At 52.4% G+C, this 140331-nt stretch overlaps 2 protein-coding genes and 1 long non-coding RNA gene across 8 annotated transcripts; 2 read left to right on the forward strand and 1 right to left on the reverse strand.

The window, feature by feature from the left end:
• The first annotated feature begins 15456 nt into the window (after positions 1 to 15456).
• On the forward strand, positions 15457 to 84443 carry DLGAP3 (DLG associated protein 3). 6 transcript variants are annotated; one of them, XM_070078782.2, is made up of 13 exons: positions 15457 to 15638; positions 19141 to 19249; positions 37757 to 37836; positions 39178 to 40335; positions 44184 to 44389; positions 44678 to 44750; positions 62030 to 62243; positions 62467 to 62780; positions 63122 to 63207; positions 81294 to 81778; positions 82529 to 82620; positions 82879 to 83022; positions 83561 to 84443. In XM_070078782.2, the coding sequence occupies exons 4-13, from the start codon at positions 39229 to 39231 to the stop codon at positions 83777 to 83779; spliced, it is 2940 nt and encodes a 979-aa protein (XP_069934883.1). In that variant the 5' UTR covers positions 15457 to 15638; positions 19141 to 19249; positions 37757 to 37836; positions 39178 to 39228; the 3' UTR covers positions 83780 to 84443. The 6 variants fall into 6 exon arrangements, with proteins under 6 accessions (XP_069934883.1, XP_089157171.1, XP_069934884.1 ...); XM_089301045.1 differs by having other exon boundaries at positions 19146 to 19249; XM_089301044.1 differs by lacking the exon at positions 15457 to 15638 and adding an exon at positions 17445 to 17590.
• A 5369-nt stretch (positions 84444 to 89812) lies between these two features.
• SMIM12 (small integral membrane protein 12) lies at positions 89813 to 95452 on the forward strand. Its single transcript, XM_008273713.5, has 2 exons — positions 89813 to 89921; positions 94532 to 95452. The coding sequence occupies exon 2, from the start codon at positions 94537 to 94539 to the stop codon at positions 94813 to 94815; it is 279 nt and encodes a 92-aa protein (XP_008271935.1). The 5' UTR covers positions 89813 to 89921; positions 94532 to 94536; the 3' UTR covers positions 94816 to 95452.
• A 16345-nt stretch (positions 95453 to 111797) lies between these two features.
• LOC149125757 (uncharacterized) lies at positions 111798 to 113866 on the reverse strand. Its single transcript, XR_016236767.1, has 3 exons — positions 113640 to 113866; positions 112782 to 113049; positions 111798 to 112139 (listed from the first exon to the last, which is right to left on the reverse strand). It is a non-coding gene; the product is annotated as an uncharacterized LOC149125757 (long non-coding RNA).
• Between the last annotated feature and the right edge of the window lie 26465 nt (positions 113867 to 140331).

Genomic DNA, 140331 nt, shown 5'->3' on the forward strand with positions numbered 1-140331 from the left:
ATAATTTATTTACATATTTTCTTCAATGAACAATTTTTGGCCACTATGAGTTAAGTTGTTATGCACGTTCTTGTGCATATTTTTGGTAGGATTATGCACAGGTTTGTGGAGGAATTTATATCCAGGAGTAGAATTCCTGGGTCGTAAGTAGGCCAAGATTTAGCTTCAGTGGACACTGACAAACAGTTTTCCAAGATGGTTTTGTCATTACAGTCTTACCAGCAATGAGTTCTAATTGCTCCACGTGTTACCCACACTTGGTATTGTTGATCTTTTTTTTTTTTTAAATATTATTCAAGAGACAGACATACACACACACACACAGAGGGGAAAGGAGCGAGAATGCACTCCCATTTGTTTGTTCACCCACCAAATGCCTATGATGTCCAGGACTGGGCTGGGTCAAAGCCAAGGACTAGGAACTCAATCCAGGTCCCCAACATGGATATCAGGGATCCAACCACTGTGCCATTACCTGTTGCTTCCCAGGGTTTGCATTGGCAGGAAGTTGAACTGAGAGCCAGAACTTGGAATCAAACTCAGGCACTCTGAAATGGGACTCAGACATTTTTTTAAAATTTATTGTTTAAGGAATACAAATTTCGTAAGTACAACTTTAGGAATATAGTTATTCTTCCTACCATACCTGTCCTCCCACCCACACTCAGACATCTTAACTAGCGTCTTAGCCACCAGGCCAAACACCTGCCCCTTGCCGATCTTTTTTAATGGTAGCATTCTGTTGGGTGGATGACGGTATCCTACTGACGTCATGAGTAATAACGTTAAACATTTTGTCATCTGCTTGTCGGTCAGTTAGTCATCCTTTTTGGAGAATGTTCATTTCAATTTTTTTGTTTATTAAAATTATTTTTTATTTAGAAAATTTACCAGACATAAACATTGTGCATATTTATGGGGTACTGTATGATCTTTTGTTGCATGTATAGATTGTGTAAAATCCGATCAGAAGAAACATATTTATCACATATTTATCATTTCTTTATAGTGGAGGCATCCCAAATCCTATCTTGTATAGTACATTATCTATAGTCACCCCAATAGAACCCCAGAACTTCTCACTCCTACCTGTCTATAACCAAGTACTTGTCAGTCAACCTTTCCTTGTTCCTCCCTTCCTCCTTCCCTCCCCAATCTCTGGTGACCACCATTTTATTTTTAACTTCTATGAGATTACTTATTTTTTAGACTTTACATATGAGTGACATCATGTGATGTTTGTCTTTCTGTACTTGTTTACTTCGCTTAGTAAAAATCTTAGCTTCTTTGTTTCTTATTGATTTATAGGGGTTCTTTGCATATTCTAGGTACAAGTTCTTTATTGGATACATGTATTGAAAATAATTTTGTGTCGTCTGTGGTTTCTCATTCTCTCTCACTTTTTTTTTTTTTTTTGACAGGCAGAGTGGACAGTGAGAGAGAGAGAGAGAGAGAGAGAGAGAGAAAGGTCTTCCTTTGCAGTTGGTTCACCCTCCAATGCTGCTGCGGCCTGCGTGCTGCACTGATCCGGCAGGAGGCAGGTGCTTCTTCTGGTCTCCCATGGGGTGCAGGGCCCAAGTACTTGGGCCATCCTCCACTGCGCTCCTGGGCCACAGCAGAGAGCTGGCCTGGAAGAGGGGCAACTGGGACAGAATCCGGTGCCCCGACCAGGACTAGAACCCGGTGTGCCGGCGCCGCAGGCAGAGGATTAGCCTAGTGAGCCGCAGTGCCAGCCTCTCATTCTCTTTTGATGACCCTGAGTCTTTAATTTTAACAAATCAAGTCTGTCGATGTCTTCTCAGCTGGGTAGCACCTTCTGCATCATGCTTGAGGAAAATCTGTCCACTTCAAAGATGTGCTCCTGCGCGTTTTTTGGAAGCCTTCATATCTTACAGTTCATATTTTGTTCTATGATGCATTTTGGACTGCTTTTTGTGGCCACAGCTCTCTCCCATTCTGCTTCTACTTTTCAAGGTCAATGTTTAGTTTTTCTACAACTCATAGTTGTTAAAATCAAAAGCCGAAGGGACCAAATCAAGTGTTTTCATGTTTTCCCTGTATAAACTGCATATGAAATATGTAATAAAATGACTGAAGAGGGAAGTTTTCTTTTTGCAGAAGTATTTATGCCAATAAATGAGAAGGTAATTGTACTGTGAGTCTTCAAAAATAATCAAATATGCATATTATGGAAAACTATGTGTGCATTTCAAATTTTTTATAATAAAAACATACTAATTTGTTATAACATGTTGTTACAGGATCTAGTTGGAGCCACTAGGAAGGATAAGACATCCATTTGAAAACAACCCCTACTGGGGGCTGGTGCTGTGGCACAGTGGGCTAAGACTCAACCTGCCACACCGGGATCTCATTTGATTGCAGGTTCAAGTCTGCTCCTCTTCTGATCCAGCTCTCTGCTATGGACTAGGAAAGCAGCGGAAGATTGACCCAAGTCCTCGGGCCTCTGCACCTATGTGGGAGACCTGGAAGAAGCTTCTGGTTTCTGGATCTGCTCAGCTCCGGCTGTAGCAGCCATTTGGGGAGTGAACCAACGGAAGGAAGACCTTTCCCTCTGTCTCTCTCTCTCTCACTGTCTACATCTCTACCTGTCAAACAAATAAAAAAAATACACACACACACACAACACACACCTGGAAGAAATCAGCAGTTTACAAATAGATAAGTTGTCTTAAGAAGAGATGAGATTACGTTGAAGATGAAGCCAGTAGTGGCAGACCATTCACATCAACTAGGGAGGAAAAAATTAGTCATGTTCATGTTCTAACTAAAGGGGACCAGTGCTCAACAGCAGAAACAGTAGCCAACTCCATGGACATCTCAACTGGCTCAATTCTGATCTAACAGTTGAAGTGGAGCAGCCATTCTGCTTGACGGGTGCCCAAACCGTTATGCTCAGCTCAACAGACAAGAGCAGTTTTCAGTGGAAATCTGCAACAATTGGGAGCAAGGTTCTGAAGAATTTTTCTGAAGAATTTTAACAGGAGATGAGTCCTGGCATCACCAGGACTACCCTGAAGACAAAACATGATCAAAGCAATGGCTACTAAGACGTGGGTGTTGTCCAGTCAAAGCCTGAGCAGACCAGTCAAGTGCAAAGGTCATGCCAACAGTTTCTGGGATCCTCAAGGCATTTTGCTGGCTGACTTTCTGGAGGGTCAATGAATATGCGTTTGTTATGAGAGTGCTTCAGAAAGTCAGCCAAAGCTTCGCAGAACAACTGTAGACATCTACCTCCCAATCGTTCTCACTCCTTTTGGTTGCCTAATCTTAAAAATCTTTAAAAGAGGGGCCGGCCACTGCCTGTAATGCTGGCATCCCATATGGGTGCTGATTCCAGTCCTGGCTGCTCCACTTCTGATCCAGCTCCCTGCTAATGTACCTGGGAAAGCAGTGGACGATGGCCCAAGTCTTTGGGCCCCTTCCTCTATGTAGGAGACCTACATGCAGCTCCTGGCTCCCGGCTTTGGCCTGGCCTAGCCCTGGCTATTGTGGCCATTTGGGGAGTGAATCAGCAGATGGGAGATTTATCTCTCTCTCTCCTTCTCTCTCTGTAAATCTGCCATTTAAATAAATAAATTAATCTTTAAAAGACACTCATTTTTCTTCACTTAACAAAAAGACTGCACTGACTTGGTTAAATTACCAGAGTCCTCAGTTCTTTAGAGATGAAATAAATGCCTGATATGATCACCTACAAAGCTGTCTATTTTTAAATTTTCTTTATTTATTTGAGAGGTAGAGTTACAAACAGTGAGAGGGAGAGAAAGAGAGAAGGAGAGACAGAGAGAGGTCTTCCATCTGCTGGTTCACTCCCCAAATGGCCATAGCAGCCGGAGCTGTGCCAGTCCAAAGCCAGGAGTCAGGAGCTTCTTCTCAGTCTCCCATGTGGGTGAAGGGGCCCAAAGATGTGGGCCATCTCTCACTGCAAAGATATATTGATCTGATGGAGCTTATGTTGAGAAATTAAGTTTATATTTTTAATTTTTAACTTTTAATTCCATTTTCCACAAACTTTTTGATGTCCTCCCCTTGTATAATAACTTCTCTGACATTTTTCAATCTGTAATACATAAAAGGGATTTCAAATGAAGAGCAACAGCCAGATGTGCTAATTCTACTGGTGGTAATATTACACTACCTATAAAGAGTTCTTTTTTTTTTTTTTTTTTTTTTTTTTTTGACAGGCAGAGTGAACAGTGAGAGAGAGAGAGAGACAGGGAGAAAGGTCTTCCTTTGCCGTTGGTTCACCCTCCAATGGCTGCTGTGGCTGGCGCACCACGCTGATCTGAAGCCAGGAGCCAGGTGCTTCTCCAGGTCTCCCATGGGGTGCAGGGCCCAAGGACTTGGGTCATCCTCCACTGCACTCCCGGGCCACAGCAGAGAGCTGGCCTGGAAGAGGGGCAACCGGGACAGAATCCGGCGCCCTGACTGGGACTAGAACCTGGTGTGCCGGTGCTGCAGGTGGAGGATTAGCCTAGTGAGCTGCGGTGCTGGCCAAGAATTCTTGACTCAAAATTGAACCTGCCTCTGATCAAATCCCTAGGTTTAATTTCCAATTTACAGGAACTATGGAAGATAGGGTTAGAGTTAGGGTATCTAAACTGTGGGAAAAATTCAGGATAAATAATCTAGTTTCTTAGGGGAATAAATCCCTCCTCCCCCAAAAAGGAAAGAAAGAACAGAAAGACTAAGAAAACTTAACTGACATCAATTGATTACAATCTATGAGAAGAATTGGAACTTAATTGGATATTTGATTAGATATTTGATGACATTAAAGAATGTTACATTTTTAGATGTACTAATATAATTAATTTAGATGTGGTAATATAATTGTAATTATGTTTAACAAAAAAGTTCTTACAGAGATACATACTAAAACATTTATTAATAAATTATGTCCATGACTTGTTTCAAAATAATACAAAGAGGAGCATAGAAAATATAGATTAAACAACATTGGCCTTGTGTTTATAAGTATTATTCTCAGTTTTTTTGGTATATGCTTTAAATTTTTTATGATAAAAAGGATTTTTAAAATTTCTTTTGCTTAAGATTTATTTATTATTTGAGAAGCAGAATTACGGAGAGAGAGAGGGAGAGACAGAGAGAAGTGTCTTCCATCTGCTGGTCTATTCCCCAAATGGCCACAATAGCCAGAGCTGGGCCCATCTGAAGCCAGGAGCCAGGAGCTGCTTCTGGGTCTCCCATGTGAGCGCAGGGGCCTAAGCACTTGGGCCATCTGCCACTGCTTTCCCAGGCTATTAGCAGGGAGTTGGATCAGAAGTGGAGCAACCAGTACTCGAACCAGCGCCCATATGGGATGCTGGCACTGCAGGCGGAGGCTTAACCTACTATACCACAATGCCAGCCCCTATGATAAGATATTTTAAAAATGTATGTTAGTCATTCTTTTTGCTGTACTTTTCTATATTAATTTTAGAATCAATTGATCAGATCACATGGTATTTTGACTGAAATTGCAATGAGGGGCTGGAACTGTGGTGTAGTAGTCTTGGCTGCTCCTCTTCTGATTCAGCTCCCTGCTAGTGGCCTGGGAAAGCAGTGGAAGATGACCCAAGTGCTTGGGCCCTGAACCCATGTGAGACCTGGAAGAAGCTCTTGGCTCCTGGGTTCAGGCTGTTCCAGTCCCGGCTGTTGTGGCCATTTGGGGAGTGAACCAGCAGATGGAAGACCTCTCTCTCTGTCTCTCCCTCTCTCCATCTGTAATTCTACCTCTTAAATAAATAAATAAATAAATCTTTAAAAAAAATAAATTGCATTGAATTAGAGTCACACATGGTAAGAGCTGGCATCATTTAAAAATGTAATTTTAGTCTGTGAATATGAAATATCCATTTATGTCTTTTTAATGACTTTCAGTTTTATAGTTTTATTCATTTTATTAGATCTATTAATGATGTACTTTTAAACATTACACGCATTGTTATTATGCTAGTGCATAAATATGCAAATGACTTTGTATGTTGATCTTTTATCCGGACATCTTGCTATATACAAGTACTCCTAACAGTTTGTTTAGATTCTTTGCTATTTCCTAAGTAAGCAATTGTGTCATCATCATAAAAATAATGATTTTTTACATTAAAAATAATTTTATTTTGGTGCAGAAAATATTTGAAATTCATGCATAGCTTTTTTCACGAACTCTGAAATATCCTCATATTTATAAGGAAAATTTGATAGAGCTACAAAAGATAATAGACAAATGCACATTTCTGTGGGAGATCTACACATTTTCTTTTCTTTTTGTAAGATTTATTTATTTATTTGAAAGTTACAGAGAGAGAGAGAGAGAGATCTTCCATCTGCTGGTTCAGTTCCTGGTTGGCTGCAATGGCCAGCACTGGGCCAGGCCAAGCAAGGAGCCAAGGGCTTCATCCAGGTCTCCCATGTGGGTGGCAGGGGCCCAAGCACTTGGGCCATCTTCTGCTGCTCTTCCCAGGCCATTCGCAGGGAACTGGATTGGAAGTGGAACAACCAGGACTTGAACTGGCATCCATGTGTGATGCTGGTGTTGGGGTGGTGGCTTTACTCAATATGCCACACAACGCCAGCCTCTACCCATTCTCTTAAATTGTTGACAAAGTAGCTAGAAATCCAGTAAATATATTGAAGATAACAATAAACAAAATGATCAACAGAGGCATGACATCTGCAAACTTTTGCTTCCTACAATTAGATATTACCAAACCTGCAGACTTGTCCTAGTTGTGCAGTTGCTATACAAAGACAGTAGTGTAGACCAACAGCGAACATTCATTATAGCACATTCATTGCGGCTTAGCTGGGTGGTTTTTGCTCAAGATTTCTCATGCATTTGGAGAGATGTTGTCAGGGACTGCAGCAGTCTGATGGCTTGACTAGAGCTGGAGGATTTGCTTCCAAATAATTACATAATTAATGAGTTGGTGCTAGTGGTTGGGAGGAAGCCTTGGGTTCTCCCTGTGTAGGTCTGCTTGAATGTCTTCATGACAAATGTAGGAGGGACAGCCCATGGCTACAACCTTGGGGCAAGGATAATGGGCACCCATTTGGATATCACTATAAGCACGTACAAAGCAATCTCAAACACTGGTTATGTCCGAGTCACAGAGCAACTTTCAACAAACTTCAAAGAGCAAGTGTTCTACGGCGACATTCTTTGATCACAATTAAATTAAGTAAGAAGTTCGGATCAAAAACATAAACTAGTATTGGTATTTGGAAATGAAAACTACTTTTCCAAATAACTCATAGGTCAAAGAAGAAATTATAATGAGAATTTAAAAATGCTTAGAATTGATATTAGAAATGATCATGAATACCTATGAGATGCAATGAAAAAAAGTTCTTCAAGGATAGTTTGTAGCCTTACGTATTTATAGTATAAAAGAAGAAAAGTTGAAAATTAAGAAGATAACTTTCCAACTTGACCACTAACTTAAAGAAGGAACATACCTAAAGAGAGCAGGAGGAAGTGGATAACAAAAATAAGAGCAGAAATCAACAAATTAGAAAAGAGAAAATAGAGAGGAACAACAAAGCCAAGAAGCTAAGCATTTGATTCTTTAAAATGATGAAAATGTGGACAAACAAAAGAGAGAAAATACAGATACATATTACGCAGGGGGAAGCAGTAACAGGTGACACAGAGTTGAATGACAGCAAGACAATGTTATCAACCTTACAACAATACATGTGAAAACACAGATATATATTTTAAAAATCTAACTTCTTTGAAGTGACTCGAAAAGAAATAGAAATCCTGAAATAGTCCTTTAAATAGTTGTGTTAAAGAAAGAAGCAATAGCTAAAACAACTTTTCCATAAATAAAACTCCAGTTTTAGATGGTTTTACAGCTATATTCTACTGAAGTTACAAATATCAGATCATTCAAATCTTTTTTTTTTTTTTTTGACAGGCAGAGGCAGAGTGGACAGTGAGAGAGAGAGACAGAGAGAAAGTTCTTCCTTTGCCGTTGGTTCACCCTCCAATGGCCGCCGTGGCCAGCGCGCTGCGGCCGGTGCACCGCGCTGATCTGATGGCAGCAGCCAGGTGCTTTTCCTGGTCTCCCATGGGGTGCAGGGCCCAAGCACTTGGGCCATCCTCCACTGCACTTGCTGGCCACAGCAGAGAGCTGGCCTGGAAGAGGAGCAACCGGGACAGAATCTGGTGCCCCGACTGGGACTAGAACCTGGTGTGCTGGCGCCGCAAGGCGGAGGATTAGCCTAGTGAGCCGCGGTGCAGGCCTGATCATTCAAATCTTTTGCAAACTTTTTCAGAGAAAAAAAAAAAAACAGAAATGATAGGCCCATTCTAGGAGGCTAGACTAATCTAGAAACCAAATACTTGATAATAAAGACAGGAAGCTGTCAGGCTCATTTCATTTATTTGTATAGATGTGAAAACCTCCAACAAAATGTTAGCAGGTTGAACCTAATGTTACATGTAAAATAAATCATAATAATTCATGAATAAGTTGGGATTATCCCAGGAAAGTAAAATACAATATGGGAAAAATCTCTGAATGTAATTGATCACATTATATGATTATGTGAAAAGATACAGAGACAGCCTTTGATAAAACTGAACATACATTCACCAAACATTCTTAGAGGAATAAAATAACATTTTCTTTACCTGATAAGAGAAATTTCCAAAAATCTTACAATAAATATCCTAAAGAAGAAATATCAGAAGTATTGAAGTAACAAACATGGTAGATGGAAGATCTATGTCTATCTCTGTCTTTCTAATAAATTTTTAAAAATGTTGTGAACATGAAAAATACACCCATCATCACCAATTCTATCCAACATTGTAGTCTAAGATCCAGTCAGCACAGAGACCAGAAATATAAGCCAAAGGCAACAAGATTATTTCATTTCTGTATACTAAATATAGTTATTTTATACTATTTCTCATAATTTGAATAGTTGAATGCTTTGCAGGTGCGTTTCTGCTATTCCTTGTTGTTTTCTGGTTGGTTCTCCTAGGGTTCTCCCGAGAAACAGAATGGATTGTGCATATTCAGACATACGGGAGGGGATCTATTATGGGAACTGGCTCACACAAATGCTGAGATGTCCCTCAATACACTGTCTGAAAGCTGGAAAACCAGGAGAGTCTGGGATGTCATCCTGTCCACACCCAGAGGCCTGAGCAATCAAGAGGAGCTAATGACATAACTCGAAATGCAAGGCTGGCAGCCTGGGAACTGGGAGCTCCATGTCTGACAGCAAGAATGAATGTTCCTGGTCAAGAAGCAAGAAAAGGGGCTGGCCTACAGCACCGGCATCCCATAAGGCACCGGTTCTAGTCATGGCTGCTCCACTTCTGATCTAGCTCCCTGCAAATGCGCTGGGGAAAGCAGTGGAGGACGGCCCAAGTGCTTGACCCCCTGCACTTCCAGAGACCCGGAAAACACTCTTGGCTTCTGGCTTTGGATCTGGTGATTGGCCTAGCTCCAGTTGTTTTGGCCATTTGGGGAGTGAACCAGTGCATGGAAGATCTCTCTGTGTGTCTGTCTCTTTATAACTCTACCTTTCAAATAAATAAATAAATCTTTTTTTTTTTTTTTTTGACAGGCAGAGTGGACAGTGAGAGAGAGAGAGACAAAGGTCTTCCTTTGCTGTTGGTTCACCCTCCAATGGCCGCCACAGCCGGCGCGCTGCAGCCGGCGCACCTCGCTGATCCAAAGGCAGGAGCCAGGTGCTTCTCCTGGTCTCCCATGGGGTGCAGGGCCCAAGCACTTGGGCCATCCTCCACTGCACTCCCGGGCCGTAGCAGAGAGCTGGACTGGAAGAGGAGCAACTGGGACAGAATCCGGTGCCCTGACCGGGACTAGAACCTGGTGTGCTGGCGCCGCAGGCAGAGGATTAACCCATTGAGCCACGGCGCCGGCCTAAATAAATCTTTAAAAAGAAGAAGAAGAATGAACAAATTCACTCTCAGTCTGCCTGTTCTTTCTGGGTGCCCAATGGATTAGATGGTGCCTGCCCACACTGATGAGGGTGGATCTTTTTTACCCAGTCTACTGACACAAACACTAATCTCCAGAAACACCTTCACAGACATGCCCAAAATAACACCTGACCAGACACCTGGGTATCCCTCAACCCAGAAAATGTGCTACAAAAAATTGCCCATCACACCGGTTCTTGTTCATGGTACCACATTTCCTTGAGTGTTTAGTGGTATTTGACTGTAAGTTATTCTTTTTCTTTGTAACTTTTATCTATGGGAATTACTTGAGGTCTGAGATGCGGGGGAGTTCCTCTAACAAAGACTTACATTTGTTTCTGCCAGGCACCCTGGGCCACTGCCATTTTGGGACCATTTTATGCTAAATTCTTGGTTTGTATTTTTCAGATCAGGTAGGTAGAGAGATTTTGACTGTGCATGAGGTGAGATTTAACTTACAGTTGTGGATTCTTGGAAGGTGATACTTCTATACCCATGCTGGTGCCAGTTTTTTTTTTTTTTTAGATTTATTTGTCAGAGTTACACAGAGAAAGGAGAAGCAGAGAGAGGGAGAGAGGTCTTCCATCTGCTGGCTCACTCCCCAACTGACTGCAACAGCTGGAGCTGGGCTGATCCAAAGCCAGGAGCCAGGAGCCCCCTCCAGGTCTCCCATGAGGGCTCAGGGACCCAAGGACCTGGGCCATCCTCCACTGCTTTCCCAGGCCACAGCAGAGAGCTGGATCGGAAGTGGAGATGCCGGGGTGTGAAATGGCGCCCATATGGGATGTCGGCACTGCAGGTGGCAGCTTCACCTGCCACGCCATAGCGCTGGCCCTGGTGCCAGGTTTTAAAACAGGCAATCTGGCTTAGGCATTGTGGCTCAGCAGTTTAAGCTACCACTTGGGTCACCTGTCTCTGATCCAACTTCCTACTAATGCATCTTGGGAGGCAGTAGAAGATGGCTCAGATGCTTGGGCCCCTGCCACCCACATGGGAAACCCAGGTGGAATTCTGGGTTTCTGACTGGCCTGGCTCAGCCCTGGCTATTTCATGTATTTGGGCAGTGAACAGTGGATGAAGGATCTCTCTGTTGTGAGTTTGGCCCCTAAGAAGTCTTGCTCCTTGTTTTTGTCTCCACATGAGAAGGAATTTTTTTTTTTTTGACAGAGTTAGACAGTGAGAGAGAGAGAGAGAGAGACAGAGAGAAAGTCTTCCTTCAGTTGGTTCATCCCCTAAATGGCCACTATGGCCAGAGCTACGCTGATCTGAAGCCAGGAGTCAGGAGCTTCTTCCTGGTCTCCCACGTGGGTGCAGGGCCCAAGCACTTGGGCCATCTTCCACTGCCTTCCCGGGCCACAGCAGAGAGCTGGACTGGAAAAGGGCAACCGGGACAGAATCCGGCGCCCATATGGGATGCCGGCGCCGCAGGTGGAGGATTAACCAAGTGAGCCACGCGCCGGCCCCTATAAGAAAGAATACAAGGAAGAGACACAGATAAAGGTGAGCAGGAAAGCAAGATTTATTTAAAGCAAAAGCACACACTCAAGGGATAAGTGCAGGTAAGCTGGAGAGGGAGAATGAGCTGCCATTGATAAGACTTGGGGCTGTCCTTTTACATGGCCTGGACTTGGAGGCAGTGGTGTCTGGGGTGGGGATTAACTGAATATTCAAATATGGTGGAGTTTGGAGCAGGGCTTGATTACTGCCCGTTTCTGTGCCATTTTCGGAAATCTTGGAGGTGTCTTGGTGTCAGGTGCATGATGGGAGTGGAAGCTGGCCATGATTATTCCATCTTAATGACATGATAATAAACTAAAGGTCACGGCGGGGAGCAGCCTGCAGCCATGTTGGGCGTTTTTCAGCTGGTGCTGTTTCTAAGCAGTGAAACCTGGCAGCAGTGGTCTGCACAGAAGGGGGTGGGGTTTTGGTGGTGCCTGCAGGGCCGCAGCGCAGTGAAGCTGCAGCACAGGTGCTGGCCATCCTCAGCTCCCTGTATCTCATCTGTCTGTCTCTCTCACCGATTCAAATAAAATGACGAGAGAGAGAGAGAGAGAGAGAGAGAGAGAGAGAGAGAGAGAGAGACCTCCCACTGGAGTGCCTGGGTTTGATACCTGGCTCCTGCTCCTGAATTCAGCTTCCTGTTCATGCAGAGCACGGGAGGCGGTGGTGATGGCTCAGGTAGTGAGGCTCCTGCCATCCACGTGGGAGACCTGGATTGAGTTCCGGCCTCTGCACTTCAGCCCCAGCCCAGCCCCAGCTGTTGCAGGCATTTGGGGGAGTGAAAGCAGGTGGGAGCTGTGTCTCCCTCTGCCTTTCTCTGTGTGCCCCTCTGCTTCTCACATAAATAAATAAATAAAAACCAAATTAAAAATTCTCTTCCCATTTCCTCCGTGTAGGTAGGGAGCGGCAGATTATAGAAGCTAAAGTTACATTTCATTTGTCAACAAATGCCCTTGTACCAGTTATTTATTATCACAATATTAAGGCATAACACATCATCCCAAAATTTATTTGCTTAAATAAACATTTATCACTGCTCGGGAATCTTCAGATTGGCTCGATGGGTCTTCTCAGTCTCCTGGGCTCGCTCACGTGTCTGCAGCCAGCTGTGGCGAGGTAGGTGTTGCTGCTGCCATTGGCCAGGCTCTTGCGCACCTTTGGTGGCGGGGGGGGGGTGGTGGTGGTGGTGGTGGTGGTGGTGTTTCAGCTGGCTGTAGGCTGGTCTCTGGTGGTCTTGGCTTGGATGCTGGGATGGGATGGCCTGGCTCTTGTCCACCTTATCAGTTCCTCCAGCAGCAAACCTCAGGCTTCTCCTCATCCTGGAGGCAGGAGGCCAAGAGAGAGAGTAGCAGCATGCAAGTCTGTTAAGGCCTTGGCTTAGGATCACAACTTCTTGCACATTTCCTATTGGCCAAAGCAAGTCACAAACCCATCCTGGGACAAGAGGTGGAAAAACAGAGTCCACCTCTTGATTCAGGGAGTTGCAAAGTCCCATGGCAGTGGACACGTAGTCTGGGAGAGGAGAGAGCTGGTGCTGTTTGTGCAACCGGTCCATCCCAGCCTGCACGGCTTCAGGGCTCTGCTCGCTTCTCTAGCTTGACTGATTCTTAGTTTCTTGCCAGCATATTGACAGATGTGAGATTTTCAAAGGAATATTCGATCCGTCGCTTGGTATCCTTTATCGTGTTTTCAGTGGGAGGATCAGCCAAGGCGCCCAGCCTGCTCTGCTGCTTGAGTGACACTTGGTGGGTCTCTGTCCTTGCACAGGTGTGGCTCTCCACCTGACATTTTCTCCCCCGATCTTTAAGGCTCCACCAGAATACCCCCTTTATGCTCCTCTTTGCCCAGGCAGAGCTGGCTGTTGCCTCTAGACTCTAAAAGAATACTATGCCCGCTTCCCTCGACACATGGAATTTCTAAAACAGTGGTCCTCATTTACAGAGTGCAGGGGCCCTTGTTCAAGTATTCATAAACAATTTCAAGACACAGTGACAACAGAGCCGGTCACCAAGAGTGAAGTCTTCTACCTGTGGGGCTCTGTACCACCGCACAGGCCACACTCCCAAGAAGCCAGCTGCTACGGTTCCTGGTTTACACCTGCACTTTCCTGGTTAGTCACTGGACAGGTAGTCTCCCTGTCTAAGGTTAACCTGTCCGATGAATAATGATGCCTCCAAAAGGCTAGCAAGGTGTCAGGTACAATCAGTCCACGACTGTTGAGTGAACTAATGCCAACTCTACTATGTTCTCCATTTTAAAACACTTCAACTCCTGGATAACCGCTTGGAGAGAAAAGTAAAAATAAAACAAAACAAAAAACCCCAAACATTAAATGTCCACATCCATCTGGTTTCAGAACAGTTTGCAGAACCGAGTCTTAGAACTGAGTAAACACGGTGGTGCCTTTTAGCCTCCTGCCTGATGGCTGTACCGATGCGGCAGGGGAAGGGAGATGTTCCTTTCAGTTCTAACTTTCTTATTTTCTCTGACATCCACCCCTGGTTGAACCCTAGGCTGGGAATTACCTGTAAGCTGCGTGGTGATTTAAGGGACAAGGGCCTGGTCTTATGGGCAGCAGGCGAGCTGGCCAGCCTGATGATTTCCGCCAGACGCCTCGGTTTCCCTTGACACGAGGACTCCGCAAGTCCCTTACCCTATGTAGGTAAACTGGCACCTTTGAACACCTGCCCCGGGCAGCCGGGCAGCCGGGAGAGGGCTCATCTAGCTCTTCTGGGCCCATGGCTTCTATTCCCTGTGCTTCAGTTTCTCTCTTTAAACAAGGAGGAGAGCCACTGTCCGCAAAGGACTACAGACAGAAGGGAGTTGTCGGGGATCCCTGAGTCAGAGCAACTCCCAGGTCCGTTCTTGCAGAGGCCCACAGTCTCCCAAGCCAGCCGAGCCCACTCCTCACCATCCCGACCTCCCAGGACGCACAACACCCCGCACCACCTGCCCCAACTCGCAGCGCCCGAAGCGGTCGGGGTTCCCTCACACCCATTCCGGGACGTCGGAATCCAGAGGCCGCCCCTCCCCCCGCAGCCCCTCCCCCTGCGGCTTCCCCCACGCCGCCCCCTCCCCCCTATTACAGCATCGCTCCGGGCGCCAAGACGGATCCCAGCCAAGAACTGCTGCAGTCGGTTCCCCGCCTCTCTCTCTCCTGCAGCCTGAGCTCTGGCTCTGCAGCTCGGCCGTGCCCCGGACAGTCCCCTCTCCCTCCCCCACGCCGCCCCCGCGTGGCACCCCCTGGCTCGGGGCCCAGAGGTGGGCGGGCGCAGTGGGCGCGGGCGGGGGCCCCGTGGCAGGTGTAGCGGGGTTTCCGGGGCTCTTCCTCCACACCCGGGATGCCTCGGCTGTGCAGACCGTGGGTGGAGGACGCCTGTCCATGGCTCTGAAGCCGGGCACCGCGCCCCATCCTGGCAGGGGTGGGGCACGAGGAGGGGCTCCTTGAGCCGGGGCCAGCAGGCGAAGGCGGGGAGCAGGTCGGGAAACCCTGGGAGAGTCTCCCCCGGGGACGAGCCTGGGGGGCTGTGTGTGACATTCAGGGCGTGACCGAGCCCGGTGGGCGCGGGACCCCGTCTCGAGGCCGTGTGGCCGTCTCCCACCCGCCCGCCTCTGCCTTGGCTCCCCGCGCCTCTCCGGGCCGTGTGACCCTGGGTCCTGGACCCGACTCCCCGCGGACGTCGCCTCGGGGGTCCCCGGAGAGGGGGACCTCGTTGGCGCCGCCAGCCGGGCCTCCCCAGCACGGCCGCCGGGCGACGCGGGCGCTCCTCCGGGACCCGGCGGCCGTCCGCCGGCTGCGCCCTCGGCCCTCCTGGGTCCGGTGCGGGGGCGGGCGCTCGTCCTCCTCCCTCTCCGGGCTCCGGGCTCGGCCGCCCTGCGCGGGGGCGGGGGCGGGGGCGGAGCGCGCGGGCGGGATCCCCCCGCCTCCCCTTCCTGGTCCCCGGGAAATCCAGCCTCCGCGGCTTGGCCGCCTCCCGCGCCCGCGCCCGCTGCCTCTCGGCGCTCGCTTGGGGCTCCGCAGCCGGCGCGGCCCCTCCGCCGGGGGCTCCGCAGTGCCGGGCCCGTCCCCGCCCGCCCGCCGCCGCCGCAGCGCCCCGGCCCGGGCCGCCGGCACCATGTAACCCGGCCGGAGCCCGAGCCGGGCCAGGTAAGCCGCGGGCGGGGTGGGGACCGGGCCGCGCTCGCCGCGCCCTCCGCAGCGCCCCCCAGGCTCGGCCCGGCCGCGGCCCCGGCGCCGCCCACGCCCCGGGCTCCGGCGGCCTCGGCTCGCAGCCCCGGGAGGGGGGGGAGGGGCTGGGCCTCGGCGGCCGCCCCCGCCCCCGCCCGGGCCTGGCGGCCCGCGGGCCTTAGCAGAGGGCGGGCGGCGAGCACGCGGACCGAGCTCCCGCTGCCCGGCCGGGGCCGCCGGGGCCCGCGCGTCCCGGCCCAGCCTTTGCCGGGTGCCTGCCCGGCTGGAGGCTTAGCCGGTAGTGGGGGGTGGGGGGGGGAATCGTGGTGCCGAGGAGAGCCGGAGAGAAGTTTCGGCGGCAGGTGTGTGAGTGTGTCACCGTGTGTCGCCGTGGGCGAGTGTGTGTGCGTGTGCAGGGTGTGACTGTGTGTGGGGGGGACATGTGTGTGCACGGCTGTGTGAGAATGTGTCTGTGCAGGTTCACTCCCAGTCATCCACCCCTGGGTTGTATCCCCTCCCCCCATTCCTAGCGGGACGTGGGACAGGGAGAGCAGACTTTGCAGAGGTCAGACATCCCCCACCCCTTCCCCAGGGACTCCTCACTCCTGTCTCAGGCACCCCCTACTTTGGGCTTCATCTTCACCTGCCTGGGGGCTCCCCTCTGATGCCCCACTGGCTGTGTCCTTCCTGCCTGGTGGGGGGCGCTGGAGTGAGCTGGAGGGTCAGAGCCTGTGTGTTTGGCTTCTCCTTCTTGGGGCTTGGGAACTTGTGTCACCGAGGACCCTGCTGAGCAAAGAGCGTGGCAGGGTGGAAGCCACCGTCATGCTGTCTTTCATCAGAGCAGGTGGCTCTCTCGACTTCCAAGTTCTGGGTCATTGGTTCAACCCACTGGCTCCAGATGGGTCCGTGCTAAGTTCTTTAAAGTAATAATAATTAAGCAATGCCCTTCTATCGTTCAGGGCTTTGCAGCCTTGAGAAGCAGATAGGGCAGAGTTTCAGTTCAACCCTATGAAATGGCCAATATTCAACTTTTTTAAAGAAAAAAACCTACGAAATAGCAATTTCACATGGTCCAGTCTAATACAGATGAGGATGGTGAGCCTGGAAAAAATGGATTGCATTTTCTACAGTCACACATTGCTACTCAGTGGAACAGGAAGACTGTAACTCGGGTCTTTCGGTGACCCAAAGCATTGAGCTGGCCAAGGTTAGAGAGCACGGTACTCCCTGGTGTGCTCTCTGACCCTGGAAGCTCTGCCTTCCCACCTCTGCCCAGCAATCCCTGAATACTGGGGCTACTTCTGCACCCAGCTGCCAATGCCTAAAAGGGAGAGAGGGGGAGAAGAGAGAAGGGAAGGGAGGGAGAGGCTTCGTGAGTTGGCAGTGAATCAGGGTCTAAAAAGGGAGCTGGGAGGGCCAGGGTGGCAGGTGTTTCTAAAAGGAACACGAACATAGGATGAACAGCCTCGGATGCAGCCCCCGCAACCCCCCATCTCCCCACTGCCCCACTGATCTGGCAGGCAGTGCCCACTCCATTTGGTGCCAGGGGGCTCGCGTCCAAGGAGTGAGCTTCTGTGTAGCAACAGAATAATGGCCAAGGGAGGAAACTTAGAATTGACTTGGTCCAACCTCTTAATTATAACCCAGGGGTTCTGAGGCCCAGAGCAGGGAAGGAGACCCGCCCAAGGTCACACAACAAACTTGTAGGTTCCTTGTTGAGTCTTAGCCCAGAGCTCTCCAACCCTCTGTGTTGACTTCTGTTCCTTATCCCCCACCCCCACCCAATCAGAGCTGAACATGGGGAGTCTGGGGAGAGGAAGCAGGCTCATTAGCCTAAGGCTGTAAATCTTTCAACCTGGAACTCCTTTCCCAGGAGAGGGAGCCACAGATGTTCCTGGGGCTGGGGATTCCTAGCCATACCCACCTCAGAGGTAGGCCGTGGGCTTGTCTTGATTCCTGCTGGGGCAGGGCCAGAGCTGCTACAGGGCCAGACTCCCAGACTTTCTTCTGTGTCAGTGCCTGCGTTCAGCGGCTGCCTGGCACCAGAAGCATCTCTTCCAGCTGATGCTGGGGCTTGAGCGGGCTGAGCTTTTTCTCCTTCAGCCTCCCCAGCTTCTGATGCATTTTGCTGCTAGCTGGGCTGACGATTCCTGACCTTATTGGTACAGGGGTGTCTGGGGCTTGTCTGATTTAGGAAGGTCTGGAGTTCCCCTAAACCTTGTCTCATCCAAGAGTCTAGGGCAAAGAATCAGGGTGTTCACCCCCAGTCCCCGTTTTACAGGTGGGGAGACAGAAATTCAGTGAAGGGCCGCCTACAGAGTTGGAGTGAAGGGATGCAGGGAGTGAATGACAACAGAACGTTGGCCTAGGGAGGCTTCCAGGGACCCCCTTCCAGTGTGTTACCGTCCCTGTGGTCAGGAAACCTTTCCAGATTCAGATTTCTTTCCCACTTGGTGGAGTCAAAGCTTTGTCTCTCAGTGGGGGTTGGAAGAACAGCTGCATACCCTCCACCATGCAAGCATTATGTCTAGATCCCCTCTTCATCCACCCCCCCCCCTTCCAGTCTGAAGGCTGCTGGCTCAGCGGGCCTCCTGCCGTCTGGGGAGTCTGGGTTTGAGCTGGGGTGAGGTAGTGGCAACATCGTTATGGTAACGAGCTGCCAGCTCATCCTTGCTAATAACTTGTCAGGCCCCTGGGCTCAATGCGGCATCCCTTCCCACCAGCCTTTCTTCCCATGTCACAGACAGAAAAAGTGAGGCTGGAGGGAGGGGCCTGGCAACTAGGGAGTCTGGGGAGGTGGAAGCTGGGGAGCGGGGTGAGGGGAGGCTGTTGGGGGCTGGCTTTTACGTATGGGAACCTAAATTTGAATTTGATTGTATGACTGTTAGCATGCAGATATACACAGAACGTGCTTGTGTGAACTTGTACATGCTAACTGACATGCCTTCACACAGCAGCCCACACGCAAACATGCTTCTGGGCATCAGAACATGCTTGTGCGTGAATCTGCCTCTACCATGTGCACATAAGGCACCCAAGAATTCTGGCTCTGTGGGGGTGTCCAGGTATGTGGGAGGGGATCTGATCTTTTTGATTCGGCTTCAAAGTGTCTTGTTAACAAAGGGACAGAATGGTCCCAGGGTTCCTTGCAGTCCAGAGCTCAGAGTGAGAGTGAACTGGGGATGGTATGAGGGGCCCAAGCTCCCAGCTCCCAAAGGCTCCTGCCTCTATACCCTTTGAGCTCAGGTAGCCCCTACTGCCCCCCCTTTCTGTTCTCATCCTCTCCTCTCCCTGTGTGTAAATATTAAAGAGCTGAGCCTGCAGGGCTTATGTAGACATGGGGAGAGAATGAAATTAAAAAGGATTCCCTCGCCCCCATCCTGACACCCCCACCCCACAGTCCCCCGCTCCTGCCTCCTCCCTTCTCCCCTCCCTTCCCCTCCCCTCACTCAATGCTTCCACATGTCTCTCCTCCCCCCAGTCCAGATGGGAGCTGGCTCCTTCAGAAAGGGGGCTCAGAACAGGGTGTGGGGAGCTACCTCTCTCAGCTTGCCCCCACCACATCTGTCTGCAGGGCCGGGAGCCCCCACGTGAGTATTTCTCTTGTTTTTTGGGGTGGTGGTTAAGAAGGAAAGTGCTTTTTAGAACCAGCTGTGAGTGGTGTTGAGAGGCTCAGGGCTGAAGGAGGTGGGTGGGGCCCTCTCTCTGCGCTCCCCCAGGGAAGCCCCCGGTCTGGGTTTTTTGTCTCCCTTGGGACATAGAGGGAAGGGAGGGGTATCCGGTGCCACCGGTAGATGGGAGCAAGTGTGGGAGAGGTACCAGTGGAAGGGCTTCTGTTCTAAAGAGGGTGTTTTGTGGGGCAAGCCAGCTCCTTCCAGTCCTCCTGCGGTTCTGGCAGTAGGGCCGGTGAGGCACCGGGAGCTGTCCCGAGTGCTGAATGGGACTGGGCTGGGGTTTGCGCCTTTGGAGCTGTCCTGAGTGCTGAACCGGGTTGCATTTGCCCGATGATGGAAAGGCGACTGGGCAGTGTTGAGGGCTCGTTAGAAAAATTCTCCCAGGTGACCCACTTTCCAAGGGCAGAGTCTTTGCATAGAAATATAGATCCTGGGGTCCTCCTGTGGAGTCAGGCCTCACAGTTATAGTGGTATTTGGGAAATGGACACCTCCCCACCCCTCAAGCCCTTTGCTGTTTCAGCACCCTTTTTCTTTTCCAAACCATTGTACTGTTAGTGTGGGGGAAGGGATGGAGGATGAAATTGTGGCTGTGAGCTCTCTTCTGGGTTCATTTTCAGCACAACAAGCTTAGGGGGTACTCACACCAGCCTCTCTCCTATTGAGTCTCAGAAGTACAGGCTCAACATAGTTATGCATTAGGAGAGTTTGGATTTTGCTGGTTAGGCCTGGGGTGAATCAAGCTCAGGAATTCAGGATAATTTTATTGGTCACTTAGTATCTTCGTGCTCACCATACCTTGTAATTCAGGACACTGAAATATTCTGCAAGCCTGTCTTGTGTTCTGCCCATCCCCAATTCTAGCTCACAGGAGCATTTGGGAGAGACTTGTTGGGGAGGAAGATTTCTAAGCAAAGGATTCAAGGAGTGGGTGGGGTTGTTCAGTGCCATGGAGAAGAGGAGGAGGCTACTGGAGACAGGGCAGTGGGAAAGGAGGCAGATGTGGGGGTGTAGAGAATATTCAAATTGGGGGATGAAGTCTGGGCTGCAATCCTTCACTCCCCTGGGTATTTTCTTCCTGCTGACCTAGGGTCGGGGTCATCTCAATTGTCTAGTTTCTTGTGCTCTGCCTTTGTAACCATGAAGGGAATACAGCCAGGAGTTATTTCTCCAGGTCCCTTCACTTGTCATCCCAGGGGGATGAGAGCCAAATGTCAGGACATGCAGATGAGACTGTGGGGGAACCACAGGCAGGAGGGGTTGATGGCAGCTTCACCTCCCATCCCCAAGAGTGCAATCAAATATTCAAATAGCATCCTTCTTAGGGGAAGAGGAAGGAGAGGGTTTCCAGATGGTGCTGGGCAAAAGCTGGGTGTGGCCAGGAGTTTAGGAAAAGGGAGCAGTATCTAGGGACCCTTCCCCCTCCCCCAGCTGAAGCAGCTTGTCCGTTCCAATATTTGACTTCTTGTTAATCAGGAGCCCCTCACCCATCATGTTTTTTGATGAAACTCATCAAGATGATTCCTCCCTTCTCGAGCTGCTTGAGAGGAGCCGAGTTTTCCTGTGCTGTGGGTGCTGGGAGGTGGTGGGTGTGGGTGTGGGTGCCTGTTTGGGGAGGGGAGGTGTTTGTGCTCCACTCGGCTCCCTTGGTTACATAACAGCTTTGATAAGACTTCACTTTAGAGCTGCTGCTACTGCCTGAAGCAGTCACCCCTCCACCCCCACATGGAAGGCTGGATGTCCACCCCCTTCTCCCCGGCCCCTTGGAGAGTCCTGCTATTCATGATCCAGTGTTCCAGCAGCTGCTTCCCTGCCAGGAGGTGTCTGCTGCTTGCTTCCCTGTCCTCTATCCAGCTCCTGCTTTTAAATTCTTGTTTCTTGTGTTATTTTGAGTCCAGGTCATCCCCTTTACATTTTTTAAGCCTGCAGGTCTATCCTCTCTGTGGGCAGGGCCCTGAGGCTGGGATGGGAGGGGTTCACTGAGCATCAGGCAGCTGTCTTCTGGGGAAGAAGAGGGGCTGTCCTGGAAAGTTTTAGGGCCCAGCGATTATTCCTTTACTGTTTCCTTTCTTCTGTTGCTTCAACAACTGTTTTGGAGTTTGGGATGATAGGCCAAACTCAGAGATATTGGCAAGACTTAATTTCTCTTTTTTGAATATAAGAGCTGTATAATATGGATATGGCGGGGATGGGGGGGAAGAGGTGCACCTCAAAGCAGAGGCATCTCTTTCATTGTTAGGAAATTTGGTTTTTCCAGGCATGGGACGAGAGAATTACAGAGCTCTTCTTTAAAATGACTTGTTTCTTTTTCTGAGGACAAGTGAGAATGTATGTGTCCAGGAATGAAGCGTAGCCTATTACTAATAGGAACAACTTTCCAAATGGAGAAGTGGGAAGCTCTCGAGTTTGCAAATGCAAACTTGTGAGACTCTGGGTTCCTGGCCTTGTGGACAGGATAGAAGCCAGAGGAGGGGCTGGACGGCTGCAGGAGCTGTGATTCTGGTGCACATGCATGGGTGTTTCTGTTGGGCATATGGCTGTATCTGTACATTAGCATGGGTGAGTACAACATACATGTTTATGTGTGTAAACACTTGTGTATGTATGTATGAATTTGTGTTTATATCTGTGTATAAATGTCACTGTTAAGGAAATTACTTAATGTGTGTGCTCACCCAGTAATGCATATGTATGAGTATACATGTGAACATATATGTGGGAGCATGTATATGCCATAGGCACGTGAATCAACAACATATGAATATATCTGCTATATTGAGTTATATATGTGTAGGGGAGAGAGAGAGAGAGAGAGAGAGAGAGAGAGAGAGAGATAGAGAGATAATGAATGACTTGGCTGGACATTTGGCTGCCCCAAAGTTTTCTAACTATTTTGAACTTGATCCACTCTGATGCCCATGGCTCTTCTCCAGAAAGTAGGCTCTCTGAGGTCTCTCAAATTCCCCTGTCCTGGGACACCAACTATTCCCCAGCACCATTCATAGAAAGGGAGTTTGCAGAGGAAGAAATCCTATACAGGCCTTGGGGACAGCTGAGTAAGGGATCCTGGTCCAGTGCTGTCCAGATGCTGTGGTGCTCAGGAGTGTATGTGGGGAATAATTAAGGGGAGGGAGATGTTAACATTGTGACAGAAGTTTCAAGAATGAAGAACAACAAATTGGGCTTAGCGGAGGACAGAAGCGATGGCTGTCCAAGTGTACATGTCAGCTTCATGCTTTTGTGCCTGTGGTGGTTCCTGTCTATGTGTGTATGTGCTTCTTGTTTGTGCAGGAATGTGCGTATATTAGTATAGGTGTACTTTGTAGTACCCACATTCACCAACAGTTCCACAGGAGGGCAAGCACATATGTGCTAAACATGTGTAACTGTCAACAGAACATACAGAGTGGGCACATGCTAACACTGGCCTGATGGCAACTTGTTTTTTAAAAAAGATTTATTTATTTATTTATTTATTTATTTGAGGGACAGAGTTACAGACACAGAGAGAGAGAGATCTTCCATCCACTGGTTCACTCCCCAAATATCCAAAATGGTTGAAGGTGGGCCTATCCAAAGCCAGGAGCCAGGAACTTCTTCCAGGTCTCCCACATGGGTGCAGGGGCCCAAGGATTTGGGCCATCTTCCGCTGCTTTCCCAGGCCATCAATAGGGAGCTGGATTGGAAGTGGAGCAGCTGGGACTCAAACAGGTGCCCATATGGGATGCTGACACCACAGGCAGAGGCTTAACCTGTTATGCCATAGTGCCACCCCTGCCCATGGCAACTTGTAGCCATATATATGTTTGTCTCTTACCCAAACCAGGTTCGCAACTGCCTGCACACAGCCCCTGTTCCATTGTGCATCCCTCACCCAACACAGCCATTCCTCAACCAATGTTTATTTTGTGCCGTCACTGGGGGGAGTGGGACCTATGGAGCAGCAGGTAGGTCAGCTCTAGAGGGGGGAAGAGTGGGGTTTGGCATAGAATCTGCAGAAGGGCAGGCCCCTAGCTGAGGCTTAGAAGTTGAGCAGGTGTTTACCAGACAACTGTTAGAAAAGGTGTTTGAGTGACAGGAAGTCTCCTTACTGTCCTGCACTCCTCTCCCACGGCAGCCAGAGTAAGAAGCAGTCATGCCTTTCCAGTGGTTTTCCATCTCACTCGAGGCAAAATCCAAAGTGCTGGTGGGGCCTGAGCGACATGAGCATGATGTGCAGCCCCCATGACCTCCCTGAGCCCAGGTGCCACTCCTGAATGGGCTGCTTTTCTGGGACACCCCCCATGCACGGCACAGCACCCCCTGGAGGCTGTAGAGCTGGCTTTCCACCCTGCACAGCCTGAAATGCTCTCCCGCAGATCTCTACGCAAGCTCACTCTCTCACTTTATTCAAGTCTTTGCTCCAAAGTCACTTTTTTGGAGAGGCCTCCTCCACAGTCTATCTTAAGTAGCCCCTTGTCATTCTGTTCCCTCATCCCATTGCATCGTTACTTTTTATTTCAGCACTTGCCACCGCCATCATTTCATCTATTTATCATCCCTCGTGTAAACTGCGTGAGGACGGGAGCTTCATCTGTTTTGTTCATTGCTGAGTCTATTGTGTCCAGAAGAGTAGCTGGCTCAGGGTAGGCACTCAATACATATTTGTTGAATAAACACATTTTAGATAGATCACACTGGCAGCCGGTGAGGAGCATGGCTTGAGGCAGGACGGGATGCGAGGCAGGGAGGCCAGTTAGGAATCTGTGATGATCATTTTAATGAGAAATTAGAGTGAGGGAGACCTGATGGAGGACATCGGCAGTGGAGGTGGAGGAGATACAGAGTACAAACATGTACCTGCACACACGTGTGCACACATGTGCACATATGTATTTTAACCTGATCTGCCATCTTGGGGGGAGGCTAACTGTCTTTATGTCTGTATGTGGTGGGCCTGTCACAAACAGTGACAAATTGAACAACTTCTGGCTGCCCCCGGCTGCCCTTCTCCCTTGGTCTTGTCACCGCCATCCCACGTGCACCCACCTCTGCCAGCAGGGCTGCACAGGGCTGCCTTGCGGGGGTCCCTGCCATTCTGTTCCATCAGTGATGCAGGGCTCCTGCCTTAGGGAACCAGGTAGGAAGCGAGCAGGGTCCTAAAGAATGGGAAGGATCTTAGCAAGGTGGAGCTGCAGAGACTTAGGAACACGAGTGAGAGAGGTAGAGGGAACCCACGAGAGAAGGGGAATGCTGACGACTGCTCAGAGCCAGAGAGTGCTGCTGAAGCCAGATGGGGGTGGTGGCCAGGACAGTGTCTCAGGCGGAGCCCCCACCTCTCCTCCCTTCTCCACTGTGGGTCCTTTCTGCTAGGGGCTGGGGCTTTGGGGAAGCGAGGGATCCGGTTCAGAGTTCCTGGTTCCCCTAGGCTATGGTGGGAAGTCCCAGTTTGTACAGGGCAGCCCCCAGTTTAGCAGGAGAAGAGGGATGTCTCTGGGGGTCTCAACTTTGCTTGTTTTTCTTTCTCCCAAGAGAGCATGGGGACTTGAGCTTGTGTTGCAGCATGAGGAATTGAGCTTAGATCTCCAGTAGGACAGTGAACTGCTGGCTCGAAGTGACTGAGGTGTAGTGGGTGGGCAAAGCTGGGCAAGAAAAGGAGGAAATGGGAGTTGTGGGTCGGCCTCACCCATGCCACCCCCTAACGTCTGGTGGGGGGTGCTGTCAAGGCTAACCATCTTTGAGATAACCTCCCTGAAGCCTTCCAGCCTGGGGCTGCATTGCCCCATCCCCAGGGACCAGTATGAGCGCCCCTTCCAGGTTCTGGGGTGTAAAGTGCCTTCTGCCACTCTCCTCTCTGATCTGGGCTAGGGGCCGTGCACTGCAGCCGCTCCCCTCCCACCTGGGTTGCGAGCATGGGGGTTGGGCCGGAACAGCCGCCAGAGCCGCCCACCTGCCCGCGGTGTCATGGCAACGACTCTGCCCACGTGGACGATGAGGAAAGGGAGGAGAAGGAGGAGAGGAGGCTTCACGGAAGACATGAGGATGGGAGGGGGCTTCTCAGGGTCCTGCTGCCGGCCCCTCTCCCCTGTGGCTTGCCCCAGCCCTAGCTCCTTTCAGTCCCAGAATCCCCAGGGCAGGGCGGGGCTGGTGCTCCAGCCCTGGCCTCACAGTGTGGATGTCCTTGGGTGTCCTAAGTAACGATGACCTCAGCCTCCCATGCCGTGGGGCCCTGGCTGGGTCCTGGGGGACATGGGGCTTTGGCACGTGCAGGCCTCTCCTTATCCCCCCACCCTGAACACTGGGGATGCGGGGATGGTGCGTGGGGCTGAGGGGATGAGAGCCCGACCTACTTCTCCATTTTCTCACTATTTTTCAAAAGGAAAATGACCCACTTTTCAGCCAATCGGACTGGGGCCTGTTCCCAGGCTGATTCCCTGAGCCCCCCTGCTCAGGCCTCTGCCCCATCCTCAGCCTCTTCGCCACGTGCTGGACCCACTTCCTAGGGAGGCAGGTGCACCTGGGTGGAGTGGTTCTTCCCTGCCAGCTGCAGAGGCTCGGGGAGGAGCCTGTTTCCCACGCGGCAGGGTGGGCCCTGCCCTGACTGACCCCCCTCCAGCCCAGCCCTGGGTGCACACGGTGCCCTGCCTTGGCCCTGCGCATTTCGGGTGTCTTATCTACCATTCCCATACATACCCAGGATGCCCCTTGTGGAGGGGCAGGGAGGGCTCTTGAGAAGGGTGGCAGGGCACCGTGCCCCTTGTTTCACCCTGTTTTAGTGGGTGATGGTGGGCTGTCTTCCCAATCTGCCCCATTTCTCCACAGCGAGGGAGAGCCCGTGGCACTGGAGAACACACCTGTCCATCTGTCTGCCTGCCTGCCTGCAGGAGTTCCTCCCAGGGACCCCTCCTGGAGGGTTCTGTCTGAGCCTCTCCTCTAAACTCCTCCCCTCTCCAGAATATTGGTCTGGGCCTCAGAGCCCCCACCCTCCCTCAGCTATATTGGCCTGGGCTGGCTTGGGGGGTGATTAGGGATTTAATTATGTAGTTTCTCCAGCTCAGTAGATTAATTCCATCCATCACAGGCGGGCCCAGCCTTCTCCCCCTCTCTGGGCTGCCTGGCCGAGCCCAGAGGGAGGGAACAGCATTGCTCACCTGGGTCTAGTATTGGATCTGGGGACAATGGATAAAGTTCTTGTTGAGGAGAGGATTTGGTGTATGACATTGAGCAGGTGTGGGTGCCTGGGAGCTGTGAAGTCAATGTGTGCATCTGTTCTGTCATGGGCAGACACATGTGAACAGGTATGTGAGGTTCCTGTCTCTGCGGCTGCCGTGCACTCAAGCATCAGTGTCAATTGCATGAAAATGCACACATGTACGAGCCCTGGTGGGAGCAAGTTCGTGTGTATCTGTGTCCGTGATGTGATGATAACACCCTAGATGGGGACTGATGTTATGTAAGTTGTGTGTGGATGATTGTGTAGCTGGGTAGTTTGTGTCTAGGTGAACGCACATGTTAAGTGGTGGGCGAGCAGTCTTGGGGGAACATGTATGGCTGTGTGTGAGGAAGGGATGAATGGGGGTGGAGGTTTTCTGAAGCTTACTGATGAATCAGGGCACCCTGAGGGGCCACCTGCTGGCCTCCAGTTTGATCAGAGAGTTGTACAGCTTTGGACATGTTCTGTTCAGCCTTAGACTTGGTCTCCTAGCAGTGGGGAAGCTCTGGACTCAGATGAGTTGAATCCCTCTTCTACCACCGGTGTGACTTTGGACAATCTTCTTTACATTTCTGGGTCTCAGTCTCTTCACCTGTGAAATGGGAGTTACGGTACCTGCTGTGGAGGATAGTTGCGAGAACCACAGAGGAAGAGCATCTCAAGAACTCAGCACAGTGCCTGTGCAGGACAGGCATTGAAAGAGCTCAACCTGAGGCTCACAGTAGAAAGACACCAGGAGCTGTTGTGGTGTGCAGTGTGTTCAGTGCGTCTGCCCATCCTGTGCTGTGCTGCAGAGTGGCCCTCCTGCATAGGCTTGCACGTCACCCTGGGCAGGACCCTCCCAGCTCTTTGGGGAGACGCTGTCCCTGAGACCAGCTCTGCCTGCTGCAGGGAGTCACTTTCCTCCTGTTTCTCCTCCTCTCCCGATGCAGTAATTGTGTGCACTGCTTCTCAGTGGCTCAGCCGCTGACCTGGAACTCATTGAGCACCTACTGCATGCCACGTTTGTCTAAGCAGGGATAGATTGCATAAATGTTGGCCTTCGGAGAGCTCACAGCCTGCAAACAAATATTTACCCTACTGTGGGGAAGATCAGGAACCCAAGAGGAGGTGGTGAGCGCTGTCCTGAGATTGACAGGGAGAGTGTGTTAGGGAAGGCGAAGCCATGAGGACAGGGCTGTGGAGGGGCTGGGATCCTGAAGTCACCGCTGCCTCCTCGCCTGCCTTGTGTACCTTCCTGCTGTGTCTTTAGCTCCAGGCTCTCTTCTCTCCTGCTAAGCCCAGAGATCCAGAGAGGAGAGCTCAGATTCCTGAGGTTGGGGCAAAGTCTGGCAGAGCCAAAAAGCAGGAGGTGCTACCCTGCGAGCCTGCAGTCAGCCAGCCAGTGCACCTTGATGGGGCTGTGTGGCGCCCAGCCTTGTGCTTGACTTCCCTGTGGGAGGGGCCCACAAGGAGGGGACAGGCCCTGGAGCTGGAAGCCCTTGTACTCGCTCATGCCGAGAGCGTACAAGACAGTATGCCAACCCAGGAGGCAGTCATAAGCTCTGGACCTTGTAGCGGCACTGGACACCTTGGATGGGGATAGGAAAGGCCATGAACTTGGACCTTGTTACTCCCTGGTGGTCCTAGCAGGCTCTGGAGGCCAGGGTATCACCAGCCCAAATCACAAACGAGAAGGTGCTAGAGTTTGGAGATACAGGTGCCAGCTGCCTTGGTGAGATCAGCTTAGTTACTTGTTGGTGCAGTCTAAGGAGGTAGGTCTGGTTATCCCTGTGGTACAGATGAGAAAAGTGAGTCTCAGACAAGCTGCTGCTGCTCCTGCTCCTTCTCCCGCCAATGGGCTGGGCTAGATGGTTGAAGGTGGACAATTGTCTCTTTCATACCCAGCTGTGAGGTCCCTGGGCTTTCCCTTCTAGCTCTCTGGACCTGGGAGACCACTGGTGCTGGCTGCAGGGGTCAGTGGAGGGCTCTGTGAATTAAAGTCCTTTAGTTCTCCAAGATGCCACCATCCTTGGCCATTGGGCTGTCCTCAGTCTCAATGAATGGCAGGGCTTAAAACAAAACAAAACAAAACAAAACAAAACCTCAGGCAGGGGCCAGTGCCGTCGTATAGTGGGTCAAGCCACCCATCTACAATGCTAGCATCCCATATGGGTGCTTTTTTTTTTTTTTTTTTTTTTGACAGGCAGAGTTAGCGAGAGAGAGAGAGAGAGAGAGAGAGAGACAGAGGGAAAGGTCTTCTTTCCATTGGTTCACTCCCCAAATGGCCACTATGGCCGGTGCACTGTGCTGATCCGAAGGCAGGAGGCAGGTGCTTCCTCCTGGTCTCCCATGTGGGTGCAGGGCCCAAGCACTTGGGCCATCCTCCACTGCACTCCCGGGCCGTAGCAGAGAGCTGGACTGGAAGAGGAGCAACTGGGACAGAATCCGGTGCCCCAACTGGGACTAGAACCCAGGGTACAGGTGCTGCAGGCGGAGGATTAGCCAAGTGAGCCGCAGTGCCAGCCATGGGTGCTGGTTCTTGTCCTGGCTGCTCCATTTCTGATCTAGATCCATGGGAAAAGCAGCAAAAGATGGTCCAGGTGTTTGGACTCCTGCTACCCACATGGGAGACCCGGCTCCTGGCTTCAGCCTGGCCCAGCACTGACTGTTGTGGCCATCTGGGGAGTGAACCAGCAGATGGAAGATCAATCCCTCTCTCTCTGTAACTCTGACTTTCAAAATAAATAAATAAATCTTAAAAAAGAAAGAAACAGCCCAGGCAAACAGAAATTCCTAGATGAAACACGTGGCTTTTCAGAGTACCTATTTCTGATCCAGACCTGAGTCAGGTATGGCTACAATCTTTTTCTCTGAGGCCCTGTTTCCAGGTCTGACTCATGTAAGTGTTTTTTTCCTAGTGATTAGTAGCAGTGAGTCCTGTGTATGGTGCAGGACACCTTATCTTATTTATCTTAATCCTGTGACATCACAGTGAGAAAGGGACTATTCTTACTCCCGTTTTAAATGGGGGCACTGAACTTGAGAGCAATGAAAGGACTTCCTCAAGGCTACACATCCAGTAACTGGTGGACCTTGGATACGAACTCGAAAAGTTTAGCTGAAGACCCAGTACTCATCGTCTGTCCCCAGCTGCCCCTGGCCGGGTGCCTGTAGGAGTTCTGGTCCTGGGAGTCCTCCTTCTCAGCAGTGGCCAGGCTCAAATAAGGCCTCTGCAGAGGGGCACAGGCAGGACGAAGCAGCTTGGCCTGCAAACTGTTTCAGCTGATTGAGAGGAAAGAGGGAACGGAGAGTGGGACAGAAGCACTTGGCCTTGGCTGCGTCTGGGGGTCTGGGGCGCCAGGAGGCTGACCATGCCACACTGTCTCAGAGCAACCTTGGGGAAGGAAGACGAAATCCACCGTGTGCTTCTCGTGCCTCCTGTCTATGTGGCGTCTGCAGGGGAGGGAGCTGGGGTCCTTGGGGTGTGGGTCAAGTGACCTCCTCAGGGCTGGGTGAAGGAGCCTGAGCCTTGCTCCACAATTTAGCCCTGCAAGTCCCTGCCCACAGGCTTGGCCCCTCTCTGTAGTGGCAGAAGTGTCACCTTTTCCCTTCTTTCTCTTTGTGCATCCCCACCCCCCAAAACCTTTCCTGAATCATGCAGAGGGTACATTTTGGATAGACCTAGATAAACATGATGAGCAGGGCTGGGTTTGAAGACTGGACTTCTTTTTTTAAAGATGTTTTTATTCATTTGAAAGACAGGGTTACAGAGTGGGAGGTAAGAGAGAGAGAGACAGAAAGGTCTTCCATCTGCTTGTTCACTCCCCAAATGACTGCAACAGCTGGGGCTGGGCTGGGTCAAAGCCAGGAGCCAGGAGCTAGGAGCTCCTACCCTCCCAGGCCCATTAGCTGGGAGCCGGATCAGAAGTGGAGCAGCAGGGCCTCAAACAGGCGCTCATGTGCGATGCCAGCATTGAAGGTGACAGCTTAACTGTTGTACAACAATGCCAGCTCCAGAGGCTGGGCTTCTGATACCAAACCCTCCACAGCTCTCCAAAGCCTTTTTTTGTTTGTTTGTTTGTTTATTTATTTATTTTTGACAGGCAGAGTTAGACAGTGAGAGAGAGATAGAGGGAAAGGTCTTCCTTTTTCTGTTGGTCCCCCCCCCCCCCCCCCCCGCCAGTGGCCGGATCACTGCGCTGATCCGAAGCCAAGAGCCAGGTGCTTCCTTCTGCTCTCCCATGCGGGTGCAGGGCCCAAGGACTTGGGCCATTGTCCATTACACTCCCGGGCCACAGTAGAGAGCTGGACAGGAAGAGGAGCAACCAGGACAGAATCCAGCACCCCAACTGGGACTAGAACCCTGGGTGCTGGCGCCGCAGGTGGAGGATTAGCCTAGTGAGCTGCAGTGCCGGCCTCCAAAGTTTTTTGAGGGAAAGACATGGAAGTCCTTTCTGCGGGTACAGGAGTAGAGTGGATGAGGGCAGCAAGGGAAGACATTCATTCATGATTCATGCAATAGTTTTTAAAAAATATTTATTTATTTATTTACTTGAGAGGCATAGTTACATAGAGAGGACAGACAGAGAGAGGTCTTCATCCACTGGCTCACTCTCCAAATGCAATGACCAGAGCTGGACTGACCCAAGTCAGGAGCCAGGAGATTCCTCTGGGTCTCCCATGCAGGTGCAGGGGCCCAAGGACTTGGGTCATCCTCTACTGCCTTCCCAGGCCATCAGCAGGGAGCTGGATCACAAGTGGAGTATCCGGGACTTGAACAGGTGCCCAGATGGAATGCTGGTGCTGCAGGCGGATACTTAACCTACTATGCCACAGCATCGGCCCTAGTTGTTATTATTTTTTTTCCCTGCAGCACCTGTTAGTACCAGGCATTGCTCTAGACATTTTGGGACACTACAGGGCATTAGACAGACATGGTCCTTGCCCTTCGGGAATTTCTGTCCTGCCAGGGGAAGACACATACATGTGTGGTAGAGGAAGGAATTTCAAGGAGCAGTGAGTGCTGTGCAGGCAAGAATCAGGGTGAGGTAGAATGAGCCCAGGCGATGACCTCGCGTTTCATGGGAACTTCTCTGTGAGCTGAGCCCCGAATGATGAGATGGAGGAAGCCCTGGGAGTATCTGGGGCAGAGTGTTCCATCAGAGAGAACATGAAGTGCAGAGCCCCCTGAGGTGGGATTTTCAAGCAGATTTTAGGTGGTGTGGGTTATTCATGGGCCGCAAGCTGGCTGTTGGGTCAGGCGATGCATTTAGTGTTGTGTCTGCCTGCGGTGGGTATTTTGCAATATTATCTATAAAGTTCCTGCCCCGAGACCCCAGCAAGACTTGAATGAATTAAGCAATAAAAGGGAAGGTGTAAAACTGCAAATCTCCCTCCTTCCGTTCTATGCCTTCTCCTCCTCTACTTTCTTGGCCAGCGAGATTAGGGGAAGGAGGATTTTCCTCGGGGTCCTGAGGGCTGGGGTTGGGCACAAGATGTGCTGAGTCCTCAGCAAGAGTGGGTGGAGGGGCACTTGTGGGGTAGTGGGCTTAAGAGGTTGACGGATGCCAGGACTAAGGCACCAGCTCAGCCACAGAGACCCTGCCAAGGGTCAGCAAAGCCAGTGTCAGGTTGGTCAAAGGGGCTCAGGTAGAACTGGGTGCCGGAGGCGACGAGGGGCCCTGAGAGGCATGCCTGTGTTGTAGTCAGAGGCCCTGTGTTGGGGCTGCCAGTGGCTGGCCCATTCACAGTGAATATACAGCTCCAGCCATCCAAGGCACTGCCAGTTCAGGGGTTGGTGGTGAACTGGACAGGGAAACTGAGGCAGAATCTCAGGACACTGGGGTCTCAGGGGCACACTTAGCTCCCCGACAGCAATGGAGGGGCCCAGACTTTGAGCAACAAGACGAATTCTAGGCCTCACTTGCCGAAAATGCTGCTGTGCTGGCACAGGTGTGGGGATGACCTCATGTGCTCCATGTGACCACCCCCCCCCAACAAGAGAGTACCAGCAATGTCCAGCCTGTAGCTTTTCTAGAGAGCTTTCTAGGGGAGGAAGGAATTAGCTAATAGTGGGTTTTGAAGTTTTTATCTTTGCCCAAGGCATCACTTTGTGTCAACCTAGGAGACACTGGTTGATGCCAAATACATCTGGATCCCAGGATGCCTGGATGTGGATAATCTTGAGTGAGAACCGCTTATCTTTTCCCCAGCAGAGCATCTGTTGTCCCAGGGAGATTGCGACCTACCCAAGGTCACACAGAGGGAGGAAGTGATAAACGTGAATAAGGAAAGCTACCTTTATGGAGTATTTGCCATGTGCCAGGCACAGTGCTAAGGGACTTGATAACCGTTATGCCACGGCTTTAATATTAGCCACATCTTGCAGATGAGAAGCTTGGTTAAGAGAGGTACATCACCTGCCCAAGTGCACACAGCCAGTGAGTGGAAAGGGATCTGCACGCAGATCATCTGATGACAGCAACCACATGGCAAGGTGCTTTGATCCGGGGAGCTCGTGAGTCACTCATGAAAGGGAAGTCAGCCGATGTGGCTGGGCAGGGCCCTGGGGGAGAGGAGGAGAAAGCACTGGCTGCTTCCTGTGCAGGCCTTTTCCTTCTCCCCTTCTCCATCCTTTTTCTGGACGGTAATTGCTTGGGGCCGTGACAGCCTCTTGGCGAAGTACACAGCTGGTTTCCCAGTGAGATTTGTAACAACAACCCCGCCAGGCTGGCAGCCCCCAGCAAGTTCCGGTTTAAGAAACTAATTGCCGGATTGTGTAGTTGGTGCTAAATTGGGTAATTTCTTGGTGACGGCATCTGTGCCACTTCTTCCATTCCCAGATAGATTCGAGCTGCATCAGAGGAGAATTTGTCACACACGGCACCCTCCCAGGCTCGTTCGCTCCCCACTTCCCAGCCAGCCACAGGCAACTGCACAACTGGTGTTACCCTCGGCCCAGAGGGTCGCCATCTGGGGGTCTCCCCACGGCCAGGCACAGCAGAGGGAGGACTTGGTGCAATGAAATGGGGAGAGTGACACCCGCACCCACAGTTGTGTCAAGGGCTTCAGGGAGCTTGCTATCTTCTGTTCTTAGCTGACCTTGGACTTGGCATAAACTCAGTGCTCAGCACGCAGGGGGAGAGGCCAAACCATGCTCTCTGGTTAGCTCTGGAGTGTGAAGTTTTTTTTTTTTTTTTTTCAAATTTGTTTCTTTGCTTTTTTTGTGTGTGGGGGGGGAGGTACGTGGAGATTCACATTTCTTACCTGGTTTACCTTACATTGGCGTTTAATAAGTTTGATTCTCTGAGCTAGTGGCATAGGTAGGAGAAAAGCGCAGTCTTTGGAGTCAGGGTTTGACTTCTGGCTTTGCCTCTGACTCTTGAGTGTGACCTTGGGCAGGTCAATTAGCCCCTATAAGCCCAAGCCTCTTCTGTAAACTAGAAGAGGGGATGCTACCTATCTCTTGGGATAGTTATGGGAATGAAATCAAATAGCAGAAGCCAAAAAAGCAGAAGCAAGGCCAAATAGTGGAAAACAAAGTCTCGTTTGTAGCCTCTCAGTCACTCAACAAACACCCACCATATGTCAAGCATTATTCGAAGGGCTGGGGAGAACATAGTGGACAGAACGGATAAAACTCCTAAAGCTATGAGCGGAACAGCCCATCCCGGAATCACACACATTTAAAATGGTGATGATAGAAGAGCTAGCCACGGGGTCAGTGCTGTGGCCAAATTAGTAAAGCCATTGCCTGCAATGCCAGCATCCCATATGGGCGCCAGTTTGAGTCTCAGCTGCTCCACTTTGGATCTAGCACTCTGCCCTGGCCTGGGAAAGCAGTAGAGGAGGGCCGAAGTCCTTGGGCCCTTACACTCATATTGGAGACCCAGAATAAGCTCTGGGCTCCTGGCTTCAGATTGGCCCAGCTCCAGCAGTTGTAGCCATTCGGGGAGTGAACCAGCGGATGGAAGGTTCTCTCTCTCTCTCTCTCTCTCTCTGCCTCTCTCTAACTCTGCCTTCCAGATAAATAAATACATCTTTAAAAAAAAAAAAAAAGAAGAAGAAGAAGAAGAGCTAGCCAGGCGCACGGTGCCTTGAGAGCAAGCAGCGGGGGGATCTGACCTCGTCAGAGAGGCAGAGAACGCTTCCCTGAGGAAGTAAACAACTGGGTTGAGGTCTGAAGGGCATGTCAGAGACAGCGAGGCAGAGGTGGGTGGGAGCAGCTCTTCGGATAGGGGGCCCAGGCCCCGTGATGTGAGGGATCATGAGATTGAAAAAAAATATGGCATGGCTGGAGCCGAGAAAGCACGGCCGGCAGGAGTGGGAGTGGAGGTGGGGAGAGGAGGGCACTGGGGAAAGTGGGAGGGGCCAGGCCTGGTCGGACAGGTGAAGGTATCTTACCCTGAGAACATCAAAAAGCCGATAAGGACAGTTTTTGGGAGAGAAGTGACGTGGCTGGGCATGACGGTCGGGATGGGAGCAGGGAGGGCAGTTAGGGGCTAGCAGCTGCTCCCGCAGACAAGGATATTCTGTGATAGAGTTGGGTTCGCCAGCGGTGCTTCTGCGTCAAATGCAGAAAACAGGCCCAACGGAGGCTTAAATAGAGAGTTTATTCCTCGTCACACACAGCCCTGGAGAAAAGCAACCGTTTGCGTTGGTGCCACGGCTCGCTGGCACTGGGCCGGCCATCTCTGCAGTTCTGCAGGCGACCATGTCATGGCGGCCGATGCCGGCTCTGGCTGCCGTGATTGTGTGCAAGCTGAAAAGAAGAGGGGCGAAGGCGGCCTTATGCCCCTTTTGTCACCAGTGCAAACTTTCCCCCAGATACCTCGCTTGCATCTGTATGTCTGCATCAGTTTGCTGAAATGGAATCCTGGGGCCTCCAGGAGCCTGGGACAGGGAGCCGAGGCTTGGGAGTGAGTCTTATTGACAGCTGACAGCGCTTTGGTGGGCGTGGACCTAAGTGGGAGCCAAATCCATAGCCTTTGGTGATGTATCAAATTGTTAACTCCCTCCTTCCTTCTTTTTCTTTCCCATTGATCATGTTCAGTAACGGGGTGGGGGTGGGGGTGAAGGAATGTGGACTGCAAAGCCCAATACATAGCAGAATCTAGTCCTGTTCATTAGTGCTCTTCTTCAGGAAACGCATAAACGGGCGAGTCTCGTGCCCTGTAATTTGGATTTGGTTATATTGTTAACTGTTTGGGCACTGGGGGTTTCAGATATCCAGCATAAAGCCTTCACCTGAGAGATTATGTTGTGTAAGCAGTTTTATGTGCATTGTGTCATTTGTTATTCATTAAAGTCCTCAACAGGTGAGCAGGTGGCATTAGACTTAGGCGCGGGCGCTTGTCTGGTGTCTCGTGCTTCCGCTCGCAGGTCTATAGGACACAGGTGAGGGAGTCAGGGCAATCTCCCTGGAGAGGGATGGTCACAGAGGCCCAGCTCCCAGAACAGGGCCTGGAGGACCAGGAATGATGCCAGAGAGAGCGAGGATGGCTCGTCGGCTTTGGCAGCAGCGCCTGTGGGAAGCTGGGGTGAAGGGGCCTCTGGGGACATCCACCACTGGGAGGTTGAGTGGAAGGCTCCATTGCGATGCTGTGGCCTCCTGGAAGCCTGGCCTTTTGTGCTGTGAGTCCCAGACACAGGTCCTGCCTAGGGCAGGAAGAGGAGGAGCATCCCACGGACCAAGGCCCAGGCTGCTCGAGCTTCTTTCCAAGGCGGAGAGCTGATTCCAGGTGCCTTTCTAACCACTGTGCGAGGCCTTCTTGGTCTGAAGTTCCCTCAGGTTCCCCAGAGAAGGGCAGTGGGGGAGAAGGGCTTCGGCATCTGTGCCGGGGCAGGTGATATCCGTGATGTCACCTGGTCTCCCTCCAGGCCACACGAGCAGCAGCTGCTCCAGTGCAGGCCCGGGGTGGGCGTGTCTCACTCTCTCCACTGTGGAAGATTCCCAGCAGACTCCACCATCTTCTTCATTGTCTCCCATCCCTCAGGGCCAGGAAGTTCTTCCTGATGTCTGACTGTGTCTCTTCCACTACTATTAATCATGCTTGCAAAGCTCTCCCTTCTTTCTGACATCCCCGTGTCTAATAATGGCATCATTAGTCTTCCAGTCACGGCTGCTGCAAACTTCAGAGTCGTCTTCCTTTCTCTCTCTCTCTTTCTCTCGTCTTCCCGGTATTTGCCAGCCCCTGACTGCCTACTGGAGCTCTCCCAGCCTGCCCCTCAGGATTCCTTAGCTGTGCACCTCCTCTGTCTTGCTCCTGCTCTTTCCTGTGCTGGCTGTGACAGCTCCCTCACCGCCTTTGTCTTTGGAACACATGGCCATTGTGTACTCCACTTCGAACACCCTCTTCCTTGGGAAGTCCTTCTTGATTTCCCTCTGTTGACTCCAATCTTGCCCTCATCTAAGCTAGCCTAGCATTTTGGTACCTTGGCCCAGCACAGTCATGTAGTCTTCTCCTTTGTGAACGTTTGTTAAGGGCCAGCCCTTGGCTGAGGCCTGAATTAGGTGCTGGAGAGCCAGAGAGGAGTTGGTTCCTGCCCTGCAGAAGACCCTGTTCTAGTTGGGAAGCAGGAACTGAAGCAGACGATTGCAGTGCAGTGTGGTAGCTGCTTTCATGGAGGTGCCCAGGGTGCTGTAAAAGCCCAGTAGAGAGGCATAACCCAGAATAAGAGTACAGAAAGTCTTCAAGGGGAGGTGGGGCTCAACATGAGTAAGTGTTAGCCAGGAGGAGACATTGGGGGTGGATGGAAAGAGATTCTAGGAGGGAACAGCTTGTGCAGAAGCACAGGGACCTGAAATAACTCTGTCACGTGACAAGTTGTTCCTGTGTTCGACTCTAACCCCCTTGAGGACAGGTGCACCCTTAAATTCTCTCTGTATGCTTCTCACTCAGGCCCTTACTTATGGTAGCTGTTCAGGAAAATGCTTGTGGGGTGGGATGCTATTTGAGGGCTATGAAAATGCAGTGGCTCAGCACCATGGACAGATCACACAGACACCTGCAGTTGGAGGTAGTCCAACCTATATGCTCATTTGCATGTATTTGCATAATGAAGCCAACTTCATTTCCCTGGAGGTCCAAAGGCTCTGCATCATGGGGGATCCAATCAGTCCTGGTCTGAGGGGTTGGGAAGGGACACTGGCAGGGCCAGAGATGGGTCCTCTGAGGATTCTGGGAATCTTCCCCATCTCCACCCCTCACCCCCCACACCTTTTGCTGACCGCCTCTTTCTTTGTTGTCAGGAGCCAGTCCTGAGCCTTCTGAAGGTAGGATTCTGCCTGGCAGTGGGGATCCTGACATCGAGGATGGGACACCCCGGTTGGTGAGTGGTAGGAGAGCCTGGGAGATGGGGGTTAGAGTCAGGTTCTCAAATCAGAGTATCTAGGGTTTGAACTGATTCAGAGTGAGTGACCTGCTTACTGACTTTGGGACCTCACCGCATTGAGCTTCACCTTCTGTGGGTAGTGTGACACTTGCAGCGCTTCAGCGAGGTTAGAGAAGACTAGGGATGCACAGTGCCTGCTATATGGCGAGTGCTCGGGAAATAGTAGGAGATGCACTCTGAGCAGGATCTGAAAGAAGCCTGTGTCCGTACGGGTGTGGGGAGGCAGTGGTGGGGAGGAGGGGGGAGTGAGGCTCGGAGGTGCTGCTGTCTGGACTCTGGGAGGCTGTCAACCTCTCCTGGTCAGCAGATGGCCCAGGAGCCTGGTCTGGGATGAGGGAGGGCGCCGTCTGCCAGCTCCTCAGTCCCTGTCCCTCCTGCTGTCACCCCCTCCTGCCGTAGCTCCTGTCCTGGCAGCTCCTGGAGTCCTGATTAGAGGCGGCTCTTGCTGAGAGCTGACCTCTCTGTCCTGTAGCCCTGGCCAGCCTGGGATGGGGGCCAGGGGCACTGATTCCAGAGCTTTTTCTCCATCGCCTCCTTGCCTTGCCACTGTTCTTGGGAGGAGGAACTCCTGGGTTCCAGTCCTGGTTCAGGACTCAGATGCTCTCTTGTGCAGCCGGCCATCCTCCATGACTCCCTCCAGTGGAACGGGAGTGGGGAATGGGGACAAAAGGCAATATTTGTAATCTAGAGGAGGAGGGAGGAGGGCTGTCTCTGGTTTCCTTCCTACTTTAGTCTTGAGAAGAGGGAGAAGGAACCTGCAGCCAGGTAGAAGGAAGCGGGGGAGGGTGGTTTGCAGCAGCATAGTGCTGGATATGGAGTTTTGGGGCCAGTGCTGTCCTAGGTCCAGAGGCCTGGCCCCTGATGCCAAGAGGTGTGGGAAGGGGGGTTGGGGCATAATGTAGCTCTGAATCAGTTTACCACAAATCGGTTTGTTAAAAGCTGGCTCAGTGATGGCCTGATTTCTTGCAATAATTTGTATGTCTGCCTGGGTCTCCTCTTTTTGGTGATCTAAGGATATTTACGAATGCATCTGGCCGAGGGCACTTCTTCTCGTGCACGTATTTATCAGATGTGCGGCCTTTGGTGGGTGCTGCGATTGTTTTGCGCCCTGTGACTGCTTTGAGGATTTTGTAGCCCATTTGTGGAAAGATGATACAGTTAATCACAGTCATTGGACAGCGCATCACCTGGAGGGAGCGGGGCATGCCGAAGACAAGGTGGCTGCACGTCAGTGGCTCGTTGCTCGATCCCAACCCCCTTTTCTCCCTGTTTCCCCAGGACGTTCCTGGGGCCCGGCCCCCAACACTATGAAGAGCCTTTGCTGAGGCCATGAGGGGTTACCATGGCGACCGAGGCAGCCATCCCCGCCCAGCCCGCTTTGCCGAGCAGCAGCTTACGGATGTGGGCCCAGCTGCCAGGGCCCCATACCTGCTGGGCTCTAGGGAGGCCTTCGCCACCGAGCCCCGCTTCTGCGCCCCGAGAGCTGGCCTGGGACACCTTTCTCCCGAAGGGCCTCTGAGCCTCAGTGAGGGGCCATCGGGAGGCCCTGAGGGAGGGCCAGGGGGGGCCGGGGTTGGGGGGGGCAGTAGCACCTTCCCCAGGATGTACCCTGGCCAGGGCCCTTTTGACACCTGTGAAGACTGTGTGGGCCACCCACAGGGCAAGGGTGCCCCTCGCCTGCCCCCCACACTCCTGGATCAGTTTGAAAAGCAGTTGCCAGTTCAACAAGATGGCTTCCACACGCTCCCATACCAGCGAGGGCCCACCACAGCTGGGCCCGGGCCAGGACAGGGCTCTGGCGCTGCCCCTGAGGCCCGAAGCGAGAGCCCCAGCCGCATCCGGCACCTGGTTCACTCTGTGCAGAAGCTCTTTGCCAAGTCCCACTCTCTGGAGGCACCAGGGAAGCGGGACTATAATGGGCCCAAGGCAGAGGGAAGAGGTGGCTCCGGGGGAGACAGCTACCCTGGCCCCGGCTCTGGCGGCCCACACACTTCCCATCACCACCACCACCACCACCACCACCACCACCACCAGTCCCGGCACGGCAAGAGGAGCAAGAGCAAGGACCGCAAGGGGGACGGGCGGCACCAGGCCAAGGCCGCGGGCTGGTGGAGCTCCGACGACAACTTGGACAGTGACAGCGGCTTCCTGGCCGGGGGGAGGCCCCCCGGGGAGCCTGGTGGTCCCTTCTGCCTGGAAGCTCCAGACGGGTCCTACCGGGACTTGAGCTTCAAGGGGCGCTCAGGCGGGTCAGAAGGCCGCTGCCTTGCCTGCACTGGGATGTCCATGTCGCTGGATGGACAGTCGGTCAAGAGAAGTGCCTGGCACACCATGATGGTCAGCCAGGGCCGGGATGGATACCCAGGGGCCGGGCCAGGCAAGGGGCTCCTGGGTCCAGAGGCCAAGGCCAAAGCCAGGACTTATCACTATCTGCAGGTGAGGCTCTGGTGAGGATGGGGAGCAGGGTCCTCAGTCCTCACCAGTCCTGTCACTCAGGGAACAGTGGAAAGGGTTGGATCGGGGCCAGGTGTCCCTGTGATTGGGGGTGGCAGGGCCGGAGGCAGGGCCTCTGCTCTGCTTCATTGTATCACCCTGAGAACCTTTTGGGGCCTCAGTGTCTCCAGCTTCTATTCTGACAATTCACATCAGCTACAGGAAGACTTTCCCTAGTCCTGCTGTTTGGGCTGAGCTGGGCTGACCCTTCTCTTGAGTGGGGAGGCAGTGGACAGGACACTGTGGCGCTCTCTGGCTGCAGCTGCCCCCAATACCGGAGGCCGTGGTGGGAAGCAGTTTTCCTGCCCCAATGCCTTCTCCAGACCTCTGCTCACCTGGCGGACAGCCTGTTGGGCCATGGAGGGGCCCTGGGTGTCTGTCTCTTGAGTTTTCCGTGGCTGGGGCATCGCTGAAGTCTGAGCCCTGAGCCGGTGTCGGGCATAGCCTCCAGGGAGTAGACGGTGCTGGTGACAGCTGACATGTGGCTGCCAGCCACTCTCACCTGCTCTGTGCTGTCTGTGGGTGAGGTTGGGAGCTTTGATCTCTGCTTCTCCTGGGAACCCCATCTCTGCCTCAGCCCAAATGGTACCCGTCCCCTCTTTATGAGGTGCCGTTGGTTGGGGCTTCTCTTGATCTCATACTCCTCTTCTCACACTCCCTGTGCCCCCTGATTGGTTTTCTTGAGTCTTTCCAGAATTTTAGGAGAAGCCATTGCAAATTCTAGAGGTCCAGAGGATTTAGAATGATCCCCCAAAACTACATTCCACATAGTTGATCCACATTCATTCATTCAGCATTGCCTGGGTGCTGTGGATGCCAAAGTGAAGTTCCAGGTGGTGCTTGAGAGGAGCTCCCGGACTCGAGGGGGATGGACAAGGAAGGAGAGAGAACACAATGTAGCAGGCAGTGAGAGGACAGGGCCCTGGGCACCTCGGGGACGTGGAGGAGGCCCCTCGCTGGCCCAGTGATGGCGGCCTGCGGGCCTGGAACACTTTCTGGGAGGAGTGTTCCTGGGGCTGAATCTCCGTGGAGTTCAGGTTAGTCAGGGGCAGCTGAAAGGCATTCTAGGAAGAGGCTACAGCGTGTTCAGAGGTGTGGGGAGGAGAGGCTGCCTGCGTCTTTGGGCTGTTGTTATTCGCATGTTAGGGCTCTCTTGGGAGACACCTGGAAAGCCCAGGGCTGTAGGAAAGGACTTTGAGGATTTGGGACGTGAAGTTTGACCTTGGATTGCCCCCTCCCTGGGTAGGGAGGTGCTCTGAGCTGGGAATGAAAGGGTGCAGGGAGGGAGCACCCACCCTTCCTCCCGCTGCCCGCTCCCTGGCCCTTGCCACCACCCTGCCGATCCCTGCTGCTTCTCCAGGGCTGCCCTGACCTCCCTGGGGGCTTCCTTTTTAACATGCACATCACAGTGTCCTGCAGAGGAGCCGAGTGCTCCGCAGTGGCAGTGGCTACAGAGGGGGAGCCCTGCAGTGTGGCAGAGCATGCCCTGGCTGTCCCACCCGCTGGCCGGCCTCTCAGCCTGCCTGCCACTCTGCTCTCTGTGTGGGGGAGGGACTGGTCCATCCCTCTTGAGCTGGGGCTCCAGGGCAACTTAGGCCTGGGAAATTGGAGCCCTTCCCAGGAGAAGCAGGGGGCTGGCCTCATCCAGCGAGGCATCTTCGTGGGATGCCAACATCTTTGCCGAGGCCTTGTTCCTCTCGCTGGACACCAGCACTCCCGCAGCCCTGTTCTGGGACCTCCTTTCCTCGCTGAGCCTTGTTTCTTGATGGAGTTTAATCTCTCCTTTGTTTTCCCATCTCCTCACTGAGCCCCGTTCCTCCCCGTGGGTTTGTTCAGGTTCCCTTTCCCACCCTTGGGGCTCCCACATGGATCACTGTCCCCTTACCTGGCCTCACTGCTCCCTGGAGCCCTAAGCTCTCCTGAGCCTTGCTCCCTCTTGGGGTTCCCATCCCTAGCCCATTCCGTCTCCCCCAGCCCTCTCCCTGTTGCCCATACCCCATTCTTCCCAGTGTAGGCCACCTTAGTGGATGTGCTCAGCATCCTGCCAGCGTACCTTTGGGCTCGCATATCCCAGCCTCCCTCATCTTCCCTGGCTCAGAGGAGAATCCAGGACCGTCCACCGCAGCTTGATCCCTCCTCCAAGGCTGGAGCCCCTCTTGTCAGGACCCCCTTCACCCCTGAGCTGCCCCCTCCTCATCTTTCAGGGGTCTCTCTGCTGGCTCTTGCCCTTCTGAAACCAAGCCTGAAGTTACTTCATCCCAAGAGAGCTTCCCTCTACCCCACCCCACCTCCTGTCTCCCCCCTCCCCAGGATCTTAGGGCACAGACTTCCCTTTTCTCCGTTTCCCTTCTGCCCCCCCCCAGAGTGTGACTTCCACACCCCCATCCCTGGAAATGCCATGGTAGAGGTCACCAACGAATTCTCTTGTGAGTTGTCCTCAAAAAGGCCCCTTTCAGTGCTCAGGATAATAGTTAACCATTACCGAGCACTGTGTCCTGGGAACTCGTTCTTGGCTTATTTGCCTTTCCCGCCGAGCTCTGATGTAGGTATAACAACCAAGACCAGTTCACACACAAGGAATGGGTACTTGGTGATGCACCAGCTTTGCTCCAGTTCATGCAGCTAGCGAGTGATGGGGCCAGAATTGGCACATGGATCTTCTGACTCTCGAGCCTGAGTTACTGACCTCTGAATGCACTGTGGCATTTGACATAATCAACTCCTTTTCTTAACATGCCTCCTGTTTCTGTGACATGGCATTCTCCTGACTTGCCTCCTACCCCTCTGCCCACTCCTTCTCACGTGACTGCAGACTCCTCTTCCTTTGCATCCTTTTAAAATGTCAGCAGATCGCTCTCAACTCTTTTTCTGCTCACTTCTGGGCCATCTCCTTCACCTCGATGCATTCAGCTGCTGCCCATGACTCCCGTATGTCTGCCTCCAACCCTGGTCTCCTGCCCCGAGCCCCGCAACCAGACGCCCAGCCACCTGCACGGCAGTTCCATGCCAAGCTCCAGGTGCTCAGCCCCGGACCTGTCCCCTTTCCCCAGACCTTTTTCTCCGGGGTTCTGTAGCTCAGTGGGGACAGCACCCAACCAGGTCTGTAGCCAGCAGCCTGCAGCCGTCCTGTCTCCTGGCCACCCCCACTTCTCCCAGGGTTCCTTGGGCCCACTGATCCCCTTAGTGCCTCATTCCCATCTCCTTTCCTGTTCCTTGTCATTGTCCCCATCCAGGCCTTGTTATCTTTTGCCGGGATTGCAGCCTTAGCCTCCTAATTGGGCTCCCTCTCGCTGCTTGAGCCCCTGCCCTGCTCCTGGTCCACCACATGCCCCGAGCCTGTGGGCACAGTTGGAGGGCTTCATCTGGGGCACCAAGCTGATGGCTCGCACCTGCATAAAACCCTTGGGGGCTCCTCACCCAGGGAGGAGAGTTGGAGGCCTTGGGGATGTAAGCTGGTGAAAACGATGGAGGAGGAGGGGTGGAAGGTGGCCCAGGTCAGGTGATGTTTCAGTGCCCCGGGGGTGGGGTTGACAAAGGTCACCGAGGCCACTGACCTTAGCACCTGCATGTGGCCCCCATCCAGACTTTCTAGATGGCCCTCAATTAAGTGGTGAGAGATCCATGATGAGGCATCTCCTGTGAGGGAGGGGCCAGCCCTTCCCATGCTGCCTCTGTGTGCTCCTGAATGTGGTCTGCATCAGCCAAGGCTGGGCATCTCCCACTGCTGGTGGGGAGAGAGGCCCCTGGCCCCCTGTGGGCTAGGAACACATCTGAGAGACCTATCCCTGCAGGTGCCGCAGGACGACTGGGGGGGCTACCCCACGGGTGGCAAGGACGGGGAGATCCCCTGCCGCAGAATGCGCAGCGGCAGCTACATCAAAGCCATGGGGGACGAGGAGAGCGGAGACTCGGACGGCAGCCCCAAGACCTCGCCCAAAGCCCTCGCCCGGCGATTCGCCTCCCGCCGCTCCTCCAGCGTGGACCAGGCCCGGATCAAGTAAGCTCTGGGAGGCTGCTGTGGGCCTTGCAGGAGGTGTGCCATCCTGGAGCGGAGCTTGGGTTTAACTGGGGTGTCTTGTGCTGTTCCTCACCAAGGGGTGTCCCTGCTGATTGTCCCTCTCCGAGACATCCTTTAGGGGAGTCTCTCTATTCAGAATCTCCTGAGGACCTCACTTTAGGGGTTCCTGGGGCAGAGTAGAACCTGCTGAAGCCCCCAGTGTTGTCCTCCCTCCGCCCCACTTCCTAGCAGACTCCAGGTCTGACCCTGGAATTGCACTTTTTCCAGCTGCTGTGTCCCACCCCGGATCCACCCCCGGAGCTCCATCCCTGGCTACAGCCGTTCCCTCACCACCGGACAGGTAAGGAGAGAGGCCCTGTGTCCCCTGGGGGGCGGGGGGGAACGGGATTCTGCCCCTTGCTCAGCCAGGGCCGTGAAGTCAGGGGGCTTGCCCAAGGAGAGAACGGGGAAACTTGCCACGGGGCTCCTGGAGCTGACCAGGCCCTGGAAGCTCAGAGACTCCCGTCCTCACTGCCCATCAGGCGGCCTCTGAGTGATGAGCTTGTAAGGGCGGCACCAGTTCTCAGAGTCCTCCGGCTCTCTCTGGGCCTGACTGCTTCCAGCCCACCCCCTTGCCAAAGGTAGCATGGATTTGTACAGACAGGGCAGAGGTCAAGCTGCAGTCTCCCAGGTGATCTGGGCCCGAGTCTGCCCCTACCACTTCCCTCCTGTGCGACCACCAGCAAGGTGCCTTACCTGGCACCACCTCCTGCCTGTCTGCATTTTCTCAACTTTAAAATGACGATAATAGCGGTGGTGACCGCACACGCACAGGGGTTTTGTGGAGGCTCCGCCAGAGGATGGATGCAAGCACAAGGTACCTGGTCCCAGATGGATGTTTTACGAATGTGAGGTGCAAACCTCAGTGTGGATGTTTCCCTTAATTCAACGGAGGAGGCAGCGCGGCGGTGGGTTCGGCTCCTAGCTCAGCTCCTCACTAGCTCCGTGACCTGGGGCAAGTTTCTTGACTTTTGGGAGCCTTTTGAGCCCCACTTTGCCTATTTAAAAATAGGCATCATAATAGTGTTCTTGGCACATGGCCAGCACTCAATAAAGGTTAGCTATTTTTACTCTTTGCTGGGGGAAAAAAGCAATGCAACAAGCAGTGCCGAAGACTGTCCACATCGGCTCCTATTGTTTGACGCTGCGGTCCCTCAGTGTCGCTTTGTTCCAGTCCCTGAATCTGGGGATCTGATTGGCACAGCTATCTTTTCACATCAAACCAGCCTGTGTGGCTAAACGCGCTCGCTGAGGCCCCGTCCCCATTTTACTTCATCCGTCAGCACCATCTGACCCAGCTGACGACTCCTTCCTGCAGCCCTCCACTCAGCTGGCTTTGAGGCCATCACTCCCCCAGGCTCTCCCCCTTCTCTTCTCTGCCTGTTCTCAGCCTGTGTCTCGGGTGCCTCTGCACTTCCCTAGGAGCTAAACACTGCACTTTTCCAGGCTCAGTCCCTGGGCTTCTGTCTACACCCAATCCTTGGGTGATGTCATCCAGGCATATGGCTTTGAATATTACTGAGGTGGGTGCATATCTGCAGTCTGTATCCTCCCATAAATGCCAGGCGTGTGCACGTGACTGGGTGCTGAAATCTCTCTTGGGTGGCTGGTAGACATCTTACACTTGAGATACCCAATGTGAAACTCTTAAAATTGCTGCCCTATCCGTTCTCCTGTCCATTTCAGATAAGGAAAATGCTATCTTTCCAGGGGCTGTGGCCGCAAAGCCCAAAAGTGGTCTTTTTTTTTTTTTTTTTAAGATTTATTTATGTATTTGAAAGGTGGAGTTACAGAGAGGCAGAGGCAGAGGCAGAGGCGAGGGAGAGAGAGAGATCTTCCATCCGCTGTTCACTCCCCAGTTGGCCGCAATGGCTGGAGCTTAGCTGATCTGATGTCAGGAGCTAGGAACTTCTTCCAGGTCCCCCAAGGGAGTGCAGGGGCCCAAGCACTTGAGCCATCTTCTGCTGCTTTCCCAGGCCGTACCAGAGAGCTGGATCAGAAGTGGGGCAGCCACGTCTTGAACCGGTGCCCATATGAGATGCTGGCGCTGCAGACGTGGCTTTACCTGCTACACCACAGCGCAGGTCCCCAGAGGTGGTCTTGGCTGCCTTGTCTCTCCCTCCCTCTCACATCCCGCACCCGATGCTTCAGTAAATCATGAAGAGAGAGCAGCCCCTCCCCGCCGCTGCTCCAGCCGTCACCGTGTCCTTAGGCCCGGAGTGCTGCGCTGCCTTCTGCTTGGTCTCCTGTGTTTGCTCCCGCTGCACTTCAGCCCCTCTCAGCGCAGCCAGAGCCATCATTTAAAAGTGCGATTCCGTTCACTCACTCTTCTGCTCCACTCTCTCTGTGCTCAGGGGAGCTGTCACTGTGACCTGCAAGGACCTTCGTGGTCTGCTGGTGCCAGCCCCGAGTTCCTCTGCGGATGCTGTTCCCCGCCCTCCTCGCTGCTGCCACGGCAGACCCCGCGATGCTCCTCGGACCCCACAGGGGAACTGCAGCGCCACAGCCGTGGCCTCTCCCCTACCTTTGCCTGGTGTCTCCTTCCCAGACACTCCCGTGGATCAGTTCCTCACTATTTTTTTTTCCCCAGCCTGGCTTTGTTGGCATTTAACCCTTGGTTTCATTGATTGAAGGATTGATGAACAATAATTGCACATATTTATGGAATGCAATGAGACATTGCAATACACATATGGCATGTGTGTCGATCAGATCAGGGTAGTTACCATTTCCCCCCTTTGGTCCTGACCTTGTGATTGGAGAGCCTTGGAGCTCGTGTCTTCTCTTTGCTCAGAAGATACGTAGTAGAGTATTAGGAGCTGTAGTCACTCCACCGTGCTGTGTAATACCAGGAACTTACTCCTTTGATCTAACTGATTTGATGCCCTCGACCAGCTCCTTAGGTGCCCCCTTGCCCTCCTGATCTCGTAATTATGAGTCTGTGTTCAGATGGGCTTTTCTAAGCTTCCACACAGGAGAGAGAACAAGTGATATTTGTCTTTCTGTATCTGGCTTATTTCACAGCGTGAGGCCCTTCAGTTCCATCCATTTTGTTGCAAATGACAGGATTTCAATACTTTTTATTGCTGAATAACATTCCATTGTGTGTATATATACCACATTTTCTTTATCCATTTATCTGTTGATGGACACCTTAGTTGATTCCATACTTTGCTATTCTGAATAGTGCTGTAATAAACCATTTAAAAAGTGCAGGTCTTGCTTTGATGGGATCATTTGGTGGCTTCGGGGTACATACGTAGGAGAGAGACCGCTGGGTCATAGGGCAGATTTATCCCTACTTTTTCAAGGAGTCTCCACACGGTTTTCCACAGTGGCTGCCCTGATTTACATTCCCACCAACAGTGTGTAAGCGTTCCCCTTTCTCCACATCCTCACCAGCATTTGTTACTTTTTGTCTTTTTTATAATAATCGTTGTAACAGACTTCCTCACTCTGCTAGGTCTTTTTCCAAAATTTCAATTTAATTCTCCCTTCCTGACGTTTCCTGGTCCCCTTCCTTGATTCCTTTTCCTCCTCCCCCTTAGCACTGCACATTATCATCACGTATACTGACATGTTTCTCCCGGAGGTATGGTTTATTATGTGGTGGGCAAAGTCTGACTGGCGGGCTGAATAAGGCCCATGGGATCATCTGGTCTGGCACCTCCAAGGCAACCAGGGCAGGACTCCAAATGCAGGAAGTCTGTAGCAGACAAGTTCCTTTTTCTTTCTTTTCTTTTTTTTTTTTTTAAAAGATTTATTTTATTTGAAAGGCAAAGTTAACAGAGAGGCAGAGGCAGAGGGAGAGGTCTTCCGTCAGTTGGTTCATTCCCTAAATGGCTGCAGTGGCCAAGGCTGAGCCAATCCAAAGCCAGGAGTGAGGGACTTCTTCTGGGTCTCCCACATGGGTGCAGGGACTCAAGCACTTGGGCCATCCTCTGATGCTGTCCCAGGTGCATCAGCAGGAAGCTGGATTGGAAGTGGAGCAGCCGGAACTTGAACTGGCACCATATGGGATGCTGGTGCTGCAGGCCAGGGCCTTAACCTGCTGCGTCACAGCACTGGCCCAGCAGGCTGATTCTTAAGTTAATAATTTTGTATGGCCTGCAAATGATGTTATAAATATCCAAATGGCTGTTGGCAGAAAAAAGGCTCCCCAGCCCTGGCTTATGATCTCTGCTTTACAGAAGAGGAAAGAACTGTGGGGTTGTAGAGATGGTACCCTATTGTTCTAACTATGTTTTCCCCCTAAAGTCTTTTTTTTTTTTAATTTGCCTAAAACATCTTTTCCTCTCTTTTATTTTAAAGTTTTTTGTTTCCCCGTGTTTCAGTATGTCTTTTGTTAATAATTTATAGCTGGATTTTTGTCTTATATCCACCCTGAATAATTGCTTGAGAGTTTAGTACATTTATGTTTATTGGGATTACTGATATGTTTGAATTTATCCTCTTTCTTTGTGTCTTCTATTTGTCCTACTTAAAAAAAAAAAAGATTTATTTATTTATTTGAGAAAGAGGCAGAGAGAGATCTTCCTGCCACTGGTTCACTCCCCAAATTCCCATCTGCTGGAGCTGGGCCGATCCAAAGCCAAGAGCCAGGAGCTTCCCCTGGGTCTCTCACATTGGTGCATCTCTTGGGCCATCTTCTGCTGCCTTCCCAGCCCATTAGCAGGGAGTTGGATTGGAAGTGGAGCAGCTGGGACTTGAACCAGTGCCCACATGTGATATTGACACCCCAGGCTGAGGCTTACCCCACTACGCCACAGAGCCAGCCCCTATCCTATTTTTGTAATAGTATTTTGTATCCTTTTGCTGCCTTCTAGATTGATTTTCTTCTTTTTCTTACCAAATCCCACTAGTTCATTTTTTGTAGTTACCCTTCTAATTATTTTAGTGTGCATGTTTGACTCAAACAATACAAAGACCTTACAACACTTTCATTCTGATGATCTCTTCCCTTCCTTTTCTTAATTTTTAATGCAACATAAATTTATATTCTTGCAACTCTGGAGGCTAGAAGTCCACTCTCAAGCTGTCAGCTCAGTTGATTTCCCCCATTCCGTGACTTACATTTTCATACTTCTTCATGTTGTTGTCTGAAAAATAAAGTATTTTAAATTTGTTGAAGCACAGTATTTCTCCTCTTAATTGTGCTGTTGGTGTGCACCATAAGAAATCTTTGCCTAATCCAAGATCACAGAATCACAAGATTAATGTTTCCCAGGGATCTTGTAGTTTTGGCATTTAGGTTTAGATGTATGATCCATTTGGAGTATTTTTTTGGGGGGAGCAGTGTGTTTGAGTTAGGAGCCAGCTTCATTTTTTTTTGCATGTGTCCTTTGTTGAACTTTTCTTGCCTCATTGTAATTTCTTGGTTCCTTTGTCAAAATCAATTCTTCATAAATACATGTGCTTATTAATGAGACTTCAGATCTATCCCATTGGTCTGTGTGAGTCTGTCCTTCTGTTACCACAAGCTTTGATAACTGTAAGAATTTATTTCAGTAAGTTTAAGTCACTGAATTCAGTTAATCCTTTTAAAGATTGTTTTTTGTTTCCTTTATTTATACATACAGATCTGGGGGAACCTTGTGGATTGCTATAAAAATATAGTTGTCATTTAAAGGGATTTCATTGAATATGTAGCCCAGTTAAGTATTACTATCCTTATTTTAAAAAAAAAATATTTATTTGTTTATTTATTTGAAAGGCAGAGTTACAGAGAGGCAGAAGCAGAGAGGGGAGGGGGTTTTCCTTCTCACTATACCTCCTTGTATATAGTCCTCCCTACCAAATATATTCCTTAGTACATTTTTTTTAGTGAATGTCTGTTAGCAGCAAACCCTGGCCTGAACAAAAAATATGTTTTATCCTCATTATTTGATATAGTTTAGCTTCTTATGGAATTCTGGGTCAACATTTATTTTCTTTCAAACCTTTTGAAGCTATTCTTTGTCCCCTGTCTTCCATTGTTGCTGTTAAGAAGTCTGCCTTCATCTCGGTTGTCTTTGTAGGTAACTTTGGATTCTCTCTGGCTGCTGTTGAGACTTGATTTGATTTAGGTGTTCTGCAGTTTCTCTGCATGTTTCTTTGTGGGTTCCCTAAATCTGAGTATCCGTGTCATTAACACTTCTGGAAAATTTGCACGGTGACTGTTTGTATGGTACTTTTTTATTCCCACTCTTGTATCCTCTATCTAAGATATACCTCTTGTAGAGTTTGTGTAGTTGGTTGTTGCTTTTTCTATCTAATCCAGCAATTTCTGTTTTTGGAATGGGAGTTTTTTCCTTCATTAACATTTAATGTGATTATGATATGGTTAGATTGTCTCATAATTTCTGTTCCTCACTTATTGCCTTCTTTGTATTAACTAAATATTTTAGTGTAACATTTAAATTCCTTTGTTAATTTTTTTACTTTTCTATTTGAGTTATTTTCTTAATGTTTATACTAGGAATTACAGTGTATACCCTAGCTTAACAAAATATTACTAATTGTGGCAAAATACACAGAAGCATTGTTCCAGTGTCTCTCCTTTTCCTTTCCCTTCTTTATGCTATTATTGTAGTATACACTGCCTATATATGTTATCACCCTATCAATTACTGAAATCAATAGTGGTATTATAAGTGTTTTTATATAATCTTATGTATTTTATTTTTTAAAATTTTTAAAAAGATTTATTTAATTACCTGAGAGGCGGAGTTACAGACAGAGAGAGAGAGAGAGAGAGGGAGAGAGAGAGAGAGGGCTTCCATCCATTGGTTCACTCCCAAAATGGCCACAACAGCCAGAGCTGGGCTGATCTGAAGCCAGGAACCAGGAGCTTCTTCCAGGTCTCCCAAGTAGGTGCAGAGGCCCAAAGACTTGGGCCATCTTTTACTGCTTTTCCAGGCCACAGCAAAGAGCTGGATCAGAAGTGGAGCATCAGTGACTTGAACCAGCGTCCATATGGGATGCTGGCACTGCAGGTGGTGGCTTAACCGCTATGCCACAGCGCCAGCCCCAATCTTAAGAATTTTAAAGAAGCTAAGAAAGTAAGTGAGAAAATGGATTTGTGCAGCCTTTTGTATTTGCTCAGTCATTTACTGTTTCTGGTGCTCTTCATTTCTTTTTGAGCATTTGAGTGCCACAGAGTGTTACTTATTTTTTAGCCTGAAGGACTAGTATTCATATTTTTTTGGTAAGACAGGTCCGTCAGCAAGAGATTCTTCAGTGTGTATTTATCTGGAAATGTCTGTTTGTACTTTTTTCTTTTAAAGATTTATTTATTTATTTGAAAGGCAGATTACAGAGAGGCAGAGGCGGGGGTGGTGGTGGTGGTGGTCTTCCATCCATTGGTTCATTCCCCAAATGGCCCACATTGAGTGCAGGGGCCCAAGGACTTGGGCCATCTTCTACTGCTTTCCCAGGCCATAGCAGAGAGCTGGATCGGAAGTGGAACAGCTGGGACTTGAACTGGTGCCCATATGGGATGCCGGCACAGTAGACGTCAGCTTTACCTGCCATGCCACAGCGCCAGCCCCTGTACTTCATTTTTGGAAGGTAGTTTTGCCGGATATAGAATTCCTCCTGACACTTTTTTCTTTCAGCACTTTGAATATATCATTCCAGGAATATATCATTCCACTGCCTTCTGGTGTTCATTGGTTGTGATGAAAAGCCAGTTGTTTTCCTGTATTGTCTCTTGCTGATAATGAGACTTTCTCTGTCGCTTTCTTTCCTTTTGAGAGGCAAAGTTACAGACAGAGAGGCAGAGACAAAGCGAGAGGTCTTCTATCTACTAGTTCACTCTCCAAATGGCTGCAACTGCTGGAGCTGAGCCATTTGAAACCATGAGACAGAAGGTTCTTCCAGGTCTCCCACATGGGTGCAGGGGCCCAAGCACTTGGGCCATCTTCCACTGCTCTCCCAGGCCATAGTGGAGAGCTGGATTGGAAGTGGAGCAGCCAGGACTGGAACTGGCGCATGTATGGGATGCCGGTGCTGCAGGTGGAGGTTTAATCCATTACACCATGGTGCTAGCCCCTTTCCTTTGGTATAGAGATTTATTTATTTGAAAGGCCGAGTGAGAAAGAGAGGGAGAGGGAGAGACATAAAGAGATCTTCTGTCTGCTGGTTCACTCCCCAGATGGCCAGGATTGGGGCAGGCCAAAACTGGAGCAGCAGGGATTCAAAACAGCACTCGGATTTGGGATGATATGGGGTGCTGGTGTCAGAAGCACCAGCTTAACTGCTGCCCTGCCTTTAGCTTTCAGTTTTGATGCTAATGTGTCTGGATATGGATCTGTTCATGTTTAACTTCGAGCTCCTATGATCTATAGATTAATATTTTAAAAATCACATGTGGAGGGCCAGCGCCGCGGCTCAACAGGCTAATCCTCCGCCTAGCGGTGCCGGCACACCGGGTTCTAGTCCTGGTCGGGGCGCCGGATTCTGTCCAGGTTGCCCCTCTTCCAGGCCAGCTCTCTGCTATGGCCCGGGAGTGCAGTGGAGGATGGCCCAGGTGCTTGGGCCCTGCACCCCATGGGAGACTAGGAGAAGCACCTGGCTCCTGCCTTTAATCAGTGCGGTGCACCAGCCGCAGCGCGCTGGCCGTGGCGGCCATTGGAGGGTGAACCAATAGCAAAGGAAGACCTTTCTCTCTGTCTCTCTCTCTCTCTCTCTCACTGTCCACTCTGCCTGTCAAAAAAAAAAAAAATCACATGTGGAAAGTTTTGGATCATTATTTTTTCAATTTTTTTTGCCTTCATTCATGTCTTCCTTTTCCTCTTCTACTTTGCTGTCTTTGCTGTCTCTTCCCCCTCCTCCACCTCTGTCTCCACTGCCGCTTCCTCCTTGGAGTCTCACTGTATGTGCTGGAATTCCTGATGTTACCCCAGATGTCTCTGAGTCTCTGTTCATTTCTATTCAATCTTTTCTCTCCATTCTTCCAGTTGGATACTTTCTATTTATCTGTCTTCTCCTTTCTTAAGTTCAGCACCTCTACTCTGATTTTCATTTCGATTATTCTACTTTCCAGCTCCATCATTTCCATTCGTTTCTTTAAAAAATAATTGCTATCTCTGGGTTATGATTTGTATTCACAAAGTCATTGTTGTCATTCTTGCCTTTACATCTTTAAACATGGTTTTCTTGAACTCTTTGGCTGACTGTAATACCTACTTTGTAGCCTTTGATGAACCCAGCATTTGAGGACAGTCACACGTCTCTATTTGTAAGCCCGTAACTTTTTCTTGAATATTCAATAATTGGGTAATTTTGGTAGCAACTCTGGCTTCTTAACCTTTCCCTCTTGAATATATTATTGCTTTCTTTGTTTGTTTGTGTATCCCTGAATGAAATCTGTGAAAACTTCCTTCCCTGCAGCTTCTGAAATCTTCACTCGGTTTCTTTTCTTATAATTTTTATTTTCTAGCCTTGTTTCCTAGGGGTTGCCACTGTGTCTACATAGCTTAGTGTTCAGCCAAAGATTGGTCAGAGGTTGTGCTAAGCATCTTAAGCTGGTAAAGCCTCCTCTCTCTGCCTGTGACCATGGCCCGGGAAGGACAAACGCCAGGTTCTCTTGTGCTTCCCTCTGCAAAGCTGTCCAGGTTCCTTTGGCCAGGAATGTGCTGCGGCTCAGGCTTCACTGGTTTGTGCTGTGAATTCACACCGTTCCTAATTAACCCAGGACCAGTGGAGCACTTGTCATACTGGCTGTGCTTGTCTCGCCCTTGGAATTGCTGGCCTGCCAGTCCACTGCTTTCCCTCAAACAGTGCTGAAACCTCGGCCTGGCAGTGCTGCGGGCCTTCCCTGTTCTTAACACAACTGACCTTGCTCCAAGTTCAGTGGAGCCCTCTGGCGTTGGCAGTGAAACAGCTGATTTTAAATCTGCACTGTCCTCATTGGACTCCTGAGATTGGTAAGAGCTGGGGGCTAGGAGCAGGGGAGCAACCTCAGGAGAGGAGAACAGCGTCACACTGTTCTCACCTAAGTTTCGCAATCTTTTTTTTTAAAGATTTATTTATTGATTGATTTATTTGAAAGTCAGTTACACAGAGAGAAGGAGAGGCAGAGAGAGAGAAAGTCTTCCATCTACTGGTTCACTCCCCATTTGGCTGCCACAGCCGGAGCTTGGCCGATTGGAAGCCGGGAACCAGGAGCCTCTTCCAGGTCTCCCATGTGGGTACAGGGGCCCAAGGACATGGACCGTCTTCTGCTACTTTCCCAGTCCATAGCAGAGAGCTGGATTGGAAGTGGAGCAGCTGAGACTCGAACTGGCGCCCATAGGGGATGCCGCACTGCAGGCAGTGGCTTTACCTGCTATGCCACAGGGCTGGCCCCAAGTTTGGTAATTTTTATAAGTAAATATTTCTTTGCTATATGCCTTTGACTGATTTTCAGAGTGATGAAATGATATTTTGACAGCTTTGTCCAGCTTTGTAGTTTTGTTTTGGGTGATAGGATTTGACGTATCTTCCTTATCTGTTATATCTGAAGTGAAAAGTTTTGGAAGATTCTCAGCCACTTCATTATCTCTTTAAATATTACCTCCTCCACATTCTATCGAGCCTCTCTTTCCAAAACTTCTATTAGTTGTCTATGGGACCTTTCTGTTCTTTTCTCCGTATACTTTAGCCCCTCCCTCAAGCCTTTACCTCTTATGCTGCCTGCTGGATCAGTTCCTCAGGTGTGTCTTCTAGTTCACTGACTTTCTCTTCAATTGTGTTTCATCCCATGTACACTAATTGTGTTTTTAAGTGTGAACTTTTTGATTTTTAATGTTTTTTTAAAGATTTTATTTATTTATTTGAGAGGTAGAGTTACAGTGAGAGGGAGAGACAGAGAGAAAGGTCTTCCTTCCGTTGGTTCATTCCCCAGTTGGCCACAACCAGGAGCCAGGTGCTTCTTCCCGGTCTCCCATGTGGGGTGCAGGGGCCTAAGGACTTGGGCCATCCTCCACTGCCCTCCCAGGCCACAGCAGAGAGCTGGACTGGAAGAGGAGCAACCGGGACTAGAACCTGGCGCCCATATGGGATACTGGCATTGCAGGTGGAGGATTAACCTGGGCTACAGTGCCACCATGTAATGTAGTTTTTTTAAAAAAAGATTTATTTATTTATTTGAGAGGCAGAGTTACAGAGAGAGAGTGAGAGAGATCGATTGATTTTCCATCTACTGGTTCACTCCCTAAATGACCACAACTGCCAGAGCTGGGCTGATCCAAAGCCAGGAGCTTCTTTTAGATCTCCCACATGGGTGCAGGGACCCAAGGACTTGGGCCATCTTCCACTGCTTTCCCAGGCCTCCAGCAGAAAGCTAGATCGGAAGTGGAGCAGCTGGGACTCGAACTGGCACCCAAATGGGATGACAGCGCTACAGGTGGAGGCTTAATCTACTCCTTAACACCAACCTCCTTAGTTCAGTTTTTAATTGTGAACTTTTTCATTTCTGGAAATTCTATTTGGTCCCTTCTAAAGTCATTTTAGTGTTGTTTTTTAATATTTATTATTTTTATTGAAAGAGTTACAGAGAGAGAGAGAGAGAGAGACATCTTCCATCTGCTGGTTCACTCCCCAGGAGACCGCAACAGCCAGCCATACTCAAGCCAGGAGTTTCTTCCTGGTCTCCCACTTGGGTATAGGGGCCTAAGCACTTGAGCCATTGCTTTTAGCAGGGAGCTTGATGGGATGTGGAGCAGTTGGGATACAAACCGGCCCCCATATGGAATGTATTAGCAGGAAACTGGATCAGAAGCAGAGCGGGGGCTGGTACTGTGGCATGGCTGGTAAAGCCGCCGCCTGCAGTGCTGGCATCCCATATGGAAGACTGTTCTAGTCCTAGCTGCTCCTCTTCCAATCCCGCTCTCTGCTATGGCCTGGGAGAGTAGTAGAAGATGGCCCAGGTCCTTGGGCCCCTGCACCTGTGTGGGAGACCCAGAAGAAGCTCCTGGCTGCTGGCTTCGGATCAGCTCAGCTCTGGCCATTGCGGCCAGTTGGGGAGTAAACCATGGAATGGAAGACCTCTCTCTTTCTGCCTCTGCCTCTCTGTAACTCTGCCTTTCAAATAAATAATCTTGAAAGAAAGAAAGAAAGAAAGAAAGAAAGAAAGAAAGAAAGAAAGAAAGAAAGAAAGAAAGAAAGAAAGAAAGAAAGAAAGAAAAAAAAAATGGAAGCCGAACAGCCAGGACTCAAACCCGCACTCTTGACATGGGATGTAGGCATCAGTGTACTAAGTAGTGGCTTAACCAGCTGTGCTGCAATGCCCCTCTAGTCTTAAAGCTTTTGAACAAAGTTTACAAGCTATTTTGTTTTAGCTAAGGTAACACTGACTGCTGTAACAGGTAGACCCTGTCTTCTTGATAGTTTAACTCAGTAAAAGTTGAGTCCTTGTTTATGTCGTGGTTTGTGTTAGTTATGTATTGCTGCATTATAAATTATCCCCACATGTAGTATCTTAACAGCCAGGATCCATTAGCTTGCCCTTTCGGTGGGTCAGGAATCTGACTGCAGCTTAGTCTCTTAAAAACCAGGAGTCTGGAACTCGGGCCTTGGCCGGGGGTGCAGTCATCTCCAGGCTTGACCCTGGCATAGTCTGCTTCCACACTTCCTGAGGTGGCTTTTGGCCAGAGTCTACTCACAGCTTAGCAGCTCACTTCTCTGAGAGCCAGAGAGTGAGAGAAGGAGTCTAGGATGGAAGCCATGGTCTATTCGAAAGCTATTCCGAGAAGCGACCTCCCAACGCATCTGCCATTTTCAGTTCATTGGAAGTGGGCTGATAAGTCCATCGACCCTGGAGAGAAAGGGCTTCCCTGAGGACGGGAATGCCAGGAGGCGGTCGCCATGAGGGGTGCAGTCAGCGGTGGCCTGCAGAGTGCAGTGAGTTCACCTTCAGTGGGGCTGTCTGCGAGATGCCTGGGTTAGGAGGGGTCCCCTCCGAAGGATTCTGCAGTTGCTTTTGCTAGAATATTCCTGGTCTGGGACTGTGTTCAGTTTGGGGTAATCTGACCCATGCAGACACACAGCTGTGTCTATGTGAGGACCAGCTTGTGGGCACAAATTCTCAGGCCTTTGGACTCTCACACCCTCCACTCCTGTCCCTACTGCCTGCACTACAAACTAGCTTCCTTGTCATCAGCCTCTGGTGCTGATAGATTTTTATAGTTTTTAATCTTTTTTAAATTGTCATGTGTATAATTTATTGTCATGTGCACAGTCTCAGATTAATTCACAGAGAACTTTTCCTTGTTTGTTGAGAGGCCAAGATTAAAAAAAAATCTGTATTTTCAGTTTTTTATTAGAGAGAGTAAGAGAAAACAAGCCAGAGATCTCCCATTCCCTGGTTCATTCTCCAGATGCCCCCAACAGCTAGGGCTAGATCATGCCAAAACCTGCACCCCTCATGGCGACCACCTCCTGGCATTCCCGTCCTCGGGGAAGCCCTTTCTCTCCAGGGTCGATGGACTTATCATCCCACTTCCAATGAACTGAATATGGCAGATGCGATGGGAGGTCGCTTCTCAGAATAGCTTTCGAATAGACCATGGCTTCCATCCTAGATTGAGTCTGGAACTCAATCCGGGTCTCCCACGTGGGTGGTGGAGACCCAAGTACTTGAGCGTCACCTGCTGCTCCCAGGGTGTACGAGCAGGAACCCGGATCAGAAGTGGGGGAGGCAGGATGCAAACCAAGCACTCACCGTGGCGATGCAAGAATCCCAGGTGTGGCATCTTAACTGCTACAGCAGAGGATGGCCTTGACTGATTTTTTCCCTAGTCTACATGTTCATCAGTGATTCCCCCTTTCCTCACTTTATGTGGGTTTTCATTTCCTGCTTCTCGTTTGGGTTTCACATGAGCCCAAAGCCTTACTCCTTTGCCCAAGTGGGTGTTGAAACCTAAGTCTTTTGGTTACTGGACCAGCAACCCCTGCCCCCACCTCCCGCCTCCACTGGGCTGTTTGCAGCATTGGCTCACACAGTTAATATTCTGATTTTCCAGTCTCTTCTTTGCTTTTGTCCCCTGGGGACTTATCCTGCTTTCTTGTGAGCTCAGCTATGCATATAAAATGACATTTGTTATATTTTATCCAGTGTTTTAGAGTGAGAGGCTTTTCTAAAGGTTATCTAAACTAAATAACATATGTAAAGCATAAAGGATGTTGCCTGCCCCTCAGCTGGACCCACCCACTCCAGCGTGCACAGTTTTCAGTGGACCTTAACAAAGTATCTTCCTCTAAGCATCCCATGGGCTTGGAGATGGGCCCTGGCTTGGAGAAAGGCTGAGGATATCATTTCCCCAGGTAATTCTTTGACTTTGACTCTCTCGTGAGTGGGGGTTGAGTGCAGCAGGATGGAAGTCAGTGCAGTGATAAAGGAGTATTCACAGTACAGTGTCACCATTAAAAAAAAAAGATTTATTTATTTGAAAGGCAGAGTTACACACAGGGCGAGACACAGAGAGAGATCTTCTATCTGCTAGTTCACTTCCTAAATGGCTGCAATGGCTGAGGCTGGGGCAGACAGAAGCCAGGAGCCTGGAACTCTATCCAAATCTGCCATATGGACGGCAGGGGCTCAACACTTGGGTCATCTTTGGCTGCTTTTCCAGGCACATTAGCAGGGAGCTGGATCAGAAAAGGAGCAGCCAGGACTCAAACTGGTGCTCATATTATGGGATGCCCATGTCCCAGGTGGTGACTTAACTCTCTGTGCCACAAGGCTGGCTCCCCAGGCTGGCGCTGTGGTGTAGCAGGTAAGGTCGCCACCTGCAGTGCTGGCATCCCATGTGGGCACCAGTTTGAGTCCCGGCTGCTGCAGTTATGATCCAGCTCTCTGCTATGGCCTGGGAAACCAATGGAAGATGGCTCAAGTCCTTGAGGCCCTGCACCTGTGTTGGAGACCCAGAAGAAGCTCCTGGCTCCTGGCTTCAGATTGGTGCAGCTCCAGATGTTGGGGCCAACTGGGAAGGGAACCAGTGGATGGAAGATCTATCTCTCTCTCTCTGCCTCTCCTTTTCTTTCTGTGTAACTCTAACTTTCAAATAAATAAATAAATCTTTAAAAAAAAAAAAAAAGGCTGGCTCCCTGATGTCACAATTTTATAATGGTAACCTAGTGAAAAGCAACTCAGCTGTAGTAGTTCCCAGGAGTCTGTATGAGTGTGTGTTACCCTTGGGTCCTGGTCCTTGGGTCTCCAATTGAACTGGAAGGTGTGTGGCCCCAGGGTGCTGCTGTCTGCCTTGGATAGAGTTGATGACGGATGTGGCCTACTGGTGGGGTTTAAGAACTTCAGAATCTCTGTAAAAGAGAGGCCCTTTGTTCTAAGAGTTATTGCCACTGTGATTTATGAATCTCATAGCATTAATAGTCATTAATATGTCGTATTAATATGTCATTAACATGTCATAATAGTCACCTACTATGTGCCAGGATAGTGTGCTTGATGTTTAATACACAGAAGGTTGAGGATACAGAAATATGTCACATAGTGAGAGCCCATCCCTCGTTGATGTCTAGATTCCAGACCAAAATGCTCTCCTATGGTTAGATCAGCTCTCTGATGTTCTAGGAGGGACCCTCGGGGCTGGACTTGTTCTTGTTGAGAAGTGTCTTGAGCCAGAAATAGCAGATGGTAGTTCAGCGCCTAAGCTTCTAGAAATACCCAGGTAACTTCTGTTCTTGGTGTCCCAGAGTCTAGAGACAAGATTGAGAGGTAGACTCCAGGGAGGCAAGGCGAGAGCCCAGCTGTCTTATGAGTGTGGCTTGTGTCCATCCGACACGAGAGAACTTGACTTCCATAGGGTCTTGGATCGGTTTTTCTATGGCCTGTGATTTCTGTATATTTCCAATAAAGTTGTTTTAGAAAAAGCTTCAGGAAGTCCAGACAGGTTCTCAGTGGAACCACCGAATCTCAGTCTCCTGCAGATTCAGCTCTGAGTGGCCAAGCCGCCAAAGTGCAGAGGATAGAGAGCACAGGGTCCAGAACTGTGGGGCCCGAGTTAATGTAGGTTGAACAAGCTTCCTGGAGATTCTGGTAACTCAGTCGGCCTGACGTGGGGGCCAGGAAGGGTGGCATTTGACTTTGTTGTAGCACTCACCTGCTGGTGACCCTCAGATAATTCATTTGCCGTCTCTGAGAATGGAAGTGGAAGCCCCTGCTCTCTTGGTAGTGGGTTCTGGTGAGGTCTTGTTGTGCTTTGGCAGCTGAGTGAGCTGCGCTTTACGCACGGATCAAGCCACTCCCTTGGGCATCTTTTGACTGCACACGAAGGTGGTGCCGTGACCCTCTCCTGGGAGACAGCACAGGTGCAGCCATGGGACATACTTGCTGTCGTGTTCGCCACAGGATGCTACTGCCAACCTTGTCCGTGACTTCATGCGATGACCCCTGCATAATCACCCGCAGGGGACGTTCTCCTGGGCTCAGGGGCAGGAATAGTTGTGCTTCTCTCGAACACCTGGCCTGTGCTTCCCAGGGAGGCCTGAGACCTTCACATGCACCAGGGGCTTCCTGTGTGCCTGTATCTGCACCAAGTGCTTCACGGACTCTCCTGAGAAGTCCTGTAAAGACGCTACCACTGTCACTCCTGGTTGACAGGCGAGCAAACGGGGGCCTCAACGCTTTGAACTTTCCTGGGGCCGCACTGGTAGGGCCAGCACTTGAGTCCGGGTGAGTCCCACCCATAGCAGGTGCCCCTCAGGCTGTGCTCCCCTGGGTCTGGTCGCTCAGAAGCCCAGGGTTAAACATGCACCCATCTTGGGCACTTTTCACGTCTTTCTCACCTGTGTTCTGGATGCAGCCCTCGGCCCTCGCACCACCTTGTCCTACCTTTGCTTTCCCTTTGCCCTCCGTTTTCTTAGGCGCTGTGAACCAAGCTGCCATATTTATATTTAAATATGGTATATTAAATCTTAGTGCGGTGGTGCATGGCACGGCTCCACGAACAACATTTTTCTTTTGCTTTTTCTTGCCTTTTCTTTCTTTTTTTTCTTAATACCATGGATTCTGTATCACACAACGTCAAAAAAACAAAACAAGAACATCATCCAGGAATGGCTGGGTGCACCTCAAGAGAGTGAGGCCAGGGCAGGCTGCAGCCGGCCACGCTGGAGCCCTCGTTAGTGGGCAGAAAGTGAGGGAAGGCTGGGACACTTCGAGGTGGATCATCTTTGCTCCATCATCTGAATTCCATCCTGCCTCTTGCTCTCTATCGCCATAGGCTGCCCCGCTCGGTATTGTAGTGATGATGAGTAATATAATACGTGTTCTTGCAGTCCCTAGCTGGTGCATGTGGGAAGAGACAGGTGAGGCGCTGGGAGGGAAAATGTGGCCATCGGGCAGAGGTGGGATGGAGATGGGGGTAATTAGAGGAAGAAGGGGCCGCAAAGCAGGCCTGGGGAGCAGCACAGGGCGCCCCCCCTCCAAGTGCCTTTGCAGAATGTGGGTTTCTTTTGGTCCAAATACAGAAAAAGCGGCACGCAGGGGTACAGCCACCACTGGCCAGATGTTTTCCTAACGCAAGGCACACGGCACGGTGACCCCCAGCCCCTCGCAGCCCCCTCACTAACCGTTCCCCACCCCCCACCCACCCCCAGCTCAGCGAGGAGCTGAACCAGCAGCTGGAGGCCGTGTGCGGTTCCGTGTTCGGTGAGCTCGAGTCCCAGGCCGTGGACGCCCTGGACCTGCCCGGCTGCTTCCGCATGCGGAGCCACAGCTACCTCCGGGCCATCCAAGCCGGCTGTTCCCAAGATGACGACTGCCTGCCCCTCCTCGCTGCCCCTGCCTCTGTCTCAGGGAGGCCCGGCTCCTGTGAGTATGCACGCCCGCGCCCGCGCGCTCTGCCTCTGGCCGGGCCCTCGGGCGGATCGCACCCCGGTGGCTTCTCCGGGTGGGACGGTGGGGAACGCACCCCTGAGCCAGGGACGCAGCCTCACGTGTTGTCTGCGTGGCTGCCGGGCCCCGTGCGACCGCACGAGCGTTTCTGGCGTGGGCCGCGTTTCTCACCCGCGCTTTCTGCGTTCGGTCGCCGCAGCCTTCAACTTCAGAAAGGCCCCGCCCCCCATCCCGCTGGGAAGCCAGGCCCCGCCCCGCATCTCCATCACCGCCCAGAGCAGCACCGACTCCGCCCACGAGAGCTTCACCGCGGCCGAGGGCCCTGCCCGGCGCTGCAGCTCCGCCGACGGGCTGGACGGCCCTGCCATGGGCGCGCGCACCCTCGAGTTGGCGCCGGTGCCACCCCGGGCCAGCCCCAAGCCCCCCACGCTCATCATCAAGACCATCCCTGGCAGGGAGGAGCTGCGGAGCCTGGCGCGGCAGCGAAAGTGGCGGCCGTCCATTGGGGTGCAGGTAAGAACAGGAACTCAGGCAAGGCCCTGGCAGGTTGAGGATGGGTCGAGGGGGCCTACGGGGTCTTCTGGGTGTGCAGACCATTTTGTTGTTGGCTTGTCCCGGCTGCAGGTGGGCCCCGTGCCTGGTCATGGACAGGATGTCTCCAGTCGGCCAGTGCAGAGCAGTGCCCAGGGGTTACCACCTTGATGCCCCTGGTCTCTTCTCTTGTCTGGGGCAGATTGCTTCTGCAAGATTTGCTGAGTGGCTTGGGGTTCAACCTGCTGCTGGCCATTCTCCCTGGGAAGGGCTTGTGCCCCTTGACTAGCCCCAGCCACTGACTCCTCTCCACTGGCCACCAGGTGGAGACTATCTCAGATTCGGACACGGAAAACAGGAGCCGAAGAGAGTTCCACTCCATCGGTGTGCAGGTGGAAGAAGACAAGCGGTAGGTGGCAGTGAGGGCGTCCTGGGCTGGCTTCCGCTGTGGGCGTGGAGAGGAGAGAGGATTGCATACCATCCCGTCTCCATGTGCGTGCTGTCTTCCCGGAGTTTGGGGGCCAGGCCTTTTTACTGGGGGAGTCAGGGCAGCTGCAAATGTTGTGCATAGAGTTGTTGACGGGGTCTTGCACCCATGACGGCAGACCGTGCCTCGGGGGAGGAAGGGAGAGGTAAGGAGAGGTAGCAGCTAGGTGCCAAGCAGGCCTCCAGCGATTGTCCTTTCCTGGGGATAACAGGGTTCAGCCAAGGCCTCCTTACGTCCTGTGGCGAACAAGTATGTGAGCTCAAGAAGAAACAAACAGGAAGATTGCCTCTCCCCAGCCCCTGGCAGATATAACACTCCTCCTCACTTGGCTCCCACCAGCATTTACCCAGTCGGGGGTACCTATTATATGCCTGAGTCTGTGGCGTACTCGAGACAGCAGAATTACCGGCAGCCACTCTTCTGACATTAGGTGGCCTCAGAAACATTGCTCCCTTCATTTCCAGCTGAAGAATTCGCACCGCGAGCTCCGGAGGGCAGAGTCCTCTCTGCTGTTGGGGATACACTTTGTCTCATGGCCTAGGGGCAGTGCTGCGTCAGCCCCCTAGCCCTCTGGGCTGCGGTGTGTGTGTCAGGCTGGTGGCCCTGGGTCTGCCGTCTGGGAAACGGGAGGTGGGGGGCAGGGTGGTGGTGGCTGGGAGGGTTTCCTGGTGATGGGAGCTGCCCAGGCCATGCCCACAGGAGAAAGCAAGCCAATGTCCTGGTCGCAGTCCCTTGCAGCGCTGTCCCCAGTTGCTGCTGTTGGGCCTCCCTGCGAATTCTCCCAGCTCTTCCAGGGTACCCCATGGATGTCTCATGTGTGTCCCTAATCTAGTCATTTTGGGGTTCCTGTGGGGTTCACCATTTTGCTGCACTCCTGCTTTAGCTTCCTGAAGTTTTGCAACCTCCTGAGGATGTAGAAGCCCCCATCAGGGCTGGCAAAAAGCAGCCTGAGTTGTCCCCATCGCTCCTAAAGCTGCTGTCTCCCAGACTCTAAGTAGGCCACTGGGATCGCACAGAAGTAGCAATGGACTGCCAGCTCACTTTGCAGAAATCCAAGACTTGAATTCTTGAGAGAGGGGCCAGCGTCCTGGGTGGCTACATCTCTGTGCTGCCTGCCCTTGGACTCTCATGCTGCCCTGTGGGCCCTAAACCAAGCCCATGTGTCCCCAGCCACTCCCTTGAGAAGGTTCTGAGCCCTCGTGCAGAAGGACCCTCCCAACAAGCCTGCATCCCGGGGAGAGTGCAGGCAGCATTCCAGCCAAGACTCCCGCTAAGTCAGCAAACTGCCATTCAGCCATTGATCCACTCATTCAGCAAACACTCCTTAAGCCCTTGTTCTATGACAGTTCCTGCGCCCTGTGTTCAGTGAGTGAGGAGACATCAAAGAAAGGACTCTTTCCCTCCTCGAAGTTCCAGTCTAGAGGGACATGGAGGCAATGAATAAATAATCCCCATGTAAAAAAAAAATAGGATTACACATCACGATCTAATACGTAGTGGGATTTTATTGCACATTAATGCAGGGCTGTGAAAGAAAAACAGAGGAGATGAGGGAGAAGGGCTCTTACTTAGATTAAGCGGGCACTTGAGCGTTGACTAGGAACGCTCAGGTGATGATTGGGGAATAGCGGATGTGGAGCTGCTGGGGCAGGAGAGAGGGCTGCATGTCGGGAGCTGGAAGAAGGTCCTCGCTGCTAGTGTGGGGTGGGCGGGGCAGGGCTGGAAGGGAGAGTCCCAGGGGCCGTGGATAAAGCACTAGAAGTAATGAGTAGTGAGTAAAGGGCTAAACGTGACGTGCTCTGTTTGATGTTTATGAAAGGCGGTAGCTGCTGAGTGGAGAATGAATGCGAGGAAGGCGACGGTGGCAATGAGGGACCTCTGTGATCCAGAGGGATGGCAGTGTTCTGTGGTGGTGACGGTGACTGGGGACTTCTTACTCTATTGCATTTTATAAGCGGGCACTGCTGGAACATGGGAACATTATTGGGTTTTGTGTGTTGGTTTTATAGACAGCAGCCTTGCTGCTCTCTCCTATTAGGTCTCACTGGTTATCTGAGAATCACGGGGGGTTTTCCATGTTGTCGGCTATTTTTCTGCACTTGAGGACATTTCTTTTGCATCTGCATTGTGGGGTTCTTCTTAGAATAATGCGTTGAGCAGGACTTCTAGTTCCCTTCGGAAAAGCAGCCTGCTGCTCCCATTCCTGACTTCAGCGCCTCTGCTTCTCAAGGCCATGTTGGCTGCACATTCCAACAGGTACTGTTTGTTAAAGGCTAAGTACTTCCCTGGTGGCTAGGAGTTCTGATTTTTATTGTTTAAGCAGAAAGTGTGAGTGGAACTTTATGCAATGCTTTCTCGGAATTTTACTCAGATGATCATAGATGGTTCTCCCTCCATATATAATGTGACTTGTACACATCGACCCGTTCTTTCATTCTTGGGATAAACCCTGCTTGATATCATTGTCAGTTGGATTGAATTTGGTTGTGAGTAATAGGGCCTCAATAGTATCTTCTTTTTTTAAAGATTTATTTATTTATTTGAAAATCAAAGTTAAAAAGAGAGAGAAGGAGAGGCAGAGAGAGAGAGAGAGAGAGAGAGAGACGTCTTTTTTAAAATATTTATTTATTTATTTGAAAATCAGAGTTAGAGAGAGAAGGAGAGGCAGAGAGAGAGAGAGAGAGAGAGAGAGAGGTCTTTTTTAAAATATTTATTTATTTATTTGAAAATCAGAGTTAAAGAGAGAGAGAAGGAGAGGCAGAGAGAGAGAGAGAGAGAGACGTCTTTTTAAAAATATTTATTTATTTATTTGAAAATCAGAGTTAAAGAGAGAGAGAAGGAGAGGCAGAGAGAGAGAGGTCTTCATCCGCTAGTTCACTCCCCAATTGGCCCCAATGGCCAGAGCTGCGCCAATCTGAAGCCAGGAGCCTGGAGCTTCTTCTGTCTCCCACATGGGTACAGGGGCCCAAGGACTTGGGCCATCTTCTACTGCTTTCCCAGGTCACAGCAGAGAGATGGATTGGAAGTGGAGCAGCTGGGACTCAAACTGGCACCCATACAGGATGCCAGCATTGCAGGCAGCAGCTTTGCCCGCTATGCCACGGTGCCAGTCCCCAATAGTATTTTAAGCAAGTGTTTCTTCTATTTCCCTCTCACTTAAAAAAAAAATCAGGGTGGTCACTTGGCACAGTGGTTAGGATGCCACTTGGGCCACCTGCATCCTATTTCAGAGTGACTGCATTTGAGTTCTGTTTCCTCTTCCCGTCCAGCTTCCTGCTAATGCACACCCTGGGAGGCAGCAGTGAGTCCCTGCCACCCACATGAAGACCCAGACTGAGTTCCTGGCTCCTGGGTCCAGCCTGGCTCAGCCCTAGCTCTTGTGGGCATTTGGTGGGGGTGAACGAGCAGACGGAAAATCTCCATTTGTGTCTCTGTGCCTTTCAAATAAAATGAAGAAGAGAAAAAAGCCAGCCTGGCGGTAGGAACTGCTGTGTCAGGGCCTGGTGCCTTCTATTGTGCTGTTCTTCTATCCTTTGTATATCACTGCAGAGGCAAGGAGCTGAAGTTCAAGTGCCACCTCCCTGTCTGCCTTCTGAGCAGTGGGGAGGAGAAGGAGGCATTCTTTCTCTTTAAAACATCACTTCCAGGCCGGCGCCATGGCTCACTAGGCTAATCTTCCACCTTGCGGCGCCGGCACACCGGGTTCTAGTCCCGGTCGGGGCGCCGGATTCTGTCCCGGTTGCCCCTCTTCCAGGCCAGCTCTCTGCTGTGGCCAGGGAGTGCAGTGGAGGATGGCCCAAGTACTTGGGCCCTGCACCCCATAGGAGACCAGGATAAGTACCTGGCTCCTGCCATCGGATCAGCGCGGTGCGCCGGCTGCAGCGCACCAGCCATGGCGGCCATTGGAGGGTGAACCAACGGCAAAGGAAGACCTTTCTCTCTGTCTCTCTCTCTCACTGTCCACTCTGCCTGTCAAAAAATAAAAACAAAAACAAACAAACAAACAAAAACAAACAAAAAATCACTTCCGGAAAGTTCCACGCAACACTTGTCACCCACGGCAGACTGGAGTCTGATCCCCTGGAGGCACCTAGCTCCCAAGGAGGCGGTGGATGCCATGCGCAAGGCACAATGGACGGTGGTTGCACTCGGGGTTCTTGTGGCTACAGATGGAGATGAGGAGGGCTATGTGGGGCTCCAGCAGCTTTTGTCCCAGTCTTGCTATATTTTATTTTATTTTTTAAAGATTTATTTAATTTTTTGCAAGTCAGAGTTACACACACACATGAGAGAGAAAGAGAGAGAGGGAGAGAGAGAGGGAGAGTCTTCCATCTGATGGTTCGCTCCCCAATTGGCTGCAATGCTGGAGCTGGAGCTGTGCCGATCCAAAGCCAGGAGCCAGGAAAGCTTCTTCCCAGTCTTCCGCGCAGGTGCAGGGACCCAAGGTGTTGGGCCATCTTCCACTGCTTTCCCAGGCCACAGCAGAGAGCTGGATCGGAAGTGGAGCAGCCGGGTCTTGAACTGGCGCCCATATGGAATGCCGGTGCTTCAGGCCAGGGTATTAACCCACTGCGCCACAGCGCCGGCCCCGCTATATTTTATTTTTATGTATAGTGCTAGGTTTTTGATTAGTTATCACTCTAACATTTTTATATTTATGGTCATAAGTAATTCCAACCTACAATTTTATTTTTGTTGCCATTATTCTGCTCAGGTATTAAGGTTATGCTAAACTCCTAAAATGGATTTAGTAGCTTTCTCTGTGTTTCTATTCTATGGAACAACTTGTATAAAGTAGGAATTATTTACTGCTTGAGGTTTGGAAACCTCTAAAACTATCAGGCCTTGATGCTTTTTAGGAATAGGACAAACTTTTAAAACTCCAACCTTGGTTTCTTTGGCAGTTATTGATCCATTCTGGTCTTATTTTTTTTCTTTTTTTTTAAGGTTTATTTATTTATTTGAAGGTAGAGTTACAGATATGGAGAGACAGCGAGAGGTCTTCCATCTGCTAGATCACTCCCCAGGTGGCCGCAATGGCTGAAGCTGAGCCAATCTGAAGCCAGAGCTAGGAGCTTCTTCTGGGTCTCCCACATGGGTGTAGGGGCACACAAGCACTTGAGCCAAACTCCACTGCTTTTCCAGCAGCATTAGCAGGGAGCTGGATCGGAAGAGGAACAGCTGGGACTTGAACCAGTGCCTACATAGGATGCTGGTGCTGCAGGCGGCGGCTTTACTCACTACGCCACAGCACTAACCCCTTATTTTTTCTGGAGTCAATTTTGGGGATTTTTTTTCTAAAAACCAACCATTTCATTTGACAAAAGTTGACAGTCTTCAAAAGTTTGGGCACAAAATATTCTTTCTCATAGTAGTATTGTAATTATGTACTTTTTTTATCTCTAGGTTATATCACCTGTTTCATTCCTAATACCATGGATTTATATCTTACCTCTCTTTCATGATCAACCTTGCCTGAAATTTGTATGTTAGTGTTTAAACAGATTTTTAAAATTATGCCTTATTAGCCTCTTTTTTTTTTTTTTTTTTTTTTTTGACAGGCAGAGTGGACAGTGAGAGAGACAGAGAGAAGGGTCTTCCTTTGCCATTGGTTCACCCTCCAATGGCCGCTGCGCTGCGGCCGGCGCACCGCGCTGATCCGATGGCAGGAGCCAGGAGCCAGGAGCCAGGTGCTTTTCCTGGTCTCCCATGGGGTGCAGGGCCCAAGCACCTGGGCCATCCTCCACTGCACTCCCTGGCCACAGCAGAGGGCTGGCCTGGAAGAGGGGCCACCGGGACAGAATCCGGTGCCCCGACCGGGACTAGAACCCGGTGTGCCGGCACCGCTAGGCGGAGGATTAGCCTAGTGAGCCGCGGCGCCGGCCGCCTTATTAGCCTCTTAAAAACTAACTTTAAAAATTATATTTTATTAGTCTTTTAAAACACTAGTTTTTTGTTTTGGTGGGCAATCTTTAATATTTCCTTTCTTCTGCAACTTTCATGTTTTTTTTTTTTTTGCTTCTACCATGTTTATCTTTTTTCAACCTCTTGAATTGACACCAGCTTTCAATAGTTCTTATTTTCTGACATGTGCTTTTAGGGCTGTCAGTTTCCTTCCAGCAGTATTGCGCTAGCTGCCTCTCACAGGTTTTGAGATGTAGTGTTTTCATTGTGCAGTTATAAATAGTTTGTAACTTTCATGGTAATTTCTTTTTCTTTTTAAAAAATTTTTTAAAAGTTTTAAAAATTTATTGATTTATTTGAAAGGCAGAATTAGAGAGAGAATCTTACACCTACTGGTTCACTCTCCAAATGGCTGCAACAACAGGGGCTGGGCCAGGCCAAAGCCAGGAGCCAGGGCCTTCATCCGGGTCTCCCATGTGAGTACAGGGGCCCAAGCACTTGGCCCATCTTCCGCTGCTCTCCCAGGCACATAAGCAGGAATCTGGAATCTGGAGCCGAGCTGAGATTTGAATCCAGGTCCTGCAGTATGAGATGCCAGCACCCCAAGTATCATCTCACCTGCTGTATGGCCAGTCCTCGTTATTGATCTCCAAAGTCGCTACATATGGTCACAGAATGTGTTCTGTTCCTTAGATTTTGTTGAGGCTTCCTCCATCTGAGAGAGGATGGTTGTGGGTGTGCCATTTGCCTGGTTATGTTGTTATTTTTTACCCTAGTTTGACAGTGCTGTTCTGAAGCATCCAAGCTTATAGTTGTTATATCTTCTCTTTTGTCATTCAATAGGTGACTTTTCAGTCTTACTGATGGTTTTTGCCTTGTAGTCTCTTTTGCCTAATTGCATTGCTCTGGCTGCTTCCTTTCAGTAACTTTTCTATTGTCTTTTCCCATCCTTTTATTTTATTTTATTTTTGACAGGCAGAGTTAGACAGTGAGAGAGAGAAACAGAGAGAAAGGTCTTCCTTTTCTTTTGGTTCACCCTCCAATGGCCGCCGCGGCCGGCGCTGTGCCGATTTGAAGCCAGGAGCCAGGTGCTTCCTCCTGGCCTCCCAGGCGGGTGCAGGGCCCAAGCACTTGGGCCATCCTCCACTGCCTTCCCAGGCCATAGCAGAGAGCTGGACTGGAAGAGGAGCAACTGGGACAGAATCCAGCACCCCAACTGGGACTAGAACCTGGTGTGCCGACGCCACAGGTGGAGGATTAGGCTAGTGAGCTGTGGCGCTGGCCTTTTTTTCTTTTTAAAAAATGTTAATTTATTTGAATTGAACATCAGAGTTGGGGGGAGCGAGAGTGAGAGGGAGAGAGTGTGTGTGTGTATGAGAGAGAGAGAGAGAGAGAGAGAGAGAGAGGTCTTCCATCTGCTGGTTCACTCCCCAAATGGCCACAACAGCCAGGGCTGGGCCAGGACAAAGCCAGGAGCCAGGAGCTTCTTCCTGGTCTCCCACACAGGAGCAGGGGCCCAAGCACTTGGACCATTTTTCACCGCTTTCCCAGGCCATTAGCAGGGAACTGGTTGGGAAGTGGAGCAGCTGGGACACAAAGTGGTGCCCGTATGGGATGCTGGCATTTCAGGCATCAGCTTAACCCACTATGCCACAGTGCCAGCCCTATCCCTTTATTTTCAGTCTTCCTGTATCTTTATGTAGGTCTGATGCTTCTAAATGATAGGTAGCCAAAGTTTAGTAGACATATTTTACCCATTTATGTATTTTGATTATTTATTTGTATTTCTCTGATCTCTTTAGAATTTTTCTATTTGACCGCTTTTCCTTTGTCTTCTGTTGAACTGATCAAACTTACTTTACTTCTCTTTTTCACTTTACTTCTCTTTTTCACTTCAGTGTTTTGGAAGTTTATGGCCTTTTGCCACATGTTCCATCAATGTGCACGCTGGCAGTTGGTCACCCACCTCTGCAAATTTATTTTCTCTGAATAAATTCAGTCTGGCTTTTAAAAAAAAAGGAAGTTTACATTTCAGAAGTGATTTCTCCTAAAAACGTAACAAGATATAGTTAATATTTTTCTAATAAAGCCTAAAGTTAGTATTTCTATAAGTACAAAACATGAGCCTTGGAACATTCCATTTGTTATATATATTAAATTTTTTAAAAATTTTACTTTTGGGGGGCTGTCTCTCTGGCATAGTGGGTAAAGCTGTTGCCTGCAGTGCCAGCATCCCATATGGGTGCCAGTTCGAGGCCCCCTGGCTGCTCCACTTCTGATCCAGCTCTCTAATATGCCTGGGAAAGCAGTGGAAGATGGCCCAAGTGCTTGGGCCCTGCACCCACATGGAAGACCTGGAAGGAGCTCCTGGCTTCAGGTGGGCTCAGCCCTTGCTGTTGTGGCCCTTTGGGGAGTGAACCACTGGGTGAAAGATTCTCTATCTCTCTCTCTCTATCTCTCTCTCTGCCTATGCCTATGCCTTTAAAATAAATGAATAAATCTTTGAATTTTTTTATTATTATTTTTTGAAAAGTGCAGAGAGAGAGCAGGATCTTCCACCCACTCATTTACTCCCCAAATGCCTACAACAGCCAAGACTGGGCCAAGCTGAAACCAAGAACTGGAAACTCCATGCAGTCTCCCACTTAGGTGGCAGGAGCCCTACTACTTGAGCCATCACCTGCTGCGTCCCGGGGTGTGCAGCAGCAGGAAGCTGGAATCAGGAGCGGAGCTGGGACTGGACCCCAGGCCCTCTAACGTGGGTTAAGCAATGGCTTAACCAGGAGGACAAATGCCCACCCCTCCTCCATGTTATAGATATCTGGTATTGTGATTATACCTCCTGGAAAGGCTCTGCTAAATCAGTTGCTGTGAAATCCTTTGTGGTTTAATAGTTTAGATTTACAAGGGCGTCTTAGCAATTTGTGTGTTTGCTCTTGTTGGCTCCTGCCCACTCCTCCCTCATGGCCTCCGTTTCCTTGATGCTGCAGCACGGCTTGAGCTTTGGCCCATTTTTTATTTTGTCTTTAATTTATTTTATTTATTTAAAAGGCAGAGTTACAGAAAGGGAATGAGAGAGAGAGAGAGAGACAGAGAAAAGTCTTCTATCCACACTGGCTCACTCCCCAGATGGCTGCAAAGGCTGGGCCTGGGCTGATCTGAAGCCAGAAGCCAGGAGCTTCTTCCGACTCTAACCACGTGGGTGCAGGGGTACGAGCAATTGGACCATCTTTTGCTGCTTTCCCAGGCACATTAGCAGGGAGATGCATGTGAAATGGAGCAGCTTGGAACTGGTGCTGTGGCGCAGCAGGTTAACACCCTGGCCTGCAATGCCAGCATCCCATATGGGCGCTGATTTGAGTCCCGTCTGCTCCACTTCTGATCCAGCTCTCTGCTATGGCCTGGGAAAGCAGTAGAAGATGGCCCAAGGCCTTGGGCCTCTGCACCCACATGGGAGACCCAGAAGAAGCCCCTGACTCCTGGCTTCGGATCAGCGCAGCTCTGGCCGTTGCAGCCAATTGGGGAGTGAACCAGTGGATGGAAGACTTCTCTCTCTTTCTCTCTCTGCCTCTCCTCTCTCTGTGTAACTCTGACTTTCAAATAAATAAATAAATCTTAGAAAAGAAAAGAAAAGAAAAGAGAAAAGAAAAAAGAAAAGAAAAGAAAAGAAAAGAAAAGAAAAGAAAAGAAAAGAAAAGAAAAGAAAAGAAAAGAAAAAGAAACGGAGCAGCCAGGACTTGAACCGTTGACATAGGAGATGCTGGTGTTGCAGGCGGCAGCTTTACCAGCTACGCCACAACACCAGTCCTTGAGCCTGGTTTTCCAGGCAGTGTCTCAGCTTGGGGTACAACCTGTGCCTCACTGGTAGTGCTCACCTGGGCCCACACCCACACAGAAAGCAGCCTGAGCATTCTGACTGCCCAGCATCCTACCTCCAGGCCACATTCCTGTATCCCTGGCACACGTGCTTCTGGTCCAAGTTTGTTAGTGTAGCAGACCGTCTTGGCTGCCAGCTGAATGCACGGGGTCTCCTTCCAGCTCCCCACGGTGCGCAGGCCTGGGGTCTCTCCTGCCTGCCTGCCGCCTTCGCCTCCAGCCTCTAACATATGTCTGGCCCTACGTTCCTGCGGCTCACTTGGCTCCGACGCCCTCTCACTGCTCGGGTTTTGCATTTCTCTTTTGTTTCTGGTATCCGAAGATTTCTCCTTCTCGTGTTGCAGCTCAAACACTTCCGGCTTCTATTCCATCCAGCATGTCTGTGTGCTTGGGGCGTGGGTGGGAGCCTCCTGAGTTGATTCCGTCTACCGTATTGATCAGTTGTCTGCCCTGAGCTGATAGCAGCAGATACAGAGAGCCATGGACCTGCTTGAGGGGCATTCGGAAGTGAAGGTCGGGGAAGGGCAGGGGCGGGCAGAGCATGCGGTCTTCCGTGCTCGCGTGTAAGGTCTCAGCGAGGTCTTGGTGGGGCGGGCTGAGCGAGTGTCTGCAGAACCCAAGTGCCTGGGACAGGTGATCACAACGGGAACTCAGAGGGAGTGACAGGTGGGGAGGGGGGGATCTGGCCCATCTCTCTGGCCAGGCTTGTCTGCTGAAGGCATCCTTAGTTATGCACCTGCACAGCCCTTGCTGTCCCTTATGTCCCTGGCACTTTAAGTCTGACTCACCACACACCATGCCCCAACTGGCACATAAAAGCGAGCCATGCATCCCAGCAGCCTTGCTGGGCAGACGGCCAGGCTGGCCCCCTACCCACGGCCACACCATTCCCTTGGACTCTCTCGTCCTTACTTCTGTCTCTCTCAGCCCAGTATCCACTTCTCGCCTCTGTTCTTTGGTTTTAAAAATTGCTGCCTTTCAGAGTGTTCCCTGCTGACTTCTTTGGGGGAGGAGTTTGGACTCACTGCCCCTTACCCCTGGGGGTCCTTCCCAGTGTCCATCAGCAGTGATAACGTAGCTTAGGATGAAGTGCACAGGGCTGGGGATGGTACCCCCTTGAGCTCTGGCCTCTGTGCACCCCCAACCGAGATTCATCTGTCCACAGCGATGGACTGGACTCTCTGTTTGTCAAGTTTGGGGCTGGGTCTCAGGCTGCAAAGAGAAGCAGCAGCAGGCAGAGCCCCCACCCTTGTGAAGTGTCCCCACCACTGAGTCCCAGAATCTGCTAAGTAACATGGAGTTACGGCTGTGACCGGTATGCTACCAAGGAGGACTATGTGTGCTGTAAGTCTGTCTAGCAGGGGGCTTTAATCCAGTCTGTCAGGCACGGCTTTCCTAGGGAAGAGCCATTTGGGTGGGGATTGGAAGGATGAGCAAAAAGTCACTAAATGAAAATGAAAGATAAGTGTTCCAGGTAGAAGGAACAGCATGTGCTAAGGCCCAGGGGTGGGCGGGGGCGTGGTTAGGAAATAGAGGCCAGCCCTGTCTGAAGGCCTCCTCACCCTGGGCCAAGATAAAGGAGTACATCAAATATCCTTGCTAAATATTAGAAGGCTGTTCCTGGGGCACTTTGAAGTCATAGAAAATGTGATTTCTGCCTCCAGCTCTCTCTAACCAGGGCTATCCTCCTGTATCTTCCCTCCCACTAAGACCTTATGTTAAATCCTAGATTTAGCAAAAATAGAAACAAAGCCTCCACCAAAACCTGCAAAAAAAAAAAAAAAAAAAAAAAAAAACCAAAAAAAACCACCAGGATGCCCAGTTAAATTGGATTATGAGATACATAATGAGTAAATGTTAGCACAAGATGTCCCATGCACTATGCGGGACATACTTCAAAAAATACCTGCTATTTATCTGAAACTCAGGTTGAACTGGGAATCTGATATTTTATCCGACAACTTTGCTTATGTCACTCGTGCCTACCCAGGGCCTCCTGGTGGGCTGTGTAGGAAGCCCCGCCTAACTCCTTCTTAGCATTGTGCTTGTTTTTGGCTTTGGGGCCTTGGAAGGGGTGTGTGCTGGCAGCGTGAGCCCCTGAGCTGTGGGAGGGGAGCCTCCGTGCTCAGGAAGGTATATTGCAGGAGAGATCGGCCGACCAGGTGTCAGCTCTGCCTCCCTTCCTCAGCCTTTGGCTCAGGGATGGTTCCTGGCTGAAGAGGGCTCCTCCCGGATCTCCCACCTTGGCTGGGGCGGTGGCCTCAAAGACTCCTGCTTGGCTGTGTGTCTAAACTCCTCGCTGCCTTCTACAGACACCCATGCAGTGGCTGTGCCTTGCTGAAATGTCCCTGCCCTTCCTCCTCCTCGTCCCCCGCCCCCTGGCAGCCTGCTGCCAAACACTGCTGGCAGAACTTCTGACAGTTTCTGGAGACTGAGCGTTCCTTGGACACCGTGTCTCTTGGGATGATCCAGTCTCTGCCGAGGCGCGTGTGTTATCCCCAAGGGAGGTACAGTAGCGACACCTCCCGTGAAGGCAGTGCTAGCCGCGATGATTTCCAGCGCCATCAGGAATTCAGTCATTGTCACCTTGAAGATCGCGAGGGGAGGAGGCCTCTGCATCCCTGTGCAAAGGCTCGGGGAGAAAATGTCGCGAGTGCAGGGTTACACATTCATGACCAGGCACAACTGGAGCCAGTGTCCAGCCAGGGCTTACAGCTGTCTGTGAAGACCACAGCCAAAGAGAAACAGCGACTAAACCTTGAGCTTTACCACCTTGAAAATACACCTGTTAAAATTAGGGGAAGGGCCGGCGCCGCGGCTCAGTAGGCTAATCCTCCGCCTTGCGGCGCTGGCACACCGGGTTCTAGTCCTGGTCGGGGCGCCGGATTCTGTCCCGGTTGCCCCTCTTCCAGGCCAGCTCTCTGCTGTGGCCAGGGAGTGCAGTGGAGGATGGCCCAAGTGCTTGGGCCCTGCACCCCATGGGAGACCAGGATAAGTACCTGGCTCCTGCCATCGGATCAGTGCGGTGCGCCGGCCATTGGAGGGTGAACCAACAACAAAGGAAGACCTTTCTCTCTGTCTCTCTCTCTCACTGTCCACTCTGCCTGTCAAAAAAAAAAAATTATATAAAATTAGGGGAAGGTTTGGTGTTGGGTTACAGAAAACCTCGCCAGCGGCAGTGACTTAAACATGATGGAGGTCTCTTTTTCTTGCTTCAAAGTCTAAAGAGAGGCCATCAGGCTGCTGGGTGCTGTGCGGTGTCGCTCTCGGGCTCCTCCCATCTGATTACTCCTCTGCCCTTGATCTTTGCCTGTGGTCTAACGTTCCAAGGTGGCTGCTTGAGGTCCAACCATCATATCTGCATTCTGTTCCTCAGGGAGGAGGCAGGGACAGTAAGTACACACACACACACCCTTTGAAGAACACTTTCTGGAAATGCACATACCATTTCTGCTTATGTCCCCCGGGCTAAAACTTAGCCACTTGGCTACCCTTAATTAATTATAGGGGAAATTGGGAGGTGAATCATTTTCCAAAGCGGCCATGCATCCAGCCTAAAATTGTGGGATTCTGTTACTAAGGAAGAAAGGGAGAACGGCTGTTGAGAGATAATTATTGGTCTCTACCATTCTTCCTTCCAAAAAGCAACCAGCCAACCAGCCAGCCAACGTTTGTGTGTGAGGGGCTGCCCTATTTAGTGAGGGAGACAGATATGCAAATAGCTAACCACCATACAATGTGATACGGAGCATAAAAGAGGTTTTGTGCAGAGTGTGGTGTGGGAACAGATGGAAATGATCAACAGCAATCATCGTAATGAATAACGGCAGTGCCCAGCTGGGTTCTCAGTGCCACAGTCCCGCTCTCGTGTTTGTCCGGATCCATTGCTTTTCAGCGGGAACCACAGACTCCCGCCCGCCCCACTTCCCCGTGAGAGCGAACACAATGGCAGGCCAGGTGCTGTTGTGTGTTCTCTATAGATATTATCCACAGCGATCCCCGGAGCTGCTGCTGCCTGCGTTCGCACTGACAGACGACGAGGCAAGGCACAAGCGCTCCAGCCGGCGGTCTGGCTCCAGAGTACCTGGGCTTGATGGCTCTGCTGAGCCGGCTCCCCTCAGGCTGCTCACTGTCGGGCCTCCCCTCAGCACCCCCAGATCTCCAGCAGACAGTTCTGCCTGCCTCACGGGGACGGCTGCGCACACAGGGTGGGACCGCTCTCTGTGCCCACACCAGCCCCCAGCTTGCTTCCTTACCTTCTCCAGCCTGCAGAGGCAGTGGAGTGCAGTGGTTTATGAGGGGCCTCTGCATTAATTTGGTAACTGCTTCAGCTGAACAAACCACCGAACCGCCCTGAGCCTCAGTTTTCTCATCTGTAAAAGGGGTGTGACACAGGCACCCTCATCACGGGACTGTGTGTGGGGACCGAGTGTGCTTCATCCAGCAAGGTGCTTAGCTGAGCACCTACTAAGTGCCTGGAGGACATCCGTTGTGTTGTGCCTTGGACTATTGGTCTCTTTTCTCCGAATCAGGTTGTGTGGTTTCCTGTGTCTGCGATAACAAATCGCCACACTCAGTGCTGTGATACGACGCAGATTAGGCTCATGCATTTCCCAAGGGTAGAAGTCTGAACTGAGATGCACTGGGCTGCCTCCCTCCTGGAGGCTCTGGGAGAGCCCGTCTTGTCCCCTTTCCCAGTTACACAGGCTGCCTGCACTCACTCCCTGGTGTATGGCCGGCTTCCATCCCACAGCCGGCAGGGGCAGGTTCCGTCCTCAGAGCTTGGTTCTGTCATCCCACCTCCCCCTCTGACTCGCTTTCCTCCCTTGCTCACATGTGAGGGCCGAGTGATTAAATTGCACACACCCGGGTAACCCAGTCCATTCTCATCATGTCGGATCCCGAGTTGCACCTGCAGCTCCCCTAGTGCCATGGCAGGGAACTTGCTGATGGTGGTGTGTGTGTGTGTGAGGGGGTGGGTGGTGCTGAGGACAGCAATCTCTGGGTGGCCAGCATTCTCGTGACAACCATCCCAAACCACGTCACTCCTTTAACTGCACGTCCTTCTCCCATCCTCCCTTCTCGGCCAAGTTCTTTGAAGGCGATGACCAGATTTCAGCACCTCCTGACAACCCACTGCGTCTGCTGCTTTCCCCACATCCCATCCAGCCTACTCTGGCTCTGATCACTCGTGGCTCCCACATGGCCAGTCAGCGGGCAGCCCTCACTCTCATCTGGCCACATTTCCCGTGGTGGCCGCTCACATCTTCCCGGGACCTTCCTCTCCCCTGTCTGCCTTTGGATGACTTTCTCCTGGTCTCTTCCCCTTCCTGCCGGCTTCTTCCTCGCCTCTGTGGACAACATGGTCTCCACCTGCCTCGGAAATGCCCGTCTTCCCCAGGGCACTGGCTCTTGGCATCTGTGCTCCATCGCTGCTCACTTGGGTGACCTTGTCACACACTGCTTTTTGTTCTGTTTTGTTTTAAGATTTATTTGTTTATTTGAAAGAGTTACACAGAAAGGGAAGGAGAGGCAGAGAGAGAGAGAGAGCGAGCGAGCGCGATCGATCCTCCATCCACTGGTTCACTCCCCAAGTGGCCAAAATGGCTGGACCTGGACCGATCTAAAGCCAGGAGCCAGGAGCTTCTTCTGGGTCTCCCATGTGGGTACAAGTGCCCAAGGATTTGGGCCATAGCAGAGAGCTGGATTGGAAGTGGAGCAGCCAGGATTTGAACCGGCATCCATATGGGATGTCGGCGCTACAGACGGCAGCTTTACCCACAATGCCACAGCGCCAGCTCCCACACCGCCAGTTTTAAATACCACCTATACCAGGGCTGACCGACACCTGCTGGTGCTGTGCAGATCTCTGGCCCCAGGCTGGGAGCATTGGTGAGGACTGTGCCCCCAGTACTCCCAGAAGCTCCTCAGCTTCTTCCACGTCTTCCTTGAAGCAGACACTGGGAGAGCTCACTGAGCTATCTGCTTAAGAACTGTGACGCCGGGGGTGCTCGGTGTGCCTCTGTTGTAGGCAGTGTGGCCATTCCCAGCAAGGTGGAGCATGGGCCTTCTCAGGACTTCTCCGAGGATGGGCAAAAGGAGGCAGAAGATCCAGTGGTGCTGCGGGACAGGTGCACGTATAGTGGGGTAACAGGAGAGCCAGCCGGAATATCAGTTCCTCTGTAACACGTGTGTTGGAGGTATACTGTGTCTGTACTTCTGTGGTTTGCAGCTGCTGGCGCCCTGAAGGAGCCACAGGCTAATTGGAGCTCAGAGGGGGCCCCGTGCATTCTGTCCCTGTAGCTAGACACTCAAGGTGCTCCCCATGGAGCACCACGGAACTGGGCAGCGGGGTTGCCTCTGGTTGCGGGGAGATTGCTGAGGAGTGGCCAGGCCACTTAGGGGGCTCACAGAGGAGGAGGGACTTGTGCAGGAAGTGGAAGGGAGTGACACCGCTGCTAGCAGGTAAATAGCAGGTGCAGATTTCTTTGGAGACAAGAAGGGGGGCGGGGAGATGAGGGTCAAGAGGAAGAGGCGAAGGGCCTCCGCTAAATGCTAGCATGGGACGTCTGAGCTTTATCTGGTTGCAGTGGGGAACTATGGAAGAGTTTTGAGCAGGGAATGCCTTGGCAGAACTCGGCTTCTGGAAGATTAGTGGATCGGAAGGGGATTGGTGGGCCCCACGCCTTAAAATGTATAAGGTATAATTTTAGCGAGAGGGCAATACCTTGGCCATTAATTTACAGTTTTATATAGACATGTGGTAATTTAAAGTATATGGTAGATATAATACTATATCATATACCCTCACATTAGATGGCTGAGATGGAGGACTTCCCAAAGGTAACAGTGACACAGTCAGGTTAGAACCCAGGCCTGCCCCCTAGTCCAGTGCTCATCCTTTGCCCGGTACTGAGTGGAGGCAGAGGCCGCTGAAAGGGGGCCAGTCCAATGGTCAAGGCAGATAGTGACGCAAGTCCTGACCTGGGCACACTCCAAGGTCAAGACTATGTGGGAGGCCATGAGGCCATGTTCTGTCTCCTCTCTCTGTGGGTGGGGGCGGAGACTGCACACGAGTGCATCTCTCTTCCCTGGGTCCTGCAGCATCCTCTGGGCCTGGTTTCTATGGCAACAGGCTCCCAGCAGGCAGCCCGCCAGCTGCAGGGAAGCAGGCAGGCAGGCGGGGAGAGGAGGCCTGGGCAGCAATAGGAAGTCATGGGGTCGGGAGAGTCCCCTGGGAAGGCCCCCCCCACAGCTGGCTCCAGGAGCCCCTGTCTCTTCTGTGTCGGGGCGGAGGTAGCCCAGGACTCCTGAGCCTTTCTTTTGTGATTCTTGAAATTCCAGACCTTAAACTTCTGTTTACCCTTTCCCCCACCCCAACCCACCCCCCACATCCTGACTGTGCTTCCTAAGGTATTGTCTGGCCCCAACCTTGTGCATCTTTGGGGGCTACCGACTTCTTTATAGAAAGGAGCCCAGGTTGGGGGGGGCGTGGGGGGAATAAAATGAACAAGGCCAATTGACTTTCTGTTTTGCATAGGATTTGCATATGATTAACTCAAAGAGAAGAAATTTCCAGGCCTCTTGTCATTCCTGCCAACAACTTAATTCAGCTCCACTGGCACTGGCTTAGCGGGTCTGGCCGGGCTCTGGGCTGAGCCGCTGGGATCCCTGGGGGACAGGTCCTCTCGGCTGCAGGCAGGCCCACTCCAGCCCAGCCACGATGTTATAACAACTGGCGCCGTACGAAGGGCTTCACTGCAGAGCCCACACCCTGGCCCTGCTCCTTTGTAGCTGAGTGACTGTGTCTCCTGGGAGGGCTGAAGACAGCTGGTACAGCAGGTGTAGACGAATATGGACACATCATGGGTTATGGTAGTGAAATACTGATGCATTCGTTCGTAAGCTACCCCTCGTCCCCCGGGCCCTCTGTCACCCCCAAAATGCTGCTTCTACACGGTGCTGCTCCAGCACTTTGGCCTCTGCTGTTTGGATGTGCTGTAGCCTCCGTGTCCCGAGGACCGGTTGTCACCTATTTTGAACATCACTTTTGTCTAGCGGCTTCCCGAAAGCTAGGATTAGGTCCCCATCAGTTGCAAGCTCTGATCCATTTCAAGGGCCTGGATTCCTGTCCGTCAGCTTCCTGGAGTCTTTCCCCTGCTCCTGCCCTTGTTACCTCCCGGGGAGGGGTGGAGGGGTGCAGAGGTGACAGGGCCCTCTCTCCCCAGGCGGGCGAGGTTCAAGCGCTCCAACAGCGTGACAGCCGGTGTGCAGGCGGACCTGGAGCTGGAGGGCCTGGCCGGCCTGGCTGCCGTGGCCACCGAAGACAAGGCCCTGCAGTTCGGACGCTCCTTCCAGCGGCATGCCTCGGAGCCGCAGCCCGGGCCCCGGGCGCCCACCTACTCAGTCTTCCGCACGGTCCACACGCAGGGCCAGTGGGCCTACCGCGAGGGCTTCCCGCTGCCCTATGAGCCGCCCGCGGCCGATGGGTCCCAGGGCCCGGCCCCTGCCCCTGCCCCCGGCCCCGGGGCTGGCCGCCGTGACTCCTGGATGGAGCGCGGATCCCGCAGCCTCCCCGACTCGGGCCGCGCGTCGCCCTGTCCCCGGGATGGTGAGTGGTTCCTCAAGATGCTGCGGGCGGAGGTGGAGAAGCTGGAACAGTGGTGCCAGCAGATGGAGCGCGAGGCGGAGGAATACGAGCTGCCGGAGGAGAGTGAGTGGGCTCTGGGGACCTCGTGGGGCGTGCGGGGCCAAGGCACTACGGCTGGCGGGGCTGCAGCGCAGTGGCGGGTCCCCTGAGTGTGCCGACACGGCTGTCTGGGCCCTTGGCACCCGAGCCTGGCCGTGCACTTGGCAGCAGGATGTGCTGGGAGCTCCTGAGAGGGGGCAGGGAGCAGCTTCAGCGGCCAGGGCTCAGGGCTGGGGATGCTGACCAGGCAAGAGGATTGGGCTCTGGGAGATGACCCCGTGCAGGTCGCCAGTTCCATAAGGACAAAGGGACCACAGGGCCTGGGATGAGGATCCAGGCAGGATCCAGGCAGTGGCTCCAGGCCCTGGTTGTGGGGAGGGTAGAGGGGGCCTGGCTCTTCTCTGTCAATCTATTCTGAGGGGAAACAGTCGTTCCATAGGACCCCCATGTTGGGCTGGTGGGTAGGAAGATAGGCCTCATGGAGGGGAAATCTCTTAATAGTTCTTATTGAGGCAAGGAGTCATGCACTGTGATCAGTTTACCCAATGAGTGGCCCAGCCAAGGCTATGGGGCTAGGCTGGGCTGGGTCCCCTTGAGGCTGGAGTCCTTGGTAAACGGGGCCCTAGGGGGGAATCAGCATCAGGGTCTGGGGGTACTGTCTGCTGGGGGAGGGGCTGGACTGAGGACACAGGTAGAAGATGGTGCCAGCCAGCCGGGGGCTCACTCCTGGAGGCGGGTCATGGCCCCATCCCCCTCCCCCTGTTATCTCTCCAGTCCTGGAGAAGATCCGCAGTGCCGTGGGCAGCACACAGCTCCTCCTGTCCCAGAAGGTTCAGCAGTTCTTCCGGCTGTGTCAGCAGAGCATGGTGAGTGACCATAGGAGCAGCGCCTAGCAGGTGCGTGTGCCTGGTGGGTGACCCAGAGTGACCTGGCGGCCAGGCTGCAAAGGTGACCGTGTTGGGGGCCGGGGACAGGACCTGGTGTTAGTGCAGGCGAGGGAGAGGCCCCAGCGCCTTCTCACCGCTCTGCCTCCCAGCCCCCACCCCACTCCCCCAGCCGAGCTGCCCGACAATGGGGAAAGGGCTTTCTCCGGTCCTCACTGGCTGTCTCTGTCCCCGCCGCAGGACCCCACTGCGTTCCCCGTGCCCACCTTCCAGGACCTGGCGGGTTTCTGGGACCTCCTGCAGCTCTCCATCGAGGATGTGACCCTCAAGTTCCTGGAGCTACAGCAACTCAAGGCCAACAGCTGGAAACTCCTGGAACCTAAGGTGGGTGTGCCGCATGGCTGTGGGGTGTCTCCTCAGGCCAAGAGGCAGGCTCCACAGACTGCTTTTCTGTAGAGAGGTGCACAGCGGCGGCGGGGGAAGGGCAGCCCTGCTTTGTCGTCGGCCTGCCTCCCCCCCACACCCCCCCCCCCCCTCGCCGTTTACATCACTGCCTGAGCTGTGGAACCAGAGGGAGCCGAACTAGACCTTCCAGAAAGGCACATGGCCCTCAGCTCCGGCCTAGGCTCCGAGGGCAGAGCCTTGCGCGCGTCCCTGCAGCCTCCAGGACCTCGCCTGGGAGGGGCGCGCAGGAGCCCCCCGTTTGCCTTGCCTGGGCCGGCTGTAGGGGACCCCCGGAGCGAGCTTTGTGAGGCAAGCGGCTGAGGACTCTCCACCAGAGGGCGCTCGTGCTCCGCCTGTTTCCAGGACAGATGCGGGGGTTTCCTTAGAGCCAGACCACCAAGGGGTTCGCCCTCTTCTGGGGTGGGAGGGTGGCCTTCCGCCCGCGCCCCTGGCTCAGCGGCCGCCCCCTCTGCCGCAGGAGGAGAAGAAGGTCCCTCCGCCGATACCAAAGAAGCCCTCGCGGGGCCGGGGCGTGCCGGTGAAGGAGCGCTCCCTGGACTCCGTGGACCGGCAGCGGCAGGAAGCGCGCAAGCGGCTCCTGGCGGCCAAGCGCGCCGCCTCCTTCCGCCACAGCTCGGCCACCGAGAGCGCGGACAGCATCGAGATCTACATCCCCGAGGCCCAGACCAGGCTGTGAGCGGCCCGGCCCGCCCGGCCCGGCCTGGCCCGCGGTTTTCTACCCGTACTGTACACCCAGCGTCGAGGTCACTGTGAACCGGGCCGCCCCGCGCGCCCGCCGCGCCGGCTCCACACGCCCCGGCCCTGCTGCCCGGCGCGCGCTCTCGTGGGTTTTTTTACCTTCCTGACCCCACGCGAAGGCGCCCGGGCTGGGCTGGGGGCCGCGCCTCTCCGCCCTGCGCTCCCCACCTGGACCCCCTCCCTCCGGTCCGACGCTACGTCCCCACCTCCTCCCCACGGCCACCATCTCTGCCACCCCCACGGGCCAGGCCGGGCCGGGTCCCCCATCTGGGCTCTGCGTCCCCACCCCCACCCTCCAATGTCCTCCACCACCCCCCCACCCCGCGGGGCTGGGCTTCGTGGGGATCAAGCTTCGTGGCTTTTTATGAAGAATCCCGAACCCCGCCTAGGAGCCCGCCCCACCCTCCCGGGGCTCCGCCCTCAGCCCTCAGCCCACCGGGCCCAGGGACCACAGTGGCTGGACCAACCCAGGACCAGGGCGCCTGGGCCTCTCCCCTTTCCCAGCGGCTGGGGAGGGGAGATGGGGGCTTCCCCTCACCACACCTGTGGCTGTTCCCACACCCCCTTGAGTATCCCAGGAAAAATAAAACGGCAGAACTGCACTTGAAACCGCTGCTCTCTCCGGAGGAGGCCACGTGTGCCCCGGGGGGCCAGACAGGATCCACGCTCTCGGTCCAGGGACAGCAGGGGGAAAGGGGATTGAGCCCGTTGGTGGCCACGGTCAGGACCTGGGCCCTCCTAGAGTGGGGAGGGGTCAACGTCTCCCCAGCCCTGGTTGTGTTTCTTTGTCTGGCTCCTGGTCTTTCCCGGATTCCCCCACAGAGGGAAGTGCCCGACCCGGAGTGTGTGCTCAATAAACAGGGAGTGTGGTTATTATTAGGTTTAACAAATACTGGTTTCTCCTTCCCCGAGGGCACGGCCAGCAGCACACAGGCTCTGTGGAGGTTGGTGCTGTGGCATTGTCTTCCTTCGGGTGCCTCCTGTGAGTGGGCACCGTGGGGCAGGGGGGTCCGAAGACCAGAACCGCCCTGGGGAGGCAGCCAGGCCCCAGTGGTGCTGGCTCGTAGGTGGGCCAGGCGAGGCTGAGTGCTGCCCACGAAGGGGCAGTGCCTTGCCAAAGGAGAGGGAACCAAGGCTCTGGGCAGATAGGTGACATGTCCGCAGTGGGGGATCCGGGGCTGAGGCCTGGAAAGGCGTTGATGGCAGCCCTGACACAGCCCCCCTTCCAGCCCTGGGGGTTGATGGGTCACCCCTAGACTGGAGAGGAGGGCTTGTGTGGGGGGGGTGCCCGCTCCTCTGGGCCACTCTAGCTCAGCCAGACCTTCTCATTAATTTTTTTTTGACAGGCAGAGTGGACAGTGAGAGAGAGAGAGAGAGGTCTTCCTTTTGCCGTTGGTTCACCCTCCAATGGCAGCCATGGCCGGCGCGCTGTGGCCGGCGCACCGCGCTGATCCAGTGGCAGGAGCCAGGTGCTTCTCCTGGTCTCCCATGGGGTGCAGGGCCCAAGCACTTGGGCCATCCTCCACTGCACTCCCAGGCCACAGCAGAGAGCTGGCCTGGAAGAGGGGCAACCGGGACAGAATCCGGCGCCCCGACCGGGACTAGAACCCGGCGCCGGCCCTCATTCATTTTTAATTTGAAAGCATTAGAGACAGAGGGAGAGACAGAGAGAGATCTTCTATCCCCTGGTTTTCCCCACCCCAAGAAAAAAACAACAACTGGAGCTTCTTCCTGGTCTCCCATGTGGGTGCAGGGACCCAAGCACTTGGGCCACCTACTGCTGCTTTCCCAGGTGCATCAGCAGGGAGCTGGAGAGGAAGTGGTGCAGCCGGGAATCAAACCGGCACCATATGAGATGCTGGCCACAGGCAGCAGCTTAACCTGCTATACCACAGTGCCCGTCCCCTTCTCATTCATTCATTTGTTCAGCAAATGTTTATCACTGCCAGGCATCATGGACATGGTCGTGAACAGGCTGTAGTTTCTGGTGCTCTGGGGAAAAGAGAGAAATGGGCAGTTAAAACACAAGGGTGGGGGCCAGGAGGCTGACTGTGTAGTACCCGTGGGAGAGGGGCTGGGGCCGGGGCTGGGGCTGTTCTGAGATCAGGGAGCAGCTGTGCAAGCGGGCACTGAGGCACAGCGACTTGATGGCTCAGCCTTTGTTTGGGTCACGCCGAGGGGGTGGGCCTGGGTCTGGAGGGCGTGGGGGCCACAGAAGCCACTGGCACAGGCGTTTTCCAGGCCGCTGAGAAGCAGCTGCTGGAACACAGACTCCGATGAGGGGGCTCCCTGTGACCCGAATCTCCAGAAGCCGGTCAGCTTGGAGCTGGTCTGAGACAGTGTTAAAGACCCCTTGAGTGGGTCTTCAACAAGTGCTCCAGGGGGCTCTGGTGGGCAGCCGGCTTTGAGAATACCTCGCTTGGATGACTGTCCGTCGGATTCCTGGAGTGTCTGTTTCCCGTACGCTTGGCAGGGGAATCCTTGGCTGGACCGCGTCAACTCTGGGACTCTCATCGCTCAGAGCAGGACACAGGTGAGGCTTGAACTAGACGATGTCAGAGCCATTCCAGGAAACAGGTGTTCTCACCCCCTGCACAGATGAGCAGACTGAGGCTTGGAGATGCGAACAGCTGCTCCCAAATCCCAAAGCTGGGCAGTGGCTGGCTCGGAGTTTAGTCCTCTGTGTAGTTTTTTCTGATCTTTGTCTTCTTGGAAGGGGGCCAGGTTTTCTGGGTGCAGGAGGTATACAGGCAGTGCACGGAGGAACAGGGCAGCATTTGTAACCCTGTGGCTGTCCTGTTGCCCACACCAGGTCTGCAGTGTCCCCAGGTGCGGCTGATGGGGGCGCCTCCTTCAGTTGTGCTGAGCCGCAGAAATAAAGATGAGCACCATCTCTGTGCTCTGAGTGCTCTTGGTGTGGCCACAGCCGGGCATACAGAAAGTGGGGGTACCAAGGGAGACCTACTTTCCCAGAGGGGCGAGGAGAAGAGAAGGGAGCCTCTGTTCACGCAGTGCCTTAGGTCATTTTGTGCTGCTAAGACAGAAAGCCACAGACCGGGCAATTTACCGTGAGCAGGACTTTGTTGGCTTGGGGTTGGAGAAGTACAGCACCCAGGTGCCACCAGCATCTGGCACGGGCCTTCGCCTGGCAAAGGTGTGAGGGTGGAAGAGGCCGAGACGAGGCTGGACTCGCCCTTGTATGGAGGCCCCAACCCCAGCCATGGGAGCAGAGCCCTCGGATGGCCTCATCACCTCCTAACGCTGCTCCAGTGGCAGTGACGTGTCATCGTGCGTTTGGGAGGACAGGCAGTCTGGGGAAACTCTGCCTGTGCGCTGGACCTCGCACGATGCCCAAGCGTTTTGCTGTCGTGGAAGAGAGGGCAGAACCTTTAGGACAGGCAAGGGCAGCACCCTGGGCAGAGGCCTGGGAAGGCCGCTGCGCGGCCTGGTTTGTTCAGCCAGCACTGGAGAACGCAGGGTGGTGTGTGCGGGGGCGGGGTGGGGCACAGAACCCACGGAGGTGAGAGGTTGTCTGCCCTGGAGTCCGCCTGCTTTGCAAGTTCCCTTGACCGGCAGAACCAACAGAAATGGACTGGAGGGAGCGATGAGAAGGCCGGGAGACCCCCGGGGGAGCTGCTGATGTGGTCTGGGGACCGATGTTGACATTGGGAGACGTGGGAGGCCCCTGTGCCAAGCTGGGTGTGGGCAATACGGTGAGAGGGGCCAGGCCTTGAGGGTGTGGCTCAGGCTTTTGGTTTAGTGACTGCAACACCGTACTTGGGCATCAGGCATTGCAGAAGGAGGACTGAGTCTGGGGAAGACTCACCATGGTGGTAATAATTTACCGAGTGCGAGGCACTACACCAGGCATGGTATACAGTTAGGTGATTTCACGCAGCACGCCTAGGGCCTGGGTACTATTACTCTCTTTTCTAAAACAAAGAGCGTCCATAGCTTTTCTGAAATTAGCGGAGAGCAGAGCCAGGATTTGAACCCATGGCTTTCTGCTTTCTAAGTGTGTTCCTGAGCTCCACTCCGTTCTGCCCGAGGGAACCGGCAGACAGTGCTCAAGGTTCGGCTCCGTACCGGCGCCCCTAGGGAGCTTTCGCTGATGCCTCCTGGCTGGGCCAAAGCTCCTCCTCTGTGCTCCATGTACACACTTCTTTCTTTTTAAGTTTTTTAAAATTTTCATTTATTTGAGAGGCAGAGTTACAGATGCAGAGAGAGGGAGAGGCAGAGAGAGAGAGAGGTCTTCCATCTGCTGGTTCGCTCCCCAATTGACGGCAACGGCTAGAGCTGGGCCAGGCTGCTGCCAGGAGCTTCCTCCAGGTCTCCCACGCGGGTGCAGGGGCCCAAACACTTGGTCCATCTTCTACTGCTTTCCCAGGCCATAGCAGAGAGCTGGATCGGAAGTGGAGCAGCCGGGACTTGAACCAACACTCACATGGGATGCCGGCACTGCAGGTGGAGGATTAACCTAGTATGCCGCAGCGCCGGCCCCTAGATTTGGACTCTTCACCATAATGAAGTAATGCAGTTGGAGAGGCTTCCTGTGCAGGTGACCCTTAATAGGGGAGGCAGAGCGGCTCTGGTTAAGAAAGGTGGGAGGGGCACTCCAGGTAGGTGCTCAAGCATCTATGAGGCATAGCCTCGTGCACCAGTTTGGGGTGGATGGAGAATCTGGGGGTCTAGTGTATGTTACCAACGGTAAACATGGGGACAGTTTAGAAAGTTCATGGGAAACACGCACGCTGAAAAAGCTATGCATGAATGCATCACTCAGCTTGCCATGACTACAATGAAATACCTAAGACAAACAGCTTCTGGTCTATTCTGGGTCGTGGTTTAGGAGGTTCTCAGTCCAAGGTCAGGCGGCCCCACTGGCTTGGTGTCTGGCGATGGTGCTCTCGCTAGCAGAGTCGCGAGGCGGTGCCAAGCATCACATGGCAGAGCAAGCACCTATCCGTGGCTCCCCCTGTGAAGCCACGACTCGGTCATGGGAGCAGCACCCCGGCAACCAAATCCAACCTGATCAGTTCCCAGAGGGGCCCCCCACCAGTGCTGTAATCGGGCTGAGTGTCTGTCTTGTCCGTACCAAGCCTTTACCACGTGGGCCTCTGAGGAGTGCCCACGCTAATATCCACGCCACAGTGATGGACTTCAAACAGTCCTTGCCGCAAAATAAGCTTATCCTTTAATTCCAGCTTCCGGCATCTTGTGGCGCTTCCCTCACATGCCAGGCCGAGAAAAGTGCAAGGAAGGGAGGAAGGCAGGGAGGCAGGCCCACGGGGGAGCACGGGGGAGCTTGGGCAAGGGTTTTTTTTCCCTGCATGTTATAAAATAATTGTCTGTACAGTGCACAGTGGAGACGCAAAGGAGGTCGTGAATATTTAACCCGAGGGGGTCATGTAAGACAGGTTTTACTGTAGTTCGATTTTTTTTTTTTTACAGAGAACAGTAACGGTCATGTTTCCCTGGTTGCTTTGAGTCTGGCACAGCACCTTAATACATCATCTCATGTAATCCTTGCACCATTCCTGCGAAATGGGCGTTCCCGCCTTTACACGGAGGAGCCCGGGGAGGCTCCCACAGGAGAATGAATATAATGAACATTCTTCCGAAGGTCACCTAGCTGGAAAGCCTGGATCCAAAGATTCTAAAGCACTAGATTGTCATTCGCAAGGGAGCCCTTCTTGAGGTCAGGGACCATAGTCTTGGCTTTTTGTGTGCCCAGACCTAGGTCTCAGAAGACGCGTAATAAACCTCAGTTGAATAAATAAATGGATGACCTGTCACTTTTCTCCCACGAGGAAAACACGTGGCGCCGCGACTGGGAAACCTCCCGGCCACCAGGGGGCGCTGTGACCGCCTCAGCTCAGTGGAATCCCGTTGCGGAGGCCTGGATTCTTCCCGGCCTGTGGCTAGAGTTCAGCCAATCCCTGGGCTCCGAGGGAGCCGGCGGCCAGTGGGCGGGGTCACGGGGCCCGCGGCCCGGGGGCCGCTGGGAGCGGCGACGTCCGTGCTCCCGGCTGGCGGGCGGAGACTGGGGGCTGGACCGAGGAGTGCGGGCTGGGCCGCAGGTGAGCGCGCGGTCCCGGCGAGCGGGTCGTTTCGCTGGAGCACCTGCCAGGGCTGCCAGTTCCGTGACGCCAGTTCAGGCCGTCAGGGAGAGGGTATGGCGAGTGTCCGCTCCGGCTGTGGCCCGGCCTGACGGCTCCCTCTTCCCGGCGCTGCGCTGCCGAGTTGGGGAGCCCGGCTGGTCCTCTGCGACCAGGGCTGAGGACGGACGCGACGGGGCTGTAGGGAGGACAGGGGGCTGACTGGCGGCCTAGGGGAGCTGTTTGGGCGCTGACCTCACTTGCCCCGTCCGCGCCCCCTCCCCCACGCCCCCGGCCGGGCTCGGATGACTCCCAGGGTTAATTCTTGCCCCTTCTCAGACCTCCTTTGCCCTTGGCAGCACTTGGGGGTCTCTAGGGCCTCCGTGGGCCAGACATAAAGAGCGGTTTCCCGGCAACCGGTTGGCCTGTATGTCCCCAACCACGACACCTCTCCTGGTACCCTGGGGATGATGATGATGGAGCGTCTAGCGTCTTGTCACCAGCAGGGGCTGGGTTCTCGCCACCTTTTCAGGGACGGTGTCTGGGTGGCTGCTGTGGTTTTAGCTCTGATGAGTTGCTCGGGCTGCCCTCCTTCCCCTCAACAAGCCGTGATCGAGGATCACTCTGTGCCAGGCGGGGGTGTGAGGGGTCGGAGGAGCGGGTAGGGCACAGTGGGGCTGGCAGACATGGTCTTTTCCCTCTGGGAGCCTAGAGTGTCTTGAGAAATGCAGACGAGCAAGCCAGCACAGTGCTGGTTGTAAGTGTGGGATACATGAATGGAATGACTGAATTGGGAGAGAGGCCTTGTGCTGCATGTGAGAGATTAGTTGTGAACCATACTTGGTATGTTTTTATGTTAACGTATTTTTTATTATTATTATTTAAAAGAGTTAGAGAAAGAGAGATCTTCCATTCCACTGGTTCACTCCCCAAATGGCCGCAACAGCCAGAGCTGAGCCGATCTGTTGCCAGGAGCCAGCAGCTTCTTCTGGTTCTCCCACGTGGGTGCAGAGGCCTAAGGACTTAGGCCATCTCATTCTGCTTTCCCAGACCATAGCAGAGAGCTGGATCGGAAGAGGAGCAGCCGGGACACAAACCGGCGCCCATATGGGATGCCGGCACTGCAGGCTGGGGCTTTAACCCTCTATGTCACAGTGCTGGCCCCTGTTAACATCCTTTGTTGACTCCTCATGTACAATTACGTGTCTTCTGGTTTGGTGAAGCAGTAGGTCGGACAGCATTTGCCACAGTAATGTCTGCAAGTGGCTGGCCACAAACACTCCAGCGCCACGTTCGTGCAAAGGGCACTCGCGGCGCAGGCGACTGATTTGCCATTCTCGTCACCTTGTAGTACTAGAGGACTTCTCGTGCTTCTCCTTCTTGGGCGTGCTCTAAGACCACCTCCTTTTCTCGGCACCACCACAGTCTCCGTGCAAGGTGAAGAGTGGACTCCTTTTGAATGCTGTAGGCAGATAAAGTCCATCCGTCTTCCAGTCGCTTGCCATAAAGATCAGTCTTTGCTGATTGGGGGAATCCCTTCCTGATCCTGGATTTTGGCCTTTACATTTTCTGTTGTATCCAAGGGTTCAACCTTGAACATGGTGGTCTTCCCCGGAAGGGCTTTTACGTAGGTCTGCATCCTGATGGCGGGCCCACCGCAGATGGCGGATAGAAAAGAAAAGCCATGCTGGAGATATTTTAAGACAGGTTGGAGGCCGATGCCGCAGCTCACTAGGCTAATCCTCCGCTTTGCGGTGCTGGCACATGGGGTTCTAGTCCCGGTCGGGGCGCCAGATTCTGTCCCGGTTGCCCCTCTTCCAGGCCAGCTCTCTGCTGTGGCCAGGGAGTGCAGTGGAGGATGGCCCAAGTGCTTGGGCCCTGCACCCGCATGGGAGACCAGGATAAGTACCTGGTTCCTGCCATCGGATCAGTGCAGTGCACCAGCCACAGCGCGCCAGCTGCGGCGGCCATTGGAGGGTGAACCAATGGCAAAAGGAAGACCTTTCTCTCTGTCTCTCTCTCTCACTGTCCACTCTGCCTGTCAAAAAATAAAAAAATAAATAAATAAAAGATTGGAAAAGAGAGTTGCTGTTTAGGAAAAGTTTTTGCTTATAGAGAGGATTTGCTTAGAAGGTGGGAAATAACATGGGAGAAGGATTTTTTTTTTTTTTTAAGATTTATTTATTTGAAAGGCAGAGTTTCAGAGAGGCAGGGAGAAAAGAGAGAGAGAGAGAGTCTTCCATCTGCTAGTTCACTCCCCAGATGGCAGCAATGGCCAGAGCTGAGCCGATCCAAAACCAGGAGCCAGGAGCCCGGAGCCCAAGGACTTGGGCCATCTTCTACTGCTTTCCCAGGCCATAGTGGAAAGCTCGATCAGAAGAGGAGCAGTCGGGACTTGAACCAGCGCCCATATGGGATGCCGGCACCACAGATGGTGGCTTTACCCACTATACCACATTGCCAGCCCCCTGTCTTTTTCTGTAACTCTGTCCTTCAGATAAATAAATGAATCATAAAAAAAAATGCAGAGCAGGCAGCACCCAAAGTGGCGCTCATATAGGATGCTGGCATCCCAGGCAGCTGCTTAACCTGCTGCGCCAAAATGGGAGGCGTGTTAGGTTGGGGTTCTTCAAAGGTGTCTAAGCTCTTAACAGCTTCTGCATGTTAGGATTAAACAGATTTCTTAGAATGATCACAGAGTTTGCAAAAGCAGGAAGCTCTTGTAGGTAATGAAATGCCAGGCTGACAGGAAAAGACTTGCGGAAGTTTTAAGTTCAGAATTTAGACAGAAACCATATTCCTGTCTGCAGTATGTTCTTTCCACCACAAGACCACAGGTCTTGAAGTTGGAGAGGCCTGGGGTCAAAATCAGAGGCTGTGTGGCTTCTGGTGATCTTGGGCTAAGTAACAACACCTGAGATTTTGTGGCCTTAGAGTCCACGCCAGCAACTCCTACCCCACAGGGGTGCTGGGAGGATCAGGTGACTGTGACTGTGCAGGTGCAGGTGCAGGTAGTCAGCGCAGTGCCTGGGTGGCTCCAAGGACCAGGAGAGGAAACCAGGGCTGCTGCAGGCTCACCCCCACCCACAGTGGTCCACAGAACACTGGGATTCCTCCAGAGAGAACTGGAACAAGACACACAAAACCTGTCCCTGGTGAGGTATTGATTGTTCTTTTTAGTCCAGAGACAGTGACGTTGGAGAGTTGCACAATCACAGAGGTCTTTCAGTTGGACTTCATTTGGGCAAGTTACTTAACTCTGTGCCTTCTCCCTGGCAGGGTAGACAGGAGGATTAAAGGAGACATTGTATGTAAAGTGCTAGGACCAGGAAGTCCTTAGCTGTCATTGTTAAGATAATTGAGAGTGATCTTTGTTAATAATGATAATGGGTGTGTGTGTGTGTGTCTTTCTGTGTTTGTGTCTGTGTCTCTCTCTCTGTCTCTCTCTCTACTGGACACGTCTGCTTTGTCCCACTTTGGTTCGGGAGCAGGGCAGTCTCCCCCTGCCCTCCGTGGCTAGGAAGTGGTTTTCACAGACTTCTAATGCTGGGGTGTTCAGAGAACGCTTTGGTGTGTTCAGGAGTATATGTAAAAGTGAGGAAATGGATTTGGTTGAAGATAGCGTATTTTGAAAGCAGCTCAGGGCCGGTGCCGTGGCTCAATAGGCTAATCCTCCGCATTGCGGTGCCGGCACACTGGGTTCTAGTCCCGGTTGGGGCACCAGATTCTGTCCTGGTTGCCCCTCTTCCAGGCCAGCTCTCTGCTGTGGCCAGGGAGTGCAGTGGAGGATGGCCCGAGTGCTTGGGCCCTGCACCCCATGGGAGACCAGGAGAAGCACCTGGCTTCTGCCTTCGGATCAGCGCGGCGCGCCGGCCGCGGCGGCCATTGGAGGGTGAACCAACGGCAAAGGAAGACCTGTCTCTCTCTCTCACTGTCCACTCTGCCTGTCAAAAAATCTGCCAGCAGATTTGTGAAGTATAGGTGGCCACAGTGGTAGAACCAAGTTAAGAACAGGCAAAAAGCATTGCCAGTTTTCCTATCTCAAATCCAGAGTCGCTGGGTGTGGATTACCGTTCTGGCTATTTGCGCTGCTTATGCTTGGCCGGGGGAAAGAAGCTCCTTTTTCACAGGCATGGAGCCAGGAGGTGACAGTGGGAGGACCTGTGGTGGGCAGAGGGCGGCGGGCAGTGCTCACGGAGAGATGCCATAGGGCGGAGAACGCCCGAAATGTTGACGAGCTGTCGAGGGAGGGCTTGGAGCCAGCAGCAGGCTCGGAGCTCCACAAGGTGAGGCTCGGAGGTCGCGTTGTGGGGACACTGCCACACACTGGTGCAGAGTTGTCCAAGAGAACAGCGCACCAGACAGATTCTTCCCCCTGCCCTGACAGTTGAATCTTTTGCAGCCCCATGCAGGACTCCTGGGGCCCAGCTGTTGGGTAAAGCCAGATGCACGCTTGCATTGCTCCACAGTGGGGGTGGGCGCTCAGTTAGCTGTGCATGGCCTCCTGGCAGGTGGAGCGCCCTGGGGGTCGTCCCTGTTTGCAGCGGGAGGGGTGCTGGCGCCTCCCTAACGCTGCCTTGTGACCTCTGCAGATGTCATGTGGCCTGTGCTTTGGACCGTGGTGCGGACCTACGCCCCCTATGTCACGTTTCCTGTGGCCTTCGTGGTTGGGGCCGTGGGCTACCACCTGGAATGGTTCATCCGGGGCAAGGCGCCCCAGCCTGCGGAGGAGGAGAAGAGCATCTCCGAGCGCCGGGAGGAGCGCAAGCTGGACGAGCTGCTCGGCAAGGACCACACGCAGGTGCTGAGCCTCAAGGACAAGCTGGAGTTCGCCCCGAAAGCCGTCCTGAACAGAAACCGCCCCGAGAAGAACTGATGGGGGACGCGGGGCGCTGCGCCCCTCTCGGAGGCCGGGGCTGGGCTGCTGCTCTGTCGCCCGGGCCCCAGACCCTGCGCAGCTGATCTGCTTTGCTGCTTCCTCGGCCCCTCCCGCACCCCCGCAGCCACACCACACTGTCTGCTCCCTCCTGGGCAGGCAGGCAGGGCGGGGCCAGCGAAGAGGAAGGCCCTTGAAGGGTCTGGCCCACGGCTGCCTCTGTTGCGTGGGGGCCACACGCGCTCAGGTCCTGAGCGGATGGGAGCACTAGGGGAGGAGTGTGTGAGGTGCATAGGGACTGTGTCTCCCTGGGGCAGCGGCCTGGACTCCGGGGAAAGGGCTGGGGTTTGGGTGCTGCCTGCAGGAGACACTACAAGCGTAGTCCTGGTTTGCACCGGGAAGAATCAGAAGTCGACCTGGCCCCCTTGTCCTGTTCGCCCTGTTTTGTGCTCATTCTTCCTGAAATCCTGTCCTGTGTGCTTGGGAATGGGATTTCCCTGGGAAGGAAAGCCCAGGCTGTTTACGTTGGGGCTGGAGGAACATGTGCCTAGTGAATTCACTTGAAAACAATCGTCATCTTCCACCCCCCATCACTGTGTAGTACAAAACACGATTAAAGTGGCGTCTGAGAACCGGATCGCTGGGATCCTACCTTCGCTGTGTCTGGGTCTCCCTAGGAGTTAGCCAGGGCTAGCATTTCCAGACGGGATGGCTTTGGCGTTTGGCTGGGGTCTCCCAGTGATACTGCACCAGCTTCCAGAGGCACAGGTTCCCGGAGCCTTTCACCCTGCTAACAAGAGCCGGTAGCACCTTCCAGATCTGACTTGGGGTGGAGCTCCTGCGTGGACATGTGCCCAAGTTTTTCCCTAGGACAGAAACACCTGTGTCGCTCCCCCTCTTCGTGGAGGAACGACACTAAACCCTGCCTAGGTTTCATATCCGAGTCACGGCACCATTATGTCGCTCCCCGTCTTCGTGGAGGAACGACACAGGACCCTGCGCTGTTCTTTTGTCTGCTCGGCCCTTCCCGGGTTTGCTGCTGGTTCTTCCCGGGTTGGCTACCATCCCTTCCACCTCCGTGGAAGGGCGGTTCCCCCTGCCACTTTCCCCACTTCCGCGGGGGAGCGGCACACCGCCAGCCGGCTCTCTCGGGAGCTGCACAGGTGTTCCTTCAGATAGATGTTCCCGGTGCATATTGTCTCTGTCCTCCTTTATAGTCCTCTTCCACCAATCCCAACTCTGCTACCCACATGCCGAGTACACTGCTCTCCTCCAATCAGGAGCAGGTCCTACAGTTTATTGGTTGAACTGGAGGCAGCTGTGTAGAAGCTGTTTCCTCCTCTCCCAGCGCCATACTGTGGGAGAGCAGATGCATAGAATAAGTCTTAATTCCAGTAACTTAGTCTAGTCCGAGTTGCTCCCAGTTGCTCCCCACACACCTGCACATGAGAGGGAGCGGGACAGGGCTAATGAGAGGCCACTCGCCCCCAGTGCTCTCATACAGCCATGGTTCATATTCTGGTTTTTTAACTAATTCTCGCCAAAGTTTAAAGATGTCACCGTGGCGCGTTTACTTTGTTCACGGTTTTTCCTTATTAGAATCTTTTTCCATCCTGCCACGTGGTCCTCATGTTTGCTTTTAGGAGCTGCGTGCTTGGTCAGGTGGAGCTGTAGAGTAAGTTCACTTGCAACAGCGTCCCCAATGCAGGCCTTTCCTGCCTGTTGGAGGGAATCAGCAGTCATAAGGGTCTCCACAGGTATAGCCAGTGCCTTCCGAGTGGGTGTGGGAGCTTACACCGGGTGTACCTGCTAAGAGGTCACTGGGGAGGTTGCAGGGGGAATGGAGAGAGGGCAGAAAGAGGCGGAAGAACCTATAGCCTCATGAAACAGGTCTTCCCTATGTGAGTAGTGAACGTTGGTGAGAATGCATCTACCTCTGAAAGAGGGAGGTGTTTGCCCTGCATCCAGTCTGAGGGTCTCTCTCCCCTAAGCCCCTGGTGGTGGTAACGGGTGGGGGTAGGAATATTTTTTTTAGAAAGATTTATTTATTTGGCCAGCGCCGTGGCTCAATAGGCTAATCCTCTGCCTTGCGGCGCCGGCACACCGGGTTCTAGTCCCGGTCGGGGCGCCGGATTCTGTCCCGGTTGCCCTCTTCCAGGCCAGCTCTCTGCTGTGGCCAGGGAGTGCAGTGGAGGATGGCCCAAGTGCTTGTGCCCTGCACCCCATGGGAGACCAGGATAAGCACCTGGCTCCTGCCACTGGATCAGCGCGATGCGCCGGCTGCGGCGCGGCGGCCATTGGAAGGTGAACCAATGGCAAAAAGGAAGACCTTTCTGTCTCTCTCTCTCTCACTGTCCACTCTGCCTGTCAAAATAAATAAATAAATAAATAACAAAAGAAAAGATTTATTTGAAAAGCAGAGTTACAGAGAGAGAAGGGGAGACACAGATCTTCCATCCACTGGTTCACAACCCACATGGCAGCAGCACCAGGGGCTGGGCCAGACCAAAACCAGTAGCCTGGAGCCCTGTCCAGGCGGGTGGCAGGGGCCCAAGCACTAGGGCCATTTTCCACTGCCTCACCCAGGTACATGAGCAGGGAGCTGGATCGGAAGTGGAGCAGTTAGGAAACCAGTTTGCACTCAGAAAGGGTGTCCGCGTCCCAGGGGCAGCTTAACCTGTTGTGCCACAGTGCTGGCCCTGAGGGTAGAATCCCTACAAAAACCATCTCATTAGGAGAGGGACCATTTCAGAAGTCACAGACTGGCTGGCCGGTGCCGTAGCTCACTAGGCTAATCCTCCACCTGCGGCACCGACACCCTAGGTTCTAGTCCCGTTTGGGGCACCAGTTGCTCCTCTTCTAGTCCAGCTCTCTGCTGTGGCCTGGGAAGGCAGTGGAGGATGGCCCAAGTGCTTGGGCCCTGCACCTGCATGGGAGGCCAGGAGGAAGCACCCGGCTCCTGGCTTCCGAACGGCACAGCACGCTGGCTGTGGTGGCCATTTGCGGGGTGAACCAACAGAAGGAAGACCTTTCTCTCTATCTCTCTCACTGTCTAACTCTGCCTGTCAAAAAAAAATTAATTAAAAAAAAGAATTAAGAGGTCACAGACTGGCAGCCACTGGGTCATACCGACTCCACAGGTGGTGTTAGTACAGTTGTGTGTTTTTTTTTAATGTCACCATTTAAAAATATGCTTAAAAAAAAAAACTCCACTGGATTTGAATTTCTAGCAGCTTTTACAGAAAAAGATGGAAGACCTAGTGCCAGCGGTTCAAGCTGGAAGCTGAATCACCATGCCACCTTCCCTCAGGCCCCTGCGTTCCCATCCCCAGTGGGCTGGCCTGTGGAGATGCCAGCTGTGGCGTGGGAGGGCCTAAGGGGCGTTGGCCTGAGAAAAGCAGCACAGATCGGTGGCCTGGCGGCTTCCTTCCAGTGAGCTGTCGGGAGAATGTTGGAGTGAGCACATGTTAATGTGGAGAGTGTGAGGAAAGAGGTTTCCAGTCCTGGAAGCTCACCTGGCAGCCTGGGCCTCATTGACAAGACCAGTGCTGCCACCCTGTGGCTTCCCTGTGCATCACCAAGCCTGGCGAGAGCTTCCCTGGGCTGACCTGGGAGGAGGGAGCCCTGATGCCTGCTGGCATCAGTCAGGTGAGGAACAGGCCCGCCGGCTGCCGCTGGCCTGCCTGGAGGAGGCAGCGGATTCAGCTCCCAGCAGGTGCTGCTTATGCTGCTGGAGCTAGGTTTGCCGCTTTTGCCCTAACAGATGCTAGAAATTCAGTGGGATTCCCCTGGCCCCGAGCCATCTGGTTTTTAAATGTTGACAATCCCTTAAGAAACTCTATGCTGACACACCTGTGACATCAGCTGGACCCAGTGACTGCCAGTTGGTGACTTCTGAAACTCTCTCTTCCAGTGACAGAGGTTTTTGTAGTGATCTAGCAGCTGTTAGCCCTCAGAATTTGTTTCCACCGGGACACTTTTGAGCATCCTGCACTTGCCCAGCTTAATATCAACCCAAGAAAGCACTTGAAGATGGGAGGCCTACGAAAACACAACCAAACCGTTTTCCCACGGCCGCTTTTAGATTTGCAGTTATTCTGGAATAACCCTGTCTCCCTGTGTGCCTCCTCCCCGAGCCTGGCGGAGGAAGCCCTATCTTTGGAAAGTCCAAGTTGCTCCCTTCTCCTCCTCTCACTTTGTGCCCCCTTTTAAATTCATTTCCTAGGGCACATCCTCACCCAATGTCTGCACATCTATTAATACTCGCAGCTCGATCATTCCCACAGGCTGGCTGAGGGCTGCTCCCCTGGCGGTAGCTCTGAGACTGCGTGCCGTCTCGCCTCTGCTCGGGTGGCATTAGTGGCAGGGTTTCTGTGGATGCAGCAAAGACAGGCCAGGGTTGCGTGGGATGAACCAGGGTGTGGCCTGGTTTTCTTCCATGTTCGCTGATTGACCTTGCAGGCCTATGACTCCCTTTTTGACTGGGCGTGCAGTCACGGTTCACTGAAACCCACTCGACCCCTTCGGTTGGTCCCTGACCCCCACCCCCGTGACGGTGGGGGCTCTAAGGCAGGGTTGTCCTGGCTGAGCAGGGCAGGAGCCCAGTCTGGTGCTTTTCCACTCTCCAGACCCTTTCCTGCGCCTGTTGCTGTGTTAGCACAAGTCAGCTGGACAGCCGCCAGGACAGGCCTGCCAGGGAGCCCTTTGCCTCTCGTCAGCTTCCTGGGGCCCCGGCCTGGTGGGGCCACCGGCCAAGTGAAGCACCGTGGAATTAACCTCGCTGGAGTCTGGGTCGGGAGCCAGGCAGCGGAAACGAGAAAGCTCCTGTGTCGTCTACTTTGCTGCTCCCAATTTGGTGTGGGTCTCTGAGCGCTTAGAGGCTGGTGACCCCTGGGCAGTGTGGCAGCGTAAAAATCAAGTGGATCCTAGAGTCTGATGGATTGCTGTTGTGCAGACTCCCTCCACCTCACTCTCCTCATCTGCAGATCGGGATTAAGGATCTTGGCTGGGCTGGGGCAAGGGAAAGGTAACCAGCATGTGCAGGTGTGATTTCTTTCTTTCTTTCTTTTTTTTTTAAATTTATTTGAAAGTCAGAGTTACACAGAAAGAAGAGAGGCAGAGAGAGAGAGAGAAATCCTCTATCCGCTGGTTCACTCCTCAGTTGGCTGCAATGGCCAGAGCTGTGCCGATCTGAAGCCAGGAGCCAGGAGCTTCTTCCGGGTCTCCCACATGGGCGCAGGGGCCCAAGGACTTGGGCCATTCTCTACTGCTTTCCCAGGCCACAGCAGAGAGCTGGATAGGAAGTGGAGCAACCGGGACTCGAACCGGCACCCAAATGCAATGCCAGCGCTTCAGGCCAGGGCATTAACCGCCACAGTGCTGGCCCCTGCCGGTGTGATTTCATTGCAGGAAGAACCTGGGACAATTGTCGTGGTTGCACACATCCTTGTGTTCCCAGTGGGTGGGAGAGAGCAGTCTTGGCTGAGTGATGGCAGGGGCCCTCCCAGGCCTGGGAGCTGAGGGCTTCTTAGAGTTCTCAGAGGAAGGACTGCCTTGGAAGAGCTGAGCTGGCCAGGGGTTTGCCAGCTTTAGGGCTGTGTTACTAAGCAGAGGTTATATCTGTGCAGTTTGTAAACTCAGAGATGAGAAGCGGGGAGCAAGGTGTTCTAGAGTGTCTCCAAGTCGCAGACTAGTGAGAAGAGTGAGCCTCGGCTTGCAGGTGGTAGAACCGAGAGACCTGTGGAATGCTGCTCCAGCCCCCCTCGCCTTCATTTCCCCACCTGAAAAACGGGGCTGCAACTGTGTTCCCTGCTGCTCATGTGCAGAGAGTGGGAAATTGGCCTAGGGTCTTTGGAAATGTGCAAGGACTAGATGTTTGTGGCCCAGTGAAACCTCCCTTTTATCCAGCTGGGATGGCAGCAGCTGAATAATGAAATATAAATAAATAAACGCTATTGTTTCCGTCTGCTGTACATGGGCTCTTTTTTAAAGTACTTGCTCCATAGCAGTCTTTGGGCGACTCAGTAAGTGGTCATCGGTCTGTGTGTTCCCAGCTTGTTCCCGCGGTGCCTCTGATGTCCTTCAAAACAGTTTATTCTTTTTGCATTACATTTGCTAACATCTTTTATCAAATCTTTTTTGCATGATACAAAGGTAAGCCCTGGCTTTTGGTTTGTTTTTGTTGTTGAAAAACTGCCAAATGGGTCCTCTTAATGATTGAGATTTTAAAAAGTCTTCAACAAGGGCAACTTTTCTGTCTGGAAGAATCCAGAGCCCCCTCCCCACGCCTCCTGCCCTCTGCCTGCCTGTCTTCGCTCACTTCCAGCTCCAGCCCCATTCCTGTCTGCTTCTGAGCCTGAGCTGCCAAGAGCAGCTGGAGCAGTTTGCATGACCAAACCTCCCTTGCACTGCAGCTAAGGGTTCAACAGCCCATGGGCATCAGTGTTTTAATTTCTTTAAAATTTAAGTATTAGAGTGGTCAGCACTGTGGCATAATGGGTAAAGCCACTGCCTACAGTGCCAGCATCCCATATGGGAACCAGTTTGAGTTCCAGCTGCTCCACTTCCGATCCAGCTCTCTACTATGGCCTGGGAAAGCAGTGGAAGATGGCCCAAGTCCATGGGTCCCTGCACCCACGTGGAAGACCCGGAAGAAGCCCCTGGCTCCTGGCTTCAGATTGGCACAGCCCCAGCTGTTGTGGCCTCTTGGGGAGTGAACCAGTGGATGGAAGATCTCTCTTTCTCTCTCTGCCTCTCTTCTTTCTGTGTAACTCTGCCTTTCAAATAAATACATAAATCTTTAAAAAAAATTATTAGAGTGCATGTGCACAAGCGCGCTCACTCTACTGATTCCCTCCCTAAATGCCTGCAGTAGTTGGGGCTGAGCCAAGCAGAGGCTGGAACCTGGGAACTCAATCCAAGTGTCCCATGTGGGTGGGTAGAGGGAACCCAGTTTCTTGAGCTGTCACAGTGCCTCCCAGGGTCTGCACTGGCAGGAAGCTGGATTCACACTGGAGCGGGGGATTGAATCCAATATTTCAATACAGGACACAATCTCCCAAGTGGTATCTAACCCTCCAGGCCAAATGTCCAGCCCTAGGTGATTGACGGAGCTCCTCCAGCCTGCAAGCTCACCCCTGCCCTCTTCTTATCCCTTTGCTGCTTGCCTGCTCTCTGCCTCCACCACTACAGGGGTGAAGTCATTTTGGCTAGAAGCCTTTACAATTGCAAGTCTTGCATCATGTTTTTGTCATATTCTAGGTCTTTGCCTTGACTCCCTTTGTGGAATTCCCTTGACGTCACCGCTGTCTCCCTCTCCTGGTCTGGCTCTCCCCTGTCCTCCTGTGTGTGGGTGTTCTTCCCGCTTCGGTCCTGCCTCTGTTTTCTTGGTGGGCAGTCTTAGCCTCATCCGTGGCTTCAGCCTCCATCATCAGTGTCTACCTTGACTCTCAAATGTGTATCTCTAGTTCCGAGGCTCCCTGTAAGTGCTGGATGAGTTTCTGAAACAGCACACTGGACGTCTCTGTCTAGATTCACCATGTAGTGCACTGGTATTGACCTGGGGCTGTGACTACGGACGTGTCTGGGCTCTTCTAGTGTCCCATCTCCCAGAGTGGTGCAGTGCAGGTGACGTTTATGAAACATCTGGCAGTGTCTTCAGCCAGGGTGGCTCACTTCTTCCACATCTGCATCCCATCCTCTCCAAACCCCCTTGCTGAAGACCCTTATGATCTCTTCCTGAAAGTTCTCCCTTCTCCCTGTTTCTGACAGCATTTACTTTCTAAAACATGTTTTTAAGATTTCAATTTTCCATTCGTTTGAAAGGTAGAGAGACAGAGAGATCTTCCAACTGCTAGTTCACTCCCCAAATGCTTATAACAGCCAGGGCCAGGCAGGGCCAAAGCCAGGATCTGGGAACTCAATCTGGGTCTGCCATATTGGTGGTAGGGACCCAAATGCTTGAGCCATCACCTGTGCACGTAGCAGGAAGCTGGATCAGAAGCAGAGGAGGGGCCAGCACTGTGGCGTAGCGGGTAAAGCTGCAGCCTGCAGTGCTGGCATCCCATATGGGTGCCAGTTTGAGTCCTGGCTGCTCCACTTCCGATCCAGCTCTCTGCTATGGCCTGGGAAAACAGTAGAAGATGGCCCAAGTCCTTGGGCCCCTGCACCCACATGGGAGACCTGGAGGAGGCTCCTGGCTCCTGGCTTCGGATTGGCACAGCTTAAGCTGTTGCTGCCAATTGGGGAGTGAACCAGTGGATGGAAGACTTCTCCCTCCCTCCCTCCATCCCTCCCTCCCTCCTTTCCTCTCTCTCTCCCTCTCCCTCTGTGTAACTCTGACTTTCAAATGAATAAATAAATCTTTAAAAAAAAAAAAAAGCAGCAGAGAAACCAGGGCTCTAACCAGGCACTCTGATATGGGCTGTGGCCATCTCAAGTGGCAACTTAACTGCTATGCCAAATGCCCACCCCTAAGACATAGTTGATGAGGCTGTCCATCAGAGACCTTCCTGGCTATTTTCAAAGCCCTCTGCATGCCAGGCAAGATCTTTCACCATCGTAACCAAACCCACTTCCTTAGCTTCGTCCCCTGTCCTATGATAAGGTAATTTTTGTTTCTATGTCCTATGATAAGGTAATTTTTGCCATGTCCTGAACGTGTTTAGGCTCATTCAAACCTGGATACTTCCACTCTGTGTTATGCCTCCCTGGCTCTTCTTTCTTTGGCCACCTGGTGAGCTTTTGGTTATGCTAGGAGGTTAGCATGTGGATCCATACCTGACTCTCCTAAGCAGAGACAGGCATTCCCCCTCTGCTTCTCCAGCATTGTGATGGGCCTGGCATTGTGGTGTAGCAGGTAAAGCCTCTGCCTACAACGTCGGCATCCCACCTGGTCACCAGTTTGTGTCCACTTCTGATCCAGCTCCCTGCTGATGCAGCTGGGAAAGCAGTGGAAGACGGCCCAACTATGTGGGCCTTTGCCACTGGTGTGGGAGACCCGGATGAAGCTCTTGGCTTTCGTCTAGCCCAGCCCTGGCTGTTGCAGCCATCTGGGGAGTGAACCAGCAGGTGAAAGATTAATCTCTCTTTCTCTCTCTAAATCTGCCTTTCAAATAAAATAAAATTTTTTAAAGATTTTATGGGGCCGGCACTGTGGCACAGCGGGTAAAGCTGCCACTTGTGGTGCCAGCATCCCATATGGATGCTGTTCGAGTCCTGGCTGTTCTTCTTACAACCCAGCTCTCTGCTAATGTGCCTGGAAGAGCAGCAGAAGATGGTCCAAGTGCTTAGGCCCCTGCACCCACATGGGAGACCTGGAGGAGGCTCCTGGTTCCTGTCTTTGGATCAGCCTAGCTCTGGCTGTTGCGGCCATTTGCAGAGTCTACTAGCAGATGGAAGATTTCTGTGTCCCCACCACCTGCCCCTATCATTCTTTCAAATAAATAAATAAATCTTAAAAAAAGGCTACTAATCTCAAATTTAAAAAAAGATTTTATTTTTTAAAAGATTTATTTATTTATTTATCTGGTTCACTCCCCAGATGGCCACAATGGCTGGAGCTGGGCCCATCAGGAGCCTGGAGCTTCTTCAGGGCCTCCCACTGGAATGCAGGAGCCCAAGGACTTGGGCCATCTTCTATTCCTGGGCCATAGCAGAGAGCTAGATTGGAAGTGGAGCAGCTAGGACTCAAACTGGTGCCCATAGGTGATGGCTTTACCTGCTACACCACAGCACTGACTCCATAAATAAAAAAAAAAAAAAAAAGGCACTGTGATTGGCATGTGTCTGTGTCCCCCTTAGGCTGTGAGCTCCTTGAGGGCAGGGACCGAGTCCTGCCTGTCGGCCCCTAGCTGAGTTCCTCGAGCACAGTGGTTGATGCACAGTCGTTGTCAGTACATGCTGGTTGAAGGAAGGGGCCCTGGAGGGTGAATCTGCGAAGGAGAAGGGCCGGCCTGGCTGTGGAGCCCAGCCCTGGACAGGGAGCTGTGCTGCCAGGTGTGTGGCCACAGTTTTGCTACCGTTTCGCTTTCCCTGAGCCTGGTAATGAGCTGAATCCGGAGAAGCTGCTGGCTTACTTTTTCCCAGGGGCCCTGGGGCCTGGGCAGAGGGCTGCGCTTCCCCTGCTGGGTAGGACCTGGACCAGCACGGCCCATGATGAATTTGACCCCGATGACTCCGTGGTGGGGAACAATGTTCTCAGGAAAGCATTCAGGAAACCCTTCGTGTAGCCGTGATCAAAGCTGTGCAGCAGCTCCGCAGGGTGGATGGGGAAACTCCGAGGAGTCCTGAAGGCCCTGGGTCTGAGCTCAGGCCGGCTGCCTCCAGCAGACAGCTGGCCCAGCCCTTAGGGTGGGAGACGGTGGGAGGCACAGTGCTGTGTGTCTCTTCTGTCCACGTGTGCTCCTTGGAGGTGGCTGAGGCCCACAAGGTGGTGGCTTGGCAGGTGAGGCCAGAAGCCCGGGAAACGGGCAGGGTGGGCTCCAGTCCCCTCATTTCTCCCAGGAGCTCACACAAAACATCTCTCTCTCTCTTTTTTTTAAGATTTATTTATTTATTTGAAAGGCAGAGTTACAGAGAGGCAAAGGCAGAGAGAAAGTCTTCTGTTCGCTGGTTCACTCCCCAGATGGCTGCAATAGCCAGAGATGGGCCAATCCGAAGCCAGAAGATTTATCTGGATCTCCCACACAGGTGCAGAGGCCCATGCACTTGGGCTGTCTTCTACTGCGTTCCCAGGCTATTGCAGAGTTGGATCGGAAGAGGAGCAACCAGGACTCTAACTGGTGCCCGTATAGGATGCTGACACTGCAGGTAGCAGCTTTACCCGCTACGCCACAGCGTCTTGATTTTATCTGAAACCCTCTTGCCACTTCTCCCTCATCTCCAAGGAATTCAATTTAGCAGTGAGAAGGGCACTTATTCTCCTTTGGCTAACAAGGGGATCAGAGGCATTGAGCAGGAAATGGCTCAACCAAGAGAACATGGATTCTCGGCAGATCTGGTCCTGCAGCCCTGAACTCTCTCCCCTCCCCGGCTTGCCTCCCACCCACCCCACCTCCCTTTTAAAAATGTATTTGTTTGAGAGGCAGATTTACAGAGACAGGAAGAGACAGAGAGGTCTTCCATCTGCTGGTTTACTCCTCAAATGGCCACAAATGCCAGAGCTGGGCCAGGGTGAAGCCAGGAGCCAGGAGCTTCTTCCAGATCTTCCACACGGGTGCAGGGCTCCAAGCACTTGGGCCATCTTCACTGCTTTCCCAGGCCATAGCAGAGAGCTGGATCGGAAGTAGAGTAGCCGGGACATGAACTGGTGCCTACATGGGATGCCGGCACCACAGGTGGAGGCTTAGCCTAATACACCACAGTGCTGGCTCCCCCAGCTTACCTCTTGTCAGCACAGGAAAGCAGAGTCAGCTTTGGGCCTGCAGATTGCTTGGCTCCACGGTGAGGGAGAGCACCCTTGAGGGCCCCGGCCACAGCACAGCCACAGGCCTCTGGCTGGCAGCTCCCGTGACATACCTGTCACGTGCGGCCAGCCTGCTTTTCCTGCATCCTTCCCGGGTTCATCTTCCCAATGCACAGACCAAAGATCAACTCTTGGGGTAGCTCTGCCCCTTTGATGCTCTGCTAGCTGTTTTCCCCACGTGCTGGAGGGTAGGAGGTCACAGTCTTTCCCACAGATGGGAGTCCTGTGTGTTTATAACTTGGCCGATTGATGACAAAGGATTGTTCAGCTGCTGTTGTCCCTATAGCCCTGTCCTTGGCTGGCCCTCACCTCACTGATGTAACACTGAGACCTTGATGGGCTCAGATCCCAGCCTTCCCCCAGACCCTCTCTGGAGTTGGCCTGCTGTGTTCAGCGCCTGGCGCTGCTCCGTGCAGCTCGGCATCCTTTGGCTGTTTGCCTTGGTGTCTCCTGCTCACGTGTCCGATGAGGCTAGTACGTTGCTTCTCTCATGGGGTTACCGTGAGGATGCAAACTCACGCAGGCGTTTGGAACACAGCCCTGAGGACAAGCTGGCTACCGTTATGAGTAGTGTTTGTTGTTTCCATCTGTTGCACGGAGCCACACTTGGGGACTGCGGTCTGTCTGCCTCTGTCTCTCAGACGGGGTACCTGCGTGTACAGGAGAAACCATGGCCTGCAGTGATGCTGGGGCAGAGGCTGCTCCTCCAGCACTGACGCCTGTTGGCTCTGCCATCTGCCCCCTGTGTCACTGCCTCCCCACTCCCCAGTCCCTGTGTGTGGTGCCCTGGCCTCCTGCAGGGACCCCTGCACCACCTCCTCCCTTCCCCCAACCCTGCCTTGATTGGCTCACTGATCGGCTTATAGAAGATGGACAGGTTCCTGGAGGAGGCTCCAGAAGCTGGGGAGCTAAGTGGTGGGGCTGGGCTCAGGCACCTTCCTGGGTCATTGCTGTGGCGAGGTGAGGAATGGCTAGGGGTGTGGGGGAACATGTTCTCCAGACTCTTGCTCACGACTGATTGCCAGACAGTCAGGGGAGGATACTACAATCTGCTCAGCTGCCACAGCGAACACGCAGGATGGAGTGGCTTCAACAGAAAATTTGATTTTCCCATGGTCCTGGTGGCTGAAGTCAAGGTCTGGGTGGCTACAGGCTTGGTGTCTTGTGAGGCCTCCCTCAGCTTGCAGATGGCTGCCTTCTCACTGCTGTTTCTCACAGGTGCCCCTCTGTGCATGCTACTGGGGTCTCCCTGTGAGTTGCACCAGGTTACCCTCCCCCCACAACTTCATTTTGCCTTAGTCACCTCTTTTAAGTCACATTCTGAGATACTGAGGTGTGGGCCTCCAACACAGGGTTTTGGGGGGGACACAATTCCAGGAGGCTGCTGGTGGGAGTCCTCGGCAGAGGTAAGTGGTGGCAGCAGAGCTGGGGACGTAGTGTCTACCCGCCTGGCTGCCTGCTTGGCTCTGGGGTGAGGCTGGTGCAGGCTCCTCCTCCTGCTCTCTCCCCAGAGGTCTTAGGGTGGGAACCAAACGCCTAGAGACCGGAAGGCTCTGTGAGCTGATTATCCCTGTGGTCCCTGGGGTGAAAGAACAGTCAGCAGCCCCAGGCTCGGTCCTGTCCTGCTCCTGTCTTATCAGAGCCTGGCTGCCCTTCCGCCTCCATGCTGCAGCCTGGCTCTCCAGAGGGAGCTCCCAAACTTTGTAGGGGGTAACGCCCCCACTTTTAGCTGAACTGGGCAACTCTCCATGTACCCGACCTGTGGGAAGTGGGAGAAATAGCACCTGGAATCCAAACATCACTTCTATTATTTTTTCCAGAAGATTTACCTGGCTGATTGGAGTTGGTCCGTGCTGATATTCTGATAAAGATTCCCACCCACCTCCACTCATGTTAAAAAAAAAAAAAAAACCACAATTAATTAATTAATTAATTGAAAGGCAGAGAAGTATCAGATGGCAAATGCCACAACAGCTAGAGCTGGTCCAGGCGGAAGCCAGGAATCAGGAACTCAATCTGGGTCTCCCGTGTGGGTTGCAGGAACCCAAGTACCTGTGGCATCACCTGCTGCCTCCTGGCGTCTACATCAGCAGGAAGCTGGAATTGGAAGTGGAGCCAGGACTTGAACCCAGGCACTCTGCCGATTCGGGATGCAGAGTCCCAAGTGACGTCGTAACCACAGCCTTGAAAACCCACCCTTGCTCACAGGTTTTCTGATAAACGCTGAGGGCAGGGTGGGGCTTGCTGGGACTGGGTACTGGCCTCAGAGGACAGGTGAGCTCCTTGTCTCGCCCTCTCTCCCGTCGTTCTTCCAGGCAGCCCTGTTAGCTGGGCCAGAGGTCCTGTCACTGAGCTCGTGAGGCTGCGTGTTGGGCTGGGGGCTTCCTGATGTCTCCTCTGATCATGCCCACAGGGGTGGTTTTCTCTGTCTGCGGACCACGGGGGCCGCGTGGCTGTCTCCGTCCCATGCTGAGTAACGGTCGTGCCGAGAGGAGAGCCCACTGGCTGGCTCTGAGCTCTTTTCTACCCCAGTGAAGCTGGCTGACCCTCCCAACTCCATGGAGTCCCTCACTGTCCTTTCTGTGGACAGTGGAGGGTGGAGGGTGGGAAAGCCGGCGAGGGCTTCCTCCCGTCCTCCTTCCTTTCATCTCCAGAGACCTCTTTGTTCTCCCCAATTCCTGCACACTGCAGCCCAGGGCTCCTGACGGACTGAGCTGCGGCTCTCTGGTCTCCAGTGGCCAGGAGGGGATGAATGGGTTGTTACCTCTTGACCTGCTCCCCTCCAGCCAACCCCCCCCAACCCAGATGACCACAATGGCCTGAGGCTAGTGGCTGGTTCAGTGCCCGCTTTGTTGGAGCCGAGAACAATACTCCCCGAGACAGGCTGCTGGCAGGACTGGGTGCAGCCTGTGCCTGCCGCACTCCAGGGTTCCTTCTCCAGCGCCAGGAAGTTGGGAGAGGACTTTTTAACATCCGGGAGAGGGGGGTCCCAGGAGCTGGTGTGAAAGAAGGGGCTGATGGGTCTTTCCCATTCCCCTGAATCTAAACCTCAACCTACCCCCCAGTCCAAGCAAGGCTGGAGTAGTGTGGCTCCCCACTGCGCTCCATGGGCCCCAAGGCTCTGGCCCACATGGCTGGCTTCCCTGTATCCTTGTCTTTGGTATGGGGGTTTACCACCCACTTCAGGTGGTTAAGGGGGATGTGCCGAGCACAGCGCTCGACGCCGCAGGAGACGTGGGCTCCCCCTCTCGCTCCTGCTTGCCTGCTGGTTGCCTGGTGGTCTTGATCTCTTCCACCAGCTCGGGCTGGGAGGTGAGCTGCAGGGGGGCATGCACAAGCTGGGGAAGCCTTCTTGCAGGTCTGGCTGGAGCTCAGAGATAAAGGAGGCCTCCCTGCTCCCCTGGCTCTTTTGCTTCGCTTTGCTTTTTGCACCGCAGAGGAAGCTGAAGGAATTGTGATTATCTTCTCCGGGGAGTCAAAGTTCCTGGAAGGGGGAGTTCAGAAGCGTCAGAGCCTATCGAAGGTCATCGCTGAGAACCAAGTGGCCGGTGGACCCTGGGAAGGGTGTTTTGTGGCTGCAGAGGGGCTAGGGGAGACACAAAGGAGCCTTTTGGGATAGGGAGTGGAAGGCCTGGGTCCCAGGAGGGCAGGAGGGCAGAGGGTGAGTCTAAGGAAAGCTGTAAAATCTTTAAAAATAGGTCGTTTTGTTCTCACTGGACGTGGGTGGGGTTGGCCTAGAGGTGGAGGGACTGGTCGGAGGCCAGGGAGGAATTCACCCTCAAGTCGGAGGCAGGGAACCAGGTGAGGCTGGTGGCATCCCCGGGAGCCCCAGTCCAGTGCGCAGACCAGCCTGGGCCGGGGGTACTCTGGGAAACCGGGCTTCTGCCCCTGCCCCCAGCTTTGCCTGGCTGTATTTTCGGAGACAGTGCAGGAAGTGGGCCTTCACAATGTCAGGATACAGGAAGCTATCGGACTATTGAAGGCCACTTCCTGTGAGCTGGTCATTCACATACATTTGTCACCGGCTATCAGGCTCTGTGGGTCCTGCCATTGTCCGAAGGGGCTGCAGACCTGGGGGCCGCCAGCCGAGGCTCTTGGACAGAGAATGCACTATTGTGCTGAACTGGCAGCACCCTGCGGGGCGGGGAGGAAAGTGGTGGGTAAGAAGGGGGCCGCCTGTCTCTCATTGTCGTCCATGGCACAATGGGCTTGGGGGCTGGGGTCCTGTCCTGCTCATGGGAGCCTGCGCATCTGGGGAAGGGGCTTGACTTGGGCGGGACCCTACAGAGTGTGGGAAAGGCGTCCCAGCACCTGACTAGCAGTGGGGGGGGGGTGGTGGTTTCTGGGTTTCTGGAAGGGGTGTGGAGCCAGGCAGACCCAGTTTTGAATTTGTCCTCTGCCACCATCAGCTGTGTGACGTTGAGAGAGGCGCCTCACGCTCTGGGCCTCAACCTTGCTTCCTATAAAACCAGTATGGTCATATCTAGCTCAGGGGGCTGCTCAGGACTTGAGAGCACCTACTGAAGCTTGTAGCTTGGTACCTGGCACGTCTTAGATGTCTAAGAAATGTTAGTTCCGGCTGGCACCGCGGCTCAATAGGCTAATCCTCCACCTTGTGGCACCGGCACACCAGGTTCTAGTCCCGGTTGGGGCGCCGGATTCTGTCCCGGTTGCCCCTCTTCCAGGCCAGCCCTCTGCTATGGCCCAAGTGCTTGTGCCCTGCACCTGCATGGGAGACCAGAAGAAGCACCTGGCTCCTGGCTTCGGATCAGCGCGATGCACCGGCCGCAGCGCGCCGGCTGCGGCGGCCATTGGAGGGTGAACCAACGGCAAAAAGGAAGACCTTTCTCTCTGTCTCTCTCTCTCACTGTCCACTCTGCCTGTCAAAATATATATATATATATAAAAGAAATGTTAGTTCCTTCTCCACCCTCAGCTCCTTCCCTGCCAGCTCACTCCTGACCCCACTGTCTGGTCTGCCGGTGAGCGAGCAAATCAGCATGCAGGGGCACGAAGGGGTAATTTTAATATCAGCCCAAACAAAGCAGTACTCTGCCTTCCCTTATGCCAAGAATATCAAACCAATAGCTAATTATCTACACTAATGGACAGCACAGTAGCAGATAATTTTTCGTTGGCCGTGTGCCTTTGGCCCTGTGTATACATCTGGGTGGGTGCGATTTCTAGAAGTTCACATCAAGCCAAATAACATCGTCACAACAGGGCAGACCCAGCTCAGGAAGAGGCGAGTTAGAGAACTGTCTAGTGGCTCGTGGTTTCACCCTGCTCAACCCTGGAACCCATCGGTGCCAGGAAAGGGCCTTTTCCCCACTCTGCTATCTGATGAGTGGAAAACCATGGACTTGGGAGTCACACGCTGGGGTTCAGGCCACGACTTTGGCCCTCACTCATGGTGTGATTAGCAGTGAGTTATTGGAGTCTCAGTCTGTCACCTGTGGGGGGGGATAATCGCATCTACTTTGCAGGGTTCTGTGATAAGGAAATAAGGTAATGCATGTGCCTGTCAGCTTCTTCTTTTTATTTGCCTTCCCCTCTGTCGCTGGAGCCCTACCCTAATCATCCCTGGTGCTCAGATGCGGTTCAGTGTTTGGACTTCAGGGAGCTTCACCGTCCCACGGCCAGGGAGGGCCAGGGCTGGGCAGTTCAAGGCAGTGGCCGCTGGCCGCACGTGACTGTTACAGGTGGAATGAGCTAAAACGAACCCTGCAGCTCCTCACTTGCCACCCACCAACTGCTCAGCAGTCAGGTGTGGCCAGCGGCTGCCGTTCTGGTGGCAAGGACCGGCCATTGGCACCCTTGCAGATGGTGCTGAGCTTCAGGGGTGCTATCGTCACGGGGCCTGGTGAGCAGAAGGAGAGAAACTAATGAGGAGAGGGCATGGGAAGCTAAGCAGTGAGCGAAGTGTGTCTGTGGGGTTTAGACGCTTCAAGCTGGTGCCCTCGGCCCCCCGGTGAGCTACCCCATTGCACAGCTGGTCTCACACTGACATGCCAGGGACCTGTGAGGCTGGCCTGAGAAAGCTGCCCGGGGTAGGCTCTGTGCACCAGGGACCATAATCTCCAGGCCTTTCCGGCTTTCACAGTTTGCCTGCATTGGTGTGAACTGTGACAGCTCAGGGCCGGGGAAGCCCCAGCCCTCCTGAGACTTTTTATCCACAGCTGCTGCTTGGCGCTCTTCCCTCTGCCTGCCACTCTGTGTACAGAAACCATCAGCATCCCCATGGCCGCGTCCTGATGTTGGTGACAAACTCATGCCCGGGCATACACTGTCATTGCTGCCAGTGACCCTCAGCCCCCGCCGCCACACTTGGCTGCACACTTGGCAGGTGTGGAGTCTCCCACCCTCTTAGCTGGGCCTGGTCGCCTGAAACTCCACGTCTGAAATCTCATCTGCTCTGAACACCCAACTGGCCTAGAGAGGTCGAGATTGGGGCAGATCCTGCCTTGGCAGTAGCTCGCCCTCCCTGCCTGTCCTCTCCCACCTGTTTGTGCCAACGGTGAGGTCCTCATGCCTGGCAGCTGAGGCCTTTGGTGTTGGAAGATTTAGGAAGGCCCTGTGGGCTTGCCCACCTCGGGCAGGCAGGTTCACGGTCATTCACAGTGCTTAGAGCTGAAAGATGCTTGGCAGGTGCTAAGGTTAGGAGCCATGTGGTATCACTCGAGCAGCCAAGTTGTCCCCTGTCTTGGTTGAGACCAGGGTCTGTGGCAGAGAATGTTGTACTCCCATTGCTTGTTTCACAGTTGGAGATCCTAAAGGAAAGACAAGAGAAACTGCAAGGCCACAGTGCCAGGCCTGAGTGGCAATCAGGGGTCCATGCTGGTCCTGTTGCTCCAGGGTCTCCCAGCCCCTTTCTGCACCCAAGCCTGGGGCCACAGTCTTCCTCCCTAGCACAGAACAGACTGCTCTCTCGTCTTTTTTTTTTTTTTTTTTTTTTTTTTTTTTTTTGCTGACTCCACCTCTTCCCCCCTCAGTCCTTGTGAAGCTGTGGCCACAGAGGTGACCCCTGCACGTCAGAAGGTTTCTAAAGACACCAGCTACTGCCCCTGCCACCCATTCCCGCCTCTGCCTCCCTCGGCTGCTGGCGGAGGGTGGGAGCATCCGGGGAGGGATCTGTTCCCGATCCCAGAAACAATGTTGTCACCCATGCCATTGTTGGGAGAAACCCAAGGGACAGCCCAAGGGGTGCCCCTTCCCTCCCTGCCAATGCCTTGACTTTTCCCTGGCACTGCTGCTTCTGGGAAGGATGGCAAAGGGCATGTGGGGGCTGGGCTGGGCTGTAGGCAAGTGACCAGCCTCCAGCTTACACTCATTTAGGCAAAAAGAAGACCATGGTACTCACAGCAGCACCTGGACAGACCGAACCTTCTTTGTCTGCATCTCCCTTCGGCATATCCCTCTCCAGGGACTGCAGCCTCTCACTGTAGACCTGTTTCTCCCACATGGCCAGAAACAGAGCCACTGATAGCTGCCCAGTCCTAGATGTCACAGGCTCTGTCCCTGCAGAGGGCTGGCTTTGATCCCTGCTCTCTGAATCCAGCAGTCACAGGGAAGGAATGCCAGCTTCCTGTCCCCTCACTAGTAAACAGTGGCTGGGAAGAAGTGTTAGTAGGGATGTGGCAGCCCTTGCAGTGGCCGGTGGGTGGGGCCGCAGTTCCCAGAGAAGGCACATGGGTCCCTAGGTGGCATTACAGAGGGAAGCCCGTGTGATAGAGCCCTTGGGCAGGGCAGGGGTTTGCGGTGGTGGCCCGGCTCTGGTGATTTTCTTTTTTCTTTGAAAGAGGGAGAGAGAGGGACAGAGAGAGAGAGAGAGAGAGATCTCCTGTCTCTGGTTCACTCCCCAAATGCCTGCAATGGCTGGGGCTGGGCCAGTTGACTGGAACCCAGTTTGGCTCTCCCATGTGGGTGGCAGGGATCCAGGCATGTGAGCCATACTTGCTGCACACTAGCAGAAAGCTGGAAGCGAGAGCGGAGCCAGGCACTCTGACAGTGGGATGTGGGCTTCCCAAGCAGCGTCTTAGCTGCTGCTCCAAACACCCGCTCCTGGTGGGTTGATTTCTCAGTGGAAGTGCACTGGTCTTCGGTGCGGAACCGGGATGGGAATGGCCAGGGATTTGTGGGATTTCAGCACAGCGGTGGGTGTTACAGGCGGCACAGGTACGCTGGTGCATGGGAAAGAGTGTGGCTGTGGAGGCGGAGAGACCCAGGCTTGGCAATAGCCCCACGAGGCCGAGCCCTTCTCAAAGAGTCCATGAGACTGAGTTTCCCAGGCCTCAGCACCCTGTGGATACAAAGGAAATCGGCTGGCCCTAATGTGCCACCTCCCGGGCCCTGACTTAGAGGATCCAGGCTCCTCCTTACACAGAGTTGGGGATAACTCTCGCCTGCCCACCACCTGCTGTTCCCTGACAGCCCTGGCTTGTGACCCCAGAAGGGTCCTCCTTCCCTGTCCAGTTCTGTTGCCCTCAAAGCTGCAGATGGCCTGGGTACCAGGGACTGCCCTGCTCCCATTGGTTCTACTGAACCGGAGCTGCCAGGGGTCCCACGAGGCAGTGAGGAGTTGGTTCCTGACTGTCGCCAATTCCAGTTCACACTTTCATCGGGGCCCCAAGGCAGGGTGGCTCCAGAGGCGACTCTCGCGCAGCCCCCCAGGAGAGGGTGCCCCTCCGGCACCCGCCAACAGCTCTCCTTCCCTTAGGAAGCTTCTGGTCCAGTCCTGGGAGCTGGGCGCCTCTCCAGTGCCCGCCTCCTGCGCACTGACACATCCCACCCTGAATGCTCATCTAGAGAAAGCTTCGGCACCGGGATCGCCCCTCCAGCTCACAGCCATGGCTTGTCAGTTACAAGGGCACAGGGGAAGGGCTCAGCAGATGTCAGTTGCTTCTCTTAATCCGCGGGTTCATCTGTTGCCTTGGAGATGCCAGGTGTCACTGCTGGGGAGCCAGGGGAGCAGGCCTGGCATGGGTCAGCCAGATGAAGCTGGGATTCTTCCAGCCTGGCTGTTCCTGTGTGGTGTGTGGTCTTCAGTGGGGAGCTCTGTGAGTCCCAAGGTGATGGAGTCAACGATCCTGCCCCACCAGGCCAGCGCTGTGGCGCAGTGGGTTAAGCTGCTTCCTGTGCTGCCAGCATCCCATAAGGGCACCAGTTCAAGTCCCAGCTGCTCCACTTTGATCCAGCTCCCTGCTGGTGGCCTGGGAAAAGCAGCGGAAGATGACCCAAGTGCTTGTGCCTCTGCAGCCACTTGGGAGACCTCGAAGAAGCTCCTGGCTCCTGGCTTTGGCCTGGCCCAGCACTGGCTGTTGTGGCCATCTGGGAAGTGAACCCTCCCTCCCCCTCTCTCTCCTTTGTGTGTAACTTTGACTTTCAAATTAAAAAAAAAAAAAAAAAAAGACTCTGGCTAATGGATGCACAGGTCAGGGGCAAGCCTGGCTGAGTTGTGGGCGGGGTCTTTAGACTTTGGAAGGGAGCAGGAGGCTGTAGATTTTGATGTCTTGAAAACGGGTGTCTCCACCTGAGCTCACCCCCTTCAGTGTGTGTGTACCCGGAGAGTAAAGGTCTGGCTTCCCTCCTGGCAGCCATGCCTCTGTGTGGCACCTGACAAACAGGAAGCACTGGTGCTCTGGGTTCAAGTGCCTGATAATAAGAATCTATCAGGCGTAGGGAGTAGATTAATAAACTGCATCAAGACAGGATAGGCAGACTTGGTTTAAAGATAGCTAAGCTGCTGCTTGGGATGCCTGAATCCCATATCAGAATGCTGGTTTGTATCCCAGCTGCTCCATGTCCAATCCAGCTCCCCGCTAATGCAACTGGGCAAACCGCAGAAGATGGGCCAAGTGCTTGGGTCCCTGCTACCCATATGGGAGGCCCAGATGGAGTTCCAGGCTCCTGGCTTTAGCCTGGCTCAGCCCCAGCTATTGCGGCTGTTTGGGGAGTAAACCAGGGGATGGAAGATCTCTTTCTCTCTGTCTCTTTCTGGAACTCTGCCTTTCAAATAAATCTCTTTAAAAAATAATCTTTTCTTTTTTAAAGATTTATTTATCTGGCTGGCGCCGCGGCTCATTAGGCTAATCCTCCGCCTTGCGGCGCCGGCACACTAGGTTCTAGTCCCGGTTGGGGCGCCGGATTCTGTCCCGGTTGCCCCTCTTCCAGGCCAGCTCTCTGCTGTGGCCAGGGAGTGCAGTGGAGGATGGCCCAAGTGCTTGGGCCCTGCACCCCATGGGAGACCAGGAGAAGCACCTGGCTCCTGCCTTCGGATCAGCGCGGTGCGCCAGCTATGGCGGCCATTGGAGGGTGAACCAACGGCAAAGGAAGACCTTTCTCTCTGTCTCTCTCTCTCACTGTCCACTCTGCCTGTAAAAAAAAAAAAAAAAAAAAAGATTTATTTATCTATTTGAAAGAATTACAGAGAGAGAAGGAGAGACAGAGAGACAGAGAGAGAGAGATCTTCCATTCACTGGTTCATTCTCCAAATGGCTGCAATGACTAGGACTAGGACTAGGATAGGCCAAAGCTGGGGGCCAGGAGCTTTATCCAGGTCTCCCATACACTTGGCTCATCTTCTGTTGCTTTCCCAGGTGCATTAGCAGGGAGCTGGACTAGAAGTGGGGCATCTAGGATGCAAAGTGATGACCATACAGGATGCCAGTGTTGCAGGCTGCTGCTTAACCCACTGTTCCACAGCGCTGGCCCCTAAAAAATATAGTTAATCTAAGAAGCAACCTTGGGGCTGGGGGCAGGTTCTCAACAAGGGAGCGGAGGGCAAGGGCTTAGGCTGGTGATGGGGAAGTCCCTGGGATGCGTGCTGTGAGAGGAAATGTCCTCCCCAGTTAGACGTCCTGAGTTCTGGGTGCTGCTCCTCCCCCTGCTCCCTGGGAAAAGCCCTCAGGGCAAGTTCTGGCTGGGTCGCTCGGTCCCCAGGAAAAGCTGGTACCAGGTCATTGGCCCTGGAAGGGAGCACACAGAGGTGGTGTCCTTGGGGGCCAGAATCAAGAGTCAGCTGGAGGCTGCGACAGGAACATGGCAGCTGGAAGCTCCCTGGAGGGCAAGCTTTTGACCTCGAGCCTGTGACCTCATAAAGGCCCTTTGCCCTGGGACCTAAGGCGGGGAGGTGCCACCGTGACCTGCTGTGTGTCCTGCTGGCTTTCGTTCTCCATGAAGAGACGCTGAAGGCCAGGCTGAGGCACGCGCACGCACATGGAGGCACACTCACCCACACGCACATAATCACGGGCACGTGCAGCCCACATGGCACACAGAACCCTGACGCATCCTTCCTGTCTGCAGCCACTCACTCTGCAGACTTCACCCAGGCCCGGGACTGCCTGTCCCTCCTGCTCTGCCCTCACACCCCTCCCCCAGCCAGCCCCACCCCTGAGAAAGGACGGCTCAGGGGTCCCTAGGGCTGCACAGGAAATGCCTCACACACTGCGGGTCAGCCAGGCTATTTTCTGTCCCAGGCTGGGGGGAGGCTGGGCCGGGAGCAGCCAGTCACGACACAGTCAGCTGTTTGCTGCCTCTTTCTCCAGGGCTGTTTCTCTGCCAGGACGGCTTGCAGTCGGGGGTTGTCTCTCTCTTCTCTCTGCTTTTCTCTTCCAGGCCTCAGGGTGTTTTTGACCCAGTGCCTTGCCAGCTTTCCCCTCGATGATGGCCTGATGCACTCCAACACTCGGCGCAGGGGCTGGCCTCATGGGTTAAGTGGGTTAAGGAAGACCTGGTTCGGATCTCAGCTGCTCCATTTTCAATCCAGCTTTCTGTTAATGCATTCTGAGAAGCAACAGGGGACAGCCAGAATGCTCGCGTCCTTGCCACCCATGTGGGAGACCCGGGGGGGTGCTCCTCGTTCCTGGCTTTGGACTGGCCCGACCCTGGCTATTATGGGCCTTTGTGAGCCAGCAGGTGGAAGCGCGCCCTCTCTCTCTTGCTCTCGCTCTCTCCGCCTTTCAAATAAATAAGTACATAGTGTAAGACACTCAGCACAGTGCCATCTCTTCCAGGAAGCTTTCCCTGATCCTTCCTGTGCCCTTTGAATTCCTTTTCGCTTTGCTTTCTGAGCACTGTGCTGCTGGGGATGAGTCACGTCCCTGCCTGCCGAGGTGGACTCTGAGAAACCAGGGCAGGTACCGGGTCTAAGGACTGTTCCTCCGCCTGTGTACATGGAGACAGACGCCCGCACGTGCATCGCCTGAACCTCGTGTGTGTGCTGGGAGACAGTATGCCGAGCCCCGACTCCAGAGGCAGACTGCCTGCATGACAGTCCCCGCCGTGTTCAGCCTCTGCGCTGCGTTCCCTGACAGTGGCCCCGGCCCCCGGCCCACGCTCACACACGCCAGCTATGTTGTTATCTCACTAGCGCTACGAGGAGGACGGGGTCAGCGGCCCTTCCCCCAGGGAGAGCACTGGCTGGGAGGGACACTTGGAGCAGCTTGGAGGGCCTGAGCCCTCGCACGGAGCCTTGGGGCCTTGAGTCACAACAGGTGGTTGCTAAGCTGCCTTTATTTCAGGAAGGCCAGTCAGTCTGGCCAACTGCAGGGTCTGTACTTGGCTGCGCGAGAGGTGCAGGTCTGGGGCCAGAGCAACAGCTTGAGGCAGGAGGGTCTGGGCATGGCATGCGGCGAGAGTGAGGAGGATGGGTTGGTGCATGGCTGCAGCCAGAGCAAAAGACCACACACTTGGTGGCTTGAAGCAACACCCGTATTGCTACTTACAATCTTAACTAGTTACAATCTTAACAGTTTCAATTATAATCTTGACATTAGTCCCGGTATTGGCTTAAATCATATGCAGAACATAGACAAACTACATCTTTATCATTCACACAGGTGCAGCCTCTCTGCTTCCAAGCTTGAGCGATCATGCTAGGGGGTTTCTGTGCTTTGCCAAGTGTGATGCAGGTTGCCAGGTGTGATGTAGTGAACTGCTCTTGTCCGAGTGTTTTAGATCATAGTTTCAGACCAGAGTCTCACGGCGGGGTGGGGGTGGGGGTGCTTTCTCAAGATGGAGTCTCAGGTGCTCCAAAATGGAGTCCCTACTGTCAAGGTGTTACTTCAGTATGCAGGTGTGAGTGTGAGAGTGTGTATGTGTGTGAGCGAGTGTGTATGAGTGTGTGTGAATTCAAGCACAGTTCCTGGCCTCCAACAACCCTCAGTCAATACTTCAGGAGCGCAGCTGAGCCCTCTCCGTTTCATGGCCGGTCATGGCTCTGTTAACAGCAGACGCCTTCTCTGGCGCCCGCCTACCGCCACGGCGTCCCCAAGAAGGCTGCCATCAGAAAAGGAGCGCTTGTTCCTGCGCTGTCTCCCGTGTAGCCATGACTCCTGAAGGCTTCGTACCTAACGGGATGCATGTGCTTGAAATGTTTCAAGTGACCCTCCCTCCTCTCCCACTGCTGAACACAGAGAGGCTCAGAGAATTTGCCACCCCCTCCCAAGGCCACAGCCAAGTAACAGGTGCAGGACTGGACTCCAGCATCCCTGCTTCCCAGCTGGCCCCCAGCTGGGCCCCCTCCCCTTCCCCCGGCTACCAAGGAAGCTGGAGGGCGGGTCCAGGTGGCCTCGAGCTGCCCGAGCTGTGGTCAAGGCTTCCTGAGGGTGGAAGTGAGGCCCGCGGGCACTGGGAGTATGCATTGTTCAGCCGCACCTGGAGAGTGAGCTCATGGCAGCAGGCAGGATGGGAAGGCGGCCACAGGCCCTTGGCCCAGGTCCTGGCCTCCATCGTTGAGTCTCGGGCAGTTAGGAGACCAGGGACCAAGCGAGGCCAGGAAAGTCCCTCCATTTCCCGCTCTGACAATGAGCAGGTTGGGTTATGTTGGGGTTCCCCTGTGTCTGGGCTGCTGAATGTTAGCCCCACAGAATACACTGTCGAGAGACGGGCTGCCTGAGCCGGGGGAGAAGGGACAATCTCGTCTGCCCTGGGGCATTCACGGTGCACAGAGGCATAGGAAAGGCTCTGAGAAGTCCTGCAAAGAGAAAAAGATCCCCACGTTTGCCAGTGTTTCTCAAAGGACCTATTCGACCACAGACCCTCTCTCGTGCCCCTGACCTCACAGGGTCCATGGATAGCACTTTGGGAAATGCTGGACCAGCCGACCCCTAAGGCCCGTAATCTTCCCCCACCATCCCTGGGGGCTCGGCACCTTGCTTCTGTGGTCTCGGCTGCCTAGCGTCCTGAGCATGCCCACGTTTGGACAGGACCTCAGGGGAGCCCTTGTTGGAAGCAGAGCCCCAGTTCTCAGTGCAGAGCTCTCGGGGAGTGAGACAGGGCCTCCTCCCTCAGGACTCTGCACCCGGGGACACGGGGACAGCAGAGCATTCCTCCCGAGAGCCGCAGGCCTGGGCCCCGCACAGCAGCCTGCTCCGGGCCTCTGCCTACCTCATCACTGCAGCCAGGGCTGCTCTGCCAGGCCTCCCGGGACTCCTGACTGTTCTTGGGGCTTCAATATATTTTTTTAAAGATCCATTTATTTTACTTGAAATCACAGTTATACAAAGAGAGAGGGAAAGGAAGAGAGAGAGAGAAAGAGAGAGAGAGAGAGAGAGAGAGAGAGAGAGAGAGAAGCGAGCACTTCCATCCTCTGGTTCACTCCCCAGATGGCAGCAACAGCAGGAACTGGGTCGATCTGAGCTGATCTGAAGCCAGGAGCCAGGAGCTTCTTCCAGGTCCCCCACATGGGTGCAGGGGTCCAAGCACTTGGGCCATTTTCCACTGTTTTCCCAGGCGTATTAGCAGGGAGCTGGATCAGAAGTGGAACATCCGGGACTTGAACCAATGTCCATATGGGATGCTGGCCCTGCAGGTGGTGGTGGCTTCACCTGCTGCATCACAGCGCGAGCCCCAGCCTTTGGACTTTCGGAGCCTCAGTTTCCTAATCTGTAAAAATGGGCACGACACAACTTGGTGGAGTTGTCAGGTTCCTAGATGATGACTCCTTTCTGGGACTGAACTACTTCTGGAGGGGAGGGACTGTGCCCTTTCTCTCCCTATTCTTAGCGTAGTGCCTGGGGCAGAGTCACTGCCAGCTGACGGCCTTTGAATGGGAGACGCCTGGACAGAGAGCAGCGGCTGGGGCTGGGGTGGAGGAAGGAACAGAGAGCGAGATTGTTGGCAGCCAGGCAGCTGTGGGAGGCACCCAGGCAGGGGATGAGAAGCCAGCCAGCCCTGGAGAGTGATGTCTGGCTGGAGGAAGCAGCACCCTCACTTGGCAGTGCGTGAATGCAGGGCTGAGGACGAGGGAGCCTTCGGGGAACTGGAAGGCCCTTGCCCTGTGCACACCGAGGGAGGAAAGCTTTCTGTTTTGGGCATTCTGGCTTGCAAGTGTCTGGTGCACACTTCGATGAACGTGCAGTTGAGCCCGACAGAGAAGCTGTGCTGCTTTTGTGTGGCTCGAGGAGTTGTTTCAGGGATGGAAGGACACGGAGCGAGATTTTAGCTTGGAAGATGGACAGAATTTGGGAGCGATTGCCTTGGAAGGTGATCAGGTTTCTGTTAGTGGAGCAGAAGCCGGTCAGCCACTAGCAGGGAGGCCAGAGTACAGCGGGGTCAGTGCCCAGCTCTGGTGGGGGCAGGGGGACGGGGGCCCATTCGGCAGCTTTTGCCGCTTGTGAACCACGAAACCTCAGTGGCACCCCTCGGTGAGGATTTGCGGCTCTCAGGTCTGGAGTATGCTGAGGGGTGGCTCACAGCTCGGCTGAACTTGGACGGGCTCATTCACAGCTCTGCGGGTTGGCCGGGCGGCAGCTGACCTACACTGCCCTGCCTCGGGGAACTGGTGTGGCCCAGCTTGGCTGCACCTGCCTGCATCTCACCCCATTGTGTGCCGGCCTCTTGGTTTTGGTGGCAGTGCACAGACGCAACCCTGCAAAGCTCCAAACTGGCACCCAGGGCTTCTGCTGTGCCTTGTTGGCCTGAGCAAGCCCAAGGCCGGCCCAGTATTCAAAGGAGGGAGGGGGGTGGAAACAAAACTCTGCCTCTTAGATGAGAAAAACTGCAAGCCCCAATGGCCAAGGCAGTGGGTTTGGGAAGGGGTGTGGAGCGAGGATCACTCACCCAAGCCAAAATGCGTGGTGCTTATAACAGCAGTTTTGAATCTGAGTGCTCTGCAAACCTGAGCTTGAACATTTTCTTCTGAGGCCCTTGCCAGGCGAAGGGGAGGCTGAGAGAGTTGGCATTTCCTCCCGCGCCATCATAAAAGCCTTTTAACCTAGAATCAATAATGGCCCGCACTCCGGGAGCTTGCTGCACACCTGGCATGTTTGCTCTCCCTCTTTCGCCCTGGAAGAACCCTTGGGTATTTTTACTTTTGCCACTTTGCTGATGAGAGGACCCTGGCTCCTAGAGAGGTTACGTACACGGTCCACATGGTCACATGGCTGGTGGGGTCCAAGCTCGCAAACCCTCTGCTTCTCCATCTCCTGGGTTTGCACCCCTGGGGTCACCGGTTGGTTGGACAGGGAAGCGCAGCACCGGTGAGAACACAGCGGGAAGGCAGCGGAGCACAGCAGAGGCTGGAGCCAAGACTTGGGGGTGGGGGGCCGGGGGCAGCAGCCCGGAGCTCTGTGGGTTGAAGGGCAAGTGTGCAAGGAGAGGGCTCGGGGCTGAGGTCCGGAGCCAGAGCCGCCTTGGACGCTGAGGCTGTCCCCGGTGGATCTGGACCTCTGTGGCCAAAGTGTGGGCCGAGGAAAGCCCGTCTACTTCTTCCATCGCCTGAGAGCTACTGGCTGAGCACCTGCTGGTCCTGCGGACTCAGCAGCAAAGAAGAGGAACCAAGCTTCCCTCTGGGAACTTCCACTCTGGTGGAGGGACACAGACACCAGGCCTGTAGGAGCAGGTGCCTAATAGCACTTCAGAGGAGGATCAGAACACAAGGCCACATGTCCCCAGGGCGGTCGAGATTAGATGGATGACACAAGGCACAGGTGAGAAGTCACCTTCCAGTGCTGTCTGACCACAGGGAGAACACAGTGCACAGGCCGGCGGGCAGGAGGCCAGGACTTTCTGGATTGAACTTTTGGGCCAGGACCCTAGGTGCCTTGTGGGCAGGAAGCAGGTGTGCCGTTGGATAAGGATAGGGTAAAAATAGAGCTGAGGACAGTGAGGAGAGATTAGTGGGGACTGTGAACTCAGCCAGGTGGGCTCAGGGCCCAGCTGGACCCCTCCAGCCCAGCATACAGCCCATGGACCACTCTCGATCAGAGCCTGGATTAAGACCCTTAGGTACCAGAGATCTTGTGTGCCAGGGGCCAGTTCTGATGGCAGCTTAGAATGTGGGTGCTTAGAGTATTACGTGGCAGATTCTGAGGCAGCATTTCACTTCCAGGGATTACATTTTTTAAAAAATTTGTTTCAGAGAGAAAGAGAGAGGAAGGGAGGGAGAGAGAGCTGGAGCTGAAGCCAGGAGGCAGGAACTCAATCCAGGTCTCCCAGGGTCTCACTTTCTTGGGCCATCACTACTGCCTCCCAGGGGCAACACGAGCAGGGAACTGGAATCAGGAGCTGGAGTCAGGATTCGAACCCAGGCACTCCAACGTGGGCTGCAGGGGTCTTTGGGGCAGGGTAGCGCCTGTGCTGAACACCTGCCCTGACAGATCTGACTCATTCCTAATGTCCACAGGGCTGCAGAATGCATGGGGCATCTCAGTGTGAGGAGTCAGACGGTTAACCGGCACTCAGGGTGGTCCTGGTGCAAATTTAGGGTGCAAAATGCTTCTTTCCCAAAAGTTACCTTTAGCAAGGTCGAAAGTGCCTGCCCCACCCCTTAAGGATTTCCAATTCCACCGTGAGAATAGCAAGGGAGTTGCGATTGCACCCTTCTGAGCTCCCAGTTTACTGTAGAACAAGTTAGGTGTCCCACCCTTCTGACGGCACTCTTGTTTTATCATGAGCAAGCCAGACAGGGTAAAAGATTACAGATCAGGTCTTTTGGTGGCTTTGTCCCCGCCTTGTACTGATTGACAGTTTCTTCCCCAAAATTGTGTGCTTTAAACCCCAGTGCCACCGATGCCTTTGGGTTTTGCCTCTCTTGGCAGAGTGGCCAGGAGGTCTCTTACTTGAATAATTCTTGCTTTTAAACACATTTTGCTTTCCTCTTTGCCTTGTCCATTTGGGAATTCTTCCATAAAGAAGAACTGGGGTGATCTTTTCTCTGTCACCGTTTCACCCATAACATCAGGACCCTACCCCACAAGGAGGGAAAAGAAATACTGCCCCAGCTTTCCAGAGGGAGAGTTGTAGACAGAAATGCAAGGCATTTGGGGAGCTAGGGAGGAATCAAAGGACACAGACTCTCTCTGGATAGGATAAGAATCAGCAGGGACCCCAGCCTGTGGGGTTGGTTGCAGGGGCTGCTGTATCCCTGGGAGAGAGGTCATCCCTTTCCTTAGAGCTGAGAAGGGTCCCAGCATGCACAGGGTATGGAGATGGTGTGGCCTGGAGGGACCAGGGTGACATCTGCTAAATGGGTGTGATGCTCCGTGTGTTACGGATTGGCACGGGTCATGCTCAGCCCCTCCCCTGGCAGTCTGGAAGCTTGGGGGATTAAAGTGCCATGAACAGCTCTCACCCGGTGGTGGCGAGGGCAGCAGGTCGATATTCCAGCTCCCTGGCATCTCTGGGGGTCAGTTCTGTTCCAGGCCGCCTCCCCAGTGGGGTTGGGCCCCAGTGGCCCCAAGCAGTCCCTGCTCACGACTGCTGTCTGTATTGGTTTCCTCCTTCCTTATCTCTCTCCTCTTACAAGAAGTTTCTGGGGTCAGGCTCCCAAATAAACTGCTTTGCACTCAAGTTCTTACCTCCAGTTTTGGTGGGGGTAGGGGAGTTCCCAAACTAAGACTTTGACCTAACTGGTCTGTTGGGTGCTTCCTGGCCAAAAAAACGAGCGAGAGCAGTAGCAGATGGGTAATGGTTTTCACTGCAGCTGCAGCAGCCTGAGACGTGCTTTGAAAATCGGTGGTCCCCCTCAAATGTGGGGGACTCGGGGACTGCCCGGGGACTTGGTGCTCGGGCAGGTGCAGGCTGATATCCCAAGCGCACAAGGACTGCTGCATGATGCTGGGCATCTCTCAGCCTCTGGGAACCTCTGCTCCCTCATGTGAAAAGCTGATGGGCAGCAATGCATACGTCCCATGTTCTCTATGAGCACGGACGCTGGTGCTGCCCCTTAGGGGACTGGTGGAGGGACTGGCCAGGGAGCAGGTGCCCAGTGGAGCTCTCCCGCTCTGAAAGGGCTGCCTGCTGGGCCTCTGAGGGCAGCCACTGTGTCTGTGAAGATGGACTTGGAGTTGAGTGCTCTGTCCCTGGAAGACCCAGCACAACTCTGGACCTGGCAGGCTGGCCTGGGTGACCTCCAGGCGTGGCCCGCCCTTGGCCCTGCCTCTGCAGCGCTGCTGACTGCCTGGCCGCCAGCTCTGTCCCTGCTTATCAGCTCCTGTGTTTGCTCAGGATGGGCACAGGCCTCCGCCTCCCCCTCAGAAAACAAGCAAACATGTTTTGCCAGTGGCGGGGGTACAGTGGGGTGGCCTCCCTGGCTCCGGGCCGGCCCCCAGCGAGGCGGCCAGCGGGCACGCAGTCTGTTGTTGTTGGAGCCAAGTGCTGGCTCACGGCCTCCAGCTCCCTCCAGCTGTCCAAGCATGGCAAGAGCTGGAGAGGAAGTCCCAGGCCGCCGGCCCCAGCCGAACCCCCTGTCACAACAAGGGAACAATGGCTTGGATGGGCTGGTAGGGGGTAGGGGTGGGGGGAGGGCAGTCCCTGTTCCCTGTCTCCACCAGCGACAGACAGGTTGCTGAAGGCGGCAGGCAAGGCTTCTCCCTGCCTCCCCCTACCCCCTGTCTTGTTTTCCACTTTCTTGGGCACACTTGTCTCCCACTTCAGGGGCCAAGGAAAGCAGCAGTCTCTCTGTTGCTGGGGTTCTGCAGCTCTTGGAGGCCACAGAGCTGGGGAGGGGACCAGAAAGAGAGGCACAGGCAGGGCACGGCTCCGTCTTCTGTGGGTCCTGGGTCTGTTTGCCCTCTGCACCTCGAGGGCTGTGTCTGCTTGCATCTTTGTGTCCTCAGGCCCAGCATGTGGCCCGGCAAGGAGCAGATGGCAGACAGTTTGTCGACTAAATCAACCAAAGATTGGACACCTGCATATATTCATTTTCTAGCTCTGCTACCTGGGAGCTATGTGATTTTCTGCAGGTTCTGTGGCCTCTCTTAACCTTATTGTCCTCATCTGCAGAACATGTGCTTCACAGAAATGCTGCAAAAATTAAGTGTGCTTCTAGCATCCCGACTTTGTCCAGGGAAGCATCCCATCTAATAAACCAGGGAGTTGTTGGTTGTGGTGCATGTGTGTCGCTGCTGCTGGTGGTGTTGCTGTCGGTATAAGATGTAGAGGAGGTTGCCACAGTATTTCCAAGAAGAGGCCTGTAGCTTTGTCTGCAGGGTGCAGGAGAGCAGGCTAAGCAAATGCTTTGCCTTCCCTGGTCAGGAGCCCATCTCTCCACCTGCTCATGGCCCTCTGTCCTTAGGCTGGTTTTAGGGAGCTGGGTCAGCTCTGGTAGCCCATGGGAATCAGGAAAGTAGTCTGGGGTCTACTGAGCCTCTTGTGTAGCAGTGGCTATGCAGGGCCCTTTACACATCCATTATCTAGTTTATTCATTATTTCTCCCATCTTTCAGATAACTAGATAATGGCCATGGCTATGCAAAAATGATAGAGGCTTTCAAGCAGGGACTTTCTGGGAATAGGGGGTGGAAGGGGCTCTCTGAGAAATACTGCAATGCAACTAGGCCAACTGCAGGGGTTCAGGTGCACAGAGGTGTGACACTGGGTGATGGTTGTGTAAGTGGTGCTGTAGCTTTAAGATAGCCAATCAAAAGTTATATAACTAGGCCGGCGCCGCGGCTCACTAGGCTAATCCTCCGCCTTGTGGCGCCTGCACCCCGGGTTCTAGTCCCGGTCAGGGCGCCGGATTCTGTTCGGTTGCCCCTCTTCCAGCCCAGCTCTCTGCTGTGGCCAGGGAGTGCAGTGGAGGATGGCCCAAGTGCTTGGGCCCTGCACCCATGGGAGACCAGGAGAAGCACCTGGCTCCTGCCATCGGATCAGCATGGTGCGCCGGCCGCAGCGGCCATTGGAGGGTGAACCAATGGCAAAGGAAGACCTTTCTCTCTGTCTCTCTCTCTCACTGTCCACTCTGCCTGTCAAAAAAAAAAAAAGTTATATAACTAAATATGTATTAGAAGACTTAAAGTTATTTGTGCTATGGTGTATATGACAACGCTCTGAATTTGGAGACAAAACTCTCCCCTGGGCCTGCCAATAAGAATAAAGGCTGTTTTCTATTAAGAGCCTTGTCCTGCGTCTCTGCCCCAGCTACATTTCTGTGGGCTTGTCCAGGATTCAGAACCGGCATTCTCCACCTTGTTTGTCGTGGGGCGCTACTCCTGGGATGTTTCAGGGCAGCCGACCTCACCAGGTGCCAGCGGACCACTTGCTCTGAGCGTGACGAGCCCCTCCCAGCTTGCCAGGAAGCACAAAGGGACCTGTGGAGGTGCAACAACCAGCCAAGGGAGCTCTGCCTGTGGGACCAGGAGGGAACCCAGGTCCAGGACGTGGTGGACCTGCGTCCTAAGAGGCAGAAGGGGAGCCCGATCACCTCCTAGAATTGCCGAGCAATCTCGTAAGGTCGCAGAGACCAAGGTGTGGGAAGGCTCCGCTGAGACGAAGCTGCACTTCGTCTGGGCAGCAGACTGGAGATGTTGTCTGAGTGTATAATAAAAATTTGGAAAAAAAAAATCTGGAAACTATGGTGTTAAAATGACTCCAGGGTGATGTATATTGTTTGTGTGTTTTATATGTGTACTTGTATGTCTATGGGGAAAATTTTTAAAAGCTCTGTGTTAATTGGCTTAAAAATCAGAGTGCTCATATACATTAAAACTGTTAACCCAAGATATCTTTTTGTTTATGTGGAAATAGGTTGCCTTAGAGGGGTGGGGTGGGTGCAGTGCTTTAGCACAGAGGGTTAAAGCCCTGGCCTGCAGTGTCAGCATCACATACAGGCTCCGGTTCAAGTCCTGGCCGCTCCATGTCCATTCCAGCTCTCTGCTATGGCCTGGGAAAACAATAGAAGATGGCCCAAGTCCTTGGGCCCCTGTACCCGCGTGGGAGACCTGGAAGAAGCTCCTGGCTCCTGGCTTCAGATTGGCACAGCTCTGGCCATTGCGGCCATCTGGGGAATGAACCATCAGATGGAAGACCTCTCTGTCTCTCTGCCTCTGCCTCTCCTCTCTCTGTGTAACTCTGACTTTCAAATAAATAAATAAATCTTAAAAAAATACTAAATTATGGCACGAAATTGGTATCATCTTTTTCATAACCTAAAATCCACTATTAGGTTATAAAGTCTAACTTCTGTTGTGCATGTATAAGGGCCTAAAGGGTTAAACCCCACTCCCTCCCCTCTTCTATGACTGCAGTTTCTGAAAGAGAGAGAGAGAGAGAGAGAGAGTTTTAACTCTCTCTTTGGTTGGAGGTATGTTAGCTCTGCCCCTTTGCTGGGAGCGGGAAGGAAGAAGCCAGTTGTCTCAGCCTGGGGCAGCGGCACTCAGAAATTTCTGGGACATAAGGTTAAGATACGATATGTTCTTTTACTTTAAAAATGTTATCTTAACTTAGAGATCTTTTTTTAAAAAGATGATTTCGGGGACCAGCACTGTGAGGCATCCCATGTGGGCACCAGTTTGAGCCCCGGCTGCTCCACCTCCGATCCAGTGCTCTGCAATGGCCTGGGAAAGCAGCAAAACAGATGGCCCAAGTATTTGGGCCCCTGCGCCCACTTGGGGGATCCGGAAGAAGCTCTTGGCTCCTGGCTTTTGATCAGCACAGCTCCGGCCATTGCGACCATTTAGGGAGTGAACCGGTGGATGGAAGTCTCTCTTTCTCTCTGCCTCTATGTAATTCTGCCTTTCAAATAAATAAATAAACCTTTAAAACAAAAGATTATTTCAAAATGTAAAAATATCTAAGGGTTTAAATAAGTTACAAAAGTTTTGAGCAAGTTACAGCAAATGAGAGAAATAAATATTTTTGTGTGTGATGAAATTAACTATAGTTCTGGGGCTGGCGCTGTGGCACAGCAGGTTAAAGCTCTGGCCTGAAGTGCCAACATCCCATATGGGCACCAGTTCGAGACCCGGCTGCTCCACTTCCAATCCAGCTCTCTGCTATGGCCTAGGAAAGCAGTAGAAGATGGCCCAAGTCATTTGGGCCCCCGCACCTGCGTGGGAGACTGGGAAGAAGCTCCTGGCTCCTGGCTTTGGATCAGCACAGCTCCAGCCATTGTGGCCAAATGGGGAGTGAGCCAGCGGTTGGAAGACCTCTCTCTCTCTCTCTGCGTCTCCTCTCTGTGTGTAACTCTTTCAAATAAATAAATAAATCTTTAAAAACTTAACTATAGTTCTTAAAATATTATTTATAGGGTTCTTTAAAAATTAAATATTAGGGGCCGGCACTGTGGTGTAGCAGGTAAAGCCACTGCCTGCAATGCCGGCATCCCTTATGGACGCCAATTTGACTCTCGGCTACTCCATTTCTGATCCAGCTCTCTGCTATGGCCTGGGAAAACAGTGGAAGATGGTCCAAGTCCTTGTGCCCCTGCACCCACGTGGGATACCCAGAAGAAGCTCCTGGTTCCGGATTGGCACAGCTCCAGCTGTTGCGAACATCTGGGGAGTGAACCAGCGGATGGAAGATCTCTCTCTCTCTCTGCCTCTGCCTCTCTGTAACTCTGCCTTTCAAATAAAATAAATCTTTTTTAAAAAATTAAACATTAGATCAAAGCTAAAGTCTAATCTATTAAAGCAATGAGATTTTAAAATATATGCATATCAATATGTTAACAAATACCTAAAAATAGACTTGATCTTAAAGAGGTTTTTTTTTTTTTAAGATTTATTTATTTATTTGACACAGAGAGAGAAGGAGAGGCAGAGAGAGAGAGAGAGAGAGAGAGAGAGAGAGAGAGAGGTCTTCCATCTGCTGGTTCACTCCCCAATTGGCTGCAATGGCCAGAGCAATGCCGATCCAAAGCCAGGAGCCAGTGGCTTCTTTCCGGTCTCCCACATGGGTGCAGAGGTGGCCATCCTCTACTGCTTTCCCAGGCCATAGCAGAGAGATGGATTGGAAGTGGAGCAGTTGGGACTTGCACTGGCGACCATTTAGGATGCCGGTACTGCAGGCGGTGGCTTAGATTTTAAATCTTAGATTATAAAATCTTTTTGCAAACAACTACAATATCTCCTTTCAATAATTTTCTTCTGAATTGGTTATTCCCTGTCAATTTTCTAGTTAGGTCCTAGAAGCTCTTTTCTGGTTCTGACTGAAAAGAGCTGAGTTTTAAACGGGTTAAGGTTGTTTTTGGATATTTACTTATTTTAAAGTATTTGAGTATTCATTCTATTTATAACTTGGCATAAATCTGATCTATAACTGGTTAAATCGCCCTGGCTAAATAAACGGATACTATTTCACAATGTTAAATCTTATTTTGACTAGATATTTTAAGTCTCCTGGAATCTTTGACAGGCTTCCTAAAAATCAAAGTTCTAAATTCCTTGGACCTTGCTATTTCCAGCTGGGCCCTTGGAAATGTCAAAGGAGGCATCCGTCATCTTGTAGAGACACCAACCAATTAGGCTCTTTGGATTATGTTAAAGGATGTAAAGTGGTACTAAACTTTAAATTATAATAATATACAATGTTACTGATACAAATGTCCAGAAGTTACAAAAGTCTAATGATCTTTTGTCATCAGACATGATGGTTATTTTAATAAAAAGGTCCAGAGGCCTAAAAGGGATAAATGTTTATAAAATCCTACAGGTGCTTTCTAAAATACTGCGTGGAGTAAACAGGTGCCTCTTCTTGTCAATTAATGCGTTTTATAATTTAGCTGTTTAAAGTCTCCTGCATCCACAGTTCTGTATTCTCCTCTAAAACCACTTTGATTGAAAGATTTGTTTTAAAAGACTCTGACAAACGTACTTTAATACAGGTTTCTGAAAACTTTAAAATCAGTGGATTAAATAAGAGTTTCCAATAATGATACAAAAACGAACTGCTCATAAAAATTAAAATATTGTTGGTCTGTGTTTAGATGTTTCCTCTTCTAGGTTCCAAAGGAATCTTTCTGTGACTTCTATCATCTCAGTACTTTAAAAACAGCTCTGGAAACAAATAAGGCCAAAGTCTAGCAATGAACTGCAAGTTGCAACTACAAAAGTGTGGTTAATTCGGGTTACTAAGAGCAAAAGGTAATTCTAATTACTTAAAGGTAATTTAAAAAAAAACGGTCAAAGATTTTAAAAAGCTGTTACCAAAGCCACTTTATTGTTCTGCTCTGTAAAGTTACATTAGACATTTGCAGTCAGAAAGATATGAGGCAATCAATGCACATAGCTCCCTATAAAGTCCAATTTAGCTTCTGGGGTTGTTCTTTGGTAAGATCATGACTTAAGATAATAGCCATGCTTATCTAATGCTTTAGTTTCTTAAAATATTAATATAATATAATAGTAACTAAATATAGGTAATTTCAGTATAGTTGTTAAAAAATTGAATTGGTAAGTGTAAAAGATCAGTGTTTCCAAACATTTGTATTCTAGCCTTTACATTTATAAAAGGCATTGGAACTTTTGGTAAATGTCTTGCAAGTTGTTATTATTTGACAGTTAACATTACCTGCAACACCGGCATCCCATATGGGCACTGGTTCGAGTCTTAGGTGCTCAACTTCTGATCCAGCTCTCTGCTGTGTCCTGGAAAGGCAGTAGAAGATGGCCCAAGTCCTTAGGCCCCTACACCCACATAGGAGAACTGGGAGAAGCTCCTGGCTCCTGGCTCCTGGCTTCAGATCGACCCAGCTCCAGCTATTGTAGCCATTTGGGGAGTGAACCAGCAGATAGAAGATGCCTCTCTCTCTCTCTCTCTCTCTCTCTCTCTGACTCTCTGTAACTCTGCCTTTTAAATAAATAAATAAATCTTTAAAAAAATCAATTGCTAAAGTTAAGCAATCTGGGAGGCCTAACTTGTTGCCTCATTTCTCCTCTACTCTCTTCAAGATAAAAAACAGGGCCAGCGCCGTGGCTCACTAGGCTAATCCTCTGCCTTGCGGCGCCGACACACAGATTCTAGTCCTGGTCGGGGCCCTGGATTCTGTCCCAGTTGCCCCTCTTCCAGGCCAGCTCTCTGCTGTGGCCCGGGAGTGCAGTGGAGAATGGCCCAGGTGCTTGTGCCCTGCACCCCATGGGAGACCAGGAGAAGTACCTGGCTCCTGCCATCGGATCAGCGCAATGCGCCGGCTGCAGCGCGCCGGCCGTGGCGGTCATTGGAGGGTGAACCAACGGCAAAAAGGAAGACCTTTCTCTCTGTCTCTCTCTCACACTGTCCACTCTGCCTGTAAAAAAAATAAATAAATAAAAAATAAAATAAATAAAAAACAAGTGTTCTAAAAGACTCTGCATCCGGATGTACAGTTTAATTCCCCAGGCCTTATAAAGAGGATGATTATTCTTTTTCTGTAATAATGCCTGACCACATAAAACAGACTAAATAACATAACCAAAAATCAAAGCTTCATTATGATATGGTTTTACAGCTAGATTTAAACGAAGTCCCTCTTTTGACCCAAACTAAAGAAAAAAGAGAGAAAAAGTTTTACTAATGACTTCAAAATTTGCAGACAGCTTGGGTAAGGTGATCATCCTGTTTTGATCTCACCTGAAGGGACTTGGCTCTCCTTGTGGGCATCGTCTTGTCTCACAGGAAAAGTACTGTCAAAACACGCCTGTAGCTCAAGCCACTAAAGATTAGAGATGGGACCGGACACCCCCCTTGGCTGACATCCTAAATGTTGCCTCTGCGGTCTACTTTAACCAAGACCAAGAGGAGGAGGAGTGAGCTACGCAGCAGGAGCAATATAAGCATGAGTGACAGAGGTCTGCCATCAGGAAGACTCCAGGCCAGTCCGCTCCACATGGCATTGGTTTTCAATATGGAAGCCAGGGCTTTGGGCAAATAGCAGTCATAACAAAAGCTGGCCTCTAAGGAGTCCCCTCAGCTCTGCCAAGAGCTGGGCCACTGGAAACAGAACTGCCTGGAGTCAAAGGGCTCCTTGGTCAGGACTAAAGACCCCGCTGCCCCACCCCCTTAGGCTGCAAAGGCCCTTCACTCTGCCCAGTTTCCAAAGTAACCACTGCTATTTTTTTTTTAAAGATTTGCTTATTTATTTGCAAGTGAGAGTTACACAGAGAGAGGAGAGGCAGAGAGAGAGAGAGAGAGGTCTTCCATCCCGTGGTTCACTCCCCAGTTTGCTGCAACAGCTGGAGCTGTGCCGATCCAAAGCAAGGAGCCAGGAGCTTCTTCTGGGTCTCCCACGCGGGTGCAGGGGCTCAAATGACTTGGGCTATCTTCTACTGCTTTCCCAGGCCATAGCAGAGAGCTGGATTGAAAGTGGAGCAGCCGGGACTAGAATCGGCGCCCATATGGGATGCCGGTGCTTCAGGCCAGGGCTTTAACCTGCTGTGCCACAGCGAGCCAGTCCCAGTGGTTGCAATTCTTGCCCTGCTGTCTGCCTTAGTACTGGCTGAGACCACCTCGGCTGACTCGACCTGGGATGAAAAACTACTGGAATTTCTTTATCTCTTTTGGGCAGGATGCTTGGCTTTTGCCCCTCCTCGTGACTCCAGACTCTTGAGACCCGGGCCTCTGTACAGCTAGATCTGCGGAGGGAGTCACTACCACCTGCTCTACTACACCCAATATCCCTGGGAGGGAACTGTTCGGGAATCTGGCTACACAATGGAACAACTTACACTGTTTGCCAACATCAAGGCCTGGACCCACCTCACCGCAAATAGAATGCGGCAAGCCCCAGGAGGGCTGTGCCCAGATGTGCAATGCTACTTATCAAAACTGCCTGGCTTTAGACTATTTACTCTGAGGGTGGGGTTTATGGAAGATTCAACCTGAATAACTGCAACCTGGAAACAGATGATTCAAGAAAAGTCACAAATGAGATTGCTGACCGAATGAGAAAAATTGCCCATGCTCCTGTCCAAACTGGGAAAGGTTGAAACTGAGGCAGCTGGTTTGGAGAATGACTTCCACCTCTTCCAAGAGGACGAGGGTTCAAAGCCTGCATAAGCGCTGTGGTTTTAATGCTGAGGAGTTGCCTGATTCTTCCTTGCCTGGCTCCCCTGGTAATGAGATCAGCTTCCAGCCTCATCGAGGGTATGGTGGAGAGAAAGACAGCCGCTCGTGTCGTGATGATGTGGGAATATCGTCTGTAAGCCAAGATAATGATTTGAGTTAAGATGATGCTCTTTGACCCTAAGAGGGTCTGAGCATCAAAGGGGGGACTGTGGCAGGGACCCCTCCCCTTGAGGAAGAGGAAAACTGGCTAAGGCAAAAACGACAGAGGCTTTCAAGCATGGGCTTTCTGGGAACAGGGGGTGGAAGGGGCTCTCTGAGAAACACCACAATGCAGCTAGGCCAACTGCAGCAGATCAGGTGCTCACAGGTGTGACTGTGCAATGGTTGTGTAACTAGTGCTGCACCTCTAAGATAGCCACTCAAAAGTTGTGTAACTGGGGCCAGCACTGTGGTGTAGTGAGTAAAGCTGCCGCCTGGAGCACAGGCATCCTATATGGGCACTGGTTCCAGTCCCAGCTACTCTTCTTCTGATCCAGCTCCTTGCTAATGCAACCTAGGAAAGTAGCAGACGAGGGCCCAAGTCCTTGGGCCCCTGCACCCATGTGGGAGACCCAAAAGAAGGTCCTGGCTTCATTCAGGGAAAAAACCAGTGGATGGAAGACCTCTCTCTCTCTCTCTCTCTGTAACTCTGTCTTTAAAATAAATCTTTTTTAAAAAGTTGTATAATTGAATATATATTTAAAAAGTTGTTTGGGCTAGGGTGCTTTGTTCAGGGCTCAGAATTCAGAGACAAAACTCTCCCCTGGGCCTGCCAGCAAGAATAGAAGTTGTTTTCCTATGAAGAGCCTAGGTGTCCCACATCTCTGTCCCGAATTCCGCTACAACATTGAGGCTCAGAGATGGAACCACACGGCAAGGTCCCATGACTGGTTATTTGTAGAACTGACATTCCAATCTAGGCCTTTGAAATGCCAAGCTGTGTTCATTCTCTTGTCCCTCATTGCCTAGGGGTCAAGATGTGCCACTTAAAGCCTTGGGTTGTTGGTAGATATTTGGTTCATTGGAGATTCTCAACTCAGGATTACAACAGGAAGTGAGAGTGGAGGTGAAAGCAGGATGGAAACTAAAGAGTGGGAAGTTGAGCTCGACGTGTACTAGGAGCTGGGTTTGGAGTAGAAAGGATAGGGAGTGAAGGAGTGACCAGTGTTATACACGGGTAGGCACACACATGGATATAATAGAGTAGTTGGACTAATGCTGTATTCACAACAAAAATAAAACTCTGGCCGGTGCCGCAGCTCAACAGGCTAATCCTCCACCTAGCAGCACCTGCACACCGGGTTCTAGTCCCGGTCGGGGCGCCGAATTCTGTCCTGGTTGCCCCTCTTCCAGGCCAGCTCTCTGCTGTGGCCCGGGAGTGCAGTGGAGGATGGCCCAAGTGCTTGTGCCCTGCACCCCATGGGAGACCAGGAGAAGCACCTGGCTCCTGGCTTCGGATCAGCGCGGTGCACCAGCCGCAGCGTGCCAGCTGTGGTGGCCATTGGAGGGTGAACCAATGGCAAAGGAAGACCTTTCTCTCTTTCTGTCTTCACTGTCCACTCTGCCTGTCAAAAAAAAAAAAAAAAAAAAAACACCCTCTACCACCCATGGCTTAACACAGTGAATGTTTGGTTTTTACTTATTTCACCCCCCAGTGCAATGGGGACCACTCTGCTCCATGTGGTTGTTTGCAGACCCAGTCTCCTGTCCAGCTGTGGTTCCCTCATTTCCAGGGGCTCAGAGTCCTCCCCTGGGTCCCCTCCATCCTCTAGCAAACACAGAGCACGTAAAAGGCAACCCGCCCTTCCTCGCCTTGTCTAGAGGTAGCACACATCATTTCCACCCACATCCTACTGGAGTAACAGATGCAAGGAGTCTAGTATTGAGGTCCAGGAAGAAGGGGACAACATGATACGGTCGAACCCCAGCAGGCTGAGGCATAATGACAGCAATTATTTAAAAATACAGCTAACAACGATTGAACTCCCTTGTATGTAAGATACTGTGCTCTATAGAGGTTATTTCCTTCATTTCTCAATCTATATAACAATGCTGTGGCAAAGGCGAGAATTTATCAAGATGACAATCCTACTTTAAGGATCAGGAAACTTGGAACCATCAATCTGCTTTGTCTCATTAAAGACTTTTGTAGAACTTCATATAAATGAAGTCATAGAGTGTGTATGGATCTATTTATAGATTTTTATTCTGTTCTGTTAGTCTGTGTGGCTATTCTTATGTTGACACCACACACTTTTGGTTATATCTTCCTAGGAAATCTTGAAAACAGATAATGTATGTGCTTGAAACTTGTCCTTTTCTAGATAAATTTCCACCTGAAAAGCCTGTTAATATTTTCATTGGGGATGAATTTAATTCATAAATATCTTTAAAAATTGAATCTTATCCATGAACATGGTATATCATTCACTTATAGATCTTTAATTTCTCTATATTGTGTGTCATAGTTTTCAGGATAGATAGATAGATAGATAGATAATCTGTGTGTATGTCCTAGGAAACTGATCCTGATATGGACCAGTTGTCTATATGATCTTTTTCTTCTTTCTCTTTTTAAAAAAAGATTTATTTATTTGAAAGGCAGGATGACAGAGAGAGGGGGAGAGAAATAGAGAAAGAGAGATCTTCCATCTGCTGGTTCACTCTCCAGATAGCCACAATGGCCCGGATTGGGCCAAGCCAAAGACAGGAACCAGGAGCTTCTTCTGGGTCTCCCACATGGGTAGTAGGGGCCCAAACACTTGGGCCATCTTCTGCTTCTTTTCCCAGGCATATTAGCAGAGAGCTGGATCAGAAGTAGAGCAGCTAGGACATGGACCAGCAACCATATGAGATGCTTGTGTTGCAGGCAGTAGTTTTACTCCCTACACCACATTGCCAGCTCCAGAGAGTGAATCAGAAGCAGGTAGCTGGGACCTGAACAAGCACTCTGATATGGGATGCCAGCATCTTAGGTGGAAACTTTACCCACTTTGCCACAATGCCATGCTCTTTTCAACTTCTTAATGGAATCTTTCACAGAACATATATTTTTAAATGAAGTCTATGTCATCAATTTTTTAAATGGATCATGCTTTTGGTATACAGTCTAAGAACTCTGCCTTAGATATAAGCCCTAGATATTATTTTTAAAATTTTTATAATTTTATATTTAAGTCCATGATCTATTTTGGATTAATGTGAGACTCAGGTTGAAGTATGTTAAAATATTTTTAAATTTTTGCTTATGGATGTCCAATTGCTCCAGCACCATTTGTTGAAAAGATTACCTTCTGGGGCTGGCGCTGTGGTGTAGCAGGTAAAGCCGCCGCCTGCAGTGCCAGCATCACATATGGGCACTGGTTTGAGTCCTGGTTGCTCCACTTCCTATAAAGCTCTCTGATATGGCCTGGGAAAGCAATAGAAGATGGCCCACATACTTGGGTCCCTGCACCCATGTGGGAGACTTGGAAGAAGCTCCTTGGCTCCTGGCTTCAGATCGGCACAGCTCCAGCCATTGCAGCCAGTTGGGTGTGAACCAGTGGATGGAAGATCTCTCTCTCTCTCTCTCTCTCTCTCTCTGCCTCTCCTCTCTCTGTATAATCCTGACTTCCAAGTAAAATAAATAAATCTTTAAAAAAAAAAAAAAAGATTACCTTCTACCACTGAGTGACTTTTGTGCCCTTGTCAAACTGAATCTTTGTGTGGATCTATTTCTGAATTCTCCATTCTGTTCCACTGACATCCATCCCTCTACCAGCATCACACATCTCTGTATATGATCATTATTTAATATGTCCAGAAATTGGGTAGACTGATTTTATCCACTATATTATTTTATTTCAGAAAAAATGTTTAGCTATTCTAGTTTGTTTCTCTTTTCTGTATAAAAATTAGAAAAACCATATCTATACATATAATAAAACTTGCTAGGATTTTTTTTTAAAGATTTATTTATTTTTTACTTGAGAGTCTGAGTTACACATAGAGAGGAGAGGCAGAGAAAGAGAGAGAGGTCTTGCATCCAATGGTTCACTCACCAATTGGCTGCGATGGCTGAAACTGCGCTGATCCGAAGCCAGGAACCAGGAGCTTCTTCTGGGTTTCCCACGCAGGTACAGGGGCCCAAGGACTTGGGCCATCTTCTGCTGCTATCCCAGGCTATAACAGACAGCTGGATAGGAAGTGGAGCAGCTGGGACTAGAACCGGCACCCATATGGGATGCCGGCGCTTCATGCCAGGGCATTAACCTGTTGTGCCACAGCACCAGCCCCAAACTTGCTAGGATTTTGATGGAAATTTCATTAGTCCTGACTATCAATTTGGGAAAATTTGTCTTCTTTATTAGGTTGAATTTTCCTGTTCATGAACATGGTATGTCTTTCCACTTATTTAGCCATTCTTAAAATTTCTTTCATTAGCATTATGTGGTACTAAGCATACAAGTCCTGTATTCATTTTGTTAGATTTATATTTCAATTTTTTTTGAGTGTAAATGGTGTTGTATTTCAAGTGCCGTGTCCATATGCTCATTGCTGGAATACAGAATTACTAATGGCATTCTGCATAGACAATCCTGTCATCTGCCAACAGAGATCATACCATTTCATTTAAATGCACGTGAATTTCATTGACTGGCTCCCTACTTGGCTTTCTCTACACCCACACTGCCAGGGAGGCTCCTGAGGGTGGAAATCACTCATTGAGACTTTCCTGGTGTGCATGGGGACGTGGCCACGAATATCCACATGTGAATCATTGTGAGTTGTACAGTTTTTTTGTGTGGTGTTTGGCTGGAGTGGCTGTTGTCTAAGATTTTCTGTCTTGCAAGGCTTCCTTGTCCTTGTCCTTTGAATGGAGAGAAGAGACTTCTGTTGGAGTTTTTCTTTTTTAAATATATGCCTATGGGCATTTAGGGCTATTGGCACTGCCTCCAAATCTGAGATTTTAGTGGCATAAAGGAAATGCAGGGAGCTCACTATCACCTCATGCCTCTGGCCCTGAGGTCCCTTCTACGCAGCATAGCAGAGGCTGTGTGACTTACAGTCTGTCTCCCCTATGGCTTGTGGTTACACTACTGTGTTCTATTATTCTTGTTTTAGTAGTGATTCCTCCAGGGTTTACAATATTTATCTTTAACTTATTATCACAGTGTACTTTCTAATAATATTATAGTAGTTCACATATTATCTATGAGCAGTATTCAAAGAATTCATGAAAATGAATATTATGAAAAATACACATGAATTTAAAACATTTCAGACTTGAAACAAGGTCATTTTTTATTCCATTTTTCATGGACTTTTTGAAATGCTGTCATGTGAACCTTATAGCAGTATATTTATTCTCTCTCTGTTCTCGCCTATGGGCTTTAGCTGTCATAATTTTCTTCTAACACCTGTTATAAACATAACAATATGTTATTACTTTTTGATTTAATTACCAATTGTCCTTTTCTTAAATTTATTTGAAAGGCAGAGTTACACAGAGGGAGAGACACAGAGAGAGAAGTCTGCCATCCACTGGTTCGTTCTCCAAATGGCCGTTAATAACCAGGACTGGGCCGGAGCGAAGCCAGGAGCCAGGAACTTCATGCATATCTCCCACATGGGGGCAGGGGCCCAAGCACTTGGGCAATTCTCTGCTGCTTTCCCAGGTGCATTAGCAGGGAGCTGGATTGGAAGTAGAGCAGCTGGGACTGGAACCGGTGCCTATATGGGATGCTAGCACTGCAGGCGGCAGTTTAACTCACTACGCCACAACATTGGCTTCTATCAACTGTCTTTTGATCAGATTTTAAAAGACATCTT

The sequence above is a fragment of the Oryctolagus cuniculus genome, chromosome 7 (assembly GCF_051225735.1).
Source record: "Oryctolagus cuniculus isolate XC-2025 breed Fujian yellow rabbit chromosome 7, ASM5122573v1, whole genome shotgun sequence".
Lineage (NCBI taxonomy): Eukaryota > Metazoa > Chordata > Mammalia > Lagomorpha > Leporidae > Oryctolagus > Oryctolagus cuniculus.

Bases quoted from the DNA above. Each gene is read 5' to 3' on its own strand.
- DLGAP3 (XM_070078782.2), top strand. From the start codon at position 39,229: ATGAGGGGTTACCATGGCGACCGAGGCAGCCATCCCCGCCCAGCCCGC. The intron at 44,390-44,677 runs GTAAGCTCTGGG...CACTTTTTCCAG, and splicing joins GTGGACCAGGCCCGGATCAA to CTGCTGTGTCCCACCCCGGA. The intron at 62,244-62,466 runs GTGAGTATGCAC...CGGTCGCCGCAG, and splicing joins CTCAGGGAGGCCCGGCTCCT to CCTTCAACTTCAGAAAGGCC.
- SMIM12 (XM_008273713.5), top strand. From the start codon at position 94,537: ATGTGGCCTGTGCTTTGGACCGTGGTGCGGACCTACGCCCCCTATGTC.